A 110,735-nucleotide genomic window follows, 5' to 3' on the forward strand; every position below is an offset into this window, starting at 1 on the left:
GTCATATACAAATACGCTCGTGCATATGTATGCCAATATACATCATGAATTAATATTTGTATTTCAGTATATCATTTTTGATTCTTTTATGACCGCGCGAGGAAATAATGGGTACTTGAATTGTTTCTCACTATGCGGGGCCCAAATGAAATAGAATACCGTTTTCCCAACAGCAATGTACATCTACATAAGAGCCCGCAATCCGCCGTAAGGGCGTGTGGCGGGAGGTGTTAGGCCACCACCAGTAAAAGGGAACAAAACCACTATCAAAACCAACCTGTACATGCAAACCCATACCCACAGTGGCGCACACATTCATGCAAAAATCCTTTCATTTTACCCGCATGCAAATACCTATACTATCATCTAACAAATAATTGCACCTTAGGGTGCAGTAAGAAATTTATCCAGTAATGTGCAAAATAGAATTTGAAAAACAAGAAGGCGAAATTCCACTACCACATGAACATGTAACATACAACGGTCTCCTCCCCAAGGAAGCAGGTAGGGAATGTGACCCAACGCTGCAGGTACCGGTAGGGTCCCCCCACAGAGAGAGACGAGGGATGGAAGGCTCATAATGCGGTCATTCGGAAAGAAAGGGTTCTAACAACAAAACACACGAGGTTAGTGAAAGTGCATGCAATTGAGTAGGCCTAATTATTCCCTAGACGCTTAGGATGGCGAGTGAAATTTTTGCTGTCTATAACCCTACAGTTATTATCCCGTGTTGTCCGTGGGAAGAAGGGGTCCCCTGGAGTCAGCTAGTTCTGGCATCTATGTTCCTAATTTTATGTACTTGGTCCAAGAGACCAATGTATGTTGATGTGCGAATAATTTTCGAGGCCTCGGTGCTGAAACATGAGGATCTGAATTTATTTAGTAAGTTCAACCTAGCATTGTATCGTCTTTCTTCTAATGATTCCCACTTCAGCTCTATAAGCATAGCAGTGACGCTTTTCGTTTTATCGTAAGAGTTTTTAACGGAACGTGCTGCCCGGCGTTGAACCTTCTCAATTTCCCGAATGAGGCCTTTTTCACTCGAATCCCATACGTATTATAAATGAGGCCTTTTGTACGCATGATGTGTTTGCGGTAGTCCAGGGGTAGAGCATTGGATTACTGACCGAGGGGCCCTGGTTCAAATCGCGGGCAAGCCTCTCAACTCCACTTAAACTGTGTGATTTTTCGGGTACCAGATCTTCCTGGGAAACTATAACCGGCACAGGGAAAGGAACTGGCCCCCCTGCCATAATGTGTGGATTTCATACGCCGTCGCGCCCAGTACTGGGTGAACTCTACCATTATCTACTAAGTCTACCTTCGCGTTGATTACTTTGTTTATATTTTTTAATGCACGCAAGAGTACTGTTATCAGTGGATCAGATGCCAGCTTAAGAAATGAAATGTAATCATGTTTTTAAACGAGAAAGGGTTCATAGGATAAAATTAAACCCTCTTCCGCCTATACTTTTTTTATAATTTACTTTTTTGGATATCCCTATGGCTTTACGTCAATGTATGAGACGGCCATGTCTACGCTTCAACATTTACTCTTCAGTTGTTTCCTGAAGCATTACACTTTCCAAAACGGTGTTATTCTTCTTGTTGATGGTATACTTTTTCTAATCCTTGCTACTATACATATGATATATTATCCAATGTTTTTAAAAGGGGAATATAATAATTCTGTCATGAGAATACGATATCTTTAGAGTGTGTCAAAATTAGAGCCTTTCCCGTCGGGGCACGCCCGATCTCGACGGGGATGTCCGGAAGCAGCGCTCCAACCTCTGACGCGTATTGGAAGAAATTGTCTCATCATTTTTATCGGGGGTCTCGTTTTATATCGATGGAGGGCGTTCAGGCGACCCAAGGAAGGCCTTGAAGAGAGACTTGCTGAAATTATAGGGAAGCGATAAAGAGTTTAAGCAAGCATAACGTGGGTTTGATAACGTGGGTGGATGTAGGGAGATGTTTTCTTTTCTTAAGGCATAGACACGCGACGTCTGACAGGAGGGATTCCAGGAGGGGGTGGGGATCGTTTTTAGTTAGGGAAGTTAGAAATGGAAGAGGTTTTAGTGGAGGGTCGTCATGGAAAGGGAGCGCGCGGTCTTTCTCTCTATTCTTGGCGTCTCCACTTGGCGAGGTGCTATACCTCCCTTCCATTCCTCAACTCCTCCCCACTCTTGCCCCCTCACTGCCACCCAGAGTTGTCTTTCCATTTCCGCTCCCCCCATCGAGACTGAGCTTATCGCTTTTGCTTTGCTTTGTGACTGACTTAAGGATTTATGAATGCTTTCCACAGTGTGCAATAGCGTACCGGCGACGCTGTTCCTTCCTGCCTCCCCCCCCCCTCTCAGGAGGGCACCGCGGAACACGAGTGGTCCTCTCAGAAATGCGCACCCGTAGGTTTCTTGCACCTTCTTTCCCGCAGTGGTCCCTTGAAGAGCAAACCTCCCTTCTCTCACAGAGCTCGATTGATTGTCATGAGTCACCACCGCTTCTCGGGAGGGGATTTTTTTTCCAGGGCTCTCATAAAATCCAAATTTGTTGAGTCAACCCGACCTGTATCACCACTTCGGCGAAGCTTTTGTTTCTGCATGCCCAGCGTCAGCTGAATTATACATGGCGTTGATGCAGAAGGACCCATTTTTTCATTCTATATCCGCAGCTCTCTCTTTCAATTTTCGCTCCTCAACTATTATTTATTGTCAGCATCAGTCTAAAAATATCATCGTCATTTTTTCCTTCTGATAAAGTTTGCACAATTATTTTTTTCCGCCCGTACAAATAAAGCCATCTGTAAGTTGCCTATTACGCATTTTTCGGGTTCAAAATTTTGTTGGTTCTTTAATTAGTATTTAATTAACGCGCCTGCGACCTAGGCATCGTATCGTAAAGTTCAATGATTGCCTCCCTGCATGGCTATTCACGAAAGTGTGAAAAGTGTGATGTTGATAAACAAATGAGAGGTTGAAAGCGGTTGAATGACATTTCGCACCCTGCCTAGGGTGTCCCCCCTCGCGATCACTCTTCGGACCGAAATATTTCTTCTACTCCTTATCTGACTATACAGCGAGCGAGCATATCTCTGATTGGTGCCCTCGCCTCCCTCGAGCTTTCCACGAAGTTTGCTCCGTCTCTCCCTTTGCTTTAGTATCAACATTGCAGTACCGCTCGCATCTTCGCTCCCAGCCGCCGTCTCACTCCCCTCTTCTTGGCAAACACTTCGTCCCTTCGTCCTGTCCCCTCTCCTCCTTTTTGGGACGGCAGACTCTTTCCCCCTCTCGTCTCCTTCCGCCCACTCCCCTCTCCTTCCCTTCCGCCCTCACCATATCCCCTCTTCTTCCCCCCTCTCTCCACTGGATCAATCTTCCCGGTCGAGCCGCAGGGCGCAGATGCGAGTGAGGCTGCCTGTGATGCTGTTGCCTCGGCGACCGCGAGAGCGCGTCCGTCAGTCTTAAAGGGTCATTTGCGTGCATTTCTTGACTTGACCCCCTTCCCCTTCTTCAAGTCCATCTCCTCTCAACTACGCACGGCTCAGATGGCGTTTAGGAAAAGGATTTGGAAATTAGGCAGCTGCCTTGTGATCGTTGGAGAGTTTCTCGTTCCCCAAAGGCAGGGTTAGAGGATCCAGAGACCGGAAGTTGTGGGAACCTCCGCTTCCTGTGACACTTGAGATCCTGAGGGTTGTCTATCGTCGCGCGGCCCTCGATCCCATCTATTTTTCTTTTTCCAATATTACAAAGACCCATGCCCACGTGTCCATGAGAAAAAAGAAGCGGCGACGATGCGGAATCCTGGAGATTCAGTAAAGGATCAGCAGGAGTTTGTTCCGCCCTAGTGGTTGTAGTCAGTGGGGTGTGGGGGCCATCTAGTCTTCATGCAGGATTATTTTGTGGCTGTGTGAACACGTGTTTGCTCGTTCGAAATCTCTCACCGTACATTTGGTGTAAACGATCGTTGGTTTAAAGGTGCTGTCTAATCCGTGTGCTAAATTTGAGTGTGTGATATAGTCCTCTAAAAGAGTACTGAAGGAGTCGTTGCCCCCACTGGGGCAATGAGTTGGCCGGGATACTCGCGAAGCCCTCCCCGGAAGCCCTTGGTGCGGGGCTCCGAGTTCAGTCCATTCTGGTGAGCAATTGCCATCGTTTTTTCGCACTATCCATTTATTTCCTAAAATTAACATGCACTGCCTGTATTCATATTTTGCATTGTTATGTATTCGTCTGGTATCCTAATCTGTGTTACAGAAAGCGAAATGATGTATCGAATTTGGGTTTTTGTTCTCGCGCAACAATCTGATTGCCTTGTTACGTATCCATTATTTAGGCAACATTGATCGAATTGAACTGAAATGGCCGTGACACTGGGGATTATTTAATTTAGATTCAGGTTGGAGACTTACAAATAAAAAAATCATGATTGCTATTGTTGGTTGTGTGCTGGTTAAGTTTTTGATCTAAATTTACTCTAAATACTGCGATAGATAGAAACTGCGTTCTAATTTTGAATTTCGTTGGAAATATTCTAAGATGGGGAATTCAGCATTAAGAGGAAACGGAAGTGTCTGATAAATGCATTAATAACGGAAACCGAAATGATGGTCCTTTTGGATGCTGATGGCTGATGTTTTCTTTTCCTCAATTCACTAAGGAAATTTAAGAATTAGCCAGCAGTGCTGTTCCTTCGACATATTTGACCCAAGAGAGGCAGTTGGGAGTGCGAAATGACAGTTGACTCTTATCGCTCAAGCTGGTGAGCTCTATCGTGAACCCCAGGCCGTTACTGGATCCAGACTGGTGTGGCCCATCGAGTGGTGGCAATCATTTGTATTAAAACATCCTGTGTTCACGAAAGGACGGAGGGACAGACCTGCCAAATGAACCTCGTTATAGCCTTGTTGTTTCTTGTAACCAGATACAATTTTCTCTCTCCACAATGGTGTACATCACAAATACACGTAAATAATATAACCGGCGCACAACGTTTTTCTTCAGGATCTTTAGATAGTTTCTTTAGGGGAAATTATGTAAGTTTTATATTAAAAGATAAACATCCGTAATAAATGCGTTACAACTCCCCATACTGATTTCAGAGGGCGTTTAAATCTTCATTTTAATTGGCAACCGATGCAGGCCATGACAAACATATTCACCAAACTACTCGCCCACTTTTGTAGATTCAATCTTCTTTGGTGACGTGTGAAATGAGTGGCCTCTAAGAGGCTATTGTAACCGAGTGTGATTTAGAGTTCTTCAATTTACAATAGCCGTAGCTAATGGATGATAAATTTGGTTGGTGCGCGATCTTGGTTTTTCTGAATTATGCAAACTGCTGCAAAATTTTGAAATCCCGACTTTTAAGTTCGAGGTGCATTAAGCTGAATGATATGTGATAATTAGTGGACCACCAATGTTCGTTAAGCTTGGCGCCATCATTCGGGTATTTCATTAACATTCCGTCATTAGAATTGCGAAAGCTTCGTCTTTAAGTTCAGAGGAGAGTAGAAAAGGTTATGGTTAAGCACTTCATGCATTTAGATGTGAAGGTTTCATATTTATAATGCATTCCTTGATGGCCTTGCAACTGATAACATTTTAAATATTTGTGATAATCCATTTCTTAATTCCTAGCTATTTATAACTCTATTTTGTAGCGTTCCGTTTTTGCGTCTCTTGTGTACTCTGGAATAGTTCCAAATTTCATTGAAGAAGTGTACGTTTTTGTCTCTTCTCCCCACATTGTGGCCTGATATTATTTCATTCCCCTTTTCATGTAGACCGTTCTCTAGACTGGCCTGTCCATATGTCAGCGCATAGCATGATTAGCCATGAACATAATACGTACATAAAATCATCGCGCGGTTATTTGCATTTGTCGTTTCCCTTGGTTGAATATCCAATAGCAAAATGGTTGGCTTGGTAGGCCAGAGTGTTGAGTGGTCTGCTTCTTCACAGAGGGTTCCTGCTTCTAATCCGGGGGTTGCTTCGTGACACTCCGATCTTCATCCGAACTGAACGATTTTCCGCGTACCATATCTTTCTGGTAAACCTAAGGCGACCCGAGGAAAGGAACTGGCTCCTCTCCGTTGTGTGAATTTCACACCCTGTAGTACTCGGAAGGAGATGACCTTAACCATCACAAATCTAACCAACCTTAGGGATGATTATTTGGGGTCTTATTAGGGCAAGGAAGCGTCTTTCCGTTGTGTGAGGATTCTTATTTTGTATCATATCTAATTAATTAAAAAATGGATCTTTTTGTTTTTTTCGGCGCCAGTTTCTTCATTCAGAAATATTTAATCATTTACATCAAGTGTTGTGATAAAATTAAAATAAAAACTTATTATTTAATTATTTTATTGCGTGCATTTTGATATGCTCCACCCTTCCTTAACGTTTTTCCGTCGAAAAACAGGAATTTCAAAATATTCTCAACAGTATGCCCCATTACCATTTAGTCATTCAGGGCACTTGACAGTGTTGCGATATACGTGTATAGTGTCGTTTAAGCTATAAAGAAATTATCAATATTAAATTTCATTACAATGGATATTATACGCGGCGGTTCTATTGGCTTACTTGATTTCCAGTGCTACTGTTATTATATTAAAAGTATTTAATGGACACACTGGACGTTTACTTTCAATAAATTATTCAATCGCTAATCCAAGGTTAAGCGGAGTTTACTTGAACGAATACGGATTTTAGTTATTTCCAATCGTTGGTGCAGTCGTACGTCCACATTTTTGTTCGTAGTAACTAGCTGAAGAATGAGAATGTACCACCCCGTCATTTTCGAAGAGTCACACGCTTTGGTTACAACTCTTATGTGTTCTGTGTTCTCCCCTTTAATAGAATTTTCATTTTGCACGGGCGGCGGGATGAAAATATGGAGCCAGTGGTACCCCTGTGCTGTAATGTAGGCCGTTGTAGTGTTTATGAAGAAAATATTGTTCCACTCTGCTACGATTCAGAAGGATTTTCAGGAGTGTTTTATACGCCATTTTCCACGCTTAAATTAATACCCAAATGTCATAACTAACGGGGCAATACAAACTTCTTGGTCTAGAAGAAAATGCTGGTATATGAAATAAACAAGTTACGAAAAATTTTGAAATCTTACGGTCAATTTCTCTGGAGTAATTTCCTAGCAACATATGTGCATCCATAATACTTAATGGACTTCTTATTTTTATCTTTCCCCTATGTCCAAGTCATCCATTTTAATAAAATTTATTTTCAGCTAAGTTTTGTATTAGGTGATTCGTCTTTGAAGCACGAATACTTGTATGCGGCAGGATTAGAAGTAATGGTTCCTTGTAAAGTGTTGTTTTTTTTTAAGTCCTAGTATTGTCCGCCATTGTTGATCATGGTGTTTTAGTGCTAACTAACGTGCAAATGAAAAGATCTATGGAACTGATTTGTTTCTGCCATATGGCTTTAGTATTTCCTGAGATAACTCTATTTTTAATGCTCCTAGTAAATATTCCATTGGCATTCGAATGTGAATAGGCACTTGGTGGGTGTAATACGATCATATCCCTCCGAGACCCCAGGCTCGCAAAGCAAAGGCAAAGAAATCGGAACAAGGAATTCTTCTAAGAGGTGGGAACGATCGTGCACACTCGTGGGCGGTCTTTATTTCTAATAACTTTACCTGGGCTATCGAAAAGACATGTCTTGCAAATGCCTCGATCTCCGAGGCCCTTGATTGATTTGATGCCTGGTTTTAAAAATCATTTGTAATCTCTCATGCGAGTTTATGCTAGGGTCTTTCAAAAAGAAAAAAAGGAAACCAAGTAGATTATACCGACATTTTCCTGTTTGAACTATCGGTATTTACATCATCTTACATCTACATCTACATAATACCCCGCAAGCTGCCGCAAGGGCGTGTGGCGGGGGGTGTTAGGTCACCAACCGTAAAAAAGAAAAATACCACATGCAAAAAAACAACACGGAAAATTACACCCACAGCAGCGCACACACTCATGCAAAAATCCCTCCATCCAATACTCATGCAAACACATATACCGCAAAACAACTAAAAACTGCACCCCATGATGCAGCACGAAAGACATCCTACAACACGGAAGCCAGGACACAACAAGCAAGAAATTGAAACATCACTACCACATGAAAATGCACCACGAAACACTCTACCCCCAAAGAGTCTCTAAATGGCAGGGAATGCGACCCAACGTTGCAGGTAGCAGGAATTTGCCCCCGCGGAGAGGGACGAGGGATTGAAAGGGAAACTTAAAAACAGATGAACAGAACATGAATGAAGTCATTCGGAAAGAATGGGTTATTATAGCAAAACACATAAGGTTAGTGGAAGAGCATGCATTTAAATACAACTAATTATTTTTTAGACGCTGAGGGTGGCAAGTGGAATTTTTGCTATCTATAACCCGGCAGTTGCTATCCCGTATTGTCCGTGGGAAGAAGGAGTCCTTGAGTCGGCTAGTTCTGGCATCTATTTCCCGAATTTTATATGCATGATCCAAGCGACTAATGTATGTAGGAGTACGAATAATTTGCGAGACCTCGGTGCTGAAACATGCGGATCTAAATTTATTTAATAATTTCAATCTTGCATTGAATCGTCTCTCAGCCAATGATTCCCACCCCAAATCCATGAGCATTTCGGTGACGCTTTGCGTTTTATCGTAGGAATTTTTTACAAAACGGGCTGCCCGGCGTTGAACCTTCTCAATTTCCCGAATGAGACCTTTTTCACTCGGATCCCACACGCTGCATGCGTATTCTAAATGAGGCCTTACAAGAGCGTGGTAACAACGTTCCTTGACCTTCGAGTCACTTTTTCCGACAACGCGTCGAATGAATCCCAATCTTAGCAGTAACAAATACTCTTAATTGCCTTTGGACTCTCGCGGTTAAGTTTAGGTCACAATGCATGGAGTTTTTTTGTGTGATATCCTCCCCAAAGAACTGGATTAGCGTTAGCTAGACTAAGATCCACAATTGCGACCAGAAAATATCGCTTGCAATACTTAATATTTTCTGCAACATCTTGAACGCAAATACAGATAGTGTTGATTGGAGGAATGGGCGTGTTTTACAATATGGGCCCGACGTAAAGAAATTGGGGGAGACTTCTTTCCATTATGTTTTCCCCCCTGTGCCTAAAGGTCAGTGCCTTCGAATAGTTGAAATAACAAGTGGGTAATTTTAACCATAGAGAAAATGTTTTCATGTTTTCCTAACTCCACTCAAAATCGCTCTTGCTAATGTAACCACAATGTTGTGTCGTTTTTCAATGGGAAATTACGATTAAGACTTCGTTTGATTGTACTATTAACTGCCACGGCGTATTAATTATGAATGGATTTGAGAGTTATGGACAATATTTCAGTTTGTTTAGCAAATACATTATTTACAATTTACTTTGGTTACGGTCAGTAGTTGATGGTAACAAGTGAAATGATATTAATGGGACACTAATGGGCGTTCAAACATGCCGTCACTTCGGCGAAATAGAAGTTTTCCCACTAATTAGATCACGGGACACCTAAAAAAATGTGGCTACTACTAAATGATCGACTTAATGTTTTATACATAATGATCTTAGTGCAAAACGGTGTTATCATGTTGCTTCATTAATTAGCCCACCTATTTATTCTTAAGCAATAATAATGATTTTTAATACCTTGCTGCCACCACACCGCTGAAGGGCGTGGTCCTTCCAGCTTAATAACGTGAAACTGGGCCATTATAACACGGATTGTCATGTCGGGTATCGTTTTCAGGATACATCCTCCTGCCTACCGATGGTATGGCTACTACGGACCATTTTCAATGATTACATCATCGTCCTTGACCCATTATCGTTTGGATGTTAGAAGTGTGGCTGCAGGATATACAGCCCCTCAAGCCATAATTTAATTGATGCCAGATAATGTGTGATACCGAGGTGTAAAAATGAAGCTCCCACATACCAACGGCACCATGGAATGTTAACTAACAATAATTAGAGTTCCAGTTCAATAAAGGAACCTCCCATCCCTCAGGTTTTTATGCAAACCATACGGCATGTTGATCAATTATCGTCCCCTTCCGTAATGATTTTGTTCAACATTTTTACCGCAATTCTCGTGTGAGGTTTCTAAAACTTTACTATACGAGTATTTTCGTGTTTTTGGCATAGGAAAATTTCGTCTTGTAGTTACTAATATTGTGCTTCACATTTTGATTTTGAAAATTTCATTTTGGCCAATCACCTTAAGGATTTTATTTCTGTCCTCTCATAATTTGATTTGCTAGACTATCAAATTAGACTTTAAGAATTTTGCGTGCCAATTTTTCCTTAAACTGTAATATAATTATAAGTCTGACTGGGCTTAAAAGCCTGGTGGATGGATACTCGCCAATCAAACGCAAGATTTCTTAATCATAAATCGGTCCACCCATGGACACAGTAAAGTTCTTGGTTGACGTGAAAGTTGTTACTTTTGGAAAATCATGTATTGATGGTTATTTATTGATTAATAAAATTTAACATTTTATTGCTATGTTATTAGCCGACTAGTAGAATGTCTAGGGTAGGCACGGGCGTGTTCTCCGTAATTGTTTCACTCTGGAGTCTTTTACCTACTTCCATTGCTATTGCTGGTGACAATGCATTTGTGGTGTGCAATTTCTGTTGTCACAGCAGTGAGATTTCAAAGCATTTTCCCTCAATGCTATTGGGTGCGGCGAGAAAAATATGGAGAGCGAAGTTCAAAAATGTGTATCGTCTTATATCGATCGCTGTCCTGCGACTGGGCACCATGTCAGATCTCTAGTATCGGCATACATATTATGCGGCGAACGGCAATTTGAACCGGTACCCCCATTCAAATATCAATTAAAAAACCCATGAGATAATTGGCCTCGAAATACATTAACTCTTGAGTGCCTCTCGGTTGGTGTTCAGACAAGTTCACAACAAAAACCTATTTTTTTGGATGTTTTATTTTCTGTCATTTTTGTGGATGAAAACTGTTTGTTGTATCTCTACTACATCGCGAATCTGTCCATTCGCATATGAATTTGAAAATCCTAAGCGTTAGGAATGTAAGGTTTTATATATTGTGACTACGCGCTCGGTGAAATTCCTCAGGTTTCTTCTGCCACCCTTTCCCTAGTTCAGGGCACCATCGTCTATAGTACGTATATGTCACATCCAGATGGGGATAAGCTAACATATTCGTGTAGGTTCAGCGGAAACTAAAATTCTTACTAGTCATTCGAGTAGTTGGAAATTTTTTCCGGTGGGTTTGCATTTTCCCGAGAATGTTTACCCGTCTATTGAATTTTTTAATGCGTAGAATGAGACTCTTGGGTAAAACGGTTCGTTTAAGTTCCTCTCCTCGTAATCTTAGCTTTTTAATGTAATCCCGTCGAAAGAGCCAGTGTTTTAACGCAACGTCGTTATTAATTTGATCAAATTATTAACCCTCATCAATGAAACATCCGTGAGGGCTACACGTTGTCTAGTATCATCGCGTATGGTATGGGTTAGCAGCAGTTTTGTTGCGTTGAAACTCAACATCATGAAGGCTTCACTGTCTATACACCGTGGAAGCTTCAGTAGCAAGAAAAAATCCTAATTTTAATTGCTCAATTAAGCATAACAATTTTCGGGGACAAATTTTGCTGAAGCACTTGAATACTGCTGTCTTCTTCCATTGCGAAACTACCCGCGTACTATTATTAATCAAATTTTTTTGCTCAAAAGAAAGTTAATCATTTGCCCGCGTGTCTAAATATCTTCAAATGACTGATAATGATTAGATTTTGTTTCTTTATTTTAATTAACATTCGGGATGAATGCATACAATAGAACTTTTATAATAGGTCTTGCTAGGATTCATGCCGATCGTTAAGAGATTCCCCTATCTTTTCATGCTTTGCTCTGCCTGATTTCTACAAGATCCCGGAGTAACTTTTAGACGGAATGTTAAATTTCATTCTTCTGATTTACTTCATAACTTGTGTTAAATTTTTTGAAATTTCTTTTCCACTCATTTCTCCGGATTAACATTATTCAACCTTTGCACGACTATCCCCACTCCACCTCCCCCAATTTGATGGCTTCTGGACAAACTGTCGCATAGTTAAATATTTATTAGCTTTATCTCATACTATAATGCTTATCTTGGAGACCTTTGGTCAATTTATATTTTTTAAATTACCTTTATTCTAATATATTTAACAGATTCAGGCGAGATGTAGTGGAAGTTCGTCATTATGAGAAACCAATTTGCACTTTTCCACTTTACCTTTATATGTAAAAAAAACACCTGGGCGATACATTCAAAAGAATGGGTACTAAAATTTCATATTAATGTTATAATGAATTTTTCTAAGGAAGAAAACATAAAAAGCGGAATAAAATATTATTCATCTATAAGAGCATCACCATATTTATGGTTGGTGCGTGCCCCGAGAACTATATTGGTAATTGATTGATTTTTTCAAGTAGTAGTAGTTTTGAGGGGAGGCGACCGACAGCTAAGGTCATTTGCGCCATAGGGGATGGATAGGAAAGGATGAAGGGTGGAGAGAAACCCGGCGTCGGCATTAGCCTACTCTTTACGAAAGGCGCCAAGGGGTCCGCAGTTTAACGTCCCATCCGACGGACGGCGTACTCACTCAAAGTGCCCTCCACAAAGCACCTCAAGTAGGGATCGAGATACCTCTGAAAAATATTCAACACCGCCGGGATTTGAACCCGCGCCCTCATGGTGGGAAGCCAGTACGTTAGCCCCCGCACCATCTCGATCCCCTGATTTTTTCAAGCGTCCATTTTCGAAACGTCAGTTTTTTATATTAATTTTTAACTTAAGACCGTACATTAATTTTTAATTCCTAATTGTAATTTGTAATTCGATCCTTCTGACCAATGCTCGATACTAATAGGGATAAGTAGTCAAAAGTAAAATTTTGGTGTTGAGGCGTATTTACAAACATTCCTACATATTGATTCACGCTCTCCCGTTCTTAATATTTCTAATATTCCTTGTTTTAGGTCCCATTAGCCATATTCGCCCGTGACTTTCTCGGTCTATCCTCCCACTCAAACCGTTTACTCTTCTCTTATCTATCAATTTAGTGATTCGACTCTCACCCATTCTCTCTACATGACCAAACAAACATATTTTTCTTTTTTATGCTCGTTCATTACATGTGCGTCCTGCGTATCCCTGTACCTTCACGACTCTCATTCTCTCTCATTCCCTATCTTTCCTATTTTACCACAACCAGAGACGTGCGCTTTTAGTTAATATTTATGCTTACCCTAACATACAAGTTTCTCTCCTCCGTAGCTATGATAAAGTCTAGACTATCATTATTGCTGACTAATAAGAGAATCACATTTATGTGTACTCGGCGGACTAGCCAAACGATCCCTCAACCTACACGCGCACTTCCATTGATATCGTCATCAATTTTTCGCAAATATTCGTCCAAGATTGACAAAAATTTCAACTTGATCATTCAGAATTACTATGGAATCATTCTTACCTTTCTCCTTACCTAGTACAACTCTGTGTGCCTGCATTTTTACAGGAGAGAAGCATGAGTGTGCCAGGATAATCACGCGAATGCCCACTTTCATGTTGGACGCATTTACCCTCAATTACATTTTTTTTATTGATTGTCGGCTTTCAGCCAGCAATTATGTATCATCGTCGTACGCAGGGACACGTCCATTCATATCTCTAATTATTTCCCGAGCCCTGTCTAAGCCCAATCGCTCCCACATTTTTCCGTAAAAGCATGTAATAGACAAAGTTACCTTACGTATCCTTGTTCAGCACCATTACTTATTACCAGTTGCTTAATGTCCCATCCACTTTTATTCTTGTTGTACTTTTAAATATATTTTAGAGCATTTATTAGCTGAGAATCCACTCCATATTCTGACAAAACCTCTCCAACATTCATCTCTTTGACTTCCCATTTGCCTTCTCCGAATCAACGAATGCGCTTTACACTCTTTCCTATCCTTGCGCCTCTCAAATAATTAATGAATTACATTAATACGTCAACATCCGATCGGACATCTAATTACATTGCACTCCGCTAACTTCTTATTGATACTATGTCAGCTTATGAATTTGTGTAACTCCCAACCCCATTACTCCCTCTCTTCGATTTGGATCAGTTTGTAGTTAAAGTATTTCAATGTATTTTCTTGTATAATATTGTGTAAAACGGTGAGAATATGTTATTTCTTGTTAGCACCCCTTTGACGATTGTCGTTGTAATCTGAAAGCAGCCACTGTCGGCCAAAAAACATAGCACCCATATTTATGCATTTGTATTATATGCCTCCGGGGCTTCATAATGACCAACATGCGTAGTGCCCTGAAAACCACCGCTAGGATGTGTGGTAGGGGGTGATCACCCACTAGACACGGAATACCGCGGAACCTAGATGGTACAACGCGGATGTTAGAAAGGTATTGCGATGTCTGAGGCTATGTCGCGCCAATATGAAAAATATTAGGAATGGTATCTCCTGTGACGAAAGGAATGATTACTTACTTTTGATTACAGGAAATCTGGGGCGAATGCCAATAAAGAATTTCGGAAAGCGTTAAGCGAATTCAAAAGGAAAAGATTAGCGGAAAATTTGAAAGAGAAAGCTATAATTTCCAAAGCTTTTTTAAAATCTAGAAAAACCGCGTCCACTGGAGCATTGCTTTCTCCCGAACTAAGGATATCTTGAACAAAAAGCGCAAGTTGCACTCAAAAATGATAAAGGCGATAGAGTAACCAGCAGTTTGGAAAGGCTAACTTATTAAATTCCTTCTTTCAAACAGTCTTCACCAATGTCTCACCAAATGTCTCTGATAGCTTACCAAATTGTTCCGGCCAACCGATGCCCAGACTTGTAACCTCAGTTAATGGAATAGAACGGTTGCTGAAAAATATTAAGCCTAATAAATCCTTCGGCCCCGATCAAATATCCGCTGGTATATTCAGGGAACTAGGGTCAGAAATTGCACCATGTATAGAAATAATATCTAAGAAGTCGCTTGTAGATCACAAGGTTCCCAGATATTGGAAAACGACTTCCATAACATCAATATTTTAAAACAGAGACACGTAGGAACCTAGCAACTGCAGACCTATTTTCCTCACATCCATTTTATGCAAGGTCGTGGAACATATAGTTGCTAGCTCGATAGTGAGACACCTCGATAGTTAGGAGTTATTGATGAAAAATCAACACGGTTTCCGAAAGGGTAGATCTTGCAAAACAACTTGCGCCTTTTGTTCAAGATATCCTTAGTTCGGCAGAAAGCAATGTTCCAGTGGGCGCGGTTTTTCTAGATTTTAAAAAAGCTTTGGACAAAGTACCTCATTGTAAACAACTCATAAAGCTAGAAGCATATGGCATGGATAAAAATAACCTGGTGTAGAATAAAAACTTTTTGAATGGTTGGGTACAAGTGGTCATAGATGGTGTATTTCAAAAGCAGTACTTACTTCAGGTGTTTCCCAGGCAAGTGATATCGGACCTCTTAAATTCCTACTAAACGTTAACGACATTGACTCCATAGTCACTAGCAAGATACGTTTATTTGCCAACGATGCAGTGGTTTACCGTGATATCCGTGATCCTGAGGACGCAGCAGCTTTGTCAGATGACATCAATGCTATACAACGGTAGCATTATAGTGATGGTATACTAGTGCGTAATGAGAACTTTTGGAATAGTATGAGTTCCCTCCCGAACGTCTACTGTATCAGGAATACCTAAAGAGAAAACTGTAGACTCGATTAACCATGGAGTTAATATCGTTATTGTAAAGAAGGTATAAAAGAGGTCCGATGAAACTTCCTTGGGATACACTTGAGCTGATACTTCTGCTGCATTAGAGTTAACACCATCTACTATGACTACTCTTTGTACTGGACCCTTCGGTTATGCTATGCATCGCTCGCTTACTGTCCGCAAACTTGGCTTTTTGCAAAAGTTTTAAGAGTAAAACTGTGGATACTAGAGTTTTAAATGAGAATTAACAAGGAAAACGGCGTGATGGTCGGCAACTTTTTCTCCATGTGGCCAAAGTAATAACATTTTTTTTCGCTGTTTTACCCTTAAGAGAGTGATGTAGATTACAAATATGCATGTAAAATTAAGTTTCCTTAATTCATTCACTTTTATAATGGCCGCTGGCACGATCATAATTTCTGGGGGCTTGAAAAAATACAAATCATTCCCACTGTGAGACCATTTTTAACGATCTTTTGTAAATGTGAAGTCTCACACATGAGCAGTTGCAAACGGCGATTTACATTTTTCACCAGAAAAATTCGTAACATGCGAGTAATCCGGTCCAAGGACTCTCCTAACCCTCCAACTACATGAAATTGCTGTATCAGTTAGGTCCGAGGACATTATCATCTCTTATATCTCGTTATCTTGTATATTCGTTTTATTAATTTGAACTTGATTTTCCGGATAATTTTTCGGGTACCGTACAAGTAATGTTATTGAACTTCACTTTTATCAGAAGTGTTTCATGGTTTTGTTCACAGTTCACCTACACAAACAATTAATACTTAAATTGTCTCAAACACTCAAATGCTGTCTTAATTTGGAAATAAATCGAATTTTAAAATATTGAAAATATTTAATACCCAATAACAGTGACAAAATTCGAAGTCTCTACTCTTGAATCTTAATATCTCAACCATCGTCATTTCATTTTTTCCCACCCTCTGGTGGGGTCGCAGATTGTGGTCACTTCACTCTTTGCCTTTTTTATCCTCCGACATCATTCCCTCTTCATCAAGGTCTTCTGTCATTCAGTCCAGACACCTTTTTTTTTCGGGCTCCTTTTTTTCCTTTCCCTTCCGATTCCATCTCAATTACTATCCTCCTACGTAGTTCTCCTCACTTCTCAACCCGTACCTATCACATTTCAGGTCCAGTTCTCTTAATTTCGCCAATAGTTCTCCCACCTTTGCCTTACCTCGACATTTGATTGTTTTAATTTCTCTCTCGTGTAGTTAATCCATTGTATATCTTCATTCCCGTCACGTCCAATTTCTTCTCGTGCACATTTTTCACCTAACAAGTCTCTGCTCCATATGTTAGTGCTGTTCTGACGACTGCCTTGTACACCTTTCCCGTAATTATCTCACAGGTTCTCTGATTTCATAGCAATCATGATACCTTTTTCCTGAGTCTCCAGGCCAACTGCACTCCATAATTTAGTTCTTCTTCCAATCTTCCCTGTGCGTCCATCATTGTTCCCAGGTATTTAAGCTTTCCCTCCATTTGCAATCCCACCTTTCGATGGTAAATGCTGTCATCCTGCCAATTCCCCATTGCTTCTATTAATCTCAAAACCCAGGTAATCAATTGATCTTCTTCCCTCTTCCAATTTCTTCTTCAAGTCTTCGCTGGTGGTAATGCAGAACGAAACGTCATCTGCGAAAAGCATTCACCAAGAGCGGTGTAAACCCGCTTTTACCATAATGTGACACCCATCACAAAGTTTGAGACGAAGAAAATTACTCTAAAAGGAACCTTTTCGTAGTCCTACTTCGAGATGGAAAACTTTCCGCCGGAGCTACCCTGCTTCCTGTCTGAGTATACGTTCCTCCATACATTGCCTCAATTTTCATATTTTCAAATAGGTACCTATTTTCTTCTCCTTCTGCACCTCCGCACAACCGGACGTGGCACTGTTCAGTCTTAAGAAATATAAAATGAGCAAGTGTAGTTTTCTATGAATCACCCCATTTTATTCCTCAATTTCGTTCCCAGTGCAAATCCATTCATTCATCCATCGTACTCTACCCCACATATGAATACTCACCTGTTCCTCTCCGTCATTTTTCTTCCCTATGATGGCGGTTAATTTTTCTTTCCTAAATGTCCATCGTGTGCGACTTCATCATACATCTCCTCCCTTCCACACTCCTGAATGTCGCAATCTTCTTTATCAAGATCCAAAAGTACTCCTGTCACTAAGCTCTTATAAAATAAAATTAAACAAGAAATATTTAAAATGATTATTGTCATGTATAATTAATAATTATCAATGTCAGCAATACCGTATAGTGGCTGCCTATGGTTTTTCTATTTTTCATCTGTTTCGATCCTCCCTCTTCTCTTGCCAAGTTTTTATGGATTCCCTCACTCCATTGGGTAAGACGTAATGTTCAGACAGGTCATTATCTTTTGAAAACTATCTGCCAAAGAAGAAATTGTACACAAATAAATTAAGAAATAAATTATGAAACTATTAGCATGCGAAAAAATGAAGGTTCATCTTCATCACCAAAGAAAGACCTGATAGTGTATTCAGTTGGACCAAATGTTTCTAACATACATGGAATTTTGACAACGTTATTAGAATAGCGACCATCTGAATTCGCGTAGTTTCCCGTTAAATAAAGGTTAGGAATACTGATTGGTGCATAGCCCATTTGGCTTATGAATGTCAAAAGATTTTTTCCAAGTCAGAGGGTGAATTTCTTTCAGTGTCTGAAACGAAAAATAGATCAGCTGGCTAAATGACTGCCGGTTTTTATTTCATGAAAGATTCATACAGCAATTAACCTTTTAGTCATACGTAAATTGGGATCGAAAATGCCCTAATCCTACGAATACCTACGAGTTCAGGCATCAATTTTCTAATGGTTCCTTCGAACATCAAATGAGCATCACACTTAAAAGAGCACATTCCGTAAATTCGAACCTTTTTTTAAATGAGAATTATTTTTGGAAGCGTAAAGTTACCCGCCAAGAATTTTTATAAAATTAAGCCTAATCGTGCTGCTTAAGAGACCGAACCGATGTTTATTTCCAGAAGAAAATTGGATTTAAGCTGCTTTTCGCAAGAATAGCTTATGTTGGCAGATCAATTGAAATGTAGATGAAAATATTCGGACCGGTTTTACCACATTCATCCTCCTCATTATTTCTTCCCGGAGTGACGTGTGTTTCCGGAAAGCGTTCCCTTGGGCGATGGCAATTGGCATGTGTTTTTGATGCTCGAAGTTGACCGCTTTTTGGAACATCCCTAAATAAAGCACACTCTTCAGCATGCAATAACCCCCATGATTTTTACTCGGTGAAAATTTCCGTATTCAAGTTAACTATCCACCTGATACTATTGGCTTTATGATTTCTGGGCAACATAAGGTTACAAATCATTACGTTCTTCTTTTAACCTCCGTAAAGGCTTGCTTAGCGAGGGTTTTGCTAGTTTTAGAATTTAGCTTAAGTTGGGAAAAATTTCCTGCCGCGCCTGTTAATATTTATTTTGTTGCCGTGGGATGGTGGTACCTTCCTTTTATTTTCACCAGTGTCTTTTGTAATTATTACAAATTTATGCAAAATTGTCAAACGGGTTTTACTTATGGTTGGATAGTACCGTAGGGTAGCCAACCAGTCAAATAGCTAGCTAGCCGGTTATTCCATGTTAGTGCATGTTAAGATTTTTTAGCCTTATAATTATTCTTTACTTTTGTAAATGTGTACAACGTTGACACCGACATGGCCGTGTAGCACTCTGAAGAATTTGTATTTTTCCTTACCAATGTTGTCTTACATTTGTTTGCATGTTTAGATTGGGATTCACGTAGTATTAAGTTAATAAAATAATGGAAGTTTTTGCTTCAGGATTGCATAATGGGGACTAATGTCGTTATTTCTGTAATGTTCTCAATTTCCTAGTACCTAATGGAAATTGGTCTATTGTTAGTGGACTGAATATCATTAAATTGGTTTAAGCCTGCCCTTTTTTTAAATATACGTGGATGGGTACTTAACATCATAACCCTAGTGGCTGGGAAATTGGAGTATAACTTTACTATGTAACGTGTTCCAAGTTCATGTCTTCAAAAAACTTATCAAAATATTCTTGCCCTCGTCGTTGGAGATGGAATTAATACGGGGGATGGGGATGGTGCTGTGGCTAACGTAATGGCTTCCCACCAGGGTTCAAATCCTGGAGACACCAAAAAGTTTTTCAGTGGTATCCCGATCCCTACTTGAGGTGCTTTGTCTAGAGCACTTCGAGGGAGCACGACGTTCGTGGGATGGGACGTTAAACTGCGGACCCCTTGGCGCCTTTAGACTAGAGTAAGCTAATGACGATGCCGGGTTTCTCTCCACCCTGCTTTTCCCATTCATCGATATACTTGTACCTCCCAGGTAGTGCAGCTGCGCAGCGCCGTGCGGAAATAGTCTAGGTATTTTTAAGAAAGTACTTAATAAGTTTTCATGGTTAATGTCCTGGATAGTGCCAAGACGAGGTAATTTACCTTACGGACAAGAAGGTACGAGGGTAGGCTGAAAAATATTGCACACATGCTTTTAGATCGTGAACAAAAACAAATAGCAAGGTCGGGCAAAAAGCACATTTAAGTACAATTCTCAAGTTTCAAAATCATATATTTATTTTTCAACGTAGTCGCCGTTAAGGCTAATACATTTCTCCCAACGTGTAACTAGTTTTTTCATTCCGTCACTGAAAAACTCTTCCGACCTTTCTCGAATCCAGGACATGACAGCTGGCTTCACCTCATCATCCGAGGTGTAATGATTACCCTTGAGGTGTCTCTTGAGTTGAGGAAAAAAATCGGGGACAAAGGAGAGTGTGGAATCGGTTCCAAATTTCAGGTTTCGCAGAGTCTCTCCAGTTGCGCGCTAAGTTGGTGGACGAGCGTTGTCATGTTGCAAGATTATTGGCGCCAGGCTGCCTTTAACACGACAAACTTCTTCCTTGGAAATTCCAATATGGTTTGCGATACGCTTTAGAGTGATCCGCCGGCCATTTTGAATCAAATCTTCGACGAGTTTGCGATGTTTATCGTCTATGGCAGTGATCGGACGTCTGCTGCGTGTTTCATCATCAATTATGGTTTTCCAGGCTCGCAACCACCAAATTTTACTACTCATCAATTTACAGTAGACCGATCGAAAGCATCGTCGCCATAAACAGCCTGTAAACGACGATGAATCTCAGTAGGAGTCACTTTTTCAGCAGTTAACAATTAGAAAACAGCACGCTGTTTAACTCGCGTAGACATAACACTCGAGCACGTCTCCATACTTACGCTTCTAGTAATACACTGGATGAAAGAAACGACCTCAAACCTGCGCATGCATTTTGAGGGAGAATGTTACTTCCTAATGCCACCAGAAGTGTATCTGAAGGTCATTTTATTTGTGGCCTACAAGCATGTGTGCATTAGTTTTCAGCCTACCCTCGTAGTTCCCTTGGAAGTTCTGAAAAAGTAGAGCTTTGGCCTTGGAGATTTATTGTGGTACCGTCTGTCCTCAGACGTGGGTGCCGCTTAAATAGATGCCCCAATTTCACGTCAAGGACCCGAGTGGAATTCGGAACAGAATTCAAAGTGGTCATCTTTACCTGTTTTGAATTTGCAGCAACCATTTTTCTTATTACAGGCCTTATTTTGCTATATTGTCTTTGCATTTTGTTGGTTTTTCCCATGAAGCGTATGGCAACTGTAAATTTTTGATCAGATTTGCGTTTAAGCGAAAGAAGTTCAAGATTAGAGTCAATGAGATTGTTTGTCGCTCCTGATGATTACTTTTGCCGTTTTGTCATGTTCGATATTTACTCTTTGTACAAGAAATTCTCTTCTAAGACAAATTTTGGGAATCGTACGTGCCCTGTTACGCCGTTTGGCATAAATGATTTTCAAAACAGTCGATAGCCAATTTATTTCCTTATTGTCTATGGAAGAGGCTATGGTAGTATTTTTTTACACTCAAAATCATTATACTTGAAAGAATGACTTTGGAACCAATCAATTTATTTACCCAAAATTCACTTTTTTTTAAATGTAGTGCTTCTTGCGAAGTGTATCTGAATGTCAAACAATTGTGAGAAGATTTAAAACGGAAAGTAAAAGTCGATTCATGGAACATGTGATAATGTATGTTAATGAATTTCCAATTCTTTTTGCCCCCTATTTGAGTAACTGCATGGAATAATTTTTTCCCATTTCTTGAGGCCTGACTCTGTAATCAGAAACATGTCGAAACTGATCGATCAGGATAAACATTCGAGTCATCTAGTCAGGTAAAGTCCTTACGCAACAGTTTTCGTCCTTCACGCATCGAAATCATTTATTGCTCGGATAAAAAAAAATCTAAGGCTCTGCTCATGGGGCCATATTTCTAACTTTTAAGTTTCATTCAAGTAGTTTCGTAAAGGAATAAATATTCTCGAGTAGCCATGAAATGTTGGTACACGGTTTATGTATTTAATAACCCAGCTCAATAATTAAGGACCAGTTGTCATGCTAAGATATCTCAAGGCTAATTTCTCTTCTTGTAAAGAACAAAATCATCCTACCGCCACGTTCAATTCGATCTTTGTCCACCCTCTCTAGATGTGTTTGGCTCCAAAATGATTTTATTGTAAGATAGATGCATCAGTGAAGCGTTCAAACGTAATGGCGTTGTTAGTTTTTCTTCGTGGCGTTCATTCTTGGTTATGGACATGGAGAGAGGCTTTTCAGTGCCAGTTACGTTCTCAAAGGAAGAGATTCGTCCACTTCTTTGCCTGTGGTAATGCTCTCTTCCGTCCCTTTCAGGACTTCAAATGTAATTTAAGTCACTTCTTTGGTGACTTTTGAAGGGGTCTATCAACACTTGAGCAGTGGTATGTTGAAATTTAATGAGTTTGTCATCTTTTTATTCCCATATTATTCTGAAGATTGGTCAACTCATTCTGTGACCTTAAATTATCTTTAAAGAACATGAACTTAAAAGTGACATTTGTTTCCAAGTACGTTTTTCATACTCTAACAAAACTACATCTAAAAATTATGATGATTCTTGTGAGGATCACCTTTGATACATTTTCTTTTTTTATGGAGTTAATAACATAGATTCGTATGCTATCCAATAGAATCGGTGGGCAGTAACGTCGTTTTCATTCTAATGATGAAAAATGTTCGTCATTATGTCTGGGGTGCAGTTTTTTGTTGGTTTGTGGTGTATGTGTTTGCATGAGTATTGGATGAAGGGATTTTTGTATGCGCGTGCGCTGCTGTGGCTGTAATTTTCCATCTTGTTGTTTTGCATGTGGTATTGTTCCTTTTTACGGTTGTTGCCCCCCCCCCCCCTTTTCGCCACACGCCCTTGCGGCGGCTTGCGGGGTATTATGTAGATGTAGTGGGTTTGAAATGTACTGAGGTAGTGAATTTGTTGTTGTGAAGTTTTGTCAAGAAAGGTCATGGTGGAGTCCGAAATAGAAGTGCATATAACAGTGAAAGAAGAATTTAAGGCCGATAAAAAATTGTTGAAGTACTCAGAACTGTGTCCCAATATCTTCAATGACGGCCATGCCGTAGAAACGTCAACTAGATATGCGAGTGTCCTTCCTCCGAGTTTCTGTGTATAAATGTTTAATCAAAATGTGTGCGTATGTATAAACATTTTAATAAACCCGAAGGTCGGTTTGGTAGGTGATGGTAGAGTTCACCATATACAGGAAGCCACCTGTACTTCGCCCGACGGCGTGTAAAATTCATGCATCAGGGTAGTTCCTTTCCCGGTGCCGGTTATGGTTTCCCCGGAAGATCTGGTACCCGAAAAATCACATAGCTTGGGTGGAGCCGCATGTGCCCAGAGAGACTTACCTGGAAATTGAACCCTGGCACCCTTGTCAATGTCTCTGAGAATTCTCAACTAAGAAGTACTCTTATCTTTTTGCAGATTGTATAATGCCTTTCTTCATGAGAGGGTTATCTAGGTGGGCTCTTCGTTTGGATGCGTAGATGATGGTGACTGTATGCAGATTGAGGCCTGAAAAGATCATGATTGGCCCATTACCGTGACGTACCCTCATTCTTAAGGCTTCAGTCAGTTATGTGTGACGCCAAACTGGATAAATGCTCTTTCTATGACTACTATTGTTTGTTTGTAATTGGTCCATAAACCATTGCATTCAAGCAATGCAGTTGCTTGATATTTTCCGCACTGCTCACATCGTGGGCCTGGCAGTGCAAATATTCCCTTTAAGCCGAAGCTAGCGAGCAAAAGCGTTGAGTCACTAATTCTTTCAAATGCACTGCTCCTGTTTCGTCACCGAGCTTTAGTAGGAAAGAATGATGAAGCATCCGCCGGATAGCCTTCTCGTACATTCTGACAAAATGTAGATCGTTTTTGCGTCCTTTTGTTATTCAGTTTTAAAAAATATTCGAATCTAAAACGCTTCGTATAATGGACTTCGAGAATAATGGCTAGTGAAGCCGTGCTTGGGAAAATATTAATGTTAATGTGGTGGGCGAGCTTAATTTTTAGATAGTTTTACAACCAATAATGATGATCATGACGTACATTTAGATTATATTTTATGTCCGCGTAAAGATATGTCATCGGCATCATCATAATGCATTTGAGTGTTCTGCCGATTGAAAACACCTATTGGGGATGATGGATAGTGGCATCTTTCGATAGTGGCGTCTTCTGTGCTGGATGCTTGACGTCACTGCTGAGGCGGCACCGTCACTTGCTTCGTTTTATAAAGCTCGCATTATAGCTTTGATCGGGCGAGTAGTGAATGGCTCGCATTATCAGTCGTGCCAACAGGCGTATTTTCGCTAAGTGGCGAAGGGCATCCCTTGAACACCCCACTTACCAATGCCTGCCTTTGTTATTAAAATAGATTTAAGCCAGCTGCGACGCAATAGTTAAAATGCCTACGTTATAAGAAGGTAGAAGTTGAAAACTCCCAATTTTCAATCTAATCCACAATGCTAACTTAGGACGCGCTATTTGCATTGTAGACAAGAAAATTCGCATAAAATGTATTCCGATAGATCAAACGACAGCTACTATTATGTCTCCATGTAGAGGAAACGTTTTATGAACTGTTGAAATGGGAGATTAGGAATTTATTGTAACTTATGGGGTAACATGCGTCAATCTCTATATTTACATTTGCATTTTACCGTACATTCCGCCAGAAGGGCGTGCAGTAGGGGTATTAGGCGGCCCATCATTAGAGTAATTGGTGATTGGTGAATGCCAGCATTAGGGAAGTTCATTTTGTCATAAGTTTTTGTTTGCTTCCTCCTGTTGCAGTCTCGAATAGTACGATTTTCTTATACCGATCGGTTCGGAAGTCAATTTCCCTCATATCACTGTGTTCTAACTTACCAATATAAGCGCTAATTAAGTAAATTTTGGCGTGCCTATGCACCCAAAATCACCATCATCGCCCACAAACCTAATGCGGCGTTAGAATCATTCCCTCTGTTTCAGCGATGAACTCGAACGATTAGTACTTGTCTAATAGTTGAAGTCGTCTATGTTATGTCTTCATTCTTCCAATGTCTCTCCGTCCAGAATTTCAATTGATAATTTGACGCTTTCTTTTTGTTTGTTAAATTCAAGGTGAGGACTTTACAGGGCGAAATGACATTTCTCCTTAATTTGCCGTTAGAATATTTCCCTACTACTCGTTTGATGATGCCTACTTTCCATCATGCAGTTTGGCAAACGATCTAGCGTGTTTTTCTCATTTTAGGTCCAATGACTGTGTGTCTCCCTGGTATTTTATCCTATTTGCCAATGGTATTCATACCCCTATGAGTCTGGGGATCGAGATGGTGCGGGGGCCAACGTACTGGCTTCCCACCCGGGGAGGGCCCGAGTTCAAATCCCGGCGGTGTTGAATATTTTTCAGAGGTATCTCGATCCCTACTTGAGGTGCTTTTTGGAGGGCACTTTGAGTGAGTACGCCGTCCGTCGGAAGGGACGTTAAGCTGCGGACCCCTTGGCGCCTTTCGTAAAGAGTAGGCGAATGCCGACGCCGGGTTTCTCTCCACCCTTCATCCTTTCCTGTCCATCCCCTATGGCGCAAATGACCTCAGCTGTCGGTCGCCCCCCCTAAATACTACTACCACCACCCCTCTGAGTCTGTATGTTTAAGGATTCCCTTTCCCAGAAATTCATTATTGAATTAATTTTAGATTTAAGAGTCTCCCCTCTAGACACCAAGTGCTAATATTGTTGAGATCGCTAGAAATAGCATCGAAGTGTGATTTTTTAAACATAGGTATATCATGGTAAATAAATATAATAGGCCAATATTCTGACTTAGCTACCTTCCGTGAATGTCATTTATGTAAACGAGAAAAGTGCGGAACCGATCACGCTTCCCTGCGGCAAGCAAGGCCTACATTCACAAAATCGGAACTCATATTATCGATCACGACTTGGTTTTCACTCAGAGACATAATCGCGAACCAACCGTGTCACTAATTCCACATAATTGTAGTTAATAAGACAGTTTTGTACGTGTACTTGATCAATTCTTTTTGTAGAATAAGAATAATAGTATCTGCTTGATTTATTGATTTCCCCAATACCAGAATGTCATGAATGATTAACCCAAGTTTTATTTATTTTTCAAAATTTACGTATACCCTGCAAGCCACCGCTGTGGTGTGTGGCAGGGAGTGAATACACACCAGAATAATTTTACCCGAACATGGCCCTACCGCGGTCGAACAAAGTTATTATGATCCCTATCGTTCGTTGAAAAAATGACATCTAAAATCTATCTGTTCTTCTCTTAATCTCTCTAATTTTATTAACATGATCTCTCCTACCGTAGTAAGATGCATTATCAGCTTCACTGCTAAAGCGACCTTCCAATTTATGCCAGATCTTCAATCTGTTATTTAACCATCGTTCCGTGAATGTTTCCCAGCCTAGCTCTAATATTTTGGATACGCTACTAAGTTTATCATTACAATGTTTTACAAATCTAGCTCCTCTACGCTGCACGCGATCCAATTCGGCTATTAATCTAACTTCGTGAGGATCCCATCTACATCTACATAATACCCCGCAAGCCGCCGCAAGGGGTGGTGCCAGGCCGCCACCTGTAAAAAGGAATAATACCCCATGCAAAAACAACAACATGGAAAACTACACCCACAGCAGCGTGCACACCCACAGCACTCGTGCAAACACATATACCATAACCCACAGGCAACTGCACCTCAGGATGCAGCAGGAAAGCCATCCAACAACACGCAAGCCAGGACACAATCAAGCAAGAAGGCGAAACTCCACCACCACATGAGCATGCCACACAAAACGCTCTCCCCCCAAAGAGACAGTAAAAGGCAGGTAATGCGACCCAACCTGTATGTGCAGCTTATTCTAAATAGGGCCTAACTAACGACAGATAACATCTCTCTTTGACCTTTTCGTCACATTTACCTAGTACTCGTCTGATAAATCCCATTTTTTTGTTAGCTTGTCCACGTTTTCTTTGTATGTTTCATCCCGGGAAGATCGTGAGTTAGTGTAACGCCTAGGTATTTAATTCAGTCTACTCATTCCATTTCGGTGTTCCCAATTCAGGAGGATTTCGGATGGGAATGTCTTTTTTCCAAACATTTATTAATATGCACTCTTTCAAGGTTAATTCTGATTGCCAAGTGTCGCACCAGCGTTGTATAGCGTTAAGATCATCTGACAGTGCTGCTGTGTCCTCGGGATCACGGATATCACGGTAAACCACTGCATCGTCGGAAAATAAACGTCTTAAATCTTACTAGTGACTACGGAATCATTGTCGCTAACGTATAGTAGGCATAAAAGATGTCCGATAACACTTCCCTGGGGAATACTTGAAGTAACTTCGTTTGCATTTGAGCTAACTTCATTTATCACCACTACCCGACCATTCAAAACGTCTTTAATCCAACCCTGGATATTTTTATCTATGCCATATGCTTCTAGCTATGCGAGTAGTTGACTATGATGTACTTTGTCGAAGGCATTCTTAAAATCCTGGAAAATCGGGTCCACTGGAGTATTGCTCCCTCCCGAAATGAGAATATTATGAACGAAAAGCGTAATTTGTGTCTTGCAGGATCTACCTTTTCGGAAACCGTGCTGATTTTTCATTTAAAACTCCTTGTTATCGAGGTGTCTCACGATCGAACTAACAACCATATGTTCCATAGCCTTGAAATGGTGGTGAGGATTCCTCCTTGTCTCCGTTTTTAAATATTGGTGTTACATTAGCCGTCCTCTGGGAACCTTGTAATCTACCAGCGACTTTTTGAATATTATTTCTAGATACGGCGCAATTTCCGAAGCTAGATCCTAAAATATACGAGCGGGTATTTCATCGGGCCCGAAGGATTTATTAGGCTTAATATTTTTTAGCCAACGTATTATACCATGATATGAGATTTCAATTTTGGGCATTGGTTGACCGGTACGATTTGGTAAGCTATTCTGTGAGATATTAGTGAAGACGCTTTCAAATAAGGAATTTAAGTCAGCCTTTTCCAATTTGCCGGTTACTCTTTCGCCTTTATCATTTTTGAGTGAATTTACAGTTTACTTATTTCTCTGAAATTCTCTTGACGCATAGCCAAAATGCTTTAGGGATCTCTTTCAAATTTTCCTCTAAACTTTTCGTATTGAATGCGCTTAACGCTTTCCGAAATTCATTCTTGGCATTCGCCCTGGATATCTTGTAATCATAAGTGATCTCATTCTTTTTGTCGCTGCAGATATCATTCCTTATATTTTTTCTCGCGGCGGGGCATATTCTTTGACGTCGTAATGCCTTTCTAACATCCCTGTATACCATTTAGGTTCCGTGTATCTCTAAAAAATTTACTAGGAATGAACTTGTTGACTGCTGAGCGCGTGATCTCAAGGAAGTGTTTCCACGTATCCTCAGTATTTCGGTGATTAGTATCTTTCTTAAAACTGGCAAATTGATTCTTTAGCCCGCACTTTAGGCTATTGTAGTCCTCTTCTTTCAACAAGTAAATTTTCCTTTTGGGCTTCTTATTTCGGATCCCATGTAGCGAAAACTTAGCATTTACTACCTCATGTCACTAGTTTCTTTTATAGCTTCTATAGTTAATACTTTTACGGGAATATTCGTTGCTTACAAGAATTCAATTCGCGGAACTCTTTGTCTTTACCGCCCGTTTTAAAACTATGTTTATATATGTGATCCAGTCAATAGATGGGACATAGAAATATCCACCGATAAGATGTCGCGATCATTGTGTTAGGTTAAAAAACCTTTGATTTGATATTCTAATTCTCGCATTGAATTGTCTCTTTCGACTGGCGGTCTGTAAAATGCGTATTTATATACATTATTTTGGATCGAGGACTTCGAATTGTGCACCAAACGCTTTCCAAACCATTACCCGGAATTGACTCGGCCTTGCTGACGCAAGAATTTTAGACAAATGTGTGTGTCATCTACTCTTTCGAAGCCCATGTTTTTTGTTTGTGAATAATTTATGATTATTTAGGAAGTGCATGACGTTTCAAAGGTATGCCCAAGAAATTAGCATGAGAGGGAGGGAGATAATGATGTAGTTCTGTAATTTCTAGGGTCCTGAGACGTCCCTGAAATGATTTTAGTTTCGCCTTATTTTTCGCAGATTTACCTCTAGAAAAACATTATCAGTGCAATACAATTTCATTTAACTTATTTTTGTGTGCATTTAACCTTTTCATTTTTAATATGCATGCGCATTACAATAAATCCTTGATAATATTTTCGACGGCATTCATTCAAAGTTTCCATTTTTTTAATGGATATTTCTGCTTTGCTAATCTGCCTTTTAAATATATTGAAATGGAATTGGAGTCGGTGTTATAGCTGCTGTAACTACGGGAAGTAAAAAAAAGACGTTTTTCTTTGAATTAAACGAGGCTCGTTCAAATTCGATAGAAAGGTCTTGGCCATTTTTCCATTCTTTTGTTCGTGGTTGTGGACTAAACTGCTCCAAATTGGCTTAATTGGATGGAATAAAAATGCGAAATGAGCGTCGCCCATATGTGTGTGCTTGTCTTCGAACGATGATGGTTATTCACCGGAAGTTGATGATGAAATGGAACAAATATTGGGAATGATCAAGGTAATTTTGGAATTTTCCTGATGGAATAATTTGCTATTCAGGTACGGATTAGAGAATAAGGTCATTGATTTGATTGTCATGTTTATTAGCAAGACAATGAGATGATTTCAACAGTTCAGATAATGAAATCAATACAGATGATGGTAGCAATGGTCACCCAAATGGTGCCACTGAAAAATTTCATATTTTGCACGTCTGTTGCCTTTATTTTGATGGCTTTTAAAATAATAATTTGCTAGAGCAAGTGTGGCAGTTTACGTATTTTTGAAAGTAGTTTATAGGAAAATGGGGATATTAGAGGCATAAGTTTAAAAATTGTGTTGGTAAGTGCGAGAAATTGACGAGAAGAAAAGCATGATGCGAGATTCAATAATTAAATAAAAACAGAAGATGTTAAGAAAGACAAATGTGAAATGTATTTAAGGTATATAAGAGGATTTTGGGATTTGGATGTGGAGAAAATGAGTCGGGTTCAGAGGAAGACAAATGGGGTGTTAAAAATGGTCGGGTTGAAAGGAAGTTGATCTCAATTTGAAATCCCAAAAAGGCAAAGCAAGTGTGTGGAAGAAATACTGAAAGATAGTGTGCTATGTTGAAGGACGTGATATTAGGGAGACTATTTCGTTTTATGTGGCGGATGCATTGAATGGTTTTTGGGAGCATTCTTGTATCCGTTTGGAAGATATCTCTTTTTAAGTTAAATATTATTTGATATTTTCTTTTGATTTATCGTTTTGTCTCGTTATTTTTTATTCCTTACAGTAGTCTTTAATTTTTGTTTTTCGTGAATAATTTTTCATTGGGTCTCTATGGTATCACCGCCCGGGTGTGGCCTGTAATCGTTGAATTTCTCCTTTGAACCTTGTATGTTCTTTTATAATTTAATGTTTTGAGTCCCATTTTAGTTAATAAGGAAATTTCGATAATCGACTATTATTATGTGTTGTGTGCGTGATCTTGGGCGAGTTGTACGAAGGAATATCACTCAAGTTGTTTGAATGAGAAGTAGCGCTGCTGTTGGATCCCCAGTCAGGGAGCCTCGCTACTATTTCCGAGCAGTCCCCTCAGCTGGAAAGCTATTCATTGCTTCACCCTTTGACGTTTCCCTCCCCTCGCGTCACGCGTCCCCCACTCCCCACCCCTCCCCCCTGCTGTGCATCCCCCCACCATCCACCTCATCCCTCTTGGTACCTTGTTCCCTGCTTTTCTCGTCTTTTATTTTCTCTACTCTCCGTTTTCCCTGTCTTTCTATCTACACGCCCCACTTTGCGCACCCTATCGTCCAGCGGTCGGAGTGCGTTTTCTTCCGGCCGTGATTTTTTTACTACTTGCAGGTCCAGCACTCCGCCTCGGGATGCGTCACGTCCCTCCTGAGACGTTGAACTTATTCGCACGAAACGCTTACTGGGCACACTCGCGTCTTTGTTGTCTTAAGTCTTTCAATGGGGCTGCTTCGGTTTAAAAAGAATCCCATGCTTTAGGAACTTCGTTCTCGTGGGATTTGGCTCTGAGAATTAAAATATGCCATGACTTCATTTGCTATACGAGTTGTTTGTGTCTGTCTGTACAATTTCAATGTTGTATTTTCTTGAAGTATTTTCCTTACGCAATGGTGGCAAGCTTTGCATAAACACAAATGTGTTAAGGTGACCTCTAGTTCATGCAATTGCTGTGGAAGAGGAAGCGGACGTTGCCGAAGGCTGTTAAGGAAGCGAGTGCATGCTGAGGGCAGAATTCGATATAGCATTTAAGGTTCTGCGTAGAAAAAAACACCAGACTCTAATATATCTTTGGAGCATTTTGAAAATGATTGAGGGAAGACGTTAACAGAGCATTACAAAATCAAATTTTTGTCGTCTCCGGCGTAACTTTATGGACTTGACATAATATATTGAAATTCAATTATTGACTTTGTAATTCCACACACTTTGGTGTGGAATTACTGAGTCAATAATTTCATTTCACGTATAAAATCATATGTGACATGCATTAATTGGGAAAATGCCGATCGTCTTTCAGAAAAATATTATAGGACCTGTCCAGATAAATATAAAAGAAACTGGGCAGATAAGTGAGAATTTTTGGACCGACTGATACATGTGTCGAAGGCTAACTAGAGTCACCCGCTGAACAATATAGTGGAAAGCAGAGGAATTCCCAAGTAAAAAAAGCTAGCTTAGACTGAAGAAAAGGTGCTTCCTAGATGGTATTTAGGGTACTTATTTAGAAGAGAATTAGGGGATCAACAGACTTCCTATTCATTCGATTTGGAATGTGTATTCGTAGATGTTCACCGGAATATATGGTTATTCTGAAGGACAATTTTAGTCATGTTAGATAAGTGATCTGTTATCTGTACAGAGATCAGGTGTATGAAATTGAATGTGGACTCATTATGAATTCGCGAAAAAGGTTTCTAGAAAAATGTTTGAAGAATCAAATGTAGGATTAAACCTGAATTTGTGCATCGTCAACATTGCCACTAACTCTCACACGTGCAATTTCTCGTCAACACATGATGCACGTATGGGATGTGTGAAAGTTGTAAATACGTATCATTTAGATATGATTAAAAAAAAGATCTCCCTTCAAACCTTAGAACTTATTCGTAAGGCATTGTAATGAAGATACAGTAGTTTGCTATAGCCGAAGTTCAGATTAATACGTAGTATCCTCAGCACGATATTTTAAATTGGGCATAAGTCGAATTGATTCTCTTGCATTTTGAATGTATTATGGACTCTAGCGTTGGTTGAAGGTTGCGTTTAGATTGGTGCAATTTATGAAAAAGATTTTTTCGTCTCATTTTGGTTTTTAAGCATTACAGCCAGTGTACGAGTATTCCGTATAAATATATCCTGTACGCCAATGGATAGTTGCGTGTGCCTCTAGCAATTAGTTCCTGGATAAAATGTTGAATTGCTCCAATGTTTAATATAAATGTGTATTTTAGAGTCAGCGTGTAGTGTTACCGCGGGCGGTATGCGCCAGCTAAGATGATCAGTTATCATTTTTACAAAGTACTATTTTCAGTCATATGTCATTGATTGCAAAAATTATTGGTACTTGATCGGCTGGGCAAAATTCCATTTTATCTTTCTTTTATGGTTCTTTCTCATGTACATCTTTATTGCAAGTTACATATACTCCGAAACGTGCGACAACTGGCGCTCGTTTGAATCGCTAAATCACTTGTAACATAGAGATTAAGTGGAAATGACTTTTTTCTCATTAACCTTATGTATTTATTTGTTTACAGTATGGTTATAAACCTTGAACTTGCCTTATGTTTAGTTAAAACCATCTTTTGCTACCAAACCGTCAACCATAGGTATTTTCCCTCCTCCTTAATCGTGTCTAATAATTATGTTAACCAAGAAGAGTAACAAAAAGTTTGGACTTAATTAATTCTGTGTGAAGGCTATGAATGGAAGATCAAAAATCTGCTGTTTTCTTTACTATTGCACGAAAATCGCTTTTTGTGAAACTGACTGGACTGTGTAAAATATATTTGGAGCCGGAAATTACTAATGAAGCAGCATAATTAATCCCCTCTCAGTTTCTGTATTAAGTCAGTGATCAATCAATGTGGGAATTTTATGCTATTTGTTTAACAAATATTTTCTTTTTCTTTCTTTAGCACCAGCCCCAGTATCCTTCATGAGGTAACACTCGACCCGCTCTCGTCCAGCAATGATGGCAGTACAGGTTAGTATTTCCTTTACTCGGAGGTTTAATTTCTTGTTCTCTCATTTCCGGTACTTTTAAGTTACATCCACTAGCCTCTAAAACCAAGTTTTAGCTTAAAGGTTAACGGTACCATCGCCAAACAACTTTTGGCAGGAAAGTACAGCCATAAACTATAAGCATAAAGTCAATTTAGAAATCGGATTGGTGCGATGCCATTCAGAAGCTATCTTCCCCCATTGTGTCCATTCGGCGATTCCGTAGGAAGCAAGGTCGGTGTAATTTTGGGTACCCTCAATTTCCCTTAGTTTCCCTCATATTTCCTTTTCTGTTGTACCGTAAATTCCTCAGTATGCTGAGAATATAATAATACTCAGAGAAATGAGTAATTAAAATTTTAAATAGTGGTTTGACACGAGAAAATTGAAAATTAAGTGTAGGTAAGGTTAATACATTTCCTAAAATCTTATGTAGCACTAATAATCCATTAATTACGACCAAGAAATTATTTTTCAAAATCGCTTTGAAACAAGAAATGGTGTAGTCGGAAGTGAACCAAGACCACAACTAATGTAATCCTCAGCCTAAGCATAACTTCCGTCATCGCTCTCTCCGCTGTGCTGGGGTCTAGCCAAATGGATAGAGACTCCACCCAAAATCTTGCTCCCCACCCACAGGCATAACTAATGTCTTCCTAACAGCCCGTGCATGACCCCTAAAGGGCCACTTTTGTTGGATCGTGGTTTGGTCCTTTGCCTTATCAATATGTGCAAACTAATGTTTGATAAGGCAACTGTGTATGTATGTGGGTTGCTGCGTAGAGAAATATATTTCGATGATGATGTAGCAAAACAGTTGCACCCGTTTCCTCTTTAAGTAGCGGCTTACTACAAGTAAGGTATAGCGTGAAGAAGAAAGCGTCTGGAATTCTTCATTTTTTTATCTTGTGGGTAGTCTCGTTTATATTGAAGTAAGTTTCAATCAAAGTTTATTGTTGCTGACGCATATATTTACAGATCGATGGCCAGAAGTGTTTTTGTGCTGAAACGTATTTGGAAGATGACAATCGGGAAAACATGACCCTCGGAGAATAATATTTTTAAGATGTAAATTACGGAAAACGTTTGAAGTTGTTTCGAATGCTTCCCGTTTGCTTTCGTGGTGCTCCGATAGTGCCATTCTCATTCACCAGTTGGCAATTGTTTTCGATTATTACAATTTTTCAGGGAAGTATAATTTAGTTTCAATCAATCTGACCTATTTCTTGTTGTTGTATTACTACGTGTAAATTCTTTTAATACATTTACCACCGATATGAAACCAACTTCGTGAAGATAGGTGGACGAGTGAATTCTTCTGCTGGAAAACTGAATTGAAATAAAATGCTTGCTTCTTTCCGTTCTTTTACAAACTATTGGAAATTGATTTTATTTATTGTCAGTTGTCATAGAACTGCACGTTTTACCTTTGCTTCTGTGCATCCAAATGCCGTCTTAGTAATTTTCCTCTCTAATAGCTGCATCTTCCAAAATTTATTTAATGATCCGTTTGTTCTGTTCCTTGATAAGGGCGTGATTTATTCCTTTGTTCCATAATACAATTGGGTGGGACCTACCTAGTTTGCGTCCCCGTTTCCTGTCATACTCGTTGCCTTTCATGAAAAGCAGTAGTCTGTTACGAATCTTGAGAAGTCCAACATCTTCGATAGGGTTATCCGTGTTTCTTAATACGCATTTGCCTGTTTCGACGAATGCTTGGCACAGGTCTGTGTTACCTGTGGAAATAGTAAAGGTATGAATGTATTGTTTTAAGTAATATTAGGTAGCATGCATAGTGATATGGGCGTATGGATTTATGTATTCCTCTGGATACTGCCCAATATTTAGTCATCAATTTAATTAATTACTGTATAAACACAATTCTTTTTTGGCGATGTCTATATTAAAAAGATACCTTTCTAGGGCCCACTATGAAGGACTACGAGGCTCAACTAACCCATTTGAAAAAAGAAAATTTCAACCTCAAACTGCGGATCTACTTTTTGGAAGAAAGGTTGGGACCCTATCGTGGAGGCAGTGAAAAGGAAGACCCCTTCAAGAAGAACATTGAATTAAAGGTATGGTTTTGAGAGTATTTAATATGTTGCTAATAATACTATTTTAGTCATTAATAATTATTTTTGGCATCACAACGGAGTGAATGGTCAAGGACGTTTTCAAGTGACAGGCAAACTATCTTTTTAAGCTGACATTTTTTTGAAAGTGTGTTTAGAAATTATTTTATTTTCATTAATTTTTTCATCCCATTCTTATATCATATCATGATGATATGTGGTTCTTAGTCGTGCATTACTTTTCCTTTGCATGAAAGTGTTATTTTTCCATTGTAGCGACCCTTATTTTGTTTTTAACACATTAAGAGGAACCCAGGATTTCGTTTTTATAAATGACAGTTGATTTTACATCTCTTTCTCTTGCAGGGTGATTTAATTATTTTTTTGTAAAATGGTTTGCCCATTTTGTTAGATAATGCGCAATCGATGATCTGACGGAACATTTATTGAATTTTGAGTGTAGTTGCTCGTGAGTTACTCAGATGTCATTAACGCGGGTGGGCATAGGTTTGCCGACTTCGTTTACTCACCGAACTTGGGTCTCAATGCACGTAACTTATCTTTTGCGTGCGTTGCGTCTGTGGAAGGAATCGGAAGTCAATGTGATCGTGCTGTGTTAGGGTGCAAGGCAACGCGTAGTGGACGTTTATTTCAAAAAGTCATATGTTAACATTTTGACTTTGTCTTTATGCGTACTACTCGAACGTAATAAACCTAGTGGCTGGCTAATCCTTTGTCATGTAAAGACTAGCGTGAACGAGTACTACCGTAACTGATGAATCACCCGATTTTTTAAACGAGCTCGGTGTCAGATGAGAGAAATGAATCAATTGTCCAATTACATCTTGTCATTAATCATTTTCAATTTCATTTTTTCCCTATTTTGTTCGGAGGGAGTGACGACGGCTACCATTTCTCTTTTTTGGTCACTGAACTTGAACGCACCGCGGCACCTCTTAATTAAATGTGCATTTCAGTTTTGTGCCTTACCGATTTTGCGCATCCTTTTACGAAATATTTCAGCGAATTTAAAGCGGGTGAGTGATACTTGGTTTGCGTGTAGGGAAAATTTGGCGGAATACCTTATCATGGTGCTAAACTTAAGCTAGCCATGCTGACGACGGAATTTAAGCGGTAGGACTTCTAGTTTCTTAATGCTCAAGTATGCGAGTGGATAAATTTTAACTTCGATGGTAGCGGTTAAAAAAACACTTGTAATTATTCCTAGCCAATATCTAAATAACTAATAATCGTTAAATATGATAATAAATTAATCGTGAATTTAGTTATGAACTATGAAATAGAGTCTGAATGGAACGCAGCGTACAGGTGTGCATTGAAAGGTAAGTAAAATGTGAAGTAGGGGTATATGTACATAATGTATCTTGTATATATATAATGCATATAAAAATTTCAACCGTTTTCCTTTCGTTTCCGAAGCTCTTCTCAATTTTTCAAAGTTATTTTTCAATTGCGATAAGAAACGCGTGCATTAGCCACGATCATTTTCATTGCCCGGTAATTCATGTTCATTGTCTGCGTTCCCGATATTTCTGAGTGTCCATGCTCATTATAACCACATGATCCTTTTTATGCGGTTTTCCAACTCGTTTCGGTTGTTAATTCACCCGATTCTCTTAGTGCTCTTCGCATAAACAAAATTCGGCGAACAACTTCTCTTACTCTTTGAGGTCTCCAGGAAAACAAACACAATTATTCCTCATAATCTATAGCTATACTGGCCTCCATGTCGGCGAGGAAACGTCCTCGCCTGATAACGCAGAGTTCGTAGCTACGAATTCACCTGGTTGGATTTTCCCCCATTTAGGAATGAATGTTAGTGGTTGTCGTTTTTATTATTTCATGTTTTACTAAATAAATAGTATGTGTAAGTTTCATTAAGTACACGCAACTATGGTCTCTTATGCAAATATGCGCACTGCTCTACCGATTGTCAATTGTGCATTTCGCAAACTCATGTTTTAGGGCATTACAACGAATTTTCGTACATCCCTGTATTTGCAAAACTACTTCCCCCCAGTGTAAAGACAATGTTTCACCCTTTTTGAGTATTTTTTCCCTTTGTTAACCACACCATAAAAAGCGCTCGAACTAGGATTTTGTCATTCTCAATTATGAATTATGTAAAATAATCTTCTCATATCATGATACAAGGAAAGTGATTCATCAATCGGGCTGTAAATGACACTTGAATTGAAATTAAAATTGCATGAAAACATGTCTGATGCAAGGGCCTTGTTTATTGTCATTGAACTACAAAAATGGCAAGACACCCCAAAAGTAGGATTTCGTTTTATTTTAAAATATCTGAACAAATGTTTTGCCAAATGTACTGAGTCCAATGTATTTTATACCTATAGCCAAGGCAAATTTTAAAGGCCTCTTTCATAATAATATATGTTTACTTTAATTACGTTTTTATAAATTAATCTCAGTATATCTCTTGGTATAGATATTTGGTGGGGCAGAATGGACTCACTGGTTTGACGGGTGAATTATAAAAAAACCAAACGAATTAAAAAAAGGTTTTTATTTCTGAAAACTATGTCCAATGCCATTTTATTTTCATTAGGTTTTGAAAATTATTTCATCCAGGTTACGACCTTGGTGAGCGATGCAAATGTTGAGTCGTTCAAAAAAAGTTTTGGAAAACTTTTCTCTGCATACCTTGCGTTATTCCAGTGATGACATCTCTAATTGCCTCCTTAAGAGCTTCCAAAGTCCTTGGTCGAACTTTGCAAACCTCAGCTTTGAGATATCATCGGAGAAAAAAAATTACATGGACTCAAATCTGGGTGCGAGGGGGCCATAGAACATCCCCTTGTAAGGAAATCAGGCGGCCGGGAACTTGTTCTTGCAGGATTTGGCGTAAATTACAGGTGGTATGAGCCATGGCACCATCCTGTTGGAACCAAGAGGCTTCTTTGTCATATTTCTCACCATACTCTTCCATTTTGGGGAGTAAAAGGTTCTCCTGCATCTCATAATGGCGCAGATAGTTCACAGTAACAGTTGAACCTCAGGAGTCAAAAAAGTAAGACCCAATAATGCCTATGGAGGACAGAGAGGACCAAACTTGTCACTTTGGGGCTATGAAGAGGTCTCGAGTGAAGTTTGCGAGGGTTGTCAGTCGCTCAGTGACAAAAATTTTGCTCATTTGCTCAGCCGTAGAGGTGAAAATTCACTTAATTGCTTGACCACAGTGCCCTCTGCGTCGTCACCATATTATCATTGCTCTTAAAGAACGTTTCTACGATGAAGCCTCGATACTCACCATAGCGTTGCATGGTGACTACAAAAAATGGTGCCCCAAGTAATGCCATTACTCCCACTCCGCTAATTCACCTGCATGCTCTACAGTGATTTTTTGTAACTAGGGAGTCCATTCTGCCCCACCCTGTAGTAATAACCAGGTCAATACTAATTCAAATTCCTCAGATTTGGGCTTGTTGTTCTGTAAATGATCCACCAAGAACAATATTAGAGACTTATGGAAAAGGCTCATTAATAGAAAGTTACCTGTACTGGACTTTCCCGGTGGACTAAGCTTTTGCACTTATTTAAAACTCTGAAGTAGAAAGTAATTTGAATAAATTTATTGGACTTTTCATAGCTTGGATATTTTTAAGGATTAACCCATCACCTTTAGGAAGAGCAACTCAAAGGGCAAGCATAAAAAAATAGGTGCCTATTACTGTGGAATAAACATCATTCGTGTAAAAATGAGCAAAGTAATTTGGGCAGATACTTCATGAGTTATCCTTCAGCAAGCATCCAAGAGAACTTCAATGACCTACTCATTTTCACCAAGTAACTTCTGAATATTGAATCGTCTCATAATTTTCATTAGGCATTTCAACATTTCACACACAGTAGCATTATGTTCTGAATATTTGTGTATGGTTGTCCATCTGAACTTAATGAATTTATGAAAGAAATCATCTTGTGTATTTACTTTGTCATGAAGGTAATATTGAGGCAGGAAACAAAAATGCTTGGCTTATTATTGCTTAACATTGACATGTAACATATTCTTAGGTATAGTGGCAGTTAATTTTTTACTGATCATCATGTTCCAGTGATAAATGTTTTTTTTTCATTAATTTGAAGTCCTATTTAAATTCATTTTGAAAGTTCATTTTGAAAGTTCATTTTGAATGCTTAACCTAATTGGATGTTTTTTGTGGTAAATATTCTTTGTTAACTCTCAAGAAAAGACATAAATATAAAAATGTATGTGTGTAGCACATTTTTTCTATCATATATATACAGGAATTTCCATTCAATTTATCTTTTCTATCCTTCTATATACCCATAATTGCATCCAATGTACACAAATTGCCTTGCTTCAATGATCATATTTTAGGATCATACAAAACAAGGTTTTGATGAGCTGTTTCTAAGCATCCTTATTCAGTGGCCCTGTCATTCATTCCCTCCTACTCATGAAAGCTTTGCCAAATGCAATTCTTCGTCTTATCTTGATCCAAAACACTTTGAATATATGTTAACTGTTTCACTTATTCATGTTTATGAGCATCTATTTAAATATTTAACTTAACTTTAATATTTTCCTGGAAACCATATATCCTTTGATTTGCTCATACAGGGTGGGGCAGAATGTACTCCCTGATTTGACGGGTAAATTGTAAAAATATGTGTACTTTTTCCTACCCCATACCTTTCCAAGGCATTCAGTAGTTTTGCAATATGTTGGCCGACTGCCAAGTGCATATTAAATAAATTATAGTGGTGCATATATGGCATAGTTTAATTTCATGTCATTTAAGTGGTACAACTGTGATTATCATTTTAGGTTGAAACAGAAACATTGCGAAAAGAGTTGGCTGAAAATCAACAACTATTAAGAGATGCCGCTGGGGCTATGGATCATATGGAAAAGCAGCATGAAGTATTGAAAAAGTTGATGGAGGATCAAAAGTCAGAAAAGTCACAGCTGCAGTTAGAAATTGAAAGGATAAAAAAGGTGTGTTCAGTAATTTATACACATTTATTAATTATTTTATAAAAGACACTGAAGATTGAGTCAAAATGAAGGCTTTGCTTGGCCATCATTCATTTTCATTATTACTCGTGTTATTACTTAACTCTCATAATGATAAAGTAATACATAAGTCAGTTTAATATGTCATGGGTTATCATTAATAAGTAAAATTATTACGATTGAATAAAATGCTGGGGTTCGGAAAATTAATTACATTAACCTTAAAAGTAATCAACAGATAAAAGGTCATGTTGTTTTTTAATATGTAATATTTTTTGTGATATTTTACTCACTGCATAATGTAATCGTAAGTTAAAACATGGGTAATCTGCATTTTATTGTACCACTTATTTTGAAGGAATACGAAGCACTGTTAGAACGACCAAATCATGAAAATTCAGCTGCAATGTATGCTTTTGCATTTGGAATGCCAGAACTTTTGAAATCAAATAATGTCTCAGACAAAGAGATGGAAGGAAAGCTGCAACAAAAAATTAAGGAATTAGAATCTCAGGTGAGTGATTGATCTAGCAAAGATATCTATTTAAGTAACAGGTCGTGGTAGTCCGGGGGTAGAGCATTAGACTACTTACTGGAGGACGCAGGTTTGATTTCCAGGCAAGCCTCTCTGGGCTCTCTCAACTCCACCCAAGCTGTGTGATTTTTTGGGTCTGAGATCTTCCTGGAAAACCATTGCCGGCACAGGGAAAGCCCTGGCCTCCTACCCAGATGCGTAAATTCCACCTACCATTGGGCTTAGTACTGGGTGAACACTGCCATCACCTACCTAACCAACCTTCAGGTTGATTACTGTGTTAATGTTTTTTATCCATTTAAGTGAAGAATGCAGAAAGCAAGTAAAATTTGAATGGTAAAAATGTATGCAGTATGCATACGTAATGAATTCTTGTTGAGCGAGAGATTGGGAAAATTGATAGTCTCTCACAAAGATATTTTAAGGTCATGCAAATGAATTGAAATAGTAAGCTGTTATGCTATTACCCTACAACTTATCATACTATTATTAGAATTTATGTGGTTCATTATTCAAAAGTGAAGGATGACAGTCATTTCCCCAAAAAAATTGCACTTAATACTGATAAATCCGCGGCTATGTGGGAGTCAACGAGAAGATTGAATCGGGTGAAGTTTATTAGTGGTTGATCAGACCCTTTCTTGCTTCATGGTTTATGAACCATTTAAGTTTTTATTTTGAGTTTCTTGAAATGACCCCCGGATTATATATTTTCTCTTCCATTTATTCTCTCTTATGTTAAGAGAGAATTCATGGAAGTATTTTATGTCATTCCACTTTAGTGCCCAAGGTGGTCTCAGATGAGAAGTCCTTGGATTGAGTTTTGTTATCTCTAAAGTTATAAATCAGGTGTTTAGCTGCTGAATTCAAATTTTGCTTATCCTTTCATGAAAGAGCATCCCCTAAATGAATTTATATAGCCAGCACATATTTACAGATGTATTCCTGTTCATGGAAATAATCATAAACTATACCTGCTAATTTTAAGAGGTTTGGTTTTTGGTAGATGCTGTTAAGTACCATGTTGCTGCAATTGGCTGAATATATGTTCAAAAAAAGCACTATGGAAAAATATATTCGTAGAAGTTATATAGTTGCCATGAGCACGAAATATTTTACACCATTCAAGGAAAATTTCCTCCAACTAGATGTGGATCAACACCACCATGCATAGTATCCATAACTCAATCTAGTAATGTTACACAATAAGTCTATATGTTGGTGTTGAGGTGTTCTGGGGCATCACTTTTCTTGAAGTGTATACATTGTCACTCGTAGTCCTGTCATAGCATTGATTTAAATTGTAATTGGAGTTTTAGAAATCATGCTTCATTTTCAGTGAGAAACAAACTTTGTTCTTGATCTGTTTGATGACTAGTAAGTTTTGACTTCTTAAAGATAAAGAAATGAAGATGTAAAACATTCTTATTATGTTGCTTAACTAAGCATTACTAATTTGTATTATACTTTCTTCTTGAAATATTCTTCCATAAATTTAATGATCAAATTTTCAATTTAGGTGCAAGAATTACAAAGCCAATTGAAGGAGGGAAAAACTGTTCATAAGCAACTGGAATTGGAATTGACTAGTGCCAAAATGGAGAAGGAAGAGTTGGATCAAGAAGTTGAAAGGTTTAGCAGTCAAGTAGATGAAATGAAAGAGAAGTTGGGGGAACGAGATCAAGAACTAGAGGAAGCACGTAAGCAAGTATCAAATCTTGAAGAAGCTTTGATGGCCAAAGAGCCTGAAATACGTATAAAAGTAAGTACCTGTCATATGTTCTACACTGGAAAATAGACATATATGATTTATTTGAAAAATTTGTATTCCACAAACATTTCTCCTCTTGAGCTTAGTTGTTACGTCAGTGTCTCCTCCACAATTCCTTGATATGACATGCAATATTTGATGTCTTTACCGCCAAAGCTTTATTTCTCTGAACTCTAACTCAATTTGAAAGACATTGTATTCTACTCATCCACTAGGTCTTTGAAATGCTTATAACTTTACTAAAAGCACTGGATGTCATCCAGAAAGTTTCTAATTTAATTCAGGAATATTCTAAATTATCTTGCATAGTTGAGAAATGGGCCCTAAAATATCTATTGTACTTAATTATTATAAATTTTGCTTTAAGGTTCAAGAACTTGCAGAGCGTGATAAAATGATAGATGAGGCAAACAGCAAATTGGAAGCAAAGGAAAAGGTGTTGGTTGAGATACAGATAACACTTGATGAGAAGCAAAAGCAAATAGAGGCACTTAGAGCATCTTTGGCGTCAAAGGATGAAGCAATTGCAGGGCTTCGCTCCAAATTGGCAAATTCGGAATCAGCTGCTCAAGAGTTCCAGGTTGTTACACATAACAGTGTTGTATTAAACTTTTTAAATATAGGTGTATTTTCATGATTATAGTTCTGTCTCAGTTGATTTACATTTTTCCAGAGCATATGCATCAAGTTATAATATAGAATAAATTATTTTTTTATAATCAGTCGGTAGTACTCTCTGGAGCTGCTTTAATTGCAAACCAACCTTCCCATAGTTTCCTGGTAATAGTTGGTTGTGTGATGTTTTTAACATTTTATTTTTCTTTATAAATATTTGAATCAATAAATATAAATATTGTTTATACACTTTTAGTGTAAGTATCCATTTGGAATAGCAAGAAGAGGTTTACCTGTTCTAATGAAAGACATTTTATTTTAATTTAATTGTTGATTTCACTCTCTAACATTCTCATGGCACTAAATGGAGGTGATAATATTTGAATATTTATCCTAATTAAAATCAGGATTCCCCTTTTGATTAACCTTCCCGCATTAGCCTACATGGGTTAATATTAATGAACTTTTATTGGATAAATAATAATGAAACATGGTCATGACCCAATGTGAACTCATGATCATAAGATCACATTAATTTGCAAATGAGCTGTTTTTATTTTTTTATTTGCAGATGCCAACCAACCTAATTTAAGTTACGTTTATTTTACATATTGTAACCTTATGGAGATTCCTTTCTCCTGGTTTTACTTTAACTGGCCAGCGCTTCATGCAGCCTTGGTTACTCCAGAGGGTGAATCATTAAATTCACTTGAAATTAATATTTGGATAGCAACTGGACAAAAGTCCAGTAGTTAAAAATATTTAATAATCCTTTCAAAGATTACCAAACCAATAAATATTTTTGTTCACTTTATAGCCACGAAATGGTATTTAAATGTTTCTGGGCTAACTGCCCAGAGGTCTAAGCCTCCAGTGGCTGAATAAGCGGGATACTACGTTTTGTTAATGGTACTCCTGTAGCAAATTCGTGGCATCAAATCAAAAATCCCATCTTAGATAAGGTTGGGGTTTTCTGTCTTAGGTACATTTAAATAAAAATCAGTTGTTTTGTAACAGTCAAAGCTTTCCTGTCTTATTCTTATGTGAGTGTTCATGCCAAACAGCAATGGATTTTTTTGTCTGTGAACATACATTTCAGTTTTTCTTTAAAATGAGTAAAATTTCCCGTATATCATGTTTCAATTTACTTTTTGCAAAATTTAGCCTCTTGTAAAATGTATTTGTGTTTTCCTCATGTCGCTGTCCAAGTTAATGCCTGCAATTCCATATTAAATGAACAGAATTAATTAATCTTGTAAGCAAATAGTTTTATTATCTTTCTCTGTAAAGATATACATTGCTTTCTAAATATTTCTGATTCATATAACATCACTTCATATAGATGGTATGATTTGATGTAAGGAGAAACTTGAGTGTGCCTTTCAGAAAAATATTGGATACTAGTCGTTATCTCATTCAATGTATGCATAGCAAATGAGAATTGTTTCAAGTATGATTATTTTTCTATTACCTCTCTGGAGTATTTCTTTCTCATATATTTATTATTTATTAAAGCTGTAATGAATACATTTGTTCCCTAATATATTAACTGTATTAATAAGCAAAATTGCTATTATTATCAACAAGAATACATGAGCAGCCTGTTTCAGCTCACTGATGCAACTTTTTATTGTTACCCAAACATATGATAACGTAACAAAGGTTTTTTAACCAAAAGATTTCAAATTCAAATACAAATTGTTACTAATTGAATCATTTCAATTTTTTTTGTCATTTTTAGGATAAAATGAAACAGCAGTGGATGGAGGGAATGTCACTGACACCAAAGCAACTTATTCAGTTTGAAAAGAATGTTTTGAAGAGGAGACCAAACACTTACAGAAATCACAATCGTGGCCTAACAGAAGTGTCAAATGGAGGCAGTTCTTATCCCACCAAAAGACCTGACACTGCCCCACTTCCAGGAAAGGGTATTGAAGTGGATGATCAGGCAATTCTCAAGTTGCGTGAAGAATTAGAAAAATGGAGGAAGAAGGCAGAAGAGGCAAAGAAAGAAACAGAAGAAGCAAAGAAAAAAACAGAAGAAGCAAGGAAAAAAACTGAAGAGGCTCAAAGAGAAGTGCAGCTGAAGGATGAGATGGTTAAAAACAGAATCACTGATGAGGGGAAAATGAAACGTGCATTGCAAGCCATTACAGCACGTTCCAAAGAATTTGAAAGAGAGGTAAAACTCGTTTCTTTTTGCCAGCAAGGTGAAGTGAGGAGTAATATTAATATTGTACAAGCTGTGCTTTAAAAAAATTATGACTGATTCTGTTGTAGTTTTTTAAAATTTTTATTTTTGCCATGTTGTAACATTTAGATAACAAGTAAGTTAAAATGTATAGCTGGCCCTTGTTCATACTCAGTGAATACAAAGGTAGGTTAAAAGTTCTCGACCTGACAATGAAAGACTCATATTTTTAGTGAAAAAATTATTATATATTTTCTACGTAATCTCCCTTGACTTCAGCACACTTGGTCCAGCCTTTCCCCAACATCAGTATTTGTTCCCGGAAGTGAGTCTGGAAGGCTGTGAAAATATCCATCCACGCCCCACTCAACTTCCTCATTGGATGCGAAGCGCTTCCCAGAAACCAATTTCTTCAATTTGGAGGGAAGAAGGTAGTCTGAGGGTGCTAATTTAGGAGAATTGGGGGGATGGTCGAGCAAATCGCACCCCTAATCCTGTAGTTTTCCCATCGCCAATGCACCTTTGTGATCAGGTGCATAGTCCTGGTGAAAGATGAATATTTTTATTCTTCAAGCCAGGCCTCTTCTAGCAAATTTTAGCATCCAGCTGGTCAAGAAGGTTGGAGTAATATTCGCCTGTAATTGATCTGCCTTTTTCCAGGCAATCAAATAACAGGATCGCTTTTGCATCCCAAAACACAATAGCCATGACCAACCTTTCCGGTAGATGCAATCTACTTTGCTTTCTTTTGTGCTGAACCATCGGCTTCCACCCACTGCTTTGACTGCTGTTTTGTTACTGGCATGTGATGGTGGACCCGTGTCTCATCCATGGTGACAAATCACCACACAAAATCGGTCAATTCCTTCTTGAATTTACCAAACATTGCTTCGAAAATCATTTGAGTCTTTGCTTCTGATTGGCATGCAGCAAATGCAGCACCCACCTTCCACAGAGCTTTCACATCCCTAATTCTTTGTGCAAAATGTTTCACACACTTTCTTTCAATATCCCCCGGCCTTAGCTATCTATCTCACTCACCTTCCCTCGCCCATTGTCCAACACAATATTGTGCACCTTTTTGATAGCTCCCAGTGTGGTTGTGGTTTTTGGCCGCCCTTCACGGTGGTCATTTTCGAGGGATGTGAGATCACATTTAAATCAGCTACTCACTTTTTTAATGAATTTTACTGAAGGAGCAGGTTCCCCGTGCACCGCTGTCAACTTTGGATGAAGTTTCTTAGGGGTTAATCCATCCAAAATGAAACATTTTATTACCACACGAAATTCAAGTTTTTCCATTTTAATGGAAAACAAAAAAGATGTCTACTGCAACAATACGTGCCAACAAACTACTAGAGAGAAGAAGTTGAAACTTGTCTTGCAATCTAATGACATATGAACCCAGGCAGGAATCATAAATTTTCAGTGTTAAGATCCTCATTTCTGTGTCAGGCCGAGAAATTTTCACCTAACCCTCGTAAAGCATCTCTACGGCAATGAGCTGAGGATAAGCTGTTATAGAGATACCTGCCAAACCAAAGGCTTCATGTGCTAGAATGGAATTTGTTTTTCATATTTCTTAATCTCATTGGGAAATAAGGGGATGCAGGCTAGGGCTCAGTGCTATTGGTGACTGTCAGAATGCTCAAGTGGTTGAGGAGCTTGCTATCCAACTTTTAAAACTCCAAAGGCTGTGCATGGCCAAACTCATGATGAGTCCTAACTACCCTTATCATATTTGTGAGTCTTATTTTCATTATTAATGCTGTTTACATATTTGACTTAATAGCAGATATATTTATATATATATATCTGACATCAAGTTTGCATGACAAGGGTTGAATGGTGTCAGGCGTCACTTTGTGGAAGCGATTCATTTCAGAAAAGAAATACTTAGTTATTCCACATATATTTTATTAAACATGACCCAGGTTTTGACTTACAAAGGACCTGATGATGACTTTGTGAGTCGAAACCTGGGTTGTGTTTAATAAAATATATGTGGAATAACTAATTATTTCTTTTCTGAAATGACAAGGATTGATTGAAATTTCAGAAGTCTAAATTCATTGAGCACCTTATTTGGTTCATTCGCAGTTACTTGCTCTCAATCTTACATCTTCCCTCTTACTAGTATCAAAGATAAATTTAATTTTTATTGGTTTGTATGGTATACATATCTTTAATACAGATTATCCTTTGGAGATGATATGCCGGTGAAAGTTCTTTTTATAGTTGGATGATTATAGGCAGGGTGTCTACCCCTGTGGGAAATACCCAGGAATCTCTTTTGTGTTTCAATCTTCCAGAATTTCTCCTGTGCTGTATTAAGATTTCAAATGTCTTGCGTCCAGCTATTGGCATACATAGATTTTCCTAAATTTGTTTCTGTATTGCAACTGCAAATCATAGTCTTCAACCTGTACTCACCTGGTGCTAAATTATTAGTTGTGTGATTTTCACGCATTATGATAGGGCCAGTTTCTTCTCCTGTACCTTTTCTGATCAGGATTGCAGTATAATAGTAATTAAAATTTCAAAAGTTCCAAATTTTCAAGCAGCTAGATCAAAAAGTGATCTTTTTATCTCAAGTAGCATATGATTTAAATCAAACATCCTCCTCATCCACAGAGTTTCTTTGAATATAAAATGTTGTTTTTGTCAAATCACCATCAATCATGAATAGTTTTTTCATGTTTCCTCCAGGTTGCCTATCTCAAAATCAATTGTATGGATATCATATGCCCTGATAGACAGGCAAATAATAATTTGTGGCAAGCTATCACTCTGGAGGGTAAAATAAACTGGAATGAACCCTATTAAAAGGCTCATATGTTAGTTGAATGACTGCTGTTTTCCACCATTCCTATCCTAATCGATCTCTATTAGGTTCAGTTCAGTTCTCTCAAATTTCACTCTGGTCGTTCCCATGCCTCATCACCTATCCTTATGGCCAATTTTTTCCTCGTCATCTCTCTATTTGGTGACTTCCCATCATAGCTGCAAACAGTTGTGGGATTCACTCAATGTAAACCTTGGCACCTTGGCAGGTATTATAAGATTAGCTGATTCAGATTCCCACAGACAGACCCCACCAATTAGACTAAAGTTGTCAGGCACTATAGTTTATCATCATCAGCTCTGTTCACCTGTTAAAAGAGCTAAGAAAAAATTGAGTCTGCTGTCTTACTTTCTGTTATGAGAGATGCAAGCCATGAATTCTCCCTTGGTACAAGGCTTCATTGTAGTATTCAGGGAAACAGGAAAATTATGCTAGTTTCATTGTTGTGTGTCTTCATTATTCTTTAATCAGCAATGTGGTGAATGAAGGGTTCTGCGCTGGTTATGCAGCAATTTTTTAAATCTGTAAAAAACTGTCAATTTCATCCTCATTTTTTTGAGTGGGCACCATTTAGAGGTAATTGGAAGTGCTTTTTGGTTTCTATGGCAAAACATGAAAAGTGGAAAACATTAAACAAAAATGGGAAAGATAGAAAGTCACTATATATAATCCTGCCTCAGTTTCTTTCAATCACGCATCACCTAATTTAATGTTGGGATCTCAAATGATGTAGGTACATGGTTTGTATAAAACATATCGGGAAAAGTTTTGGAAAAATAGATTTATTTAAGATGTTGCTACAATACCTCCAAATCCTTCCAAGTACATCCCGTGAGTGTCAACACACTTTTGCCCGTGGCTTTTCCAAAACTTGATTAGGTCCCATGGTGGTGTCCTTTGAGGGAGGATTCACTTTTGGAAATAGGAAATAGTCTGCTGATGCAAAGTCAGGACTGTCCAAAAAGTGAGGGTCCTCTTCAACGCTCTACAGAAGTTCTTCGCAAGCAGACACTCAACTCTGCTTTTGGTCATCATTCATGACATTAGGGATGATTTTAGTGCAGATCTTTCGTGTTACCAGATTTTCAGAAATAATGGTGGGCTTTGTCATCTTATCAGTGCCGATATTATCTGCGATCATGCACACACATTACGACAGTCTGAATGCAGCACTTCATGCACACATCAGGAAAAATTTGTTACTGATACTTTTTTACAAACCTTGTAAAATGGTAAGATTCAAAGGGGTATAGAACTTGAGGTGAAACAGACCTGAAGAAAAAATCATGTATGCATTGAATGGTTGGAAAGTAAATCTTAACCACATTATTTGCATTTTTACCAAGAGTGAGTTTAAGAAGTTTTCTTTGTAGTTGAATTTCCTTATTAAATGCCTTCTACTTCACATAAGCCATTAAATGTTCAGTCCGGATTTTGATATTGTTTGGTTGTTTCCTGGCATAGCATCTCAAGTAATGTGAACCTCACAGATACAAATGCTATCAAAATTATTAAATTTACATTTTTTTAATACATTTTCCTGCTATAGGGTGTATTGAGAGTAGGAAAGTGTGCATGATAAAATGGGAGTTAATATCAGAATAGTACAAGTTGTATCTTGATGTGATAAAGTTATATGTTTCTTATATTTTTAATTGAGTAACATGGATTAAGCAGTGAGGCACTTATTTGCCATTGTAGCATGTGCAGAATCGAAAACTAAACTTATAATGCATAGCAAATTATTTCCCAGTTAACAAGAACAGTTCCTGAAGGGTATAGTTGGCATTTATTACCTATTAAAATAATTAGTGGTTATATGTGATATTTATCAGTAAATATGTACATGTTCAATCAGAGAAATGGAGAGAAATCAAAACCTTATTACTGTGAAGGGTGTTTCTGTGCATTTATAGTCAAAACACCAAATGAGTAAAATCTAATTAATTTTATGCCAAGTAATTACTCAACATGTTTGCATAACAGTCATACAATAATTTAAACAATGGGAATGCTAGAGAAAAGACATTTACCAAGGCTCATTTATATATTATGTTCTCTCTATTAAAGCATTCATTTTGATATTTCTCTGGAGAAATTATTCCCTGACATTAATTTTTTTTCAAATACCTACTCGTACTGTGAATGTATGCAATAATAATTGGCTGACTTAATTGGTAATATTAATTGTTGTTATGGGATGTGACCAACAGTGGATGTCATTTGAGCCATTAATGGTAGGTGGGTAATTTGGTTGAGTTAGGATTTTCAAGGAATGGGTGATGAGAAACTAGGTGTTGACATTAACAAATGATGGCAAAGGATCAAAATTCAATTGGATTCATTTAATGGGTAGCATACTCCACTTGAAGTGGTCTCCACATAGCATTTCAGTAGGAATCAGGATATCACTGAAAAATGTTGGCAGCCTTAAGATTTGAACCTGGGCACTCAGGGTGGGAAGCTGGTACACTAGTCTCTACACTAACCTGATCCCTGCTAATATGTTACATAATGTTTGTAGGTCCATCCAAAGAATCTTGTTTCGCTAAATATTCTAGTACCTAACTGTTTCAAAGTCAATGTTTACAGCGGTTCAATGTTTGACACCAATTTCATTCTTCGTCTTTCTCTTTGAAATTTTTTAGAATCTTGGTGAAAGGATATTTAAAGGGATTGGCGAGTACATTTGGAATTATCTGTATTTAGCAAAAAAGGCTAATTACTTAGGAATCTGCACATTTAAATTAAATTTCAGTTTTGAAGGACATGCTCATTTTGCCTGTATGGGGGGTTTAATAAATGCAAGTGATCAATTTTTTGGTTGCAAAAGTAACCCTCTCAAGAGTCTCCCTCCCAATACTTTTTTGCACTCACATCTCTCCAGGGGCTATATTCATACTAATAGGTGATTGAAAGGGTATGTAAGTATTAACTCCATCTAACCCTTTTTTTTCCTTTCCAGGTTGAAAAATGTAAGCAAGAACTTCGAAGAAAAGAAAAGAAGATCCGTGACCTCTTATGTGAACTTACTGTAGCCCATGACCAAGTAAATAAAGCCAAGTGGGAAGGGGCCAATGGTGTGGGTGCAGGAAGACAACATGCAATGGGTCTGGGATTTTCAACGGATCTTAATGACGTCAAAGACATGGCAGATGAAGAGAATGAGGTGTGTATCACATAATTATATTACATGTAAGGTAAAACCTATAACTATGTACAGGGTTTCAAGCCTTGTACATAGTTATAGGCTTAAAATTTGTTATCAGGCTGCTAATTAGGGATTGTTATTGAAGAACAGGTATCCAAATGTAGCTTAATATATCATTCTTTAAATTTCTTAACATCTATGAACATTTCATGGAGAATTATTAATGTTATATGTACTATTCACAAATTTAATATTACACAACTTGTTCACAAAGCCTATGACAGCAGCCTACTGATGTCAATGAAACTGAATTCAAATGTTTCATGGTTAGTTTGATAAGTTTTGAAGTTTATTCCAACCACAGTCATATCTTGTGTTAATAAAATTTTTTCAATCATCTTCAAGCTGAAGTGAATGGAGTAAACATTTCAAATCTCTCCTCCTAAGCCAAAATAGCTGCTCTATAAATCGTGGTTGATTGGCTAATGACAGCTTTTAATTTCAAGTCCAGTAATCTTTGCTTTTGATAGCAACACTTCTAAGTTCTGAAAAGTGTTTTGCATAATCAGCAGAATCCACTGAAATGGGCCATAATTAGTGGAGGAGTCATTGGGTGGAATCATTTTGCAGAAATTCTTTCATTATTGCTTGTACAAGATCCCATTTATAATGTATTTGTGCTAAGTGCAGCTTCTGCTTTGTCAAATGTTTTGAATATAAATGTCTCAATATATTTTATAGAATGTATGCGCTGAACTATGGAAAAAAAAGTATTATATACAGTTATCATGGAAATGCTTACATGAAGGATTTCATTTTACCGGTATTTGCTTCTTTGTAAACAAAATCATTGTTAGTGGTGTTCTCAAGAACTTAATGACCTATGAAATGTCTTTTAGTTCTGAACTAACAAAATCATTAGTGCCTGTTGGCATTGTGTACCTGCTATGTGCCGTATGGGTGTACATTTTTTCAATTAAGATTAGCATGTCATCGTATTTATACTTGTACAATCTTTTAACCTTCCCTCAAAGTCATTATTGGGACTGCCACTGTAGAAGCATGTGTAAATATTATGTTAATTTTATGATTATGGTATGTTTATTTACTGCATGCTCTTTTGAGGAACTATTTGTTGCTAAATTTCTCAAAACAGGGTTTTTGAGAGGTGTTGCTGAAACTTTGGAAAGCCTGGGGAATGGATGTTTTGTATGTGTGCTTTTGTCTTCATGGGAAGATGTTTGAATGTGAAAACTTTCTATGCTGGTGTCATTCTGCATTTTACTATCACCAAATTTCAATTGCTTTTTAAACTGTATAAATAAATATTTAAAATAAAATGCTGGTGCTGAATTTACATAAGTTTAAAATTTTAGATGAATGGTTTTGTCGAGACAATCCATTTTTGGATATTTAAATTGTAATTATTGAATGAAGTTTGTTCAGAAGTTCAATAAGCATATAATTTTTGTTAGCATGTGTAATTACTTTTGGTGAGTGACTTAATCATTTATGTACATATTTTATTGTTTCTGATTACCCTCTTCTTGTAATTACCCATTATACGATGCATTCCATTAGCTATTATTATAAAATAAAGAGATACAAATTACATTTTTACCACAGATGAAATGCCAAAGTTGATATGGACTGCTTATTTATTGGTTATTATTTATAATTTGTCCAATTACCCAAAAATGCTGCCTTTTCAGTGGTACAGCATGAAGATTTATTTACTATAGATGAACGGTTTTAAAAGCATGATATTTTTAATAATATTCTTGCATTATCAGGGATGGTAAAGGTTTTTATTTGTTTTACCAAGCATGCTTATGGAGTTTTATTTATGTTCTTTCTGATCTTTAATAAATATATTTGTAATATTGCTCTGTGTGAATCTAATTAAAACCCTGCTACATTTGGTAAGTTTACTGCAAAAATGCTTTATGCCTGGCCTGCAATTTGGAGCATGTATGAATTTCGGTATATTACTCCTTCACGCAAAAGTGTGACACCGATTGAGCATATATTTTGCATTTGCATGGAGGATAGGGAGGGAAATTGTAAATTGAAGGGTTTTAAGAAGTTGGCCTGAAGGAGGATTGGATTGTCAAAGAAAGCAAGTTCAAGAGAGAAGCAGACTGGCAACAGTGTGATAGGTTAGGTTAGATATATAATTGTGCAAAATTTGATGAAGAGAAATAGTTGAGGACTGAGATATGGAGAAATAGAACAATTTAGCATGAGAAAATGTTCTGTTACATGAGGAATTTCAGGGGAATGGTCTAGTGGATATGATACTGGGATACATACCAGGGGGCCTGGGTTTGATTTCATGAAACACCTCTGAACATCCTTATCTTCACCAAAGCTATCTGCATTTTTTTAATAGCAGAGTATCCTGGGAGGCCCCAGCCTTGTTGAATGAATTTCAGATGTTGTTAGGCTCAGTTAGGTTTGCTCTACCCTCACCTATAAAACCTTGATTACTGTAGGTGGTTGGTTGAATGAACTATGTACTCCGAAAGATGTAGTTTTGGGTGGTATAATAGGGTTGGAAATGATGAGTTCCTGAAGAAGATAATTATGCATGACAAGAGGTTTGATTTCAGAAGTTTTGAAGGATGACTCTTTCAGTAGTTATTTCAAACCTACCTGTATGTGAATGGTATGTATTTAATGGAAGTAATTTCTTTTGGGCATTTCTAAGATAAAGTTGAAATTTTCTTTGATTTCTTTATGAAAGTAATTTATTTCTAACCTACCTGTCAATCAGTGATGTTTTGGACGAACTCTTAAAACTAGCAACCTTCTCCATTATGCTCGATCATTGTTTAGCTCCATGTGCTTTATGCCTCCCCTCATGTTTTGCAAAAACATTTTCTTTTCCTCCATGTACCTTGCTTATCTAACTTTTCCCCTTTCAGCAACCCATTACCAATCAATTTTATTGGATATAAAATAAATATGGTAGATATAATTAAAGTCAAATTTTTAGTAGCCAAAAACTGCTGATAATTTTTCAAAGTTATGGTATGTTGAGTTAACTCTTCTGTATTTACTTTAAAAGATTCTACTTGCAATATATGGTTGCAGGTAAGTCATTTACTGAATTGAATAATTTTTGTCTCTTTGAGAATATGCAAAATATTTTGTGAATACATCTCCTCACACATCTTTGTGGATACATCACTTCACATAGTGTGGATACATCTCTTAACCCTAGGTTTCAGTAACCAGTAAATTTGCAGAATGGATTGAGTTAATTAGTAGGCAATTATGTAGTAAAATTGCTTGGCCATTCTCCACCCATGCTCTCGATTTTGGTGTAGGAAGAGAAGTGATGAAGAAAGGAGAAATTAATGCATTAAATTTTTTGGCAGTACGTGTTGCTTGTTTGGTATTAATTGGGACTATTGGTCAAAATATATTGTAAGGTTAAAGGAGAGTTATATTGTTTGTAAATAAAATCTATAAATACAAAGATAAACTCATCTGCAAAGTGTAGGAGTATGTGCAAGGTAATCATCCTTAACTGATGAGCTGTGATTAGCCAACGTCAGAATAAAACTTCTTAGTCTTTCTTCCTCTGGTGAGCATGAATTCAGTATTTTCCTCGTTAAATTAATAAGTTATTCATATACAATAAATATTCATGCTGCCACTTTTGAAAATTATAGTAAAAAAATTAAGCGCTATTTTTTCCTTGATTATACCATGAATTGAACTTTCATTTGGCATTGTAGTTATTAAAAGACTTTGAACGCCAGAAAAAAAAGAATTGCTTGAAAACAATACCTTTTGTGAAGTACATAAATTGGGTATCTGAGTAAATTAATTCAAGAAATAAAAATTTTATAAATTTATTAAATGGAGGTCTGGGTGAAAAGCTGCTGCCTGTCAATCTTCGTTTGTTACCCGATGGTGTTAAAATGTGTTTACTAAAAGTATACTTCAGTTTATGATGGAATCAGCATTAATCATTGGAGATCAAATAAATGTACAAATCCAAAAAATGATAATTCTGGGTAAAACTAATTCCAAGTACGACCTATTTGGTGATATCCAAGGAAACTAATATCTTGGAAGCTATGCATTGCTATTCCAAACTTTGTATGAGACATTCATTTTATTTTTATGCTAATTGATGTTTTAGCTCTTATTTATTTGCATGAAAGTATTTTGCTGATTGATAATATTAAATGTTATATCTATATTGCAGTTCCTTTTTTAGAAGTAGTATTTACTAATTAATTTTATATCACTTGATTTTGATGGATAGTCATATTATATCCAATAAGTGTGAACTTGTGTGAAATATTTAATTCGTCCTGAATAGCATGCCTTAAGTAAAAACTAGTTCAGATTTCCAAACATGATGAATTTATAACTTACTTATGTCATGTGTTATCTTGCAGCGCTTATGGGCTGAACTAGATGATAAGACGCAGAAGTTGAAACAACTGACAGATGAAAAAAATAGTGTTACTGTGGAGTTGAACAATAAAATCCAGGTATGTTATTGATTCGTAATATGTTTGCATTTTTTGTGAAAATCAGGTAGTCTTCTCTAATTTTAAATGGAGTTATAAAATCTGGTATATTTCTGCATGCTTTTGAGTTATTTAACAATAATCAGTTAGCCCTGTCTGCACAAAATCGTTGACTTCATCTACCAGTAAATCTAATTCTGTATCATTCATTACAGGCCATGATGTCTGTGCTTAAGGAAAAAGAGGAAGGGCTTTCTGTACTTGAAGAGAAAAACAATTCCTTAGCACTACAATTAGCTGATAAAATTGAATGTGTTAAAACACTCGAAGCAAAAGCACTCGCAATGGAATCCTTAGGTAATGTTACTCAAAGGCCTAGCGGAATATCATCTCTGTCTGAATGGGTGTCTCAGCAAAAAAAATTGGTATGTATTTTTTTGAGGTTAGAAGTAATGTGTTTGATAAAATCAATGGATTTGAATTATTCTGGAGTGGCAGTTTGTTATGAAAATATCTCCAACTATTTGTACTTTCATGAATGCTTTATGATTGCAACAAACAACTACAACCTTATCCCATGTAAAATTTGATTCTTACTGGTTGCATTGATTTTTTAAATTTTACAGTAAAAAGGATACAAATTTTCTTGGATTTATTAATTTTTAAAAGGTTCCGTGACTGAAGTTATAGTTCTCATGCACAGATATCAATTCACTAAGACACATTAGGGATTAGAGATTAGAGATTTTTTCATTAGATATTACTTCACATGTCTATTTAATACTGTCTGGCCTTAATGTAGCATTTTGCTTTCCCACATTTGAGAATTTCATTACTTGGATTCTCTTTTAATGTTTCTATTTCCAAGCCACTAAAATAACTCCCCCTTAGGATATGATTTTGCATGAACTTATGCCAAGAAATCCACTTGAAGAAGTCTAAGTTTGGGAACTTTAAGAAAGAATACCGCGAAAATGTGTGAAAGTTAACTATTTTGGCTCTATGACTCTTCCAGCCAGTTCACATATTTGTGTGGAGGTCCTTCCTGCTGCCTTTGTATTTGCCATACCCTTCAAGTTAAATAATTGTAATGGTACTAATTAATAAGAAGTTAACATTAATATCTCAATGCATATAAAATTGAAAGTAAATATTTTCTTTTTGATGCACATAGGATTCTAAGAATTTCCACTCAGTTATTCCATTTCCAGGCAAATATTCCTGAAAACTTTCCTTTGATGATTAAGGAATTATTGCTCTGAAAGTGAGATTTTTTTTTGCGAAATAGATTGTTCCACTTAAGGGCCTAGTTTATAGTATGCCTCCATGTTTGTAGTTAACTCTCTTATTGTAGTTAGAATACCAACTCAATGAGTGTTGATAATTTTGTTTCAGAATTCAAGCTCATTCAGGGAGGTGCTTTCAGTTCACTTGAGTTCTACATCAGAAGAGCACTCTTTCTTGCACTCCCATATTCAAAAGCTTCAAAGAAACTTACGAAATACACCCGAGCGTGAAAGAGGTCCCCGTGGGCCATTGGAGGAAGCTGAAGAAGCGAGACATGAGGCAGAAGAGGTGCGCACTCTTCTTGGAGGCCACCTTTGGGAGCTGGCTGTCTTCCTTGAGGGATTGCTTGAAGAAACTAATCTCTCTCTGTCAGAATCTCATAAGTCTTCTTTGCGACGCGCACTAGAGTGGAGTCGCGAACTCTCCCTGTCAGTGCTGTCCACCACTGGTTTAGCTGATCAAAGTGATAGGGATTGTACAAGGACCTCATTGGCTGTGCTTAGGGAGTTCCCTTCATTCTGTGCCTGTGTTGGGGCATCTGAGTCACTTGAGTCATCCAAGAAATGCAAGGAAAGTATTCACATTGAGGAAATAGAAGAAAACCCTAATCAAGAGGTGTCAGCATCCAGACAAGACTCGGGTTCCTTGTGTGTCCCAGACCCTAATGTTTCTGTGGAAAGTCTACATTCATCTGTAGAAGCTCTTCACTGCAGGGTGAGAGAGCTTGAGAGAGAAGTGGGTGGTAAAAGTATTGATCTGAGGGAAGGGAGCAGTGAAGTAGGACGTGGTTGTAATAGTGGAGAGAGTGTGAAAACTGTCAGAAATGCTCGGCCCAGCACCTTAACTCTCCCTCAAGCTGGTGGGTCCAAGTCAATTGTGAGCTCAAAGCAAGATGTGTGTGTTGATGGTGTTGTGGTGAACTGCACCATTGCCTCTCCATCAGAGTCTGAAGGCTGGTCGGAGCCTGATAGAACGGTATCTTTGGCTCGAATGGGTCTTGAGGAAATGGTGAGGAGCACAGCATCAGCCACTGTTGTATCAGCTGCTCAACAATCAACAGCAGAGTCAGGAGGATCATTGGTTGAAACACGTACACCAAGTAAGTAAATTGTAAACTTAGCCTTACTGAAAGGTTAAAGTCATTATTATTTTATTTATTCATTTTGTGGCAGGTTTTTTTATTGGTAAAAGTGAATTGCTTATTCACCATTCTATAATAGGATAACATTCAATTTTTAATGAACAAGCTTTTTAGTTAGGCTATTTATAAATTATTTTTGGCTTAGATGTAATTTATACTGAAGCACATCTCAAACGTGCTGAAGGCTGCACTCAAAGACATTTGCGTCAATGAATAAAGAGTATCCTCAGTATCCACAATTGCTCTCACATAAGATTTGTTTGCACTTACATTAGATTTGTATTGGTCCACATGATGCTCTATACCAACCATTTGTCCACTAAATCAACTGATTTGTATTCATGTTTATTGCTTGTTAGGTAAACCTTTTTTTTGTTTTGGTATGTTTTATTGTATTAGGTCAGTATTTCATGTCAGCCCTTAATTATTGGAGGAACGATTGATGATGGCACTTCTTCATTAAGACTTCATGTTCTTGGCAATGCATTCATTGGCATGTTTCATCATTTCTAAACATGTAAAATTTGAAATATTTATTTCTTTTAGGTAAAAGAAGTCATGGAGAAGTGAGACGGTTGCAAAATCGCCTTCGTGGTTTGGAGCAAGTTATTGAAGCACTTAGAGCTGAATTGAGGGTGTATCACTCAGTAACACCAGTTACTCCTCTGCCTATGGTGGGTGGTCTCCAAGAAACTCCTCGACAGAACAATGTATGTTTTTTCCTAACACTTATTCAGGTGCAATTTGAAAAACCTTTAATTTATATATTTTTGTCTTGAATAAGATATCCATGCTAAATCTCATTAATAGTCAGTATTTACCTTAAGTAAAACCTTGGAAAGTTAGTAACATATTTTGATGGAAAATACTCTTATAAGAATTCATAATTTAAATAAGTTTCAAGATTTCAATCCAATCTCATTAATAGAAATTGTGAAAATTACCTTCCCCTCCCCCTCATTAAGTTAATCCAATGGCATAATTGTGACATTTGGTTGGAAACATTTCCCTCCTTGAAATCAAATTATGTGTTTTCTCTTTCACCTATTGTCAATATTTTAGACTTCTTAAGAGCTTTATTTCTAGTTAAGTGGAAGAGTGTAGTTCATGGCTGATAATCATGTCTTTTTGTAATGAACATTTTTAAAACAATTTGAATATTTTTTTCAAAAATTAACTTCCTTTATTTGATGGAAACTTTTTGTGGTGAGGTTGCATTGGAGTTAGGTCAGGGTGACCATGAAGGACCAAGCACCAGGGATGCAGAGGTCAACACCACCATGGGTGTTCAGGCTGAACCTGTTGATACTGGAGGATTGGGGCATCTTCTTGAAGAGGTCCGCTGTCAGAGGGACAAGTTGGAGTATTCTTTGAAGCAGAATGAACTAATTGGACAACAACTTGAAACAGTTCTCTCTGGGCTCAGGGGTCATCAGGTAAGCGTTTTAGTGGATTGTCGTGATGCTTTTATTGGAATCTCATGAATGACCTCAAAATCAAAATTAATTAAATAAAGTTCCAAATCCTTGTCACATTTTTAGTAACAAAAAAAACAACTTTTTAGATTAGCAATGGCAGAAATACGTTTGACTTGACAGAATATAAGGATCTTTAGAACAAGTGTACAAAAAAAATGAAACCCAAGTTATATTATTAGGCACCCTGACACTGTCCACAAGTGCTAAGAGTACATCATTAGAAATTCTAAATGAACATTTATTCATCTGCTTGAATTTTTGGTCTCCTGTAGCATTTAAGTGGTAGTTCTGTCGTCAGGATTCTCAGTGTTTTCCAAGTCTTTAATTTATGATAAGGCTGTGTGAATTTGACAAACTGCTGGTACTGATGAAGGTGAAGGAAAATAACAATGCTTATTTTTCTGTTCTAGTGCTGTAATTTCTGCTTTATTTATAGGTAAAATTAAGCTCTCATTTAAATTATTTTCTTTTTCTTATTCTAAGAGCTGAGACCATTTTGTCAGGAGTCTACTTATTGGTTGTAACAGCTGAAGTCAGTAATGTTACTCTCACCTCCTGAGCCTTCATTCCAAATAAGTAGTAATCTAACAATGTGTCCGTCCCCTTGTATGTTTCAATCGAATAAATTGTCCAGAGATTAACTAATATAATGATACATACAAAATATAAGAAACGTCAAAATTGGCAGGCTCAAAAAATTAAAAAACTGGTAAACATAATAACATCACCTAGAGCATATGCAAACATTGGAAATATCACTTTCCGGAAACTCATTGATCAAATAGAAAAGGAAGGCCTGTAAAAATTTTTTGATTAGGCCTTTGAAGTACAGAATCTTGTAAATTAATTTCAATTAATCGCTCAATTTGTAAAAGGGCACTAAACCTGTGGGCTGCACTCCCATTGCAGTGGTATGAGTACATGTGTATCGTCTGTGAAAGTCATTCTTAGATTATCTCCATTTCTTACATTAGATTATAAAAAGTTGTTTTAAACATGAAGTAAACATACAAAGATATAAATGCAAGGCACAGGTAATATATTAATGTTTTTAAACAGAGGGTGGCTGAGTGTACCTGATTGCTCATTTGCAACTAGCCATATACAAGGTCTGTACAAAAAAGATGAGACTCGTCTTTCTACATGCGAACTGCTTGATGGATCACCATCAGTAAGGTGAAACCTTCCAGCGGCATCTTGAGAAGTAAAACACCACCTTGCTTGTGGCCCTATCTAGACTTGTTTCCACACAACAGCAGTTCATGTCTGAGCTTGCAAGTACTTGTTGTACCAATTCTTGTCAGTGAGACTGAGGGTATTAGAGAAGCAGTGTTTATGCATTGAATTTTGTTTTGGTTTTGTTTGTCTTTTCCCTGGGGAAAAGTGCCTTTGAAACTTATGCAATGATCCAAACCATATGGCAATGAATCTATAAGGTGGACACAGTGTTTTTTTGGTACACCAATTCCAGTCTCTACCGATGAAGAACTAAGAAGTGAATAGCAATCAACGTCAACAAATGATGTCCATGTCAACAGTGTGAATTATTTAGTGCATAGGTTAACTGTCAGGGTGATTGCCAATGATATTGTTGGATCTCGTGTTTCACTATTTTAGCAAATTTTGGGCATGCAGTGCATTGCATCCAAGTTGTGCCCTGAGGTTTAACGGATAAATAGAGGTAAAAATGTCTTGACATCAGCCAGGAACTGCTCAATCGGTCAAATGATGACCAAAACTTCTTAAAAACATTCATCGCGGGTGATGAAACCAGGGTTTATAGTTGTGATGTAGAAACCAAAGCCCTGTCTTCTCAGTGGAAGGGGCCATCTTCCCTACAAACCAAAAAAATTCATGATTCGCCCGAACTTGATGGTGATATTGATCGTTTTCTTCAATTGGGCTAGGGATTATTAATAATGAATATGTCCCCAAAGGATAAACAGTGAATGGGCGCCAGTATATAGAGTTTATGAGAAGGTTAAGACATACCATGTTGCAGAAGAGACCACAAATTTGGAGAAACAGGTCTTGGTGCTTTCATCACAATAATGCAATGGTGCAGAGATCATTCAATGTTACTGTGGTTTTGGCCAAAAACAGCACGCCAGTGATCCCCCAACCACCCTACTCTCTGGACCTTGCTCCAGCAGACTTCCCAATTTCCTAAGTTGAAATCTATCTTGAAAGGATTTCGATTTGGAACTATTGAATGCACCCAACAAAATTGTACCACAGAGTTAAAGGCTATCTCAAAAGAAGCATTCCATCTGGAAGCTGGAAATGACTTTGGGAGAGTTGTATTGGTAGCCAAGGGCTGTATTTTGAAGGCAATAAGCATGATTAAAGGATAACCAATAAAATTAAGTGTTTATTCAAGCCGTCTCATCTTTTTTGAACAGACTTTGCAGTTCTATTTTATAATTTTAAATGCAGTTGTACTTAACACTTTAAGGCTATACTTAGTGAAATTGTTTGATGTACATATTAAATGGGTTTGTGATTTTCCACAGACTTAATTTACACTTCAATGCATTTCACTAATCTGCGGTATCACCAGGTACAAGTTACACATATAGCTGATGAATATATACCCTTCGGACAGAGGAGAGGGGGGGGGGAGTAGTTGAAGGTAGGGGGTCTGGTTTTTTTGGTTAAGGAAAGGAGAGGCAGTGGTGCCTTGGTTATGACTAAGCATTGGGTCTGGTCTGGGGTATGGGAGGGATGGGGGTTTGGGGCGGACAGGTATGTAGAACCGTTGGATTTGTTTTCTCTCAAGGTCAGTTTCCTCGGAACGGAAAGGGGAGGAATGAGAGTATAATTGCTCATTAGAAAGAATCGTTTTAAGGCCTGCCAAGTGCCTTTTAATCTTGATTTGCTCGAGAGTGTCCATTTAAAATCCTTATGGGAGGATATGCTGTATTTTGGGGACAAAATTGCTATTGTGTTTAAAATCAATGAGGTGTTTTGTGCGGAGGGAATTGGAGTTTTGATTTTTGTGACACCTGACGTGTTCTTTGGCTCGTGTCTTGAAATTCCACCCAGTTTGAACAACATAAGATGTGTTGCAATTATCACATTTTTGTTGCCTGATTTAAAAAGTATTTCCTATTTGTCTTTGCCATTAACAAAGAGTTTGGAGAGAGTAATGGGTATGTAAAAGAACACTTTGAGTGTACTCAGATGGCGATTTGAGATATTATAGGAGATATCTCCTAGGAAAGGGATCAAACACCGCTTGAAGTCTTTAGAAGTGGAGGGCTGAGAGGGGGAAATTCAACTTATGGCCATTGTTTTCCACTTTCCCACCTCCCCAATAAACCCGGACCAAACCCAATGCTTAGTCATAATCAAGGTGCCACCACCTCTTCTTCCTTAAACCAAGCCAGATGAAATATCTGCTCGTTTATTTAAGGGTCTAGCTTTGGAAATTGCACCTTATCTAGAAATAATATTTAGGAGGTCACAAGGTTCCCACAGATTGGAAAATGGCTAACATAATACCAATATTTAAAAACGGAGACAAGGAGGAGTCGAGCAATTACAGACCATTTCCCTCACATCCATTTTGTGCATGATAATGGAACATATACTTGCTAGTTCAATCGTGAGACACCTCAATAATCAGAATTTATTAATGAAAAATCAGCACGGTTTCCGAAAAGGTAGATCCTGCGAGACACAACTTTCTCTTTTTGTTCATGATAATCTTATTTTGGGAGAGAGCAATGTTCCAGTGGACATGCTTTTTCTAGATTTTAAGAAATCCTTCGACAAAGTACCTCATGGTAAACTACTCATAAAGGTAGAAGTATATGGCAGAGATGAAAATATTCTTAAATTATTTTTCCAACTAGGTTTGTGTTAAAATTGAGTAGCTTCAGGCGTGATGTGGTGGAAGTCAAACATAATGAGTAACTGATCGTCTCACTTTTCCTCTCGATAAAATTTTTATTTTACGACCGGATTTCGATGTATTACATTATCATCAGGTAACAAACAGAAGTTGTGTGCTGTCTTATATACATTTAAGATTCCAGAAGGAGGGGAGAGGACATGGTAAGAAACAAGAGGTGAGGAAAGTGCTACGATCAGTTATTCATTAGGTTTGAGTTGTATCCATTGCTGGTGGCTATATTAGTAATTATTCTAAGTTCCTTATTGAAATTTGTTGGGGAAAGGGGGGTGTGCAGGAATGGTGGGCAGAATCATAGGGAATTATATTATCCGTTCATGTGGGTTTCCTGTAAATAGAGAACCCTTTTCTATTTTCTTTTATTGTAATTGCCAGATCTTAGAAGTTAATTGTGCTGTAAAATTCTTTTTCTATGGAAAAGGAAATATTTGAATAGATGGTGTTGACGTAATTGTAGGAGTCTAACTGGCACTTTGACCCTGTCCACAAAAACCTGTTTGTTTGAATCAAGCAAATAATCCCAGTGATTCCAATCAAGTGCCACTAGAATGAGGTCAAACACTTGTTATATAAATAAATGCAGTTCTACTGTCAGTGCATAATGGAGTCCAAAAATACTTTTGACTAATTGATATTGATGTATCATAGAAGAATTTGGCTATATAATTTAAAAAGTGTATGTTATTTTTTTCTATATAGAAAGAAGATGGCTTGACAAATCTTTGTCAGAAGTTAAAGGATGCAACAGACCGTCTTGAAGAAGAACAAGCTAGGTGCAGAGATCTACAAGCTCAACTAGTTGTGGCTAGAAGCTCATTATTGACTGTGGAAGCTAAATTGCAAGAATCACAAGAGATGGAACTCAAATTAAGAGTGCTTCTTAAGGATAAGGAGACACAGTTGCAAGCTGTCATGAGTGGTGGGCAAATTAAAGAGACTAATGAAATGGAGAATTCTGAGGGATTGAACATAAAACCCAAAAAGAAGGTAAGTTGTGTTTTTTTGTTCAATTATAACCATGTACATCTCTCATCTTTTTCATTGATTTTGCCATGAGATGGATTGTTAACGAGTCAGGGTCAGTAATGTCATGCTACTGTAACTTTTTGCTGGTGCTCCAGCCTGCTACATTATTTGTTGCGTATATGTTAGCATAAAAATTGCGAAATTGTGTGTAGCTTGTAGATATGATAATGGCAAACAAATGAATGGGAGGTACATCCTAAATAGATAAGAAAATACAATTCCAAAAATTATGAATTGACATTGAACATCAAGTGTGCTTAAATGAAATCTGTATAGCCAATGACCTTACAGCAAGTGTGGAAGAGTTTTGTCTCATGCTAGGGATCCCAACATGAGAAATATATTCTATCAAAACTGATACACCCTGCAATCTCACTATCATTTCCTTCTTATTCATCAGCCCTGTGAATACCCTATTCTCCTTCAAGCAAGAACAGCTATAATTTTACTATGCATCAAATACGTCATTAATTACCAATGCTGCATTATTTTAATTGGTATTACATGATGAATATGAATCCATATCAGCTATTTTTGTCTATATTCATCCTTCAACATTAATTTTAATTTTTTTGGTTTATCCTGGGTATGTGATTGATTTAGCTTTAAGACAAAATGCTCTGCTATTCTGTTGATGATAGTTCTGTTCTTCTTGAAACTGTAATATGATCCATAGAAAAAAGGCTAAAAAACAGGAAAAAATTGTACTTTCCATTGCTAAAAAAACTCAAATGAATTGCAAGGAATACTAATGGAGAGTTCATCTCTTTCCACAATCACAGTCACTTGTTTTTAATAACTATTTTGAATCATGCGTATTGAACCCAAGTATATCATGATCATATGTCAGTTATCCATGTTTTTCCATTATCCATATATCATCATCATGCATTCATTAGCATAGATTATTGAGAGTTACTGTACATGCCAAATTCCATGGAGTACCATACCCTAAAACTTAATAGAATTTATCAAGAGGTTTTAGGCATAAAATAAATATATTAAAATTTTTATCATTTTTTGCCCAAAACTGAAGCTATATTTGAATACCAGAGTGTGAAATTTTCTGACTTCTCAGAAAGAAATTTTGTAAAATTATGGAGGATGCCACATTTTGGCATCTATACCCCAAGTCAAATGTTTGGTAAGATCAAGGTGGAGTAGAGATTGATTTTAGCTCTAAAGTTAAAACGACTAATAAACGATTAAAAACTATTGGGGCAACTAAAGTTAAAACGATTCTCACAGATCCTTGCCCCTTATCAACTGTCATGGTTTGTCTGCCATAAAAATTCATGCTTTAAAAAACGTTTTCATATGATAGCAGAAAAGTGAGTAATTATGTGCTTCATTTGGGGTCATATCAAATGAAGTAGAAAATTCAGATCTCTTACTTGATCTCTATATTGTTTTATTGTGTTGTGTTGTTCCTTTCATAGTGTTTTCTTTTCTGAAGGAATTTGTTCAATTAGGAGTCCATTCAACTTTAATCAGTCATGCAGTTTGAAATCATCAGTGTGATAGTGAATGCATATTAAAATAATTAATGTCAACAACTTGTGTGCTGGCTAATATTCATTAGCTGGCCTGTTAAATCTTGGTTTTCTCATAAAATGCTTCAATGCCTTGTATGTGAAAATACTGGAAATATTAAGGAAATTTAGGGTGTGATGTTTACTTTAATATGATCTTATTTTATTTGGAGTTCCAACTTTTTATCATATAAATAGGAGCTTATGCTGTGACTTCATTGGAATGATATTAAGCTGAAGTTTGTTTATATGCTTGCATTTATTAAAAATTCTTGTCAAAAGTACATACAAATAAGAGCTTAATTTCATTTGAACTGTTCAACTGTTGATTTTTTCTTATCTGACTAGGAACTATATTTCACATGTTTGTCTGGTATGCTTGTCAATCATTTTAAAACACCTTTTAACTCATTATTTCATTGCTGTTCACATGCCCCTATTTTTGGGAAAACTTGTGTATTTGTGATTTCACCTCAGAAAATCTCAGATATCAGTTTAAAGGTGAAGTCCACACCTTGAAATGTTATTTGTGAAATAATCATATTCATTGATCATCTATCAAGTTTCAATTTTGCTTCTTTTGGAATAGAAATGAATGGCTTACCTCTGTGAAACTTTTTATTTTTCAATGTAGTGTCTCTGTACCAATGCACTTGGTCCAGCAATGTTCCAATGTCTTGATTCCATCTCGAAAATTAGATTCCTTTGGGCCTGTAAAATACCAATCCACTTTGGCTGTTAGTTCTTTGTTTGAAGAGAATCTCCATCCACCAAGCAAAATTTAGAGCTCGGGGAAGAGATGGAAATCTGATGGAGCCAAAGCAGCCGAATAAGGCGGGTGTGGCAACAATTCGTATCTTAGTTCACATATTTTTGCCATGGCAATGACACTTGTGTGTGGGAGTCTATTGTCTTGATGAAAGATGATTTTCTTCCTTGCCAAATCTGGCCTTTTTTCATGTATCTTTTGCTGTAATTGATCCAGGAGATAAGCATAGTATTGTCCAGAATTGTTTGACCAGTGGGAAGATAATGTATCAGCAGAATCCCTATCGCATCCCAGAAAACTGAAGCCATCACCTTTCCAGCCTACCGTATTGCCTTTGCTTTATTTGGTGATGGTGGATGAACATGTTTCCACTGCTTTGACTGCTGTTTTGTCTCTGGTATATAGTACCGGACCCAAGTTTCATCGTTGCAGAAAATTTGTTGGTTGCTCATAAAACAGGTCAAACATTGTTTGGAAATTTCCATCCTGATGCGTTTTTGATCCTGCATCAAGAGTCTGACCCATCTATTAGATAATTTTTCTCATATCCAATTCCAGTGTTAAATATGGTATGCCCATTCAAATGACATCCCTACAGCTTCAACAATTTCTTGCACTTTCAGTCAGCGATCCTCCGTGACCATTTCATGCACTTATGCAATAATTTCTGGGGTAGTGGCACATTTTGGCCAACCACTACATGGATCATCATCTAAGGTGCCCCAACCAAAATTAAACTTGTTTGTCTACTGGGCAACAGAGAAATACGAAGGAGCAGAGTCCCCCAGTGTGTTCTCAAAGTCTGCATGAATATCCTTTGCTTTCATACCTTCTTTACAAAGTATTTAATCACTGCTCGAATCTCAATTTTTGCCATCTTCGCAAATCACTACGTGGGAGCAACAGAGTGGCATCCGCACCACAGATCTCTTCCCAGAACACTAACTTGTTGCGTTAGTGCTAACATCTGGTGGTGATTCTGAGAACCTTTCAAACTACTCTCATATTAATTTGTGCTCTATACTAGAGGATGTAAATGAGGTGTGATTGCCTGTATGTATGTTGTATGATACTTATAAATTTTAATTGTATCATTGAGAAAATATCTTGATGCCTGAAAAAAGAACTTGGACATTTATTGGAATGTTTTAATTTTAGTGCATTAATTGGGATGCTTTTAGTGCAGTGTTTGATTAAAACTGAACTTTATTTTTTTACCAGGTATGTCCCATAAAAGAGGATATAAAAATGCTTCTACTTGAAGAGAAAAGTGGGTGCAAGTCACAAGCGAACATTTCTGCCACAAAAAGCAATTCTGATCAAGGAGATGTCAATTTGAACTCCTCAGAACTTGGAAGAAATGACTCGTCTAGAAAGATCTTAAAGCTTGTTGAAAGTTCCATTCATGAAAATCAGAAAGAACAGTGTGCATCCTTTGAGTCAATCAGATTAAATGCCTCTGTCAAAGACCATACTCTCAAAGCTTTAGAAGAAGCAGAAACACAAAATCAAAGTGTAGTAGTCGGTGAAGCTACTGAAGTTCTATGCAAATTTAGTGATACATCTTGCCAAGCCTCAAGACTGACTGTAGATCAGGAATCGTCAGCAGAATTGGTTTCCAAAATGGAAAGTGAAATGTTTCAAATGCGGAATGCCCTTAGAGAGGCTAAGGAACGTGTTTGCTTGGAAGAAATGCGTGCAAGAAAAGCTGAAGCAGATGCTCACCATTGGATGGAAGTGGCCAAAGAGCAAGAGAGAATAGCAAAATTGCCAGCAGCAGTTGTACATGTGACAGAAGACCCAAGTGAAGGGTCTTCATCTTCTGCATTATCTGGTATCCTTACTGATTTGACTCGTCAGCACAGTGAAATGTCTGACTATATTTCTGATCAGACAGGTGGAGAAGATTCTGAGCCCTCTTTGCATCAGGTAAATATTGGTAACTTAATTTTAGAAAATATCCTCCATATGATTTTGCTGTATTTCTTCCATGGAGAAATTTATTTTTTTCTTCACCTTTTACTTAGGTTGTTTTCTGTTGTAATATCTTATAGGGTAAACTATTCTCTTGCTAAGTGCCAGTCAGCTGATTTACTGGCATCTGTTGCATTTCTAAAAACGTGAAGTTGCGATTATATTAGCTGTGTATATTTACAATGAAATAGTAAACATTGTCTTTGAGTCAGGAAACTGAAAGGAATAATGTAATGTTTTGTCAATTTTCACCATCTCACATGTATCTGTAGGGAACATTTTAGAACAATTTTTTTCAAACTTGGTCATTTGGCTAATTTGATTATTTAGGATAGGAATGGAAGGGTTAACATTGAAAACATTCCATAGGCTTCGAATAACCCTGCATTTATTTATATCCATTATTGAAATAGAAAGAAAGACTCGTACTGGTACCTGATGATGCCGCAAGTCGGTGAAACGCGTCGTGCCGTATAATAAAATCTGTGGAAAAGTACGAGTCTTTCTTTCTATTTCAATAATGGATATCAATTACTTCCACGAAGTGAAGCCTGAAACAATAGAATATACTGCATTTATTTAGTTTGATGTGTATAAAGAATTCGAATCGGCCATTATACACCTAAATTAACATAAATGAATGCTACTTTGACTTCGTTAGCATAATAGACAATTCACTGCTTACTAACTCAAAGGTCATGGGTTCAAGTCCCCCCTCAAGTATATGAATTATGTTAACTCTGCTGCAGTTCATGGGGAACACCTCGATAACTGAAGACTTCTGAAAATTCTAGCAGGCACACATGCTAATGGTATTTTCTGCTAGATTAAAGAAAATTGTAATTGTATGGACATAAATAGGTGTGAGTCCCTAATACAGAATAAATAATTTTTTTTTCAATTAGAGTCATAAGTTGGTTTTGTATGAAAGCTTAATGTAAAGTGTCCAATATGTGTATGTCATACTAAGATGTAAGAACCTTTCCTAGGGTTGCTAAATCTGAAAAATCATAAATACCAGAATTTTTTAGATTGGCTAATAGATTGTTTAATTTTTTATGTTTACTCTTTTTCTCCTTCTCCCATAAGCAGGACAGTTATTACCTACAATTCTTTAGCATGTGTTCCTTCTTTCTTTATGGTTAGTTTTGTAATCCTCTGCTGTGTAGTGACCAAGATAATTTGTAATTGCCTTATTGATGGGAAATACCTTTTGAAAGTGACAATTTTCTGATATTCTTATATTGGTATGGAAATATATAATCATGCAACCCTGAATGGGGAAGGATTTGCTATTACACATTGAAGGTTGAATTCTAGTGAAAGGCTGAAAGCCAACTTCTGAACTGTAAACTGAGGATAACTGTGGGGAAAAAGCTACTCTCAGGTCTTCGACTGGGTCAGTTCCACCATTGATGTCGCCAATGTTTTGGAAAATGACTCATTTTCTGAAACATTGGCGTCGTCAATGGAGGCACTGACCTGGTGGAAGACGTAAGTAGCCTTTTCCACACTAAGGAAAAATTAATGCAGAATAACTTCCTGTAAAAAGCACATTCTAAATCATAATTATAATGTTGCATTCTAATGATTCCCTTGGGAAAATGTCAAATTAGATGACACCATGTACATAAAGTGAAACTGTGTAGAACAAATTTTATACTTTAAAAAATAAAATGTTCACCTTTTACTTTCTTTTAGTTAACAAATCAAAAAAGAAGCTCATGTGGGAGACCTGGAATGATTCCACTGGAGGTGTCAAATGCAGGGACTTACCTGAGTCCTCCTGCAGATATTTCCCCAACTTTTCGTCATGATGCCTTTTCCTCACCTGATTTGGGCATTGAAAGTGATCCAGGCCGTTTCTCCAGCTTGGAAAATCCACCAAAAACCCCCGAAGAAGTTAGGAATGGTGCCATAAAGTTTGCGGACATTCATTCATCAGCGAAAGCTATTTTTTATGGTGGCTCATTGGTGGGAAATGCTAGGACAAGTGGAACTCATTTATTAAGATCTGGAAAGAGTGCTGATAATTTGAGTGTAAGTTGTTTGGATGATCTCAGGTTAGAGAATGAGCATCTGAGACAAAGCTTGGCTGAAACTCGTAAAAACTTAGACGAGACAATGTCTAAACTAGAAGCTGCAAACCGCCGCAAAATAAATGTTGAGAAAGCAATTTGTAATCAGCTACAAAAGACACATCATATTCTCAGAAAAGCAAGGGTCAATTTGGGAGCAGATTTAAGAGAATAATGCAGTGGCTCATGTTTCTCCGTCCTATGGAAAAATACACATTGTATTTTTGTATGAATTCCAATTTTCCATTTTTTTTTAATTCTTCATGTTTCTTTCTTCTTGTCTTTTAAATATTCATGAAAAAGTACAAATGATTTTGCCATGCTTTACACTTTCATTTGGCAAAAAAGGGCTTTTCTTTTAAGTATTGTATTTGAGTCACTACCAAATGGCAATGTGATATAAATGTTATTTACTTTTACTATGTATATAGGTTTTCCTTTTTACAAGTTTGTCCTTGAGTTTCTTAGCATTTCTATGGTAAAGTTTTAAGAAATATATAGTTTTTTTTTTAACATATTACTTACTCTGTCTTGTAAACACAATGGTGCCTGTTTTAGATACGTATTTGTTGTGATGTCCCTAGGATTTGGTAAAAAATATAAGTTTGGAATATTTTTAAATAACTAAATCTGTTGCCTGAAAATAGATTTATTTTCAAATAGTGTATGTAAATAATATAGTAAAGAGATATTTTAATATTTCCAATTGCTGTACTTATTTAAATGCATCCCTCCACATTGACTAAAATATTGACTATGTGGGCATGTATGTTCAATGGCCTCCATAGAGCTGTCCTGGCCGAAGGATAAAATGAGAACAAGTTGTTTCTAGGAGAAACATTCACACAGGTACTCTCCGGACAAACTCTGAATTGGTGTTATCTCTTAATTAAAACCATGTCACACGAGTAGAGTTTATGTGAAACATTTTCACCAAAAAAAGTCCTACCTAACTCTAACAAGGTCTGTCCAAAAAGATTTGCAAATTTTGAATTTCTGCGGGTAGCGTATATTTGTTTTATGATTTTTTTATTGGCATTATTTTATGGTACTTATGTCTCTCCCTTATGCCGAAAAATTTGGCCATTTTGATTGTTCCATTAAATTTTGACAGCTGTTTTGCTGGGACGTGTTTTGGCTTGTCTTCGATTTTTGCCTGTTCCAAAAAAATGGATCAAAGAATCTGTATCCAATTTTGTGTGAAAAATGAAATTAAGTGCGCGAACGCATTCTGAATGTTGACTGTGGCATATGAAGCTACCTTGGACCAAAGCAACGTTTATCTGTGGTACAAAATGTTCTCAGAGGGCCGAGAAGATGTGAATGGCAAAGAGCGTGCCAGACGCCCGAGCACGTCGGCAACAGATGGAAACATTGATGAAGTGAAGAAAATAGTATTGGCCAACCATTGAATCACTGTTAGAGAAGTTGCTGAGGACCTAAACATATGGATTGGCTCATTCTATTCGACTTTTACCAAATATTTAGACATGACACAGGTAGCTGCAACATTCGCACCAAAATTGCTCAATTCTGATCAAAAACAGCAACGAATTAACATTGCTAATGAGGTGTTGGACTCTGTCCACAATGACCCAAATTTGCTCCAGAGGGTCATTGCTGGTGACGATTCATGGGTTTATGGAAACTAAAGCTCAATCATCCCAATGGAAGCTGCAGCACAAGCCAAAACCAAAAAAAGCGTGCCCAGTTCGGTCAAATGCGAAAGTTTTGCATATACTTTTCTTCGATTACATTGGCGTGGGGCATCATGAGTTCTTGTCACAGGGTAGTACGGTAATAAGGAATGTTACCAGCAAGTTGAGTGCAATTTGCGCGAAGCAATCCGCTACAAACGCACGGATTTGTGGAAGAACAAATATTGGCTTTTGCACCATAACAACGCCCGTGCTCACACATCATTGCTTGTGTGCAAATTTTTGGCCAAGAACAACACGCCAATGATGCTGCAGCCACCGTATTCCCCAGATCTGGCCCCCAGTGACTTTTTCTTGTTCCCAAAACTGAAGAGGCCCATGAAAGGTCGAAGCTACACTAAGATAGGCAAAATAAAAACTGCATCAAAGGAGGAGCTGGAAAAGATCACAAAAAATTATTTTTTGAAGTGCTTCGAGGAGTGGAAAAAACGTTGGCACAAATGTATAATATCTAATGGGGATTACTTTGAAGGATGGATACAAAATGGATATTCATGAATAAAAAAATAATTTTTGAAAAAAAAAACAAGTCATGATACTTTATGAACAGACCTCGTGTAGGACGTTGATGTCCTTTCGCACAATACAACTCTGTGAAAATAATCTCTTCAGGCAGCTTAGAAGGCCTTTTTGCAATACTTACCTTTCCTTCTGTTGATCAGACATGGATATTCTGACTCCTTGGAGATAAAAATTTCCTAGGAATCCTTACTCCTTCATTTTATATTTGTGCACATTTGTTGCCTACAGAATTTACGCTGGGGTACTCTTTCATTATCACCAATCATGCCTTTAAGCCATGCTCACTTTCATTTGTTAGTTACTTCAAACTTTTCATAAAAATAGTCTCTACCCTTAAGTCTTGCAATTTGTGTACAAGTTCACATACAAGTCATGGTTGGATGTGAGTGTTAATGAAATTTGAGACACTGATGGGACTCATTTCAAGAATCTGAGAGTTTTAGCAAATGATGAATCACTGATCTGAGCTTTACTGTCAAATGGCTATAATACATGCAGCAATGTAGCATGTCATCAATCAGTAAATGTTAAAAACAGTATTATCATATAAGGAAGTTTTACACTGATAATCCCCAGTGGAAGCATCATGAGCATTCAAGAAGAAGATGATATCTTAATCCAAAGGCGGACAATCTTTTTCATCTACTTCAATGCATGAAACATGCAAAGAATAATTGATGTTGTGTATTTCGAAAAGTTATTAAAATGGCAGTGTATACTAAGAATTAAATGCTAGGGAAGACCATACACATATATGTATCTGAAATAGTGTATTCTCATATCTGTACTAAGTCGCATACAATATGCTATGGGTATGACATTATTCAATCTGTACTGCCTTGTTGGTGCCCTCCCTCATTTAAAATATAATTCAATGTTAAAAATTGTAATATGTTTGTTGTCACTTATGTAGAATTTTTCTCAATATAAATGTAGAATCTTCAATGCAACAATTTCAGAGTGTAAAAATCATTCGCCTTAGTCAAGGCGAATGATTTTTACACTCTGAAATTGATCCATTGAAATGCACATTAGCAGATGACTCCGTTAAAAGTTACTGTTGCGGCATCTCCCGCAGTTTCTTTGGAAAATGTAGAATCTTTTTTAGATTTTAGAAAATATTAATATCCTGGAACAGCTGTTTTGAGTGGCAACCCATTGGAGCTCTGAAATTTTGCAAATTATTCCAGTCTTTGGCATATGCTTTATTTAATCTTCTTAGATGGAAATCCTTTACATTTGTTCAATAGGCTAATTTACATAGTGATGACCCTAAAGACATTTTAGCCCAAGAGCTGCTTCTCTAAAATAACCTTTTCTTTCAAAAGTTGCTGAATATAGAAATACTTAACCCAAGATGAAGAGGGAAACAAAAATGTTTCTTGGTCCTGTTCATGGCCCCAGGAACCAGTAAGACATTATTATAATTGGTATTCTACTGATTAAAGTACCTTGATTTCAGGTGGACAAAGACTACACCATTGCTCAACAATACATTAACTTGTCTCTCCCACCAAAACCTAACCTGACATCCAACACTACAGTAAGTCACTCTTCAATTCCACACACTTCTTTCCTCCCTAAATTCCATCCTGCATGCCTATCCTATTCCTTCTCCAGTGTGATATTACTAACCAATTGATTGAAACCATACAAAAATATGGAATGATATACATTTCATGTCAATAATTTGTAATACCTGTTCAACTAGTTTTGAAAGGGTTAGTAGCCAGCACTCCCAATTGAAACAAGCTATAATTTCAGGATCCCGTGGACAAATTGTGATTTGCAGACAAAGTGCAGTCTATGTTCTACATATGATTATTGTCACGAAGGCACGCCAAATTCTTACAGTAGCATCCAAGAAAATTATATGAAAAACTTAAAAACAAGTGTGCTGTTTTAAAACTTTTATTATTATGTGAATTTATGGATCTTTACAAAATAATTAAATATCCATATGATCTAATTTTTGACTTTAAAGGTCATTGGAGCATTTCTAAGGAATTATTTAAACTTTTCTTTTGTTGATCTATCATTTCATGAATTAGTAATTTTTTCTCTATCTTTTGCCATGTCCATAATAATCTAGCATATTTGTTTACCTTCTAGCCAAAAAAATCTTGTGCATGCCTTATAATTATTGAAGACAGTGCTAATCATATTGACCTTTCTCTGTTCCCGATGAATTGGTCAAGTTGTTTTCCATTGTTTGAAAATGAGAGGCTACGCTTCCTATAAAACCATATCTATGATTTTCAGGAGGGAAGGGTTTTTGAGTGCCCTCACGAATGTACAAAGGCTATCATGATTTTGTTGCACGTGTGACACCCATTAATATTCTTCAAAAGAGCCACAAATTGTTGAGTAAAAGGAAAATGTTTTGTTTACAAATACGGCAGCCAAGAAAATTTGATTTACGGTGTAACATGAATTTAAATCCGCCGCATGAAGGCAGAAATTATGGGAACATGATAACATTTAAGTTGTTATAATCCACGGTATCGACAGTACTTGTCTCAGGGTTTGAAGCCACGAGTTGGAAATGAATAGGTACGTATGACATTTAGAACGAAAAAATAACCAGTGAAAAAACTTAGCTGGAAGAGTTACTATGCTAATCTAGCTGGTTCCTCCTCCGGCACCTTATCTAACCATATTAGAGAGAATCTCATTACACATTTCAAGTCATTTTAGAATCACGTAATATTTAAACGAGAGAGTTTCTATTCCCTGCAAGTCATCAAAACATGTTGATTTTGTTTACCACGCCAATGTTGCCAAGAGATTCTGAATTGTTATTTGGATTAACCGTTTGACCATTTCTATTACTGATGAAGTACATAACATAAAAATTTAAAGCTGTCAAAAGGATTTAAACGTAGGAAGGAATCAAGAAAAATTTAATAAAAAAAGTTTTGCACAATGAATTGATTCGAATTTTTATAACTTCGAAGATTGGCACCCGAAATATAGCACTTCGCACTAGCATTATTTCAACAATTATTAAACAACTACTTGGCTTATTAACGCGCCCTATCATCGTGTTAGTAAAACAACAGTTGATGAAAAAAACTTCGCGGCCTTAACACCGGCGTTAGACAGGAATCAGGCGAGGTGTGTACTCATCGAGAGAATTTCATGACTTACAGTTCAATCTACTGAGTCGCTCTCTGAACCGAATCCGTCACGTTGTACCCAACACTCCCGATTCTGCATGGTGGTAACTCGACAACTATTTTTAAAGAGGCAGGAAGGTAGGACAAACGTTCTTTTAGGCATTTGGTTTGTGCATAAGAGGATATGCACAATAGGAGCCGATAAATTGTAAGAAGATCTTAATTTGTTCTCTTTGGATTCGTTGTATTACAAAAGGAATAGCTTTCTCCGTAACATGGAGAGTGCTAAGATGGCCACAACTAAAACGCCGATATCAACCTTAAACGAGTATATGTTCAGATATGGGCAAACACCACATTATCAGATTGTACAAAGCTCTTCTGGGCATGATACGATTTTTAAATTTGTTGTCACCGCGGGAGATGTTAAAGGTATAATTAATCTTGGACGAAACATTCCAGCGATTTTGAATAGATCCCTTGGGTGTGCTATAGTTATGTTCTGATAGTACTGCCATAAATTGAGAGACTATTCTAAAGATAAGTTTGATATTCTAGCAGTCGGTTGTGGACGCTCCAAGAAAGAAGCAAAACACAATGCAGCACAAAAGGCCTTGGACACGCTCGCAAATTCTGACAGTCTTGTCCGTGCACAACTTTTGCTTACGAGTGGTGTTACATCTGAAAGGTGGGTGCATTGTAACAACTGCCGAATTTTTTAATAAATATCAATCAATTATTTTTTTGTGATATACTTTAATCAAATGTAATAGTAAATGGTATATTTCATCATCCTATTCAGATCATTTGACCTATGGCGAAGAAAAATATATCAACAAATAATATCTATTATTCGTTACTTTGCTTTATTTATGTGACATATTTATTTTGAGCGCTCTTTGTAATTGTGTGCCGGCCATAAGTTTACACTGAATGCAATGAGCAATCAATCGCTACCCCCATCTTGCACAAGATTCGAAACAACGAAGTGAATATACCACCAACTCGTCATATTTATTTATTTATATATATATTAGTACAGGAACATCGGAGTATATAGGCAATACTCATATTCCTGTATCATATCGTGAAACCTGGGATGATCTTTTCACACCTAAAGATGAATGTGTTGTTTTGATCATTCATAATTCGTTTTTGTTGAGGAAAATTTATCCCTAGAAACTAGTAGCCGATAGCCAATATGTATGTATGAAGCAATACTAAAGCGAATTAATTTACATTGACCTTTGCTACATGTACCATTAGTTTGTAAATAAGTTAAAAATGAAATTCGTAGAGAAATCCATTAATCATGGTCAGGAAAACGTAACGTCTATTGGAATATCTGCGTAGCACGTAGCTACCCAATAAAAATACAACGCACATATTCTCTTTCCTCAGTTTCTTGTTTTAATCTAACTAACATAATTTCACTTTAAAATTACTTATGAATTCAATGAGCTTTTCTTTTAATCAACTGCTGTGTATAGGCAATCTAGTGTACGGTTCCTCCCTTCACGTGGACAATCACCATATTCCTTTTTCTTGTTGCATCTGTAATAACTTCTTTCTTGTGAACCTGTTGACATCCCAGTGTGTTGCAATAACTGATTCAGTTTTTCATCTGAATGAGGCTTGTAGGAATAAATTAGCATCCATTCCATTGTAAATTGTTTCTATTCTGAAATAATCCTAATGCAGTAGCTTCAGCGATCTCCAGAAAATTACCAATTCCTTTTGGACAAGTTTCAATCGCGACGCTTACAAAAAGAAACTAAACTCATACCTCTAAATAATAAAATCCGTTTGCAACATCAGTAAAAACTTAAAAAAATTGACTGATATTCTTTGTGGTTAAAATGTTGTGTATTCATTAGTGTGTTGTTCTATTATTGTCGCTCATTACGTTATGTTGTTCTATATTATTGTTATCAATGTCTGTATGCACCTACAATAAGAAAATAAATCTTTGTTAAAATAATTTATTTTAGAAAAAATCGTTTTTAGGGACCATCAAAAACCTTATATTGTTAAGGTTTAATGTATTGAGTGATTGTTTTATAGATTAATAAGTTAGAATAACAGTTAAATAAAAATTACCATATCCTTTTCTTTTCAAAATTGGTATGCATGTATGTTTCATGTAAACACTTAAAAACTATAAATTATGATTTTTTTAGTTTTGAGATCAACTATGGTAAAATAATTGCTAGATCTTATTAAAAGTTTCCTGAAAATATGCGGTAGGCTTAACATGGAGTATATTTTGATGTAATGCTTGAACAGGAAATTGAATATTGTAGTACAGTCCTTAATCTTTTCTACTTGGTATATAACCCTTTGAAAATCATGGGAATATAGAAAAAAAATAGGTTTGAAAGAAGTAAATATAATCGTAAAAAATACCTCAGAATGATACATAATTTAACTGGAAGCCTTACAGCATTCAAAGTTTCCTTATACACCATTGTCTTTGTAAACAGAAACAAGTCCGTGGTAAATTATATATGAATATAAACACGTAAAAACCTTCTCAAAAATCTATCTGGGTTAAACTACGAACTCTGATGGTATATGTGAGAGATTGATAAGTAATTTTTTTCCTGCATCTAACATCTTTTAAAAAAATGAGTGGAATTTTTATTGCTTTAAATTTAGATTCTCAACGTTAGAGAGCTGGTCAAGGCCTCATATTAACATCTTTGGAATGCGTTTTAAAATTATAGGATTATACCCTCACAGCAAAAGTTCATCTTATCTATAACCAAATTAAATCTGCCATGGATATTCATTATGTCTATTGAATATGCAGATTATGTACATTAGGTATCCAAGCATGTATGTACAATGTATATCCATAAAACATATGGCAGAATGGCTTCAAATACATCCTCCAGGTTCGGTATTCATTTCATTAAGACAAACAGTTTTTGGAGAATACCATGGTATTGAATTTTATAGTGAAATTATTGTTAATAAAATTTTAACAATAATATAGCTCTGGATGCCTTATAAACACTATATCCACCGACATGTCCATTGATCTCAAACCATGGAAATACATGTGTATGTAGCAGCAACATTTTTAAAGGAGTTTTGCTTTATAAAATAGGAAGTTATGTTGCCACACCCTGTATATACATTAGCTACAAACTTATGGATTGAATATTTAGTATATATTTTGGATATTTATGGAATATTTGGTGCAGTGTTTGAAATTTACATGGCATGAAAAGTTTTTAAGTCTGAGAAAATACATTTTATTTTACTTTCTTCAACAATTCCTTGCCATTAAAAAATGACATGAAAACTAATTAAAAAAAAATATATTTGAAATACAATGCATTTTCATAATTTAAATGCCCTGTAGGAGCTTGATTTAAAAATTAACGTGACAGCCTGCAAAATAAAGTGCGAGACCTCTCTGCCTAAAGTTTTCCGGTTCATATTATCTCTCTGTTCTTGTGAATGTTTAAACTCTTCCTGGTTCTGGAATGGGCCTCCTCCCATGAGGATATCATTGTGGTGCACACAAAAAATATCAGGTGTTGCAGAGTATTTGAATGGTACAGCTGGACCATGGGAATGGAGGAAAGCCACTTCAACTTCTACCTTACTACAAATTAATTGAGAACATACCCCACCCTCCAGTGGTCACCATGTCACAAAATCAATGATTTCTTTGAGGTCTAGCATATCATTTCTGCCTCCCTCCAAGATGCTGAGAAGGAACATGGTCTAGTGAGCACTTAACTCTGTCACTCTTGTTGGTATGCAGATTCACCTACACATGCCCTTCTGTTCATGAGACTCCTAATATTCCTCCTATGAGGCATTTATAACAAAGATTATTGTCTTTTACTGGTTAAGGAATTATAATTACAGTAGACTTAATAAAAAGGGAAATTAGTTGGTTTTCCCGTTGGCAGATTATTGTAAGGTAGGTAAAAATTTCATTGCTACCTATGCTTGCACCAATGAACTGGTGCAGTTAACTCAAGGCCAAGCCTCCATACAAATTCTGATGGTTGAAGAGTAATCTTATTAATGATTGCTCTCCAACCATCAGCATTGCAAGACCAGGTTGAAATTGGTTCTTGTGATTTTAGATGCAAACTTGGGTTTCCTCTGCTGGTAATTTATTTCCTTTTATACGAGCGGTAGTTCTTCCTGTACTTAGAAAATGCATTTTCAAGGCTTAAAGTCATATATTTACTGATAAACATATGAAATAGATCTGATAAATATGACCTCTACCCTGTGTACACTACTGCATGCACCAAGGATTTTTTTCTGCTTGCTCGGAACTCCTAATTTTAAATTAATGTTTAGATAAGGGATTTTCCTTGAGAGGAGGGAATCATGCCATAACTGTGATTGCCCCATGGCATTCCTGCAAGAATGTTTTATGCACACATTCATTGCATAGCATTTCCACAGTTCTTTTTCCGGTTGTTTCAGTTACATGGTTAAAGACAATGACTATAACTGTGCTAAAAAATGTTCGGTAGAAACATTTTCATGTTGGTAAATGAAATTGCATTGCCCTAGGGAAACATCATATTGCCACCTGGGTTAGTGAAGTAGATGCCATGCTTGTGTACTAATCTAAAGGTCATTGGTTTGAGTCCTGATTTGGGGTTGGTTATCTTTCCATCTCCCTTCAAAAACCATAAATGAAATAGTGGGTGCCACAAATCAGAAATATTTGAGGAAGATACCACAACATTAAAAAATACATTGTTTTAGTCTCATGTATCAAATATTTGTAACATTTTGAAACATCTCTTTTGAGGAAAAGCTATAACATAGTAGCTTGTTTGTCATTAAAAGTTTGAAGGGCAGTATTCCAAAATGTTGTTTCTCCTAAAATATTTAGGTTAACCACCACCTCTGATATATCTTCAGCAGACAGGCTGGTGTTCTGAAACACACCTCATGCTCTAAACATCATCACTGACTCTACTCCCTCTTGTTTTTGAGGTTTATCTGCGCAAGCGTTTAACTGACCTTGAAAGGTTAAAGTTTTTTGTGGCAACTGTATAATCTCATGTTGAAAATGAGTGTGTATTCCTAAAGCAATGAATGATTGGGATGGATTCCTATTTCATTACGATGGTGACAACACATTTTTGACTGTGCCATGGATAGAATTAGTTGAAAAGCCTTTTTAAATTTATTTTTTATTTGAAAGAGTTGTTCATGTACAGAAATGCTTACAATTTATAATTGGTATATTTAACAAAACACAGAATAAGAGACATATGCATACAAACTTCAACAAAAGCAATGGTAACAAAATATTAGAAAAATGTTGAAATAGAAGGTTCTAATTCCTTATTGGAGGAATGGGCTTGGGTGGTCAGGTATTTAAGGACAAAGAAAACATCAATGAAGTTGGGAACTGAATGGAGGAGAGGAGAGAAGCGGAAAAAGAGTGAGCCTTATTGAATGATAATCTAGGAATGCGTACACGAGTAAGGAGTGGTGATAGGTAGGTCCAGATGGTACTTTCTCAAGTATATCCAGGAAAGTTTAAGGCTATCAATGATGGCGTTAATAATAATATAAATGAATTTTAAGCCTGTGATTGGGAAGATAATTGATGGTGAGTGAAAACAGAATGCCACTGGTGGATATATTGTAAATAATGGGAACTCTTGTTCCATTCTCACACTCAAAAAATTAGTTACACATTCATGAGTTCTGATTATAGGTGGCACTGGCATTGAATGGGAGAGCAGTAGGAAAATAATTGGTATAAAATCGGTTGAAAAGTAGGATTTTAGTGCATGAGGATATCTTATATATGTGAAGTAGTATAGGGGGTCAGAGAGAGAGAGATTGTTTTTTTTTACTGCCTGGACATGGTCAAGGAAATTTTATTTAATATCTGTTAATATGCCAAGATCCTTTATTGAGAACTTGTGGTTCAATGGCATGGAATTAATGGAGTTGTGGTTGTTAAAACAATATTTTTAAGGGAGATAAACGTAGCCCTTAACTAAGTTGGGTAGAGGTTAGGTTTCCAGAAATTACACCATTCTGAGATACTATTTAGAGTATCCTGAAGATCGAATCATTCTGCAGCACTATGTATTTGTTTAAATATCCTGCATTCATCAGCATAAAGTAGACTGAACTTGGGAGAAAGAAATGGGAATGTTGTATAGTGAAATTGCATAAGATGGCATCAAGCTGTGTCAGGTCAGTAATTAAATTCAGAGCATAGTGTTGAAAGATTGCAAGTTAGTGACACATGATGGGCCAGAAAGGAAGCATGTTGGTTGATAAACAGAAAAGGAGGCAGAATTCAATATTAATAGCATGAGACAAATTGAGAATCAACAAGAATTGATGATGAATCAGGAGTTATACTTTGTGTATTGTAGACAAAATTTTATCGTAAAAATTATTATGGCCGTAAAAGTTGGAAAAACATCATTTTTTAATCATTCTATCAATCTATTTCTTACATTTGCTGCCCTGCTCAGTCTGGTAAAGTGACATTCTACAATTTATTTATTTATTTAACTAAAACTTTCTTTGAGAGTTTAATATTTTAAAAATTCATTATTTTATGTATTGTTTTTAATTTTTCCTTATTTTTGCTCAAAAAATTGTCATGGTACCGTGAAAAAATGGTGTTAAATTGAAATAGCTGTTACTCAAGTGGCACATCATTAATCCAGTTCTTCATTGAGCTGGAAAGAGTTGCATTTTATAATACCAATTATTTCTTCTTACATCTCTAGGGAGTAATGTCTAGGTGAGGAGAATCTCAACCTCTTTGTTAAGGAATGTTTTGGAATACAGCCCTATCTAATGAATTTTAGCTCGCTAACTCTGGCCCTGGCACAGAAAAGTATATGGTATTTTCCCTAAAGCATAAACTTGCTCAATTATTTCTATCTCTGTCTCGGGTTCTTTCAGAGAGAATTTATTCGCTTGTGTCTAGAGAATGTGAAAATATTTACAGTATCAAGGGATTAATTCATTAGCGATAATGAATATTCAAAATTCATTCCTGTAGGGCTTGCTCTTAGTTTTGAGGATGATGTTTTGGATATTTTTGCTAAATAATGGGGAATTTGAATGCCAAAATTAAATTCAGGTGCACATGATTTGGATGAAAAGTATAAGGAGCAATATTTTCCTGACATGACTATACATCGCTGAGCGCTAGCTTTTCCTGACACTGTTTATACGTACCTTTTAAATGATTTTGATAATTTTCTCCAATGTTTTCACTCAGCTCTTCTCAATTCAGCCCATTTGTTTTGCTTTAATCATGGAGTCATTTCATGAACATTACTCTTACTCAAATTGCTTGAATATGCTAGATGAATGAGTTTATCAGGACTATGTCTTATGAGAATTCCTTGAGTTGAAAGGGGGTGATTTGGTCAAGGTGCTCTCATATAGCTGCTTTACACCTTATTGGGATTGACCCAAGGAAATCTAAAATTGACCCAAAGAAATCTTCTGGCCAAATTCCTTCCTCATTAACACTGTTTACAAGTTTAAAGAACACCTTCCTTCCATTTTTCCCTTAGCCATTTAATAATTTCATGGGGAGGCTATCTATTTCTCCTGCCTTGTTCAATTTCATACCCCTCTTTCTCCCTTGCTATCCAGCATTTCTAGAGCCAAGCTCTTCTTGTCAATGTCACATCCCCTTTCTATTTCTTAACTTGCTGGCCGTATCTTTGCCATAAAACTCTTCTATGTATATTTTCCACCTGCCCTGGTTCTATTCTGACTCTATTAATAACTTTTATGCCCTATTTATTATTGTTATCATAGTTTTCTCCTTGCTAAATTCTTATATAAGGCTTCTTTTCTCTGGAGATGCAAACCCTTCAGCTTGCAGGACTCGATTGCTCTCTCTGTGATTATTCCTTAACATACTCACCCACCTCTCTCTTATCCTTCCCGTTACAGATTTCTACATTTCAATCCCCTACCACTCAAAGACATTCCCAATTAATTCTTCAATCATTGTTCATGCAAACTCTACTTCTCCCTTGTGGCTACTTACTCGTATGAACTACTGGATTGCCACTTCGTCTGTCAGGTCTGTTTTTATTGCTACCATTAGAACTCTGTTGCCTATCTGTTTGACATTCACAATCCTGTTACTCCGATTTCTTAATCAGTGTTTTGACCACTCCACATCGATTCTCCTCCCATCCCCCTAATATAAATTATCCTCTTAAGTATCGCTTCATCAATTCCCACTGCCTATCACTTCTTACACCACCCTAATATGTAAATACTTTATTTCTCCATTTCTCTCTTAATTTTATTTAGCAATCATGCCTTCATCATTGTTCTAGCAATCAATGCACCAATCTTAACCATTGCAGTTCTCTTCTGAGTCATCTTTCGCATTACCTCCAGCTCAGTTGTACAGGACTTCAACATGATACTGATCGTGGAGGCCTTGCCTCTGCTGCCCCGGGCATACTTATCCCAGTTGGCCCGGTTCCCTAGTTTACAGGATTCACTATCTCTTTGTTACTACAGTCCATATTATCCTAGGAAAGATTATTGAGGTGGTTTCCCAATGTCTGCCTCAGTATTGAGTGTTTTTAACCTGGCATAATCACTGAAATGGTATCTCCATTGGCATTAGATACCATTGCCGTCATATCACCAAGAAATATGTGGGACACTGCTTTGTCCGACTCCTATCCTTAAACCTACCTGACATGGATCACTACCAGGAGCAAATTTTATTGACCCTGCTTGTGTAGTTGTTTGAGTTGTTGGAAGGCATATCTTCTTCCATCACAAGGTTATAGTCCATGGGACAAGAAGCCATTCGTTGCACTTCGCATTTTTATCTATCAAGAAACGATAATTTTAGTACACATTTTTATATAGAAATGTTGTTTTCATATCTAAATGTTCTTTAGGATTGTTACACATGGTTACTATTGTAAGTGATATTTTATTTTATGTTTAACTCCTACTTGCACAAAACTCCATGTGCCTTCTGACACAAACCTTTTGAATGAGCATCCACTGTATTTCATCCATTGTGTATGCTTTATTAAATGAAAATTTCTACTGCAGAAATGGTAATGTTTTGAAATTACTAATTTACAGGCTAGCCAGTGCTGTGGATGGTGAAGCTTCTGGCTCTGTGGCTGTTTCCCCTTATGCTGAGAAAGTTAATGAAAACTCAGTGGGTGCACTGGCTGAGCTTTGTGCTCAAAACCAGTTAGATGAGCCAGTTTATGAAATTTGTAGAGAAGAAGGTCCTGCTCATTCAAAAACATTCACCATGTGTTGTAAGGTCCTGACACTGAAAGAGCAAGGTGAGTTTTCACCTCCTTTGCTCTAATATTGATTTTTTCTTGCATGTGATGTAATAGATTTTTGCTTTACAAGCTTTTCCCATGATAATATTTTTTTAAAAATAGCTATGACATTGAACATAGAATGCTCTTGTCACACAGCTAAAGTTGTTCTCAGGATCATCAACGAAATAATAGAAAGTAGGGCAAATGATTACTCAAGGGATGATCAGTTGGGTTTAGGATGGGGACAAGTACATATGATGCCGTTGCAGTAATGAGAGGATCACTAATCGAGAGGAATATAGAATACAATCAGGACGTATTTGCCTGTTTCGTAGATTTCGAAAAAGCATTAAATAGAGTGAATTGGGAAGAATTAATGAGTATATTGCAGAAGATATGAATAGATTGGAGAGACAGGAGGCTCATCTGCAATCTGTACATGTCTCAAGCTACTCAGGTGCGAGTGGAGAATGGAGAATTCGCATGGACAGTGTTAGGAAGAGGTCTGAATGGGCAGGGTTGCCCATTATCACTGTTGCTGTTTAACATTTATGTGGAAGAAATGATTAAAGAGGCATGGGAGGAACTGGAGATAGGAATGAAAGTAGGCGGGGAATTCGTAAAATAATTTAGGTTTGCTGATGACCAAGCTTTAGTTTGTCAGTCAGCCAAGGGGCTGCAAGCATTGCTGAGTGAATTGGAAATTCAGTGCGACAGGTATGGGATGAGAATCAATATTAATAAAACAAAGGTTATGTGATTTTCTAGAAAGAAAAAGGCCAAGCTTAACATTAAAATAGGAGGGCAAAAACTATAGCAGGTAGAACAGTTTACGTATCTCGGTAGTGTTTTGGACCAACACGGTCAAAGTAGTAGGGACGTAAGGAGAAGAATTGCATTAGGCAAAGAGGCTTTCACAAGGAGGAGGGAGTTAAGTAAGGATATTTAGAAAAAACTCATAAAAAATTATATATGGAGCATAGGTATATACAGTGCGGAAACGTGGTCATTGAAGGAGGAGGATAGAAATAGATCGGAGGCTTTTGAAATGTGGGTGTGGAGAAGCAAGTGCATCAGCCCTCTGTGCTCCATCAATGAGTAATTTGAGCTGGACTTCAAAACTGTTGCATTTTAGATGTATAGTTGTCGATTCTTAACCTGCTCGCCATCTTGTAATAAAATTGTACTGTTTAACAACTTCCACATGGATATCTCCATGGAATGAATAAATAAATATTATTATTATCATGTGTTAGTAAATTAGCAAGAGAACAAATTGCTTCCTTTGTAGTAGCATGTGGTGAATGACCCCATAACTCAATAACATAATGCAAATGACATTGAACGAAGGCATGGTAAACTGTTAAAGAATTTACATTTGACATGAGAAAGTTGAGCTTTCTTAGCACACAAACAGCCTTACTCAGTTTATTACAGATCTGATTGATATGGGTCTCCAAGCTACGTTTTGTATCAATATAAATAAGTAGTATTTTAACAATTTTATTTTCATAATTTTTGTTTTAAGACTGCATACAATATGATGGGTTTTTTTAGCAATCAAATGTAAATGACTATTATCAAACAATTCCTAAGCCTGTCTATGGGCTTCGCTAGATAGTACCATTTACTCTTCCAATTGTCGATTTTTGTATGAAACTAAGGTCATCGACATACGAGGTCTGTTAAAAAAGTGTTGCGACTTTTGTGTTTTTTCAAAAATTATTTATTTATTCATGAATATCTATTTTTCCCCCTTCAAAGTAATTCCCATTAGATATTTTACACTTCTGCCAATGTTTTTTCCAATCTTTGAAGCACTTCAAAAAATCATTTTTTGTGGTCTTGTTCAGCTCCTCCTTCGATGCAGTCTTAATCTCATCAATTGTAGCGTAGCGTCGTCCTTTCATGGGCCTCTTCAGTTTCAGGAACAAGAAAAAGTCACTGGGGGCCAGATCTGGGGAATACGGTGGCTGAGGCATCATTAGTGTGAGGTTTTTGGCCAAAAATTCGCACACAAGTAACTGTGTGTGAGCAGGGGCGTTGTCATGGTGCTAATCAAGCCAATATTTGTTCTTCCACTAATCCGGGCATTTGTGGCAGATTGCTTCATGTAAATTGCACATAACTTACAGGTAATATTCCTTAATTACCATTCTACCCTGTGGCAAGAACTCATGATGCACCATGCTCCTGCAATCGAAGAAAACTGAGCAAAACTTTCACATTTGACCGAACTTGGCGTGCTTTTGTCGGTCTTGGGTCGTGCTGCAGCTTCCTTTGGGATGATTGAGCTTTAGTTTCCATGTCATAACCATAAACCCCCCTCCTCGGACTACAACCTTGACGTGGTGGAAGGGCTTGTGCGTTCCGATGACCCCTAGAGCTGTGCTGGCGGGAGTAATAATTATTGCTCCTGGTAGGGTCACCCATGCCAGATAAGTCGAAGGTTAGGAGCCAGACGAAAGGTAGTCCATGCAGCGTCTGTTCCTCAGTGAGGCGGCTGCAATGGCGTCTGACCCCAGTGGGGCGGCCAATAAGTGATGGTGTCACGTTAAAAACACTATTGGGGAAGGCAACGGGAAACCACCTCAATTATCATTCCCAAGATTTAAATGATGGACAATACAGAGATTTCGAGTCCTGGCAACTACGGGGCTCGGCCCAATCGGCCGTGTGTCGTGCCCGGCAGCGGGGGAGGCAAGACTTTCGCGGTCGTCATCCCACGAAACCCTTGCAAGGGAAAACCAGCAGCAGCAGGACAGAAGACGCAGGAGAAGAAAACCAAATTAGTTAGAATAGGAACATGGAATGTTAGGACAATGATGAGGACAGGGAAATTGGAGAATGTTAAGCGAGAGATGGAAAGGGGAAATATAGCTATTTGAGGTCTATGCGAGGCGAGATGGAAAGATAGCAGGGATTACTGGAGTGATAAATATAGAATAATATACAGCGGCGGGGACGAGAGCCAACGAGGGGTTGCCATAGTATTAAATGAAGAGGTAGGAAGAAGCGTAGTCAACATAGAGCAGGTAACGGACAGAATACTACTAGTAGAGATAACAGCAGAACCGACGAACTTGGTTTTTATTCAGGTATACATGCCAACGAGCAACCATAATGAAGAAGAGGTCGATAGGATATACGATCAGTTAGTGGACATAATCGCGTGTGTTCCTGCAGGGAAACATTTGATAGTGATGGGGGATTGGAATGCGACGGTAGGCGAAGGAAGAGATGGTAATGAGGTAGGGGACTACGGTTTAGGCACGAGGAATGACCGCGGGGAGAAAGCAGTTGAGTTCTGCAGGAGACAGGGGTTAGTCATCACCAACACTTGGTTTAGACACCACAAAAGACCCAGGTATACATGGAAAATGCCAGGTGACTCAGAAAGGTATCAGCTAGATTATATCCTGGTTAGACACAACTTTAGGAACAGTGTGATAAATTCGCACAGCTTCCCGGGAGCGGATGCGGACTCTGACCACAATTTAGTTGTTATGAAATGTAGAGTCTGTTTCAGAAAGATAAGGCAGGGGCGGCGAGTTAGAAAATGGAATGTAGAAGCATTAAATGGTTTGAAAAGGAAGGAATACAAACAGGCGGTAGAGGAAATCATGGAGGATGGTAAAGAGCTAAGTACTATCGAAGAATAATGAGAAAGTATTAAGAAAGGGTTATCTAAAGCTGCAAAGGACACTATTGGAACCGTTAACGTGAAAAGGACTAGGAAGCCATAGATCACAAATGAGATGATTACAAAGATGGATTAGAGGAGAAAATGGAAGAATGTAAATACAGAATTAGGCAAAATGAAGTACAAAGAATTAAACAATAAATTGAGGCGGGCAACTAATAAAGCAAAAGAAGCATGGCGGAAGACGCAGTGCGAGGATATGGAAAGTCTGCAGAGGAAGGGTGAAATCGGTGCGCTGTACAGCAAATCTTTATCGGGAAGTAAGAAAGGGAGATCAACGCTAGCAGTTAGAGATAAGGCGGGTAAGGTAATAGTTGACGCAGGGAAGATACAAGAGAGATGGAAGGAATGTATAGAAGAACTGTATAGTAAAGAGCTTAGACCAACAAAGTTAGACATGGAAAAGGAACATGACGTAGACGATGATAGCTTAGGTCCAGGCATACTAGACAATGAGATAGAAAGGGCATTAAGGGAGATGAAACTAAATAAGGCCGTGGGGGTGGATAACATTCCCGTGGAACTTTTAAAAGGCTTAGGAAAATGTGGGAAGAAGAGGCTATATGGGCTGATCCGTAGTATTTATGAGGAAGGAATCTGGCCGGAAGACTTTGTGAGATCAGTTTTAGTTCCTATTCCGAAAAAGGTAAAGGCTACATCATGTGAGGACTACAGGACGATAAGTTTGATATCCCACGCAGCGAAAGTTGTTCTCAGGATCATAAACAAAAGGATAGAGAGTAGGGCAAATGATTACTTAGGGGATGATCAGTTTGGGTTTGGAAAGGGGAGAGGTACGCGTGATGCCATTGCAGTAATGAGATTATTAATCGAGAGGAATATAGAACACAACCAGGAGGTATTTGCCTGTTTCGTAGATTTTGAAAAGGCGTTTGACAGAGTGAATTGGGAAAAACTAATGAGTATTCTGCAGAAAATAGGAATAGATTGGAGGGAAAGGAGGCTAATCCGCAACCTGTACATGTCTCAGACTGCTCAGGTACGAGTGGGGAACGGGGAGTCCGGTTGGGCAGTGTTAGGAAGAGGTGTAAGGCAGGGTTGCCCATTATCACCGTTGCTGTTCAACCTGTATGCAGAGGAAATGATTAAAGAGGCATGGGAAGAACTGGAGGTAGGAATGAAGGTGGGCGGGGAATTCGTGAAATCAGTTAGGTTTGCTGATGACCAAGCTTTAGTTTGTCAGTCAGCCAAGGTGCTGCAAGCATTGCTTAGTGAATTGGAAATTCAGTGCGACAGGTATGGGATGAGAATCAATATTAATAAAACAAAGGTTATGCGATTTTCTAGAAAGAAAAAGGCTAAGCTAAACATTAAAATAGGAGGGCAAAAACTAGAGCAGGTAAAACAGTTTACGTATCTCGGTAGTGTTTTGGACCAACACCATCAAAGTAGTAAGGACGTAAGGAGAAGAATTGCGCTAGGCAAAGAGGCTTTCACAAGGAGGAGGGAGTTGATGACGGGGACGTTGAGTAAGGATTTTAAGAAAAGACTCGTAAAAACTTTAATTTGGAGCGTAGCTATGTATGGCGCGGAAACGTGGTCATTGAAATAGACGTAGACTGGAGGCTTTTGAAATGTGGGTGTGGAGAAGAATGGAGAAGGTGAAATGGACAGAGAAGAAAACAAACGAGGAAGTACTTGGTATGGTGGGCGAAGACAGGGGTTTGTTGGGAGCAATCCTATGGAGGCAGGTAAAGTGGCTGAAGGGGGTATTGACCGGCAGCGGAATGCTGAAGACTGTAATTGAGGGGAGAATGTTAGGCAAACGAGGAAAGGGCAGGAACAGGATAGGGATGTTGGACGGGATGAAGGGAGGGAGAAAGTACTCAGAGCTGAAGAGGGGCCTGATGTAGAGTAGGAGGTTGTGTTTTGCTAGGGGCCACAAATTATTTAATTAGTAATTACGTCCATCCAAAAACCTACCTTAACCGCTAGATTACCTAATAATAATAATAACCATAAACCCATGATTCGTCACCAGTAGTGACCCTCTGGAGCAAATTTGGGTCGTCGTGGACAGAGTCCCACACCTCATTAGCAATGTTAATGCGTTGCTGTTTTTGGTTGAAATTGAGCAATTTTGGTACGAATTTTGCAGCGACCTGTGTCATGCCCAAATCATTGGTAAAAGTCGAATGGCATGAGCCAATCAATATGTTTAGGTCCTCAGCAACTTCTCTAACAGTGATTTGACGGTTGGCCAATACTATTTTCTTCACTTCATCAATGTTTCCATCTGTTGTTGACATTCTCGGGCGTCTGGCACGCTCTTCGTTGTTCACATCTTATCGGCCCTCTGAGAACATTTTGTACCACAGATAAACGTTGCTTCGGTTCAAGGTAGCTTCTCCATATGCCACACTCAACATTCAGAATGCATCTGCGCACTTAATTTCGTTTTTCACACAAAATTTGATACAGATTCTTTGATCCATTTTTTGGAACAGGCAAAAATCGAAGACAAGCCAAAACACGTCCAAGCAAAACTGCTGTCAATGATTAACTGAAAATTCAAAATGGCCAAACTTTTCGGCATAAGTGAGAGACATAAGTACCATAAACAACGCCACAAAAAAATCGAAAATTAAATTGTGGTAACCTGCGAAAATTAAAAATTTGGGATACTTTTGGAACAGACCTTGTAGTATGAAACTGATTTAGATTTCATGTTATAGGGAAAATCAATAATGATGATGATGATGATGAACAGTTTTGGAACAAGCACATAGTCCTGTAGGAAATTACATTATACTTTTAGAACTGCAGATTTACAGCCATCAAGTTCAAACAATTGGTGGTGATCTGCCAGATATGACTTCATAAGTTTCAGTTCAACTCCCTTGACATAATCACCCATCTACCTTCGAAAGTAATATTGAATGATTAACACAGTCATAAACCTTACTAAGATCACATGCTGTCGGAGAGACTAATTCCCTCTCCTCAGATGCATTGATGACAATATTAAATATGGACTCTGCAGCCATAATTGTATACTTTCCTGATCAAAGTCATTCTGTGATTCGGAAAACTGTTTATTTGAATTTAAAAAATCATACATATTTGATGATTCATTATACGAGGGTCATCCGGAAAGTAGTACCCGTTCGTGAAATAAAGACACAAAAGTAAATATTAACAAACATAAAAAATTTTATTTGAAAGAGGATACTTTAAACTACTTCTCAACATAATCTCCAAGCAAATTAAGGCATTTGTCATAACGTGTGACAAGTTTCTGTATTCCTGCTGCATAGTCCTTCGCCGCCAGCTCATTGAGATACGCGAGGGACCCATCTTGCACAAATTTTTGCATAATGCAGATGGTGTTTAACAATTTCATGAACAATTGTTCGAGAAACATTGGGAAAATGCTCACAGATGTCATCAATTGTGACGCGCCGATCGTTCCTCACGAATTCGTCAACTGAGCTCACCAGTTGGTCTGTAATGACAGACGGTCTCCCCGAACGCTCATCGTCGTGTGTGTTCCCCCTCCCCATGTTGAAGTTGCGACACCACCGCCAAACAGACGACTCGTCCATTACATTGTCTCCATACACCTCCTTTAATTGGCGATGAATATCACATGGGCGAACGTTTCTTGCATTGAGGAATTTAATCACTGCCCTCACTTCACAACTGGCGGCGTTCTCAATTTTTTTAAACATTGTAAACAATCACAGAAACAACACAGGCAATGCTAGCGTCACGCAACTTGGCTCAGAGAAGGCAGACAAGCCACTGAAGCTATCTGACCTCGTCCAGCGGCTACTCGCGTCGTCAGCACTTCATGCGGCACGAACGGGTACTACTTTCCGGATGACCCTCGTAGCTTCAAAATTTTTACCAAAAATGGGTACTATAGAAATAGGGCAGTAGTTAGTTAAATAATGTATATTGCCTTTCCTGTAGAAAGATAATGTTTTGGATATTTGATAACTGTTGAGAAATAGCCTGTCTCAAAACATTGGTAACTAAGTTGAGGGTTCCGAAGCAAACAAAAGGATGTCCTTGATTAAAGAATTAGACAGACCATAGATATCCTTACTCTTTGATTAAAACATTTCTACAGTTGATAGAATATCAAGTGGGGTAACAAAATTCTGTTTAAAATTTAAATTATTTGTAGGCGAAGATTTTGCAGCATATTGCCAATATTGGGAGCATGAGGTTTTTCAGAGAAAATATTGTCTTCAACAGCTTTTTAAAGAAAATTGTTAACAGTATGTGGAGTAAAAGAAAGACTTTCTTTTTCATTACCTGGACCAACTTCTTCATTTATTACTATGCTGCCTTTTGTTTATTTTCTGCATTGCCAATAAAGTCCTTAAATGCTTTATTTTTTGCACACCTAATTGAATTACAATAATCTCTTTAGCATTTCATGTAAGCCTCTTTGTCATGCAGGCTCCCATTGGTTTTTGTTAGAGGTGGTAACTAAGTAAATAATTTCCAAGAGCAAATAACTCCTCAGTATACCAAAAATTATTTGTCCTGTTAATGAGGTTACAGTTCAGTAGTTTTTAGGAAAGCAGTGTTCAGAAATGTCTGGGAAATCACCTAAAAGCTTGGAACACTTAGTTGCTCAACTGAGCCTGTAGAAATGCCTTTCCAAGTGATACTAGATAGAAGCAATTTGAATCTCTCTGAACCTTCTACTGTTATGGGTATAAGAGTTATGGTTTTACTTCTATCTAAAATTTTCTTTGAAGTTATTTGATTCTTAAAAGTGAAACTTATTCCTTGATGGTCAGACAGGAGTTTGTAAATAATACTTATATGATACATTTCAGGACTGCAATTGGTAATTACATTATCTAGGCAGGCAGGAAGTTGAGTTGGCTGTTTGTTTGAACATGGTAAATTTTAAGAAAGCAGAAGATTTTCAAGAACACTGCAATCAATAGTTTTCAGTGTTATATTAATGTTGAAATCCCCTCAAGTTATATCGGCCTTCAAAGTCAAAAATATGGGTAGTACTAGTTCCTCTTGGTTACAGAAACGTTCAAATGCATCATTTGGGGAGTGATACACAGAAGTTATAATCAGATTCAGGTCCTTAAACATGATTGTAGATATTTCAAAGATTATGCACAGGATTTTCAATTTCAGTATAATAATGTTCATTGAGACATGGTGGCTCGTAGCTGCCATGTTTAACAACTGCTTCTATCTCAGATATCTTATTTTGCAATGTTTTTGCATTTTGGAATTTTATATTGAAGTCAATATCTAGTCAGAAGGACCTATATTTTGAAATTTCTGTTTGGAGGTGGCAACCATAGAACACATTTCCTGATAAAATAAGTACATATTTTAGTTCTATCCGAAATTTTATTGTATGTTGGTATTTACTCCAGTATATTCTTTTAACGCCTAAAAATGATATCAACATTTCATTAATTATCAGCATTTATGAAATGCTACTGGCGGCTATGACCAAATAGTGTAAACTTCTCTTTTGATGACAATAAATTTGATTTTCCATCGATACAAGATGTTGTCTCACACTGAGTTGAGGTTATATTTTTTTTTAAGATTTGAAACCAGTCAGGGAATTCATGAAAAAATGTGGAAATATAATTTCAAGTGATTGGGACCCCTGTACTCTATTATTATTTTCTACCCTCCTAGTAAGCCTACCAACATACAATAATATTTACATTCAAGCATGCTTAAAACTCCTTCCTCTACTCCCTTTCCATTCAAGGTCACCAAATTTGTGGGAACACTGATTCTCTCAGCACTTTTCTTTCTCGTCTCTATGCCTATCTCCTCTACCATGATTACCCAGAATCCCTTCTCAATGGAAAATGAGTGAGCACTCCTACATCACCAATTCATCCCCTTAAAGCTACCAATGTAAAATTTTAACTTCACCACTTGTTTCCATGGCTGTTCAATCTTTGCAAATCATTCTCTGAGATCTTTTCCCTATCTTAGCGAGTAATAAATCCTCTACTAAATTACTTCCCAAATTTTCTTCACTTACCTTCTGACATCTCACAAACCTCAGTAGCATCCCTAAAACCGCCAGACCCCTCAATAAAACCCGCCCTCCATATTCACATGCAATTTTCTTCTTATGAGAATCATTGTACAAGATTGCTGGAACCAGAAAAGACTTAAATATTAGGGTAATAGCTCATTAGTTGACAAACACATTAGTGGTAGTGGTAATTTAATTTTTAGGTGCCTCGAAGACTGAAGTCATTTGTACCTTCCTGGATCATATTATGAAAAAGAAAGGAAAATTAATAATTGTAGAAGGCTAATTCCTTTTGTGATTTATCATATATTTTTCTTTTCCTGAAATGCTTTCTTATTTACACCTACAAAAAGGTATTGCACAAGCCAAAATAGGTCTTTTTTCATGAAAAACAAAATCACCCTGGATATCGCTCTTGGGTTTTTCACCAAGGATATTGTTAAGGTCTTCCTTAATATATAGGTTCGTGTACTGCCTCATATTTTTTACATAATTGCCAGAAGGTGGCACACAGAAGGGAATCGCAGACTTCACACCATGGTTCAACTTTCTCTTCTGTGAAGAGATACGCATGAGTTAGGGCCCAGTGCCCTATCCTCAGGCACATGCTAATGACCGCCTCTCACCAGCATCTCCTGATGGAAGATGTCTAAGGTGAGACTTGGGGTTTACGGCCCGAAGCCTGTTGTTAGTGCATGTTTTGTTCCATTTTGAGCACGTTGATGTGCTCTTTAGCTTGATTGTTAGATCTTGTGTTTGTATGGTTGACACACATTTACTGTTGCTTACTGATTGGGTTGGTGTGGTGGCTAATGCACTGGCTTTCCACCCAGAGGGCCTGGGTTCGAATCCGGGAGACGGCAGATCTTTTCAGTGGTTCCCCGATCCCTACTAGAGATGTTTTGTGGAGAGCACCATAAGTGATTACGCCATCCATTGGAAGGGATATTAAAATATGGACCCCTTGATACCTTTTGTTAAGAGTAGGCTAATACCAATGCCGGGTTTCTCTCCACGCTTCCTCCTTTCCCATTCATCCTTAATGGCACAAATGACCTCAGCAGTCCGTCGTCTCCCCTAAAACTACTACTACTATAATGAATTCAAGCAATGTTTATGGTATTTAATCACAGTATCAGCTGCACTATAAAAATTTTGTTCTCAATCCCAACTTCTAATTTTTTCTTCCAATTCATTTTTACATGTACCTCTTTAACATGATGGCATTGAGAGAATGCAAAACATGTTTATTTGGTATAAATGTATGTTTTTTGGATGACCACCACTAAAGAATATTCTGATTCATTGGTGCTGGATATATTATTGTACTCATTGGGATTGGAGGGAGGAAAAGTAATAAGGAAATTGTAGTTTTGGCTGTGCACTTAGTTCAACAGGGCATACATACTATTATCTTATCAATCAGAACGGGTAGACATTACAAAATTAGTCTGCCTCTGGGAATCAGGAGTCTTCAATAATTCACTGACTGAAGTGAAGAATGGTAAGAACTGGCATAAAGTGCAGTGTGGAATACAGCGTACTGGTGTATGAGAGTGATGTATCTGTAATCTTGATGCAGAAGGCACAGCAGTTCTGAATATTATTTCTTTTCCTTGTATACAGGAGTTGCTCGTACAAAAAAGCAAGCCAAACAGATTTCTGCAAAACTGATGATCGATAGTATAAATGAGCACCTTGCCATGGCTTCCCCAAATCTTATTTCATCCAAGGCTCAGACGCAATTTGAAAAGGTTGGTTCTTCCATATTTATTTTATCCATACTTTTTTATAAAATGACGTTTTTTTTTTCTGGAGGTGAATTTTCAAATCATTATTTGGTTATTCATTCAGTGTTCCTTTTCTGTCTCCGAATTTGAAGTAATAATTTCAACCATCATAGATATTTTGCCGCTTGGCTTTTTGATTTCTGGAAGAAAACCCTAATTATAAATGTTGCTCTTGGGTAGGTGGGGGTGAAACAACATACGAGGGGGACCCAAAAATAACAGGAATGTTGTTATAGATTCTTTAGTTCTCAATATATTTCCATTAAATTTTGTTCACCTTCAAAGTATTCCCCATTGACCACAATGCACTTCTCCAAACGATGCTTCCATTGTTCGAAACATTTATGAAATTCATTTATTGGGATGTCCTTCAGGCCTTCTAGCGATATTTGTTTTACCTCCTCCACAGTGTCAAAACTCTTTCCTTTCATGTCCCTTTTGAGTCTGGGGAACAAAAAGAAGTCACAGGGAGCTAAATCCGGCAAGGTGGACTGCTCTGTGAAGCAGTTTTTTGTCAAAAACTGCATCACAGAGAGGGCAGTATGAGCCGGTGCATTGTCATAATGGAAGAATCAGTGCCTGTGTGCCAAAGACCTGCTCTGGAATCCTCTGAATTGAACTCCATGACACTCCAGACATCTCACAGAGTTGATCAATGGTTTTGCGATGGTTTCACTGCAGCGCGTTGCTGTTAATAATCCACCATCACATTTTTTGCCAAAATTAAAAAAGTTGTTTCACTGAAACAGCTCTCACAGACGTACCGATCCAGTCATGGCGATGGCGCTGTGCATACTGATGCAGGTGGCGTGATCCTGATGTATGACGGGCCGAACAAAGGCCCCTCTCTCGCTCCCCACCACAGCCCAATTTCCGTTACTTTGGGTCGCCCCTTGTAGGATATCTAAAGAAGCTGCTGTGTGTGGTATGATCACCGGGGCTTATTTTTGCTTTGTTTCATTCAATTTCATGAACGATCCAGTTGTCCGTGTAAATTGTAAAAAGAAAACAAATAAGTGCTGTATATGTCTAAGTACCTCAATTATGTGCTTCATTTTTAGACAACAACTGATGCTAAACAGTACAGAGCTGCAATTGATGGATATTGTGCCATCAAGGATAAAGATCGTGGAAACACAGCAGGGAAAAATGTGAGTCAGACTCTTAGTACTTCTCACATGATGTTGTCGCAGCTATATGGACACCAGCTATCAACCATAAGAGCGGTAAGTCATGATTTTGAATTTGATATTTTTTCTCATAAATTCAAATCTAACATATTCAGTCTGTTTGATGTGAAGGTTTACATGAATGGGTGGTTACCGATCTTTTTTAAAGATTTAATTGTCAACTTTAGCTAGGGTCTTAAGCCACTGCTATTTAAAATGTTGAATCCTAAAGTATTCCAAAAAGTATGTACAGGAAGTGATTTGAAAATGATTTCTCGATGTTTTTGGTCTTTGACTGGAGAAATTACAATGCTCTTTAACATGACCAGACATTAAGACCAGTAATGTTAGAAAATTCTTACAAAGTTCAAAATTAAATGGTTTAAGTATTCCTGAAATATAGCACAATTATAAATTATTATCAAACAGTAATGCCATTTTTCAAAAAGAGAAAGGCTAAGTTAAAAAAAAAAGTAAATAGGAGGGCAAAAACTAGAGCTGGTGGATCAGTTTAGGTATCATGGAAGTGGACCAAAATTGTCAAAGTAGTGAGGACATAAAGAGAAGAATCACGTTAGGCGAAGAAGCTTTCACTGGGAGGAGAGAATTGATGATAGGGATGTTGATTAAGGATGTTAAGAAAAAGCTTGTAAAAACTTTGATATGGAGCGTGGTTTTGTAGGCGGTGGAAACATGGTAATTGAAGATGGATGATAAGTGTAGATTAGAGTCATTCAAAATGTGGGTGTGGAGAAGGATGGAGAAGGTGAAGAGGATGGAAAGGGAAACAAATGTTAGGGGAGAAGAGGGGATTTTATAAATCATGAAGAGGCAGGAAAAATGGATGCAAAGATTATTGTTTGGCAGTGGGATGTTGAAGACTGATAAGAGGGGAGAATGTTAGGCAGCCAAGGAAAAAATAGGATAAGGATGCTGGAGGGAATGAAGGGAGGAAGGAAGTATAATGAAGAGGGGCTTACTGTAGAGTAGGATGTTGGATTGTGTTTTGTTAGGCAAGAGAAATATTTGGTTGTTGTGTCCATCCAAATCCTGCCTTAACCAGTAGATTGCATAGCATAAAAATTATAATTCCTGTATTATTTGTTACAACATGGGTATTGATAATTAGATTTTACATTTTATTTCGATTCTTACATCTTACTTAAAGTTTACTCTTCAAGTTCCACAGTGATCACTTTTGCCAACAGAGCTGCCCTTGTATTTTCTAAACATAATATGCAAAGTTGTTTCATGTATCTATAATTATTTCTTGGAACAACATGTGCATTCACTAAAGTGATGTCGTAAGGAAAAAAACGCATGAAGGTCAATGTCAACTTTTTTTGCACCATGGCTATGCCATACTATATCTGATGTAGCACGCTAACAGCTCTTGTGGTTGTGTTGCGTTTCTGTAATACCATTTCAGATCTTGTCATTTATGAGATGCTCATTTCATTCCAGTTCATAAGCTATGGATAGTAACGGTTACCTTAGTATCAGCTTTACTTTTGTATGAGGCAAAAGTTATGTCACTATCATAGCAATACTAAATATTTCCACTGATTGAGAGTTAGTGTAAAGTGGCTAGCCATCCTTGAAAATCAAGGAATGGGAAAAATAGGGGGGAAAAAATGGAATTGAGTAATAAAACCTGAAATTTTGAAGAATTTATGTTATTTTACTGGAAAATAGAGATAGGACAGTAGAGACAGAATGAGTCACTTGGCTTCAATATGAATGACTAATCTAACATTTCATTTAAACCAGCAGTTTTCAATGTGTTATGTCTTCTGCAAAAAGATAATGAATTGTGTCACATCTGTATAGGTACATTGAAGAAGCTTTCATGAGTTGATCAGCCTAACCGAGTGTCACACTACAAAGCAACTGCTTACCTTCCACTTGACTTCAAATGAGTAATAATTGTTAGGTACTTACATTTTTGGTTGAGAATACCACAGTACATACATATTTCTTGAGTATGAACCAGACTAATCTTCTGGATCTGCCCTTTCGGTGCCATATGGTTAAATGGCTGCCTTTCAGCATTTGATATTGAGCCACTTTTCTTGTCAGATTGTTGGTAAATCAGGAAAACAAATTCTTCAAAAGCTTTTTATTTGATTACTCTGAGAATAGAACTGGAGATTATGTTTTACTGTGTGTTCACTTATTTATGAATTTGTATTTCAAACTACATAACAATGTTAATATTAGTGTGAAATGTTCATTTATAAATAAAGAAAATCAGGATAGAACATTCGAATATCATAATTCAGTGTAGTAATATTTTAGGGTAAGCTCATCTTCGTTTTGTATAGGTATTTATTAGTGTTGAAATGAGTGTCAGCTTGTTAGTTATGAGTTGATTTAGGTAAGTGCCAAAAAAAGACTGATACAGGAGCTCATTGCATTTTCAGGTGAAAGGGTCAAAGATAGTGGAACCCACAATAATTTAAGTATCATATATTTCAACAAGATCCAAAATGCATAAGTTCCTGAATATTATATGAAATTTGATATATTCTGGCTACATGAATGCAAAAACAATAATAATAAATTATCCGTTTATTGCAATGATAAACTTCAGTTTAAAACAAGTCTTTTAAATAAATCATAACACTATCCAACTGAGTAAAAAATTTAGCTAATTTTATAATGTACTTGTTCAGAAAGGTCTTCTATACTTTTAAAATGGACTTAACTGCTAAAACATCCTAAGCAAAAACAAACTACTCAGTTCACAGCCAATAGACCAACCAAGTATTGAAAATAACATTTCAACTGTCAACACATCTCATTACCCTCTTTTGTAGGCTTGGTACATCCATGAACATGCAAACATGCCCTCTTGTTCTAGTTGCCATAAATCATCTCAAATAAAGGTGAAGTGACCTTTGATATGTGATGCTTGGCTTTGGCCTTAGGCTAGTTTTTTTTAGCATAGGCAGTGATCTGGTACAATAGACTTCAAATACTAATTCCCTCTGCAGGATATAAAAATAATTAAATGGCGCAAGTAGTAACCCATTGTTGTTGAAACATTTCAGTGTCAGAGAAAGGTAAACAATTACTATTTTTGTTACAGCAGTATCTTAGAGAGCTAGATGACCAATCTGTGGGTATTATGTTTGAGCTGTATAAACATATTAGTAATAATTAACAGTGTCTTAGCAGTAGTCTTCTAAATTAACTGGGGTAATGAGCCTGAAAGTGTGCACTTAATTTTCTAATCGCCGACCCCGGTGGCGGCGGGGTAACGTCCTCGTCTGCCATTCCAAGGGCCGCGGGTTCGATTCCCGCCTGGGTGAGTTTCCCTCCACCTAGGGCTTGGGTGTTTGTAAATGTGATCATTGTTATCGTTGTTAATAGTTCGATGTAAAGGCCAGAATGTGCTGTTTTCGGACTTATACTGAATAAATAAATAAATTGTAGTAATATAAATGGTAAACATTCATCTCACAGTCAAATGCGTAGCCATAGTTTGGCCCCTATGAACATAGCCGATAGGTAACACTATTGAAACATATGCTTTGCACCAGAAGGTAACTAAGAGGGTATTACCTTGAAGGCTATCAATTTATAAAACAAAACTGAGTTTAATGGTTGGCCTGAAAGTTTGATTTTTGCCACTTTAATCATCTTTACTGAATGCTGTTTTTTTCCCTAGCTCTACAGCATTGTCGAATCACAATGCACTTAAGTAAAAGTTTGGTTATAGGAGTGTAATGGTATAGTTCACCCTTAGTAAATTGTGAATATCATTTTCTACCATATGTTAGTTTTAACACATCCAGGTGAAGGAATTCAATCAGAATAAACTACATTGACATTTATTATCGTGTATAATTGTTATTTTAATGTTATTATTTTTTCCAGTATGCATTAAACCACACACCCAAGGAGACTCTGACCATGTTTGCCGATGGTCATGACATATCATTGTCCTTTACCTTGATTAAGTCAAACCAAGGTAAGTGACTATTTATTAGCAGTTTTGTTATTTTTAAAAGTAGCCGTATGTAAAATTAAAAATAATTCATAGTGTTACAAAAAACAATCAAGGTAAATAGGAGAACAATAATGGATTGGTGTTTGGTATGGTAATAGGAAACAGGAGCAACATCATAGAGAAGGGTGGAAGAGTTTGTGTTAAGGAAATCTGGCCTTGGAAATGGTTTAGTTGGGAGAATTAAAACTGAAGGCTATAAAACGTAGATGAACAGGTTGAGAGAGCCTAGTAAGGAGGAATCGCAGAAAATCATTGTAAATATTTGATGGAGAAGTTGAATGGAAAGAAATTAACATTGATAAATCAAAAATGATAAAGATTTCAAAGAATCTTTGGAAGAAAAATGAGCATCTGCATTCTAAACAACACTACAGCAGTTCAATGCAACAAAATTTCTGAGGCATCGCACTGTGTTAACCTACTCAGTAGATTAAAATTTACTCTTTCATGAAGAAGTATAGCTCCGCATGTTCATTTTAAAGATATTTATATGACTCATCCTAAACTTAATTTTAAATCTGTAATATGGATAATTTTACTTTCATAATGTTCAATATCATATTCTGGAGCACGTTTTTGCCTTTCAAAAAATATTTACATATCAAAAATGAAAACCTAGGGAGACTTAATAGTTAGCAATGTTAAAAATGTTTGTCCTTATTTAAAAACATGCAATATCTTATGTTTAAATTATAAAACAAAAAATATGTTGTTGAGGAAATATTGCAAAATAAATATACATTTTCATTGAATAATTGGAAAGATCCAAAATAATTGTTGTTAACTTTTTGAAGTGAAAAAAGTATTGCATTGTTTTCTCACATTTTTGCAATGTAGTTCCTACTCATAATAATAACTATGCATGATTATAGTTTTCTCCCAATGTGATACACCTGAAAACAATTCTGAGTTCTACATCACATTTGCCATTCTTTAATGTTGTTTGAAAATTCTTCTTCTTTCATGAACACACATGAAACCGCAAGCATTTTCATCCCAATCACCTGTGCTAAATGATACAGATATGTTACATTACTTTTGGGGCTTGTCAGAATTGGCATTGTTGAAAATTTTTATTACAAGACAATAGAACATATAGAAAAATAAAAATTCTAGAGTCACACATGTGAACTCCACTGATGGATCTGGCTGAAGTTCTGCGTCAAAGTTTAAATATGCCTATTCAAAATTCAGAAGCCCTTTTTTTTGTATTGCCTTTCCAGAAATATCTATGCAATGGTCCAAATAACTGGAATCCACTGTACATGTGGACATTCATTGTAGGATATGCTTAAATGGGATGCACAAATGTCATCACATTTATGAAACTATATTGACCAATGTTAACGTCTCGTGGAGAAAGTACTTATATACCACAGCACTCGTAAAATATGTAGCTTAATTAGTAATGTGCTTTCTTTTGGTCACTAGTAATCATTAATCCTGCTACTCATTATTATCTAGAACTTGATTTATAAAATTACATATTGTTATCATTTGCATTGTTTAGTATAAATTTAGATTCTGTCATAAACCAGGCTTGCCCAAGAGCTTGGTTTATGACATCTTTGAATGTGCTTCCAGCTGAAACGTTTTTTAACTCTAGCATGGTTCCTGCGAAGTTTATCATAGGATGGATTAGTAGGAGTACAATTACAGATGACAATTTTGACTATTACGTCATGACTAATTTTTGCAAAGGTGAAATAAGGAAAAAGTTAAATTTTTTTCATGAAAAATTTGGCAATTAGAAAAAAAAATAAGTTGCTCTCCTGTATGGTGGCAGAGAGAAAGAGAGAGCTTAGTAGTGGAGAGAGCATAAACGTTTTTTTTAAGCAAATATCCTAAAAAGTCAGTGCACATCCTAGGTAAACCTTAAATATTTTTGATAATGTTGGAACTTTTGTTGTTAATTTATGAAACATTTATGGACAAGTAACAGCAGTTATTATGGTAATGCTCAGAAAGTATTGAGAAATGGAATTGAAGACAAGTGCCTCTTGCATCCTGGTTCAACTAATTGATTCAAAGGATATTGAGAATGGTTGTCCTTAGTGTTCCCTTTGCAATCATGCTAGCAAAAAGGTCTTGAGGTTTGAGAAAATGTTGGAAAATTGAAGTTAAGATATAAATACTTCTTTAGTATGGATTCCTATTTTTATTCTTATTGATATTTGAAGTAGTGAAGGGAAAAAATTGGCCAAAAATCATGTTACTCTATTCATTCACATATTTGTGAGTATTGAAATAAAGGTAATGATCCTTACATAATTTTTTTTGACAAATCATTTTTACAGTCGGCAATGTAATGTGTGCAGCTAGTTTATCGACTGCACCTGAACTTGTAGAACTTGGAGAAGGCCCAGATGCAGGGATTGCTGAAGAAATGGCATCCATAAACATTCTGCGAGCACTAATGATCATGATAGCACATTCCAAGGAGGAAGGGTAAGAAGATGAAAAAGATTTAAGTTATAATAAAGATTTACGCAGAGAAGCATTTTGTACTATATTTTCTTCCCAGAAAAGTTAAAAAAATATATCTAAGAATTTATTGTTTGTATAGATAATTCAAGGTTGTACAATAAACTTGAAACATCTTACAGCTTGGTTTTATTAAAATAATAGAAATTAAGACTGCTGAACAAATTCAGCTCTCCACGCAATTTTGTATATGGTATGGTCACCAGTTCAATTTCAAGTAATGTAGGGCAAACAGAAAATTATATCTATAAAGATGCTTTGTGTTTGTGGATAGATAATTCACCCACATTTTTATTTCATCTTGAAAATTCTGGATGATAATCAAAATCCTTCCTGAATGGTAAAAAAAGAATATTTTAGAAAAAAAATCGGACATCTAGTTACCCTATTACGAGCCATAGGAAGCTGTAGATCATTAGTCACAGCTATTCAAAATTATTTGAATTTTGTTTCTACTTCATAGGTAAGATAAAGGAGACCTCTGATCCTGTCTAAATGTGTTTTCATCACTATTGATAAACTTTTCTTTGATACTTTTTTATACTTATCCTTTGGTTTACAAAAGGGGCCCTAGATAAATGGGAACACATTTTCTGTGAAATATCTTTCTGTTCAACTATATCAGCCTTTAAGTAAGTGTGCAAAAAATAATTCTTTAACATGAAAATAAGAACTTGGAATATTAGGGCAGAGCTGAGAAGAGGGTAGTTAGAATATATTAAGATCAGGATGAAGATAGGCAATAAATTAGGCCTGTGAGAGGTGAAATTGAGAGATAGTGGCGTTATTGGAGTGATTGGAATATGTGGGGTGAGTCAACGTGGGGTAGCCACAGTAATGATGAGGAAACTGGGGATAAGGGTAGCGAATGTGGAACAGGGGAATGATGGACTATTATAAGTAGAAATAACAGTAAACCTGGCCTATCTAGTGTTCAGGTGTACATGTGGACAACTAGTTTTAGGGAAGTAGAAATAGTGCTTACAATCAGTGATACGGGATGATGGCAAATTTACCTGGAAGAAAAACACTTGGGACTGGAATGCAGTGGTAGTTGAAGGGAGGGAATGTAGTGTGGTAGTATATTATGGCTTAGAAGGGAGCAAGGACAATGGGGAGAAAACTAAGTTTTAAAGGAGAAATAGATTATTTATAACTGATGCCAGGTTAAAATATCACAGACGTAAGTACCCATGGAATATGCCAGGTGACATCAGACAACATTGTGGCTAGGCATAGTTATGGAAATATTGTGATCAAATCATATAGTTTCCCAGGAATGGATGTGAATCATTATTTATTTAATCATCATGAAGTGCAATGTAAAAGTTGAGAGAGTGAAAAAGAGAATTAGTAGGTGGAGACATATGATAAATTACCGAGGGAGGATCACAGGATGGGTTCAGTAATGAAAATATTGGATGTTTTAAACCAGGGACAAAGAAATCAGCAGACAAAAGAATAGATAAAGGGTCAGGGTTCGGAAACAGGAAGGGTCATGGATTACCAAAGATATGATTAAGGAAATGGGCAAGAGAAGGTGATGAAAGAATGCGGACAGAATTAGGGAGAAGACTATACTAAGTGCTAAATAAGATGAGAATCCAGCAGGCCAAGGAAGCATAACATTAATTAGGATAACTTAAGACCAGAAATACTTCTCTATGGGAAATGATAGTGATGAAGGCTGTGGTAATAGGTAACATACCTGTGGAACAACTCGATATAACTTATGACTATACTCAGTATGAAAGCACAGAAGGAAGAGTTTTTATGGGCAATTATTCCTTGAATGCATGAAGGACGAAATTGACTTAAAAATATTGTTGGGTCAGAATTGATACCTAGTTCAAGAAGGGAAAACCAGTGAAATGTAAGGACTATAAGATTGGTTTTGCTTATAGGAAGATCAGTTGAAGTTTAGAAAGAGGATAAGTATGTATGCTCATAGAAATACTGAGTTTACTAGTAGAAGTTATTGTCTGTTTCATTGATTTTGAAAGGCATTTGGCAGAGTAAACAGTGCACAACTATTGAACAGTTCACACAAGATAGGAATCAACTGAAAGGATAGATGACTTGTCCAGAACCTGCGGAAAGTGTGGATGATGAATGTACTCAGGATGGACACAGCTAGGAAGGGGAGTAAGACAAGGATGTCCATTATAGCATGTTCTTTCCAATATGTGTGCTGAGGATACTAGTATGGTATGGGAGGCAGGCGTGAAATTGAGTGGGGGACTTCAATCAAACTTGTGAATGATCAAATGTAAGCCAGTCAATGGGTTACAATTACCTTTCATAATCAAAGTTAGATAAGGGATGAGAAAATAAACGAACAAAGTAAAGGTAGTGAGATTTCCATGAAATATGAATATAAAGTTGAAAATAAAAATTGGAGGATTCAACTTGAACAGGGAGAACAGTTATTTTATTCAAAAGCAATTTGGACCAAGGTGATCAAAGTAGTAGGAATAGGAAATATAAGAATTGCATTAGGCAAAGCTTTTAGTTGAGAGATTATGAGTCACCTGAAAGAAAAATTTAAATAAAAGACCCTGGAACATTTTAACATGGAGTGTTAATGATTGGGAACTTGGTCATTGAGGTGAGAATTAGTAATGTAAGTAAGCAAGCATTGATTATAGATTATTGAGATATGGGTGTGGAGAAATTAAAATGGATGTGATGTTAACCAAACCAAAAACAGTTAACTCTCGGTTAACCAAACCAAAAATAAGTGAAATTGAAATAAATGGCAGGGTAAGAGAGACAGTTGTTCAGAATAATTTGGAGAAGGCAAGGCATATGGATGCTGGAGAAACTGGAAGGCTGAAGACTAATGCATGGATAATTCAATAACTCATTATAAAACCAAGAAATGGCCCTCCTAATTATCAGAAAAGGCTTTCTTTTAGTAAGCCTATAATATTCTCTCACTAGACTGCTGTTAAATTTACAGTTGTATCCGTCCCCTAGTTTCATTTTCACAGCCGACTGAAGCAACAAACTTTTGTTCATTCAGAAAAATAGAAAAGAATTAGTTTCATGCAGCGATTGAACACTTCTATTTAAAAAGCTTAACACTGAAAAAGATCATAGCCGAGTTGGATGAAGTTCATCTCCTATGTCTGAGATTGTTTACAATTGGTTCAAAGGTTTTAAATGTGGCCATACATCTATACATCTACTAATGATGAGCATCGTTTGGAACTTCTGGTGGAAGTGACTTCCAATGAAATGATTGCCAAAATCCATTGTATGGTTTTGAGTAATTGATGAATCAAGGTTTACGAAATAGTTGAGGTCACAGACCAACTAGATATGTTGTTTTCAATACTGCATGAAAAAGTGAGTGTGGAAAAAATCTTGATAAGATGAGTAGTCTTTTCTCTCAAGAGAATCAATGCACTTTTGTGGTTGACTCAGAGGCTGTTTTGGTGCTTTTTGGTTGCAATCCTGATGAGTTTCCGTATCAATTCATAACTGTGGACGAAACATTGATACCTTAAGCTCAAGGTTCCGATGAAATACCCATTTCTTTCATTCTTAAAATGGTTCACATAGCTGTGCCATTTAATATGCATATCTTTAACTGGTCGTCCTTGCAAAATAAATTTCCCTCACAATGAAAACTTTCCTTAGACTGTCCAATGCCCAAGAAAAATCCGTGTCTGAATACAGACCAAGTAGTCTCCTGCCTGTCTCAAATGCATTTGAAAGCTCATTTTCTTGCGGTTATCCTATTTCATAAAGAATTACAATATACTCAATCCTTTGCAATCCGGCTTCCGTAGATCAGACAGCACATCAAAGTCACAGATGACATTAGACACGCAATCAATGAAAAATTAATTACTGTCCTGGGCCTTGATTTCATTGAAGCTTTTGACTCAGTCTACAAAGACATATTGCTAACAAAACTCCATCTCATGAATTTCTCTTCTTCTGTGCAACAATTTCAGTGTAAAAATCATTCGCCTTGACCGGGATTCGAGCCCAGATCCCTCAATGTTCAGTTGAGTGCTTAGAGCGAGTTAAGCTATTGCGTTAGGCGTCCTCTTTAACTCTGAAAATTTGGGGGCTTTAAAGGAACAAGATAATTCTTTGAAATTTCTCTTCTTCTGCCATATCTTGGCTCCAATCTTACCTCAGCAAACATTACCAAAAAGTTATCTCCAATTGCTCTTCTGAGTGGATGGAAGTGTCTCGCGACATACCTCAAGGATCCATAATTGGACCTCTATATTTCTCCCTATGTATTAATGACTTACCTTCCCAACTCAATCACTGCAAATATCACATATACGCTGGCGATGTACAATTCATTTTCATTCTAACACAATAAAGCTCACCAATATTATTGCAAATATGAACTCTGATCTAAATTCACCCTTCACCTGGAGTAACAAGAATTTCCTCAAAATAAATCCTAAGAAGAGTCAGTCACTTATCATTGGAAATGCTAGGTTCCTCTCTCAAATCAACTTGACTGAGCTCCCGTCACTTAAAATTCTGGACTCTCTTATACCCCTTAAAAATCAGTATCTAACATTGGGATTATTTTTAATGAAACTTTGATGTGGAGCAATCATGTAAATAAAATCAGCAAAGCCATATACTCTTCACACACTAAAGAAATTTAAAATCATTCTCTTTGCACAAGCAGCATATCAATATATATATATTACACTACCACACTTGGACTATTGCTAAACAGTTTTCCAAGACTTGTCACATGAACTAGCTTTAAAACTACAATGTACTCAAAATGCCTGAGTATGATTTATCTGCAGTGTCAAGAAGTGAGAAACTTATATGGCTTAAACTTGAGGATAGGGGGAATCTGCATATACTCTCACTTCTCTTTCATAACAAAAACAACTATCTACCCAGGTACATCTGATAAACTTGTTCTCATCAACAGTATGCACAGTGCCAACACCAGGGGAAATAATATATACTTAAAACCTTGATGCAACACCGTTACTCACAGAAAATCTTTTCATGAAACAGCCTGTGCCCTCTGGAACTTTGTCTAAGGACATTAAAAATTGCCAGTCACTCACTTCATTCAAAAACAGACTCTAAAATGATTCTACATGATGAAAACACTTCTCTATAAATCTACTCCAATGTAGACCTATCATCTGAATTCCTCTTTACATGCACCATTTCTGACCATCAACTGCACCATGCTTCAAAATATTCGATATCTTATTTTACTTAATTATGTATGTCTGTATATTCATGCATGTATGTATTTATTGTACTGTATTCAATTGTATATGTATTATTATGTTATT

General features: G+C 37.2%; 2 protein-coding genes across 4 annotated transcripts; both read left to right on the forward strand.

The window, feature by feature from the left end:
- The first annotated feature begins 3,413 nt into the window (after positions 1-3,413).
- LOC139691812 (centrosomin-like) lies at positions 3,414-72,291 on the forward strand. Its single transcript, XM_071589692.1, has 17 exons — positions 3,414-4,137; positions 33,595-33,662; positions 35,603-35,757; positions 40,592-40,762; positions 41,139-41,294; positions 42,835-43,077; positions 43,454-43,666; positions 45,443-45,886; positions 51,706-51,909; positions 56,310-56,405; positions 56,600-56,809; positions 57,780-58,770; positions 59,359-59,522; positions 60,024-60,248; positions 64,906-65,193; positions 68,755-69,462; positions 71,209-72,291. The coding sequence occupies exons 1-17, from the start codon at positions 4,064-4,066 to the stop codon at positions 71,758-71,760; spliced, it is 4,962 nt and encodes a 1,653-aa protein (XP_071445793.1). The 5' UTR covers positions 3,414-4,063; the 3' UTR covers positions 71,761-72,291.
- Positions 72,292-76,917: 4,626 nt separating this feature from the next.
- Positions 76,918-105,548, forward strand: LOC139685728 (protein Loquacious-like). Of its 3 annotated transcripts, none has more exons than XM_071582794.1 (8): positions 76,918-77,082; positions 77,201-77,376; positions 77,506-77,632; positions 86,059-86,270; positions 97,598-97,725; positions 98,823-98,987; positions 102,813-102,906; positions 105,243-105,548. In XM_071582794.1, exons 2-8 carry the CDS (start codon positions 77,220-77,222, stop codon positions 105,395-105,397), a joined length of 1,038 nt encoding a protein of 345 aa, XP_071438895.1. In that variant the 5' UTR covers positions 76,918-77,082; positions 77,201-77,219; the 3' UTR covers positions 105,398-105,548. The 3 variants fall into 3 exon arrangements, with proteins under 3 accessions (XP_071438895.1, XP_071438877.1, XP_071438886.1); XM_071582776.1 differs by having other exon boundaries at positions 76,920-77,082; positions 77,503-77,632; XM_071582785.1 differs by lacking the exon at positions 76,918-77,082 and having other exon boundaries at positions 77,089-77,376; positions 77,503-77,632.
- Positions 105,549-110,735: the final 5,187 nt, after the last annotated feature.

This window comes from Hetaerina americana, unplaced genomic scaffold, assembly GCF_022747635.1.
Source record: "Hetaerina americana unplaced genomic scaffold, ioHetAmer1.1.p SCAF_1, whole genome shotgun sequence".
NCBI classification, from domain to species: Eukaryota; Metazoa; Arthropoda; class Insecta; order Odonata; family Calopterygidae; genus Hetaerina; species Hetaerina americana.

Excerpts from the sequence above, each read along its gene's own strand:
- LOC139685728 (XM_071582776.1), top strand. The coding sequence starts at position 77,220 with ATGGAGAGTGCTAAGATGGCCACAACTAAAACGCCGATATCAACCTTA. Across the intron at positions 97,726-98,822 it reads CTCAGACGCAATTTGAAAAG|ACAACAACTGATGCTAAACA; the intron begins GTTGGTTCTTCC and ends CTTCATTTTTAG. Across the intron at positions 102,907-105,242 it reads CTTGATTAAGTCAAACCAAG|TCGGCAATGTAATGTGTGCA; the intron begins GTAAGTGACTAT and ends TCATTTTTACAG.
- LOC139691812 (XM_071589692.1), top strand. The coding sequence starts at position 4,064 with ATGAGTTGGCCGGGATACTCGCGAAGCCCTCCCCGGAAGCCCTTGGTG. Across the intron at positions 4,138-33,594 it reads TCCGAGTTCAGTCCATTCTG|CACCAGCCCCAGTATCCTTC; the intron begins GTGAGCAATTGC and ends TTCTTTCTTTAG. Across the intron at positions 59,523-60,023 it reads AAACTCCTCGACAGAACAAT|GTTGCATTGGAGTTAGGTCA; the intron begins GTATGTTTTTTC and ends TTTTGTGGTGAG.